Below are 142,964 nucleotides of genomic sequence, written 5' to 3' on the forward strand. Positions count from 1 at the left end.
CCTCCAAGCCGCTGCAGGGTAACAGGGAGCATACTTCTAGAACACTTTGAAACTAACACACACACACACCCCACACATTTCAGACGAAATTGTAAAGAGAATAAGCTCCTGTCCTCGCTGCTGCCTTTATTGCTGGGTGAGGAGGCTGCTGAAAGTTAGATTTCTCCAAAGTTTGGCAACTATTAACTTTTGTCTCGGAGGAAACAAAAAAAAAAAAGCCAACGAACCACGCAGCACCAAGAAGGAACGGAAAATCCTGTATTATAACTCCCGCTCCCACAATCCCTGTGAGCTTCCACTAGCTACTCTAGACCCCTCTCTTTATTTTATTGTTTGCGGCGGCGGCGCGCGCGGAACGCGGTCGGAAGTTTCGAATTGTCACGTCACTTCCGCGGAGTGACGCAACTGCGGGTCAGAGGCAGCAGCAAAATGGCGGCTCCGGAGGAGCGGGAGCTGTCGGCGGAACAGACCGAGAAGCTACTCCAGTTCCAGGTGCTGGACGCGGGCGCGGCCGGTGGAGGGGGGCGCGGCGGGCTGAGCCAGGCCGGCCGCCTGGGCGGGAGGCTGGGCCCCCTCTCCGCCCTCGCGTGGGTCCCCGGCGCGCCGGGCGGCCAAGAGGAGCGGGCGGCGCTGGCGGTTGGGGGGCGGAGGAGAGCAGGCTGGCCGGCCTGAGGTTTCTGCTGGGCGGGGGGCAGCGGCGGCGGGACCAGAGAGCGGGGCGCGGAGGGTGCGCTCGGCAGAAGCGGCCACAGCCTCGGCCTGACCATCGATGGCCTGATGGCTGCCAGCCTAGGGAGGCCGCCGCCTGGACCTGCCTCCCACCCCCCTGCAACGCGGGTATGGCCGTGGGGTGGGAACCAGCAACGTATAGTCCGTGGGGTCGGCCTGTGAGCAGTTAAGCTTGCTTCGCTGTTTTGTGCTCTTCCGCAGCGTACCATTTAAATAAATAATCACCCGCAGATATTATGCGTTGTGATGGTTAAGAGCAACAAACAGGAAATGAGTCAGTACACCTGTTATGGGGGAGGGACATCCCGGTTGCTAAGCTGATTATTAAAAAGGAGCTTCCCTCCCCCCCTGCTTTTTTATTTTTAAAGGTTGCTCTACTGAGAGGAGAGGAGAATCCCAATTACAAGCTCCTATAGCGCCCAGTCGAGCATATTTTCTTGGAAGTAAATTCCACCGAGTCCAGTGGTCTCCACTGCCAAGTATGAGTGCCCTCTTCCTGCTCTTTAGTATTCCATAGAGAGCCTTAAACTGTCTTGCACCACTTGGCATAAACAATTGAGAGAGTATATTTTGGACTTTCCTAAAAAGTAGAAAGCTCTGTATTGGGGATTCATTCCCATGATGGCTTATAACTTAAACTGTGGTATTTCTTCACACAAGTGGCCTTCTGTTTAGCCAGGGTTGAATGCTTTGATTGCCATTTTGCTCTTTTTAAGTCATGGGCAAGACTGCCTCCCGCACCTTTCAGTTTCTATTAACATTATAACCTTCCATACATGACTGTAGTGGAGAATGTTAATACTGCTCTGACGCTTTTAGCATGGTTGCAACTTTTAATTCTCTCACTGCTGACAGAAGTGGGAGGTTCCAGTAAGAATTATTGACGGTGAGTTGAGCATTTCATAAAAAATCCAAACACTTTTGTAGGGGAGCTGGATGGAGATGGGGCTGAGGAAGAACAGCAACTACTCTGTCTCCCCTCCCCCAAAGATCCAATTTTCTCCTGTTATACCTATATTTGACATTTCTTTGTCAGGGGTCTTAGTCAATTCTTGTCTTCTGGAGGAGGGTTTGTTTTTTTGTTTTTGCCTTTTGGGAGAGCACATTGGGGTGAAAGCACTCCCTTTATTGTTTTGAATAATCACAATATATTAACAATTAAAACAAAATGTAATGTTCACTATTTCTTAAATGTACTAACTGCAAGTCTAAAGAACCTATCCCACACACAGCAGTACTCTTCAAACACCCCTCATTCTTCTAAGTTCCCAATCCTTCTTTTCTCTTTGCTTCTAAAGCTGCTAAATTACCTTAGTTGTACTACTTTGAAGAGATTATTCAGTTTAAGCCATATTCGGGCATTTGATAAATGCCACATACTTTACTGTGTGTGTTTGTTGCATTTTGAAATGCCAGTTGGTAGGTGGCGGCACTTAGAGCCATAGTTGCCTTTGACTGGACTTAATGGTCCAGGTGTCCTTTACCTTACCTTATCTTTACCTCACCATTGATGTGAGGCAGACACCACTGTACTTCACTTTTTTGAGCAAAAAAAGTGAGGCAGTTTGGGGTGGAGGGATATAGTACTGGGCCAGTTGCTCTTGTGGCTCTGTTTGTGCTTGTCTGAAATAAAGAGATGGAGGGAGAACTAAAAATACTGCTATTATATTACCACTCACTTGGCCCAGAAAAAAAATGATACTATGACATTATAATAGGAAATGTATAATAGGCAAGTAGGTGCAATTTGTTGTTCAGCTGCTCACCTAGAACAAATGCTGAGCAGGTAACTGTACTGTTGATCTGGTGTATATTGAAACTATCTACATACATTTGAAATGATGGGAATTTCGAAAATATATGGTTTTGTTAAGACTTAAGACATAAATTGGCTATAATGGGGAGAAGAAAGTGACCATATATGCATTTAGTTTAAAGTAATGCATTTCCAGACCTTCCTTCAAAAATATTTTACAACAGGCGTGGTAAACCTTGAGTCCAGGAGATAAATGTGGGCTCTCTATCTGACTTCTAGGCCTGCCTAGGCCATACTCCACACTGGCTCTGCTCCCTCCTCAAGTGCTTTTGTCTGGCTAGAATGTGTCCTAAGAATGTCTCTTGGTCACCCAGATGGAGGTGTGTAGAAACTTCAGGTTTTTTACTTGGCTGGAATGTAGCCTGTTGTACAAAGATAAGATTCACATCTGCTGGCCTGCAGACGTTTGTTCTGGGCCCTGCCTGTCACTGGCATTCAATCTCTGGAAAGCTGCCCCTGAGGGAGTGTGGTCCTTGGGCTGAGAAGATTCTCCACCCCGTATTACAGAGTCCGCATTTCACTGTTATAAGGCTCAGTTTCATGCATACGTAGTGTTCCAGATAAATGGAATTTTATTTTCTTTGTACATGTAGATGCTATTCTTGTCTCTGTGTATTTCCCTCATTGTTTAGAATGGAAGTGGTCAGCTCTGAACCAAACAAGTGTCGGATGGTGACTTGAAAAATATGTAAAACAATACTTAATTAGCTACTATTAAAGTACACTGAACACTGAAAGGTTTATTTTTTTCTTGAATTATATTTGAATTAAAGGGCTGGCTACCTTTTCTGTCAAGTCCGGTGTCCCACGATGTGGGTGGAAGGAATGAGGCCCACATCTGTGCCTTTCAAAGTGAAAGTACAGACTGGGTCAGCTGTTGGCTAGTCTTATCTGTACCTTCAAAGGTATCCTTCAGTCAGGAGACTGTCCAGCACTGGATTGCCTCCTACCTATGGAGGTGTTGATTGGACTGGCTTACATGCATGTATGGTCTGTAGGTTCACCACAAAATTAAAGGATTTGGTGCCCCATGGTAATAAATGCTCTTACTAATAAATGAGAATTAAAACTTGGAACTTTATTGATAATACCATTGCATATCCCATCTTAAAGTGAACCTGCAGCTGGTATCCAGAAAAACAACTTCCTTAAATTAACTGAGAAACTTTACCAAATTGTATCTGTCATCTATATCATGTTCAGTCTTTGATTGCTGCACTTGTACAAGAACAAATTCTCAGCCTGGCAAAGGCTTTTGTTCTGTTAGAGTCAGGTGCTCCTCACCTTGGAAACATAATTCTCTGGAATTTGGCAATGGTTTGGAAGTTAACAGCAGAGCTAGTTACAGGCTTCTTGGAAATGTTTCACTTGTATAACATAGAGCAAAACCAAACGTGATGTTAAATGTATGAATGCATTTAGCATGTGTAAATTTTTACTAAACACCAATTGCAAGCCTGGTCAGGTTTGGGTCCATGGCATATGGGGAAGGTAGAGGAAGATGGACTTGTGGGATTTCTGTCTCTAATGCTAAAATAACTTGACTGATCTTCGCTTTGCACTGAACCACGTTGGATCAGGTAGTTCAGTGCCACTAGCTGCTTTGTGTCTACTGTGGGTCCACTCTCCTTTCTGCTTGGCTCAGTGGGTCTATCTAAGCACCTTCTGAATTGCACCTCAAAGCAGTAAATACTCTAGTGTTAGAAATATACATACAGTGGTATTTATTCATCTTCTTTATTAGTAAAATCATTTATTGGACATTTAACCTGAAAAACCCTTCAGAATAAATGGTACAGTTGACCACAAGGGGCATATTCTACTGCGATGTTAGAACATTTTCATTTACTGCAAAACTAAAATGAACAAAAAGCATTCTTTCAAGCAATTAAAATGCCTTTTTTCTGTCCTTTGAAAATACGGTAGCTGGTGATATGCCAGTTTTTTCCCCTGGCTGCTGTAAAGGGGGTTCTGCTGTATGTATGCAAGAGGCCCTTCAAGTCACCGGTGGATAGGCGAAATTGATGACTGGAATCTCAGATGAGAATGCACCCATCAGATTTAGTGATCTGATCTTATAGCCATCTTTAAGCCATGGAATATATTTGCAGGAGTTAGCTGATACAGAATTGTTTTGGATTGCATCTTTACAAACAGTAGTGTGGGAAAAGTTCCAATGCTTCATAAATGTTGTGCAGTTCCATGGTTATAAGACTGAAGAGGGCTTCTGGTTCCACTCTGCCTTAATAGAGGCAGCCCCCATGACAGTGGGAGATCATAGGCAAAGGAAAAACAAGGATGATTGAAGGTAAATCATCCTTGCAAATTCCCCTCCGAATTTGTCTCAGTACCTGGCTCTCACTCTAGCATGGAATGTGGGAGGTGCAAAAGCGCTTTGTCTGCTGAAAACCCTCCAATGCCGCCATTAAGAAGCAGAGGTTCTCCTGTTAATTAGAGCTTAATTGGACTAAAGTACAGGCGCGTGCTAGAAGAGATGAAATCACAAACTGCAGAACAAACCAACTGCAAGGACTTTAAGGTTTGAATTTGAGATAAGACTTCATCTGATGCAAAAGATGGTGGGTGGGAAGCCTACGGTTTCTTTATTTAAAGTTTTCTTCTCTACAGTTATGATTCAGCAACCTTCCCCTGAATGTTGGATCAAATTATATTTGTACAAGTGATGATGGAAGAAATTGGATTATAAATACGGTATATAACATCAAATGGAACTGTGTGTAAAAAAGGAAAAAGGGAGGGAAGCTCTATTTTGCAACAAGTTTATGATGGAAACTTAGACCTGACTCTTCCCCATCCTTTATTATCTACGAAGTGAACTAAATAACGCTAAGAGGACTTGGAATTTAATTTAATTGGAAGGATAACTGGCCATATATCTTCAGCTGGAAGGAAGGATGAAAGGAGTTTGGGAGCTGCCAAGGAACTGATAAGATTCTTTATTGAGTCATCTGCAGTTTGACAGACCGCTCTTCTTCCCAGGCTGAGAGGAAAAATGGTGAAAATAGTTTATTTACTGGGACAGAGCCACTTTTGCAGCTGTTGTTAAAGTTCTCAGTGCAAAACAACGAAGCATGGGAAAGAGCGATGGAGAAATTTCTGGAACAACAGCTCCGCCCTAGGCATGATGTATTATAGCAACAAATGGGGTGGGGTGGGGGAGACATAACATCTTACAAGGACAGGAAGAAATGCTACAGATAGAATAATTGCCACACACAGGAAGAACAAGGATATAGTTTGAGTTCCTCACTTGAAGCTTTATAAATCATTTAATGTGTCAACACGAATAGAAGTTATTAATATTGCAGTTGTTGTATAAGGGATTATTGTTATTATGATGACCGGAATGTACTTGAAACTAGTTAGACTTTAGAACGCAGAATTAAAGAAAATCATCAAATCTAGCATGCAGGGGGGCCACTTTAAATAAATTATATAATTCTGTATTTGCATGATTGGTATTAATAATTGTATTATAAATTGGTATTGTTATAGTGAGGCTATTATTGGACTGTAATTTAAAACTAATAAAAATATTATTTTAAAAAAACACTGAAGAGAACAGCATTAGCAGTTAGTTTTGTGCCTGTTTTTCATTCTGACCTTGAGTAAAGTAGTTACAGATAACTGTGAAAAATGTTATACACACAGACACATTAGTACAAAAGCTGAGATTCTCAGAATGCCAAATTTGGCAGAAGATATACCAGGTTTGACACTTGCATGGCAATCCAGTAGACATGGAAACATGTAGGCTGTTGTCCCCATCTGTTGTAATGGTGGTTCTGAGGAAGAAAGCTTACAAGACACGACAACTGCATTATGTTACACCTATAGGGAGAAAAGAGGGTTTTAAAGAGGGATTCTTGCTAAATTGTGTATAGTTTGAAATGCCCAACCCCCCCTATTGAGACCTGTATGAAAACACTGTAGTGTAGAGTTTGTTTTGTCACGTAAAGCTGCTACAGCCCTTTACATACTTTTAAACAGAGAAAATTCTGGCATCCAATTTTACTGCATATTGCAGCAGTTCTAGCTGTATGGGAGTGCAAATGAGCTTTTGAACTTTGTAGATTGGTAAGCAGCAGTACCATTTTAAGCACATTGAAAAGGTCAACTGTCAGTCTAGAAATGTGAAGAAGCAGTAGGTGCACATGCCCATTCAGGAATATGTTTCAGAAAGGCATCTAAATTAGTTGAATTTTTAGGGAATGAGCATTGTAAATCCTGTTCCGAGGCTTATTTGTGAGACTTGCTCTGTCAGTGTTGTGAGAGGAAAAATTACGCTCTTCTAAGTATTATGGTGCTAACTAGGAATGTTATAAGAAATTATCTCTGAAGAACTAATTAGGCAATAATTCACTGCTTTGCAGAGCAAAGCTTGTTACCTCACATGTCCAGCACAATTGGAGGTTGAGCAAAGATGAAACAAGACCAGGAATACCAGCCTAACTAGCTGAGTGGAATGCTACAGCCTGAGGGCTTCTGTTGAATTATTTCTGTGTGCCTGCATGCATTCTGTTAGTGCAGTGTGGCATTACATATAGTGGCAATATATCCTTGGTTGAAAGCATACCTACTGTTATTCTGATGATAAATGTATGAACTCACGTCTGCAAAGAGCAGATTGGAGATGAATCACAATTTGGACAGAGAATGCTAATAAATTAAAAGCTCAAAATAAACTGGAAAAAGAAGTGCTAATGAAAAGCAGTAAAGTGTTTAATCACAGTGCTGTAACTCTAGTAGGACTGTTCTTTAGAAATAAGAGAGCTCAGAGAGGTGAAGGCAAAATCAGAATAATTTTATTCTATTGATTGATTGCACTTATATCCCACCTTTATCTCCAATGAGTTTGAGGTGGCGTACATGGCTCTCCCCTCCGTTATTTAATCCCCGCAACAACCCGGTGAGGTAGTTTAGGCTGAGAGTCAGTGACTAGCTCAGGGTCACCCAATGAGCATTGTGGCTGAGTCGGAATTTGAATCCTGGTTTCTCAGGTTCTAGTGTGACCAGCTGTCTTGTGGAAAGAGAATCTCAAGACTCACAAAGTTTGATGTTTGCTCCTTTTGTGAGGCAGTTTGTTTACAAATGCCTTGTTGAATTCTGATTTCTGAATGGAAGTGGCTTAAATGAGAAACAAAATAAAATTTGATTTGAGGACTGTATTATGTATTGTTTTAACTTAAGTTCTTCCACCCCATTTCTTGCCCTCAGGACCTGACTGGCATAGAGTCCATGGACCAGTGCCGTCATACACTGGAACAACACAACTGGAACATAGAGGTACTGTCTCACTTGGAGCTGGCTTGCTTGCTTGCTTGTTGCACTTGTTGCTTACCAACAGTAGAGGGTATCCATTGCTTTTTCTCCTCTTTGATCCAATATGCTTCTGTGGTACTTCCCACTATCCCTCTGGAGCAGGGGTGTGGGTGGTTGGGGAAGGTGGATATACAAAAGTTCCTTCCCCATTCAACTAATGGAAGCCTCTGGTCCAGTACAGGTTTCCAAAGACATTAGAGCCTAATGTCATTGCGGTGGGGTAAATACACCCCACCATTGGATACAGCCCAATGACTATGTGCCTCTGAAGTCAGGTCAAAGTCAGAGCCACCCCTGAACAGACCCCTTCTTTTGTTACCATCCTCTGCACCACCCTTGCAGAGGGCACACAAAGAAGGACCTTGGATGAACAATGGGGATCCAGATTCTGCACACACAAAAAACGAATTCTGCAGCCTCTAGTGATATTGATTATACAAAATTAGCATTTTCCCTAATTTGAATAAATCCGTATTTTTAGTTTTTGCTCTGTGGAATTCTGATGACCAGGGGACGATGCAAAGAGCTCAGCAAAGCTGTCTTTCTGACTACAGTATTAAATATCTTAGTCATCATTTTATTTTTTGCTATATACTTTCTAAAAGAATTTTCTGTGTGATAGGTAAAATATGCTAACCAGTCCTTGTTACGCCCTCCATAGGCAGCTGTTCAGGACCGATTGAATGAGCAAGAGGGTGTCCCAAGTGTCTTCAATCCACCACCTTCTAGACCGCTACAGGTCAACACTGCTGACCACAGGATCTACAGCTATGTTGTTTCAAGGCCGCAACCAAGGGCAAGTTCTATAACTGAGATTAGCTTAACTAGGGAAGCATTTGTTCTCTGTGGTCAGTTCTATGAAACAATAAAGCACCTACAGTGGTACCTCTGGATGCAAACTGGATCCGTTCCGGAGCCTTGTTCACATCCTGAGCAGAACACAACCCGCATCTGCGCGTACGCGGGTTGCGATTTGCCACTTCTGCACATGAGCGTGACGTCATTTTGAGCGTCTGCGCATGCGCGAGCGACGAAACCCAGAAGTAACCCATTCTGTTACTTCTGGGTCACCGCAGGACGCAACCTGAAAACGCTCAACCTGAAGCGTCTTTAACCCGAGGTATGACTGTACAAGGAAAATACTTTTCTGCAGGTTTAGAACACAGATGTTACCTTGAATGGGGTCTTCTTTTCTATAAGAGGCTGTGTGGTTACTTTTGTTGTCCTGTTGTAAAAATGAAAAGCAGAACAGCAAAGGAAAATGATACTTAAAAGCCAAACATTTGGTAATTATTTCAATATGCCTCAAGCTGGGGTGAGGGGTGGGGGAAAGGAATAGAAAAACACTTGTTGCTGATGAGAACCAACATCTAGGAATTGTATCTCTGAGGTTAAATAGCAAGACATCAGTTTCCAAATGTGTGCTAAAATATTTCATTAACATAGCTGCTTCAAGATAAAATAAATTTAAGCTGGTACAGTGGTACCTCGGTTTACAAATTTAATCCGTTCCTGAAGTCCGTTCTTAAACCAAATCCATTCTTAAATCAAGGCGCGCTTTCCCTAATGAGGCCTCCTGCCGCTGGGGCCCTTCCACCGTTCGGCTTTTGTTCGTAGACCAAGGTAAAGTTCGCAAACCGGAACGCTACTTCTGGTTTTGTGGAGTTCATAAACCGAATAGTTCATAAACAGAGCTGTTCGTAAACCAAGGTACCACTGTACTTCAAAGGAATGGCGTGATAAGGACCTAACTTTCTCTTTGTCATTTCAGGGCTTGTTAGGTTGGGGTTACTATTTGATAATGCTTCCATTCCGATTTACATATTACACATTACTTGATATATTTAGGTAAGTGCACACCTGTTTATGTTTGCATATTGAGTTTATTGAGTTTGCATGTTGAGTTTATTGCTTTATTCTGAAGTTTGCCACTACTCCTTAGTTAAGGTAATAGTCTATGGCAGATGTGGGCAGGAGACTAGATACTGGTTCACTTGTAGATTAGTGGCCAATTTCTGAAGGCCCACTTTGTAGTTCTCAGGCATTGATTAGGTCATTTATTTGTTTCTAGTCATTAGATGATTGCAAAACAAAGTTTAGCAATATAAAATAAAGACAAGTTAGCGCTGGAAATCTTGCAAACTTGCTGGGCTCTGCTCTGGAAATCTTGGTATGGTCTAACAATGTTTCTAAACAAAGGTGTTTACCTGGAATATCACAATTTTGGCATGGTTGGTTTTTGTTAAGAAATCTTTAATATGGGTTTTTGTGTTGTAAATACGGGTGACAGAAACATATATAAATAAACAAATGTAAAACTGAAATCATCCCACTCATGTTCTGAAGGTGCTAGAATAACCAGTAGCTGATATTTCAATTTTATACTCTTTCCTAGGTTTGCTTTGCGTTTCATACGCCCTGATCCTCGTAGTCGGGTCACTGACCCTGTTGGTGATATTGTTTCATTTATTCATATGTTTGAAGAAAAATTTGGAAGAATACATCCTGTTTTCTACCAGGGAACATACAGTCAGGTTGGTACAAGAGATGTCAAAGAGTTACGTGGTGTTGTCCTGTCTTGAAGTGGAGATTCTTGGAAGAGTAATCTTGAGTTATCCCTTGAGGCAAAATGTTGTAGACATATATTGTAGGTAATATAAAATAGTAACCTGAGATATTTAATTGGAAGGTACGTTTTGTTAACTGTTGCCTATGTTACAATGTATTGGAAATAGAATCACTCTGCTAATACAGTAACTTCAGTTTTTCAATGCGTGGTTCTAGTAGTGCTAATAATAAAAGAGTCTGCCTTGGGTGAAGACCATATCAAAGACCCACTACTTGGTCTAGCACAGCCACAGTGCTCCTTATCCAATGAGGAAGGTTTGCTGTGCATGATTTGGCAAAAAAATTAGCACAGTTATAGTCTTTGTGTACATGCTATGATCTGATGACCTGACGCTACTTTTTTCACTTGAGCACAGTGTCAAATTGTCCAGATTTCATCTCTCTAAAACATCCTTATGTTTCTTCTCTCAAGGCACTGAATGATGCAAAGAGGGAGCTACGCTTCCTCCTTGTTTACCTTCATGGTGATGACCATCAAGACACTGATGAATTCTGTCGGTAGGTTACTTCAGATTTTTTTTATTATAAATGGTGGTGTGAGTTCTGGGTGCGGTTTCACATGAGTTTATCTTTTATCCTTTCCAAACAGCAACACCCTTTGTGCACCTGAAGTGATCGCCCTCATAAATACAAGGATGCTTTTCTGGGCTTGTTCCACAAATAAACCAGAAGGATATAGAGGTACGTGTTTTGATTACAACTCTGCCTTAATGTAATGTTTTATAAACACTTGCAGCCCAGTCCTAAGCATGTTTACTTAGAGTTATGGCCCACTCTAATCAGTGGTGCTTCCTCTAGAGTAAGTATGCATTGGATTGCAGCCTTGAACTATAATCTTATATGATGAAAATAAATGCTTTTGAACTGGTGGGATATAGTCAAGCAAATGTGTTTAGGATCAGGCTGTCAAAATAAGCTGTTGTGTCTGTTTTGTATTTTATTCTGCCCCCTTTTACTATATGGGAAACATACCATTACATGAAACAGCTAGGAGGGATTTGCGGATGCCAGTCATAGATATGCTGGAGCCACCCACACGTTGAAACAGGAGCAGGGCCAATTGTTGGATCTGGCCCCAAAGTTGCATTCCTAGACTATCAACATCTTCAGTGTCTGTACAGAGAGTGGAGAAGGAGCCCTTGCGTCATAAAAGATGGAAGTGCTGTTGCTTATTAGGAAATGAGTGTTGATTATGGAATAGAAATACGCCCGTCTGAGGCACTCCCATTGAAGAATTGGATTTGTGGCCTGGGTGTGGTTCTGGATGCTCAGGTGGCAGTTGTGGCCAGGAATGCTTTAAGTGGATTAGCCTGGTGTTGCAGCTATGCTTGTTTTGGAGAAAGCTGATCTGGCTACTTCACACACAGGATTTAGTCATAGGGAGTTTGGATTACTCCAGCATACTACACTTGGAGCTGCCTTTGCTGAGTGCTGAGAAACAACAGCAGAATGCTTTAGTGCATAATGTTAACTGAGGCAAGTGACTGAAACCATGGAGCTCCACTGCGTTGGCTGCTAGTTTGTTTTCAAGTCCATTTCAAAGTGCTGGTTGCTACTTTTTAAAGTCATGTGGATCTTTCCTGGTCACTTGAATCTGGGTTAGTCTTGCTCTGTGTACCTATACTGACTGAAGTATTGCTGGTTGAAAGGGACACAGGGCTTTCTTTGTCAGGGCACCCAGACTCTGGGAATCCCTGTCTTGGGTGACTTGTGTGACACTTTGGTGATATTACAACATTGATAATAATCATAATGTTTTGTAGAATGTTTTGAATTATAACTGAATTGTTTCCCTTCTAAAATGCTGATGTTGTGTTTATTTTTGTACTGATTTTAATTATACCATTATATATTCCTGCATTGCAGGGAGCTCTGGTTGGCAGTACCCATGTGAAACCAGTACTAGTGGGGCTTGCGTTTGGCATCAAATTTAAAAGGTGCAGATACAAGCTGCACATGCCAAGCAACCAGAAATGCATTTTAAGCCTCAGGATTCTTCCTTTGCACCCCACATCTGCTTCCCGGTGCCATATATACGTAATCGGGTATGGGGCAGGTGGGCATGCCTTGAAGAAAATGGCCTCATATGCCAAATTAGGACCCCTGCTAGCCCTGATTGGGCCTGTAAGCTGGAGGTTCCCTGCTGCTGTTACATTAACTTTGTGTCTTGGTTTAATGAGAAACTGGACAGGTAACATGCCATGGTGTGTGGAGGTTCATGGGCAGAAAACTGTTGAATAATTATTCAGTCTGATTTCCCCAATTTCTCATTGAGATGACTCCCTCCTCCCTCTTTGTGAATGCGTTTTCATTTATTAAAGTCAGAACTATTGAGACCATTGCCTTAAGGTTCTGAAGGCTGCCCTGAATTATGATCGCGTTCTCTAATATTTTCTCTAGTGCCTCCTTCCTGAATTTTGAAAAGGGGTTTCCTTTTGTCTGATGCTGCTGATCATTAAAAACATAGGTTTTCTGGGAAGGTTATGTATATGCCTTTGATACTAGATCTCCAGTGTGAATTAGCTGTTGGACTAGAACTCCAAATGCCGAGAACTGAAGGCCACTTCCTCTTAAAAGTGTAGAAGAACTGTAGAAGCTGAAAGTTGGAATAGTCTTCATGTTGCATAAGAGAAAGGACTACATCTCAGTGGCAGAGCACATGACTTCCCTCTGGAAGGTCCCAAGTTGAATCCCTGATGCCTGGATACACAACGATCTATGATAGCAGGGCTTCGAAAGACAATTCACAAAACCATAGAATGTCACTTCCAGAGTAGACAATAGTGGGTTAGATAAATAGTATGACGGAGTTTAATGCAGCTTCATCTCTTTGTAAATGCCCTATATGTTAAGACTGCAAATGCTGACTATATTGTATGCATTTGTCCTAGTGTCACAGGCCTTACGTGAGAACACCTACCCATTCCTGGCAATGATCATGCTGAAAGATCGTAGAATGACCGTAGTTGGGAGGTTAGAAGGACTCATCCAACCTGATGACCTCATTAACCAGCTGACATTCATCATGGATGCCAACCAGACATACTTGGTATCTGAGCGCCTGGAAAGGTACTAGGTCAAAAACAAGAGATGCCATCTCCACTCTCCACCTTACTGTACTTAATTAAATCTGTGATTATCTCTTCTGTGGAAAAACTACCGACTGCTCAATCTGCCTTAATTATCTGGGCATAGAGTAAAAGAGAAGAAAAATATATATCCCATAAACTGCAGCTATCTGTTTAATTATATGACTCTTGTTCATATATGTTGCTGGCAGATTGCTAATGTAGGCTATAACAGATTGAGGTAGATTGCAGGCTTTCAACAATAGTGTGTTAGTGTTGGATGGGAAGAGATTGCCTCTAGTTCTTAACTCTAGTTGGCATACTGCTGATTTCTGGCACCAGGTTGCTTTGTCACTAAGAAGAAGTGGACTGCTGATGCTGTTCACAGGGAGAGAAGGCTGTCTTCTTAAGAGATACTAGCCGTGGGGTATTTTTTTCCAGATTCTTGCTTGCGTCTCAAAGCACCTTAAGATTCAAGCATCATAGGTCAGCATGGGCAAGGGCCCAGTAGAGGTCCACAAGTGGAGGCGCTTGCTGCTCTTTGCTGCTGCCCACCTACTTACTCCACTGAGCCAGCAAATGGAACAGGAGGAGCACAAGCTGTTTGAGGGAGAGGGCAAGCAAGAAACTGGTAGAAGCTGCTGCTGCTGCTACTTGGTATCAAGAAGGAAAAGGAGCAGCAGCAGCTGCTGTTCCCACATGCAAATAAGAAAATGCTGCTATGCCTAGTCGTAATGCAGAACCACTGGGACAACCCTCCTAGTTAGAAATACATCTTTCCCCTAGTAAAAATCTGAAATTTCTTCAGGCACTCTAGCAGTTCTTGTCAGGTTGGCACTAATACATTTCCCCTTTTATCTTAGAGAAGAGAGAAACCAAACTCAGGTCCTTAGACAACAACAAGATGAGGCATACCTGGCTTCATTACGGGCTGATCAGGAGAAAGACCGCAAGAAAAAGGAAGAGCGGGAAAAGAAGAAGAGGAAGGAGGAGGAGGTGCAGCAGCAGAAGCTAGCAGAGGAGAGACGGCGGCGGGTGAGAATTGAATGTGTCAATAGCAGTGAATCACAGGTTTCAGGTGCAATTTTCATAATAAGAATAGGTGCCTCAGCTATGAATGCAGGTGGGAATGACTGGCTCTTGTAGACGGCCTTATATTACTGCAAATTTAGTACTGGCACTTTGGAAATGGGAGCAGTTACTAGTTTGTGCAAGACCACTCCTAGTTGGTTAGCCTGCATTTCATAGTACAGTATGAGCCAGGATTCAGATCCTGTAAATTAATCCATTAAAATTCTGATCAGTGAACAGTAGTTTATTTTAGAGAATTCAGATCATGTCACACTTAATGTTTCTCTCTCCCCCCGCCCCATTAATACAGTTTATTTATACAGTGGTACCTCGAGTTACAAATGCTTCAGGTTACAAACTCCGCTAACCTGGAAGAGTTACCTCGAGTTGAGGACTTTGCCCCAGGATGAGAACAGAAATCGTGTGCCAGTGGCACAGCGGCAGCAAGAGGCCCCATTAGCGAAAGCACGCCTCTAGTTAAGAACAGTTTCAGGTTAAGAACGGACCCCCGGAACAAATTAAGTTTGTAACTAGAAGTACCACTGTATTTATTTACAAGTAGCACGGTTACTTGCAGAATAAAGCAACAATGTTTAGTTGCCAGATCCATTTACTAGTTTCCATTCTCTTGATGGTTATAATTCAGATCACTTTTTCGTGTGCCTGCATTAGAGTATGAGATTTCAAGCAAGTCTTCCTCTTCTAGAAGTTTCCCATTAACACATATTCTATTTGAAAGATAAATTATTTTAGAATACGTGCAAAAACAAATGTTTTAATAGGAATAAACTTTGTGTAGAATTATCAGTTGAAGCTCATTACAGGCACCATTGGGTGGGAGGATGCCCTAAATTCGTATTTTCATAATAGGCTTTCCATCATCCCAGGATGCAGTTCTTCACAATTCCCTTCCTTTGGACCAAGGCACCAGAAACAAGTGTACATACTACACATTCTGCTGGAAGACTGATAAAGCTTTGGGTATAGCCTAGTTAGTCCCAACAGAAAGCATCACTTAGCAAGAGTTCCAATGAGTGGTGATTTCTTGAGTGAACGTTTTGACTCCAAATGAATGCAGTAACTGGCTGGGTTATTCCTACTGATGAACACTCCACACCTTCATGCAAACCTTATAAAGGCTCTTGCCAGAATTCTACATATTGGAATATGACTTGGCAATCTAATTTTGAGGCCCATTTGAAATGAGGCGACAGTTAACTATTGATATGCTTAGTTCCATTGACTGTTGCTGTGCTGATCTAGTGGCTACAGCTTTATTTGTATTTTGTCATACTGTTGGAGCTGCTGCCATTTCTTCATATTTCCATTTTATCCCTGAAGACTCTGCAGGAGGAGAAGGAACGGAAATCTGAATGCCTTCCACCAGAGCCGCATCCTGATGACCCAGAAAGTGTCAAGATCGTCTTCAAAATGCCCAATGACTCCAGGGTGGAGAGGCGATTCCATTTTACACAGTCTTTAGCAGTAAGGATGGGGCAAAATTTTGTGGCTGATAATTATTTGAGAAGCAGAAATTGAGCTCTGAATCTGCTTTAGCAGCTGGCGATTCATACAGATAAAGGGGAGACCCAGTATGCAGAAGTGGAGGAATGGTGGAGCTGAGCAATGCAGTAATATCCTTACCATTTTTGCAAAGCCTCTTATCTTAACCTAACCAGTGGTCTACCCTTAAAGAAATACACCCTGGGCTACTCACTTTGCTTTATAACTTATTAGGACTCTAACCTGGATCTCCCACATGGAGACTAGGATGTCTCTCTGTTCCATCATGCAGGCCCTTAGGAAGGAGTGGGTTGAACCCAGTGTCCCTTCCATGAATATAAGGACTTCTTCAATTCACGCAAGACACTGAGATCCAATGGAGGCTGGAGGAAAGAGAGTGGAGATAGTTCGAGTTCCCCATTCCCCCTGTAGGCTCCAGCACCTTCTCCCACACTGTTCATCTCCTCCAAATTTCCTTCAGCATGAATGTTCCACGAAAAGTTCTGCTCTTAGTAACAGTGGATATATGAGGAAACTTACTGCTCAAGTAACATTTTATACAAATTAGGTACATTGTGATTGCATGGAGGCCCCTCTCTAAGATGATCATGAAAAAATGGCCATCTTACTGGGTATTCTTTCCATAAACACAGAAGAGTGTTGCAGTGTGAGGGTCTGCTTTCTGCTCTCAGTTGCAAGGCATTCGGTCATTTGGTGAATAACTGTCTACTACCTCCTTAGGTGATCCATGACTTCCTATTCTCTTTGAAAGAGAGCCCGGAGAAGTTCCAGATTGAGGCCAACTTCCCTCGCCGTGTCCTGCCCTGCCTTCCGACAGAGGAGTGGCCCAACCCACCCACGCTGCAAGAAGCTGGACTCAGCCACACGGAAGTTCTCTTTGTGCAGGACCTCACGGACGATTGACATTTTCCCAAAATACAGAGATGGAAAGAGAAATTCCTACTATAATACAATATTTTTTTTAAAAGACTGCTGCGTACACATGAGGGATCAGAGACTGTGGCCTAGGCCAGCCACGCCGTATGTCTGCACTGGCGGGAGAAACTGCACACTCACGCACACGCAACCCCTTTTACATCCAGAGGGCCGATGGGAGGGGCCACGGTTTGCCCTCCCGAGAGAGGGGGAGAAACGGCAGCTCTTGGTAAATATTGCTTTTATTGGAAATAATATACCCCAACATTCTGACATTAGAACACCCAACGTTTTGCTGCTTGTGACAGCTAAAGGACACCGTACCTGTGGGCCAGGTTGTCTTCTGCCCAGGTAGGGGAGGGATGGGCAGAGGGTCTTTTTTTCCCTTCCAGCTTCTTACTCTGTATAAATCTCTTAAATATTTCTTTTGCTTTGTAATGACCAAAGGAGAACGGGGGTAACAGTGGTTTTTGGTTTATTTTGTTTTATAAGGAGCTGGTTGACATTCTTAACCACAGGGGTTCTTCTCCAGGGTTGTTAGCCTGCGTAGTGTAATAAACTCTGCCTCTAGTGTGCCTGTGCTAACACCTCTGACTGTCAAGTGTCTTACTGGCCCAGATGATGGCCTGACCTAACCTGTGCACACACAGCTTTAGTAGCGAAATTCCCTTGGGTCATGTTGCAGCAGCAATCGGGACTCAATACTGCCTTCTGCACAGCATCTTAGGCTTGCCTTGGCTCACTCTGGAGGAGTGTTTGTGACTGTGCCAGTGAGGGATATGTCTCTTGCAATAGCCACATGAGGCAACTGCAGCAGTGACGGGAAGGCAGACACAAAAGTTGAGCTAACTTAAAGGACTGCAGACATTTTTGTTGAGCCAAGGTTGTCATTTTGTCAGTGTTAATGGGGATGGTATCTGCCTGCCTTGAGGACACTGCAAGTGTTAAACGATGAGCTGTGTGTTGCAGCTAGAGCCCCCAGAGCTCTGAAAGGCAGCCTGCAGATTTTACAGATGCAGGCCTCTCTTAATAACTGCAGCTGTTGCCTGTATTAAGGCAGATTCAGTCTTGTTGCCCTTTAGTGCAATGGGATGTTCATGAGGTCAGGAAAGCTGCCTTCTGAAGTCTTTCCAGCTAACAAGGAGTCTCTCAGTTGTGTAATTTTCTTAGGCATATGGAAGTTAAGAGCAAAGACTTTCTTATGGAACTGGCTGGGCTCTTTTCTGTTTCCTTGTGATGAAGGAACCTCCACTTGCTACTGTATATACTGCAGAAAATATTGCCTCCTGCGAATGAGCATCATTTGGAATCCGAGCTGGACTCATGAAATACAGTATTACTCTTATTTGCCAGACTTAGCTTCCCTTCTCTTTTTTGATTGATTGGATCAGAAGCAGAAGAATACTAATTTTTCTGTCCTCCTTACTATATGAATCAAGAAAACTGAGTTAAGTAAGGATTATAAAAGGGAGATGAAATGAACACAGTCTTTCTGTGGGAATACGGGTTCAAGGTGAACCTTGTGTGTGCTCTGTTCTTACACATATTTTTCCATAGGTATTGATTCATCTGATGGTATTCCCTGCCTAAAGAATTCTCGCTACTCTCAAAAATTCAGATAATTTCTCAGCTATTGGCTTTATGCCTTTTGGTTAGCATGTGAAATTCTTGGATAGAACAGACTGAAGCATGGCCCTGGCCCTCTTCTCTAGAGCATCTGAATGCCTTTTGGGCCTTTATCATAAGTGTAGATTGATGCCATTTTCGTAGAAAGCAAAAACGTGAGAATACTTTCACACCCCATAATGATGTGCTTAACTCACCCCAACCCCTACTTTATTTGTGAATCTTGCAGTTGCTCAATTCATTTTAAACATGCTGCATTGCATAACTTAATACTAATTAGTTATCTAATTAGCAAAGTTAGAGCATGAGCAAATATGATTTGGGGGAAAAGGCAAATTATCTGCCAGATCTTCTAGTGGGCACTAGTGTTAAAAGATGTGGTTTGCACTGAAAATTTACAGATTTTACACTTTTTTTTTACACTAGTATTGCTTTTTGCCAAACTGGAACGAGTTAATACTGCTGGAGTGAATGCAGGATGTAAAGGTTAGGTAGGTTCATTTTGGTTTGACCACTTGCTATTTTCTAATAGAAAGTTTCCAGCCCATACACAGTCTAAGCAAAGGAAGAAAATCAAGTCACAGTTCAATAAAGACTCTTGTGATACAAGAGTTTTTTGAATATGGGTGATCCAACAAGCATCGTATCACGTAAGCAAGTGTGACACAACGTAGGTGGGCAGGAGATGCAAATCCTACTGAGCTGGCAGTGGCCAACCAAGAAAGATCTTGGGAGTTAGAGTGAATGGCTTAATCAAAAATTGACCCAGTGGGCAGCAAATGCAAGAACTGCCACTGGTAGAGCATCTGCTTTACAATGCAGCAGGTAGGGTTGGAAAAGACCCTGGCCCGGAGGGTTGCTTCCAGTCAGTGTAGACAATTATGACTTGGTGTAAGGCTGCTTTTTGTGTTCCCTAAAACAGACCTATGCTATATTCTACCTTCATGGTCAGAGGCAGTATTCCATGGTATACCAATTGCTGGGAATCTCAGGTGAGATACAGTGATGCCTGTGGAGAAACCCATGAGCAGGACAAGAGCACACTCCCATCCTGCAGTTTCCAGCCAAAAGCATTAATGCCTCTGTCCATGGAGGCAGAACATCGCCATTGTTGCAAGTAGCCATTGATAGCTTAATTCATAATTTGTCTAAACCTTTCTTTAAAGCCATCCCAAGTTGCTGGCCATCCGTGCCTCCTGTGGGAGTGAGTTCTACAGTTTTAACTGTGCAGAAACCCTTCCTTTTATCTGTCCTAAATCTTCCAATATTCAGCTTCTTTGGATGTCCACAAGTTCTAGTGTTACGACCAATGGAGAAAAAACATTTTCTCTAGCCACCACCTCCAGTTATTTGGAGTTTGAGTGAAACATGGAGAGTCCTTAATGTAGCATGTTTAGCTTTAAAAACAAAACTGAATAGTAGATCAACTTGTTGCACTCTGTTTCCCACAATGGCTAAGCGGACGTCTCCAGAAAGTCTACAAGGAGACATATGCTGTTGCTCTGAATCTGGAGGTCTCCAATAGTAGTAATCACTACTTAACCACTGGTAGACCTTTCTGTGAATTTGTCCAAACATCAGTCATGCTTTTTAAAACAAAAAAAGTGCTAACCATGATATTTAACAAACCACTGACACACTGAAAGCAAATCTGCAAACTACCATGGGCATTGGAAAACGCTTACTTTGTTTGCTGAGAGCAAGTTGCTCCAGGTATCACTGGTGCCAGAGTAGACAGTATATTTTAAAAATGCTAACATTCCACTTCTTAGCTTGTGCTTGGTTACTTGTGTCACGGAGCTGCAGCAGATAGGGACTACAACCCACACATCATAGAAGCTGTATTAGTTGAAAGCAAGGGGTGACACTACCACATCAATCACCGAGAAGCTGGTGGGAATGCTAAACATGCTGCAACTTAAAAAGGTTGTGTCATTGTTCCATAACCAAAATTAAGATGGATGCTGAAGTTAATGTTTCAGGGGCACAGTAACTTCCCTGAAGCCGGCGAGGGAAAATTCATGTGCCTTCATAGCACATTCACTTTTTTATATTTTACTGTCGCACTGATAAGAGCATAAAGCAAATTAACACATATTTTCTTTAGAGCATTTTAGCCTTGTGACTACTTTTTGATAAGAATGTGAGCCGGGGTCTAGGCCATGGCTCTTTTGGATGTGAGAAACCGCATTTCAAACCACTGCTCCATTTTATGAAGTCTCCAAGTCTAACTCAGTTCAAAAGTTGGGGGTGAGGATGCCATTCGTAGCTCCTTGGAGGAGGGTCAGGATACCTCTAATACTACTTTTAGAAGACAGACAACCACCACCTTCCTGAGAGCACTGCCTCCACCAAGAGAAGAGACTGGCCTGCCCTCGTTGGTATACATCATACATTTATTAGTGAATATCCCTCTCAAAATCAGCCACAACATTAAAAAAAATAATGATTGCACTACTTGGTCAAGCAGAACTAGCAACTTTCATTTTAAAAAAAGTACAAATCTGTTAAAAATTTCAATCAGTATAATACACATATATATAATACAACATACTAGTTATGTTAAATGCTACAAACCAATATGATTCCAATGGAATGGAAAAAAACAAACACTTTTTTAGAGATTTAAGAACCTTTTTTCTTCTCTATATATTAGCCTTTTTTCAAATACATACATGGGAAAAATGAGGTAACTGTAAAATGTGCAAGTAACAGAGCAAAAAAAAATTATATATATATATTTATAATATATATAATATATATATATATATATATATAAACTTTCTAACACAGAACAAATGCCCTGGTGCCCTACAGGGAGGCTCCTCTCCTTGTAGGGTGAAGCTGAGCTATCCCTCTGGAGGGCACGGGACTGGTAAAAAAGAACAGTAAACAGTCCACTATCCCACCACAGGAAATCATTGGTAAACAGTGGCATCTACAGCGCAATCAGCAATCACAAACATCCTAAATAAATGTTTTAGTAATTTTTTTTGTTGTTTTTTGTTTTAAAATGATAATTTTTAGCTGCTCATTGGAATAAATTCTGCAGCACACGAGCTTGTGAGCTTTCGAGTCGCCACCAGAAGAACCGTAAGGCTTTTCTACCCTCCCCAACCCCAAGTCATCTTTCTGGGGGGCGTGGGGGGGAAAAACCCGAGATAGCGGGGGGGGGGGGGAGGAGAAGAGAGCGTTTTTAAAACAGATGGGCACCGGCACTATTCTGATTGGCTATAAATATAGAAACACCTGTGGTTTTTATATACAGTAAAGACCTTTGGTTATTTGTGTCGCGTGAAATAAGTTGTTATTGTTTTTCCTTCTTTAAAAAAGCTGTGAAACGAGGAGAAAGGCTGGGGCCGGGGTGGAGAGCGGAGGAGGTGGGTCTGACACAAGGCACTGGCTTGACATGTGAGAGAGAGGGGAGAACTGAGTGGTCACAGAAGGACAGGTACTCAAAAGGGGCTGCTGGTGTCTGTGCAGTTTATATGGCAAGTGGCCCATTCCTTTGTGTGTGCGCACGCAGGCGCATGGGCCGAGACCTGGCTTAGATGTCCGACTGTGGCTATTCTAACCCTCTGGAAAAGTGGGCTGAGAAGAAAGAGATTTAAATTATTTGACCTGATCCAAATGACTTTGCCGTTTTAACCTGCATTATCAGCCAAAGTGCAAACAAGGGGCTGAGCCAGGTGGGGACTTAAAAAAACATTCAATTCATCACAAATTCAGGTGATTAGAAAGAAAGCTCCGGCCTACCCAGAGCTCAACAGGTTCCTAACTGACTGATCTAGTTGCTCCTGCCAAAACAAGAGATTGCTACCCAGCTGTAGTTAAGCAGAAAATGCACCTTGCTACATCCTGTCTGTGTGGCTCGGCGTCTTTCTGCAGGACTTTGAAGATCATCCCTGGACTGATAACTGAATAAAAGGTCCACGAGACAAAACAAAAGCAGGTTCTCAGGTCCCCAACCTCCTAGCTCCCCAGAGGACTTCCTGAATTCAAGTGGCTCAAGAACTCCAGCATCTGGGGTCGGGGTGGGGGGAGAGATTAGCTGTAAGCACCAATGGCAAAAGGCCTGGTGGCCCCAGCTACACCTAAAAAGACTTTCCCCTGCTTCAGAGGTAAGTATTGCTGAGAGCCAGTCGGCTCAGGAAAACAACAACAACGCAGACAGCTAGACTGCTCCTGCCCACTGTTTTAAGAGAGGCTACTTCCCCTCCCCAGCCACCATCTGAGCTCGGAGCACCCCACAGAAAAGAGCCAAGTTGGAAGAATCTAGCTTTCCTTCACAAACGCTGCTCCAAGGCTGGCCCAGACCAATCTGAGTAATGGGCCCATGGTTTGTTCCACCCGCTCCGCTCATGAGTGCCCCTCCGGCATTTGTGTGGCTGGGAGAATGGGAATTTGGGGGGGGGGGGTAGTTTTGTGGGAAGAGGCTCCAGTAGGCCCAGGGATGCTGGATGAGCAGGAAAAGCATGGCCCGCTCTCATCTGCTGCCATCCATTCCAAAAGGGGGTTGGTACAAGCCGGACCTCAGCTGGCAATTAAAGGCAGCAGGAATCAATGAACCCAGCTGGGGAGAAGATGGAGAATATTGGGGGGGGGGAGAGAGCTCCACCTTGTGGACAGTGGAGGAAGTTGAATTCTGACGGAGCCACACTTGCCAGACACATCCCCACTAGCTGATGCAGGGACAAGGTTCATGTGCTGGGAAAAGATGCAGAGAGGAAAGGGGGCGATGGCAGAGCAAGGAGCATGTCAGCGGATGCAACTTCACCCACCTCTGCAGCACCGTGAAAGAGAAGATGCACCTAACAAAACCCTCTCCTCTCTGAGGCCGCTACTAACCGCTCCCCCCACCGCCTGCCAACACTGACCCTTGCAAGCCTACCTCGAGGTTCAGTCCTGTATGTGCCCCCCCTCCCACAGCTGCCTCCTCCTGGCCCAACCAGGTTTCAAACCCATCTCTAATCCGGAGGGGGTGGGTAGGGGGGAAGGGGAGGGAGAAATGCCCTGAAAAGCGTTGACGGTCCTTGTGAGGCGTTGCGGACATGTGCAGTACAGTGCATGGCAGTAATCAGCTGAGCACAAAGAACTCCCTCTGTAACCCCCCCACCCCATCACCCCCACAGCTGGCTAGAGAGTTAGCCAATACCAAGTTCCAAGCTGGTCATAACATGCATGCATAATTTGTGAACATTTACATTAGGTTTCATCATCCTCTCCGAGTCCTTCTTGCCAGGCTTCCGAACACAACCAACTACATGGCGAGGGCTTCTCTCTCTCTCTCTCTCGGCTCCATGGTATAATCATGCAAAACAACTTTTATTTTTTTAAATATAATATTTTTTTAAACGATCACAGGTTTCTGTAACAGGGTGGCAGGTCGGTTGCTTTCTTGCTTCAAACCAGCAGGTGCTTTTTTTTTAGGTAGGATTAGTGTGTGTGTGTGTGTGCACGCACGCAACACACGCACGCACGTGCACAGAGAGACAGGAAGGCACACAACTCGCATGTATGCTCGTCATGGCAAAACAGCCCAGCCCACCCCACCCCACGGTGCCTGACCCACAGCACAAGCATCAGGCCATGCAGGGGGGAAAACAACACTCCCTTGGGGGTGGCAGTAGGAAGGCCAAACTTCACTTGGGGCCCCCGGAAGGGGGGGAAGGGGGGAGGAGGAGGAGGAGAAATGGTCGAGCAAGTGGAAAAGGGAATGGAAACGTCTGCCTGGTCCTACGCAGAAAGGAAAGAAAGCTGATGCAGCAGTGCATCTTGGAGGGAGGAGCAGTTTTCGCCAGATGGGCTTTTCTCCATGATAGCTAGTGCAAGGGTAGACAACAACAAGATTAATAAATAATTCCCCATCTGCTCGCTGCCCAGGATCCTACTGCAGAGAGCTTCGCAGCGGCCCCGGCAGCTTTCAGGGGCTTAGCCTGGGGTCAGCACAGAAAAGCGGGCAGGATTTACAGTGGGACTAAAGGCTTCTGCTTCAGTCGGCTGAGCATCTCCCTCTTCCCTGCAGAAGGAAAACAGGGAGAGAGGGAGGCAGAGAAACACACGTGCCCTCCCCTGAGATATGGGGGAAACAGTGGCACGAACCTGATTTTTATTTTTATTTTTTGGAAGGGGGGGTGGATTTCATGGAGATGGGTGCTGAGAAAGAAAGGGGACCCCAAGGAAAACAACTGAGGTGCAGAAGGGAAGAGAAGTAATTGTCAGCTCTAGCTAGAGAACATGATTCTGAAGACAGGCCTCGCGAAGAGAGCCTCCACCTTACAAATGTATGAAGCAGAGCCAGCTGCTTCACCACGAGGATTCTCACTCACTCAACTCACGCTTTCCTCCACATCTTTTGAGGGGGAAATGGGTCTCCACACGCCCCTCTGCAATGAGAAGGGGAGCTGAGTGGGATGGGATATTGCTGGGCCTTGCGCAGGCCTGTTTCGCTCCACCACCACCACCCTGCTACGGAGCCCTGAATGCCGCCCAGCACCCCTGGCATGTAGGAAGGGCAAGATGGGGTGTGTGTGTGTGTGTGTGTAAGGAAAAGCCAGAAGAGGCAGCCTTGGGCCATGATTTGTGTGTGGGCAACCCCAAATGGTTCTGGGAAGGCTTTGGGCCGCCCCTCATCAGTGCTGCAACCAACCACTTCCACTGCCTGCCACGCGACAACACTGTGCTTTGGGGGGCAAGTGGTTGGGGGGTGGGATTGAAGCAGGCACTTCCTCCCCCATCTTTGAGCTGCTCTGCTTCTGAAGGCCCCGATCTGGTGGCGCCAGAAGTGGGGGTGGGAGGGGGACTAAAAATACCTGGGTCAGACAGCCACAACAAAACCCAAACAAGGAAAGGAGAACCAAAACGAAAGGAATGCAAGAACACCTGGAGAGTAAAATGGCGCAAGGATGGAGTCTCTTTGGAGTGCGGAGCACATGGGGAGGCCTCCCCCTAGCGAAGCGTGACACCGCGGAGCTGGCTCTGCCACCAGGCCCAGTCCATGCCACGGAGGGGTAAGGGTAGGGGGGTGTCATACATTGCTTATATTCTCACCACATCCCAGGAGAGTCCCCAGAGGCTTAAGCGTACAGGCTGGGCCAAGCCCCTGGGCCAAGGTCCGTATCCTGGAGTGAATTTGTGCAGCAGTGCGTTGACGAGCCTCACTCAGCCTCCCGGTGCACTTCTGAGGCATCTGCCCGGCAGATTGGGCATGTGCGATTTGCCTGCAATGACCAAGGGCAGAATCAGGAAAGAGGGACGTGGCTTTAAGGTCAACCACACCCACTAGGAAACCTTTCCGCTTAAGAATCAGCAGCAGCAGCCTGTATCCATTTATCTGAGACCTGTTGCTCGTTGTAGGTTTGGCACTCTCTCCTAAACTACAGGATGAACATCTGATGAATGAAGGAATGGACGTCTCAAGGTATCAACCAGCACTGGACAAGGACAAGAAACTGGGCTCTATCTCGGACACAGGTGGGGAACCTTTTTGGGCCCCAAGGACCACATGCCTTCATGAGCATCCTTCCAAGGGCCACATGCCAGCCGTGGGCCGAGCCAAAGGCAAAAGTGGCCAGAGCAACAGATGCAATTCTCACCTTTGTACAGCAGGCTACATTCTGGCCTTCCAAAACTCAGGTGTTCCTACACAGATCTCTCCATCCAGGGTGACAAGAGGCATTATCCTAATGCAAGGATGCATTCCAACCAGGCAAAAAGCACCTGGTTGGGAAAAAAGCTGGCAAGAGGCATGGCTTGGGGAGTGGGCGTGGTCAAAGGGGGAATCATGAGGGCTGGTTGGCTGAATTTGGTCCCACAAATCTGAGGTTCTCCACCCCTGCTCTAGGGGAACAAGGTAGTTAAGAGCGAACCTCCTCTTCCAGAAGCCCTCCAGTCCAATCCTTTCTTTCTGACATAATTTCCTTTGGATCAGAAGCTAGGTAAAAAGCAGGAGGCTGACAGCAGGAATAAACAGGAAGGTTGCAAAACAGAGACAAAGATATGGAGTGCTCCTAGGATTTGCACTGAGACCAATGTTACTTAATTTGTTCATGAATAATCTGGACTCAGCTGAGAAATAAAATGGCCAAGTTTGTAGTTGACAACAGATTATTTAAGATGGTGGAAACCCACAAACTCCCAATAAAATTATGAATAAGATTCAATATAAGTCAAGTAATGGCAGTGGTATGGCCACATTTGGAATACTAGGCACCATTTTGGTCACTTTCTCAAAAAGGGTCTCATAAGGCTGCAAAAGGTGAGAAGTTAACAAGTGAAATTTGCAGAATTGCGCAGCCACAAGATGTGGCTGTGGCCCAGGTGACTTCAAAAGGGCACGGGACAAAATTAATGGAAAATAAGTATATCAATGGCTAATTGCGTGTGAAGGTTCAACAGAATCTCTAGGCATGCCTCTGAATACTAAGGGAAAGGGGGGAAAAGTCACTTTCTTTTGCACCCCATTTGAGGGCTTTCTAGGGGTATCTGGCAGACCACTGCTGGAAACAGAATGCTAAATTCAAAGGACCCACTGTCTGAGCCACTAGACCTTTTCTTAAGTTTAAGGCACTGCATACCTGAAGGAGCGTCTTCACCCCCATCATTCAGCCTGGACACCAAGGTCCAGCTCTGAGGGCCTTCTGGCAGTTCCCTCACTATGAGAAGTGAAGTTACAGAGAACCAGGCAGAGGGACTTCTCGGACGTGGCACCCACCCTCTGGAACATCCTCCCGTCAGAAGTCAAGGAGATAACTATACAACTTTCAGAAGACTTCTGAAGGCAGCCCTGTATCAGGAGGTTTTAAGTGTTTGATGCTTTATTATGTTTTTATATGAGTCTGGAAGCCGCTCAGAGTGGCTGGGGTAACCCAGCCAGATGCGTGGGGTGATGATGATGATGATGATGATTAAGGATTTTCCCCACTCCTGTATTTAAATTAGGATTCTGAGTCGCCTTACAGGTGCACAAAAATCATTGAACAGTCATTGCATTTGCACATAATAAAAGCCAGAGTCTCTACTTAAAGGATTTGCCTGCAATTTACCCACAATGTTGAATGGAGATTAGAAGCAGTGGTTGAATCCCAGATTTCACTCCTGCTGACAGAAGGGGGCGGAGGTGACTTTTTCCAAGTCACTCTTCCCTCTGCATGCCCTCCGGAAAAACTGCTCCAGAGGGGTGCGAAACTTCCCCAGAACTGCAGGGGAGACTTCCATGGCCAGGAAGAGCCCTGCCGCTCCTGCAAAGTCCCTAGATCCATCCCGCACGAGTCCCCTTCCCCTTCCCCTTCAGGGTGCAGTTGCAATCAACAGCCAGTAGAGAGTGCTGTCAAAGCTGATTCCAAAGCTCTGGATCTCTCAGATGGCTTGCACAGAGGCCCGTTCCCCCCTGTATGCCCGCCCCCCACTTGATGATTATGCACTTCCGAATATGCTCCTTGCCGATTAAGCCGCAGCATCCCGTACAGAATAATCTCTTAATGCAATGGTTCCCCAGTGATAAAGCAAGAGCAGCAGATGTTACCTTTAACCATTTGTCGATGCACTTAGCGTGGAACTCGTGGTTGCAGGGCAGAACTCGCAGCAGCTGCCTGACTTCGAAGTCGCTGAAGCACACAACACACCTGGGGAAGGGAGGGAGAAGGACCCAGTCAGTGAAGTGTCAAAGAACGACAAAGGAGCAGCACACCAATAGCTATCCACTGTCTTCAAGCACCACATGGTCCAGTTTCCCCACACAGGGGCAAGATTCTCTGCAGGCCCATAGGAAGTTGCCTCATGCTGAGTCAGATCTACAGTGATGGGCAGATGCTGGCCAGGGTTTCAGGCAGGATTCTCTCTCGGACTCACCTGGAGATGCTGAGGACCCACGACCATCTGTCTAGGAAGTAGAGGCTCTGCCACTGAGCTTCAGACCTCCCACTCTTTGGGAGTAGTGTCTCCCACTGTTTCCAGCAGAATCTTATTTAGGTGCCCAATACATACTTCCAGGTGACACTGCATGATCATGCTAGGAAAAGGATTTCACCGCTCAACTCGATTGTACATATCAGTAAGGGTTGTTGTCTTCCACTGACAATTCACAGATCTGCTCGGGTACAATCTGAACTCACTCCTCAAGAAGCCCTTCTAATCCTAAAGGTGGACAGATGTACTGCCCCTTCAAAAGCAGACTTAAAAAACAACAACAAAAAACACCAATGACTGGGTGAGAGTTCAGTTCCTCCTCACCTTCAGCTGCATATTATTAGTAGTAGTAGTATACCGCCCTTCAAGTTCCAGAAAGACATCTACTTCTGCTTCATTGACTATGCAAAAGCCTTTGACTGTGTTGACCACAGCAAACTATGGCAAGTTCTTAAAGAAATGGGAGTGCCTGATCACCTCATCCTGAGAAATCTCTATGTGGGACAAGAAGCTACAGTTAGAACTGGATATGGAACAACCGATTGGTTCAAAATTGGGAAAGGAGTACGACAAGGCTGTATTTTGTCTCCCTGCTTATTTAACTTATATGCAGAATTCATCGTGTGAAAGGCTGGACTTGATGAATCCCAAACCAGAATTAAGATCGCCGGAAGAAATATCAACAACCTCAGATATGCTGATGACACAACCTTGATGGCAGAAACTGAGGAGGAATTAAAGAACCTTTTAATGAGGGTGAAAGAGGAGAGCGCAAAATATGGTCTGAAGCTCAACATCAAAAAAACGAAGGTCATGGCTACTGGTCCCATCACCTCCTGGCAAATAGAAGGGGAAGAAATGGAGGCAGTGAGAGATTTTACTTTTTTGGGCTCCATGATCACTGCAGATGGTGACAGCGGTCACGAAATTAAAATACGCCTTCTTCTTGGGAGAAAAGCAATGACAAACCTAGACAGCATCTTAAAAAGCAGAGTCATCACCCTGCCAACAAAGGTCCGTATAGTTAAAGCTATGGTTTTCCCAGTAGTGATGTATGGAAGTGAGAGCTGGACCATAAAGAAGGCTGATCGCCAAAGAATTGATGCTTTTGAATTATGGTGCTGGAGGAGACGCTTGAGAGTCCCATGGACTGCAAGATCAAACCTATCCATTCTTAAGGAAATCAGCCCTGAGTGCTCACTGGAAGGACAGCTGAGGCTCCAATACTTTGGCCACCTCATGAGAAGAGAAGACTCCCTGGAAAAGACCCTGATGTTGGGAAAGGTGGAGGGCACAAGGAGAAGGGGACGACAGAGGACGAGATGGTTGGACAGTGTTCTCGAAGCTACCAGCATGAGTTTGACAAAACTGTGGGAGGCAGTGGAAGACAAGAGTGCCTGGCGTGCTCTGGTCCATGGGGTCACAAAGAGTTGGACACGACTAAACGACTAAACAACAACATACCGCCCTTCATCCAAATATCCCAACACAAAAAACCCAAAATGCATAATAAAATAAAAACAAACCAATAACCTTCCTTCTACAAACACATGTAAGGGGACACGGGTGGCGCTGTGGGTAAAAGCCTCACCGCCTAGGGCTTGCCGATCGAAAGGTCGGCGGTTCGAATCCCTGCGGCGGGGTGCGCTCCCGCTGCTCGGTCCCAGCGCCTGCCAACCTAGCAGTTCGAAAGCACCCCCGGGTGTAAGTAGATAAATAGGGACCGCTTACTAGCGGGAAGGTAAACGGCGTTTCTGTGTGCGGCTCTGGCTCGCCAGAGCAGCGATGTCACGCTGGCCACGTGACCTGGAAGTGTCTCCGGACAGCGCTGGCCCCCGGCCTCTTGAGTGAGATGGGCGCACAACCCTAGAGTCTGTCAAGACTGGCCCATATGGGCAGGGGTACCTTTACCTTTACCTTTATACAAACACATGTAAAAAGCCATAGAACAGCCAAACGCTTGGCTGAAGAGAAACATGTTCACCCAGCACCTAAAGATGTGTAATGAAGGCACCAAGAGAGCCTCCCTAGGGAGAGATTTTCACAAACAGGGAGCCACTGCAGAAAAGGCCTGTTCTTGTGTTGCTACCCTCTGGGCCTCTTGTGGGGGAAGCACATGAGAAAGAGCCTCAGATTATGATTGCAGAGTCTGGAGCAGTTCATATGGGTAGAGTTGGTCCTTGAAATACTGCAGTCCTGAGCCATTTAAGGCTATATAGGTCAGAACCAGCACTCTGAATTGGGAAACTAATTGGCAGCCAGTGCTGTTGGGCCAGGATCAGTGTAATATGCTCAAACTGTCTTGCCCCAATGAGCAACCACAATCAGTGCAGATTTTGGCCAAGACCTCCCCACCCCCATGCTTTGAGCAGGGGTTGGGGTTTTTGAATAGTCTTTCCCACTCTCAGACATTTCTCATGGTTATTCATTTAAATATTTAATTGGTCCCTTTTTTATTACCCCCCACCAATCTATTATTTTTTCATACTTCAAAGACCACTCTGAATGAAAGGGGCCTTTGATTAGCAGAAGGTCAAAACAATACTTGCAAATCAGGATTGTATATATTCTTTACCTCTTGTGTTTTTAAATTGTTTTAAGTTGTTTCGATTTGGTGTTTTTGATATGGTAACTTTCTAAATATGATTTATAACTGACTGAGGTGTTTTATTAGCTGTAATTCTTTTTTTAATGCATATTGTGAGCTGCCCTGGGTCCTGCACTATGAGAAAGGTGGGATATAATGAAATAAAAAGAATAGATAGGAAGGTCACAAGGACCAGTCAATCAGCCCTCTGCACAGCTCGCTTGCCCTGGAAACAGGAAGAACCAGTTGCTCATGAGTTGGATTTGGTTGGAAGTCTGTACGTATATCAAGAAAGAAAAGAAAGAAAAATGGGTGAGTGCAACCCCCTCCCCGCAACACATTTTAAGGTTAAATAATAATAAAAATGGGGAAGTGCAGATCAACAACAGGCTTACAACTCAAGTTATTTATTTCTCGCCTCACTGTATGTTCCATAGGAGAGTCAACATGAATTATTTTATTAATGTGACATCCCACTACCCAATGGAAATCAATGGGCTGAAGTCCACTTCTTCCAGTGGATCCACTCATACTATGACTTAGTTGGGTATTACCCTAGAGTTGCTTATGTTCCACCCTTTCACTGCAGTTGCATTGCTCAGAGAGACTTACAACAATTTGCAAAATGATGCCGAAGGAAACTCCCTAACTGGTAGGAAATGGACAACTAAAGATTGGGTCCCTGCAATAAGAGCAGGAGACAGCCAGAACTCCCTGCTGCCACTCACATAAAGTGGCAAGGACCACCTGTGTTCTAAATCCTGTGTATCTAGTGCTAGTTACACCATCACCCTGATCCCCCCCTCTCTCTTACACACACACACACACACACACACACACACACACACACACGAGAACTGAAACACTCATGCCTGCTATCCCCATTCCTTCCAAATTCAGCTGTGCTGCCTTCTATTCCCCATCTAGGACTTCACTGGAGGACCTCTCTCCCAACACTTACAAGGTTTGCTCCGACTGATGGCTTTCTGGGTTGAAGCGGTAGGACGGAAGGTGTTCGATGTCTGCTTTGGTGAGTCCCCGGGGTTTGGCCTCTCCTAGCCTCTCGGCCAGGTTCAGTAATGCCTAGTGGAAGATTTAAAAAAAGAACATACATACACAGCTGATCAGCTTCCTTCTGGGCTCCAATCAGGCTTCCTCCTACACCCTGAAACCCACTCTTACAGCAGTACATTCACCACAGGACGGTCCCTTCTCCTGGCACTGCTGCCACTTGACCCCATCACATGGCAAACCCTACGCTCTTAAGCCAAGTTCCACCATGCACTGGGGGCACCACTAACCAGCTGCTCTAGAGCCTTCCCGCCATTCCGGTGCCCCCAGGGAGAGGGAGGCCAACCCACCTCATAGTTTTCCATCTCCACATCATCTACATCCAAGTCCAAACTTATTGTAGGCCCCACAGCTGTCGGTGACACAGGAAGCATTGATCTAAAGTTCAAAGGTAGAGGGGAGTAGTCAGCAGGAGCAGAAAATCGCGCAGGCACACAAACCAAGGCAGAAACCAACCTTGCGTTTTGCATGAGTACATGGGTAGGAAAAGGAGGCAAGTCCATATTCCCACCGAGGGGCCATGCTGAAATCAAGGCAAGGCCCTCAAGCCCTAGACCTCAGCAGCGAAGGGGAGGTTTCTTCCTCATGCAGCACTTCTTCCCTCTGTTTGATCAATGGATACTCACAGGAAGTATGGCAGGAAGCTTGGGTAGTATGGAGGCGGCGGTGGAGGCGGAGGTGGCAGTGGCTGCTGCAATCTGTACCGCTGGGTGTTCAGTCGCCGGGGCATCATGTGTGGATATGGCTGTTGGAAACACCGGAAGATGAGTCAGTTTGATGCGTACTGAGATGTAATCCCTAGGCAGTATATCCCCCACACCAAACAGCACACAAATAAAAATCTGCAGCTAGGAAAACAGAAACATTCTGCACCAAGAAAGGATGAATTCTGCAGCATGAAACATTATCAATCGCTGCAGATCTTCAAAGCCACCTTATACAGGTTGTCTGTATCCCCATGGAACAACGGCACACACATGCACAAGTATTTCCTACACAAGTCGGGGAGTTAAGAGCTTCAAAAGCAAAAGGAAAGCTCCCAAACTATGAAGAGTCATCCTTTCGTGAAAGGGCATCTACCCACCCATAGAGGCTACTGAAAAGGGCTAGCCAACTCCGGAGAAAGACCCTGACCCCTGGTCACTCATTTTGCACCTCACGGTGTACAAAGGGTTGTCAGATGGTCAACCCTGCTAAAGCACAGAGTCCTATTATTCCTGAGCAAACGAAGGACCCTCTTTAAGAGGCCCTTTCCCCCTCGGGGGTCCAGTGCTTGAGGCCTCATTGCTATGATCCCAGAACACTCACCACGCCAAAGGGCAGTTCCTGGTGCAGTGGGTCATGGGTGTGTGGAAGGTAATGTAGTGGCACGGAGGGAGACAGTGCAGGAGTATGGTGGGAAGGAGAATAGGAGAAGCCTCCGATAGAGTGCTGTTCACCCCGGAGCTCCACCTCATTGTCTATCCTTTGCAGTGGCTGTGGAGAAAGCAGACAATATACAGGGCTAACTAGAAATGCTGCCATTCTTACTCAGGATAGTACAGAACAGGGTGGTCCAATGTGCAGCCCTCAAGGCCTTTTTGGCAGCCCTCAGCAACACAAGAACCCCCTCCCCTGCCCTTGCGCTGTCTTCCCAAAGCTGGGTAAGCGAGGCGCTAAGCTTTGGAAAGGAGGTGGGAGGGCTCTAGGACCTTGCCAGAGCCCCACACTTCCTTCCCAATGGCAGAGCAAGGGTGGGGGTGGGGAGAAGCATCCTATTTTTGCCTTGTTCCCCCCATGCAACAAGATTTTGTCCAGCATTCTGTATCTTGAATTCAAGTCCTAGAAGACCTGCTCCCTGTCCTGCAGGCCTTTTCCCACCGGGCCTAGGCAGGTGGAGCCCTGATGGACTCCAGCTACAAAAAGCTGAGGCTGCAGAACATTCTTGGGCTGTGGTGTTGTTTGAGAGGGTTTGTTGCACATTAATTGATGTTAATGTTCTGTAACTTCATTTTGGATCTTATGATTTATGTGACCATTGTTCCAATTTGGTTGTATATTTTTGATGTTGTGTTTATAGTTTATTACTATTTATCTATGTCTGTATGTAATTTTTTGCATGTTGTAAGCCACCTTAAGCATGGATTTAACTTTGGAAAGGTAGCATACAAATAAAATGATTGATTGATTGAATGGACACTGGGAGAAAGTCCACAGTTTGGTGACAGAACACAGGCTATGCTTGTAAAAGCCCAGTGCGGCCCCCTAGCATCTCCAGGGAGTGTGGGGAAAAAAGGCCCTTCTGGAACCTGAGAAAGCTGCTGGCAGTGAGCGTGTAGACAACGCTGGGCTACAAGGACTGAGGGCAGCATCCTATTGTAATTTTAAGATGACTACTGCCCCATCCAAAATCCTACATCAAATCCCTACTTTTGTACTGTACACCAGACACACTCAAACCACTAAGCCCAACTATTACTGCCATAGACCCTCTTTTATAACGATGCCTGCTCTTTTAGACCAATACTAAATCCTTGGCACTCCTCCCTCTGGCAGCAAGTTCCTAATGCTGACTACAGTACATGAAAAAGCATAGTGCATAGTGCAGAGAGTCCCATATTCCTCCTAACTAGTAGCATCGCTGGGAACTGTTGCTCCAAATCTGTCATCTCCATTTCATTTCGTCACCCTCCTTTCCTTGCTTCCTCTTCAAAGAGAAGACGCTGAAGGATGGAACCCAAATTATACAGGCAGAAAATATAGGAAGGGTACAGAAGTCACCCAGGGCGGGAGTGTGTGCGTAACAGTGTAGCCTGTAAAAATCTATCCCAACACATGTAGGGCTCATATAAGTGTGTATGGATTCATCTGATCTGCATTAAATCTGCCAAACATATCAGAAAGCCAGACAGGTAACAGACCTCAAGCTTCCAATGCCCTGAAGAAGTTCTGGCCAGCCCTGCTCAGCTCAAGGTTCACTGGCTAGTTCTGGGGGTTGCTGCCTCAACTTCAGTTGCCCACTTAAAAAATAGGAAGATTAACAGCCAGCCTCACAGGATTCATTGTGTTGCATGTTGGGGGGATGGAATTGCGATGTAAGGCATTCTAGACACTGAACAGTTTATAGCAATGTATTATTTCAATCATATATCACCTTGAGCATTCTTATTAAAAGTGGAAATGCAAATCATAAATACTGCAAGACAAATGTGCATGTTATTATTTTTATTTTTATTCGTTGAATTCATATACTGCCCTATAACTGGAGGTCTCACAGAATCAAATCAAAATATAAAACCACAAAATACATAATCAAAATAAAACAACCCAATAACCTCCTCCTCAAAAAACAAAACAAAAAAACCCTCACATTTAAAAAGCGCATAGAATGTCAATCAAATCAACCAAAGGCCTGGTTAAAAAGGAACGATTTTGCTTGGTGCCTAAAGGTGTATAATGAAGGCGCCAGGGGAACTTCCCTGGGGAGAGCATTCCACAGATGGGGAGCCACTGCAGAGAAGGACCTCTCGAGGAGGAGGCACACAAAAAAGGGCCCAGAAGATGATCTCAGGGTCCAGGTAGAAAGAGGCGGTCCTTGAGATACTGCGCTTCTGAGCCGCTTAAGGCTTTATAGGTCAAAAGCACTTTGAATTGGGCCCAGAAACTAATTGGTAGCCAGTGCAGTCGGACCAAGATCTGTTTAATATGCTCAAACCATCTTGCTCCAGTGAGCAACCTGGCCCCTGAATTCTGCACTAGCTGAAATTTCCAAACCATCTTCAGAGGCAGCTTTATGTATAACACATTGCAGTAATCTAACCCTGAGGATACCAGAGCATAGACAACAGTAGTTAGGCTATCCCTGTCCAGATAGGGGCATAGCTGAGGCACCAGCCGAAGCTGATGGAAGGCACTCTGGGCCACTGAGGCCACCTGAGCCTCGAGCAACAGCAAAGGATCCAGGAGTACGCCCAAGCTATGAACTTGCTCCTTCAGGGGCAGCATAACCCCATCAAGAGCAGGCGACCACCCAGCCATCTGGTTGCAGTGCCATGATCCAATCTGCCCCAGGTGATCAGTGGCAGCAAGGGACCGCTCCTTACCCCAATCTCTCTCTCTCTCGTGCATTGCCAGTTTTATGCAGAACCCCCTCCTTGTTCCACCTAGTCACAACAGATGTGGCTTATGGATGGAACTGCTGCCACAGAGGCACTAAGTACCGTCACTCCACACTGTCCTACATGGTACATACTGAGCAAGATCACTTCATGCCTGCTGATGTGTGCAGCCCAGGCTTGGCTTTGCAGCTAGCCTGAGCCAGACAGGATTCTAGGCAACTGACTGTGGTACATTGGATACAGTGAAAAGGAGACCCGTCCATCATACGGACAACCGACCTTCAGTGTTCGAAATGAGCCAGGCACATTTTGCATGTGGCTTCCAGCCACTTACAACCAAGTACAATCAACAAGAGTTTCAGGAACCAAAATGCTTTTTCTGTGTAGCCTGAGCAAGAGCAGACACCATTAAGAAAAGGAGGTCTGCATAGGCCAATATGTATATGGACTGTCCCTGGATCAAGCAACTTTTCTTCTTTAAGTTCTCAAAGCTCTTAACCTAACTCAAGGTTGTCATCTGAACTAGTCAGATGTTTAACTGCTATTCAATTACAGTCAGCCCATTGTTTGTGGGGGGAAAGAAGACTTTGGAGCTGTCTTGCCCCAAAATGGCAACTAGATGTTCGGTTTTGGCAAATGGAACCTTGGTTTACGGAGCCATTTGGCACGTAGCTTATATATGTGAGTTCCTAGCATTGCCTACCTACCTCTGATGACCACTGGAAACCAGGTACAGTTCACTCTTGTTACAACGGCAAGAGACCTCCTTTGAAGACTGGAACCCAAGTCTTCAACTGTACGCTATGCTGGAGAACTGAGATTGCACCAGCTTTGATATCCCTCAGAAGAACAGAGCTGAGAGCATGGAGTGGGGATAGGACCCAGACATCCCTCCCTTCCCTCCGCCAAGCCCACCCGCTTGCCACCCCAAACAACTTACCATGCGAGGGTGCTGGGGTTGGAGTGGGACAAACTGGCTGAGGGGAGCCATGTGTGGAGGCTGGTGTGGCGGCACAGGCGGTGGAGGGTGCAGGATGTAATGGTCGCTGGAAATGAGCGGCGGGAACGTTTGGTAGGAGACAGGGAGCTGCTGCATGGCACAGGCCTGGATCAGCTATAAGAAGGGAGGGAGGGAGGGAAGGGAAGAGAGTCACCATTAAGAGTCACCATGAGAAGGCTAGGTAAAGGTAAAGGTACCCCTGCCCGTACAGGCCAGTCGTGTCCGACTCTAGGGTTGCGCACTCATCTCGCTCAAGAGGCCGGGAGCCAGCGCTGTCCGGAGACACTTCCGGGTCACGTGGCTAGTGTGACGAAGCTGCAGCTGGCAAGCCAGCACCAGCACAGCACACGGAAACACCGTTTACCTTCCCGCTATAAAGCGGTACCTATTTATCTACTTGCACTTAGGGGTGCTTTCGAACTGCCAGGTGGGCAGGAGCTGGGACCAACGACGGGAGCTCACCCCGCCGCGGGGATTCGAACCGCCGACCTTGCGATCAGCAAGTCCTAGGCACTGAGGTTTTACCCACAGCGCCACCCGCGTCCCTACAACCAACTTCAAAGGCAGCTGACGTCGGTCTGGCTATAGAACAGGGTGCGGAGAATCCCATGAGCAGCAGGCTATATCCTCTCCTCTAAGATTGGCAGGAAACCTACAGGCCTTAAGCAGAATGTCAATATATCCTAGCCTCTTTTTATAGGTAACAAAACCAGCCCGGCTGATCAGGTATCAAACCCAAACAGAGAAGTGGTGCAATACCCCACTCATGGCAAATCAGAGAACAAGACATTTAACCTTCGCTGCTCTCCCCCCATACCGAGAGACTCACGGGGGGTGGGAGGCAGCAGAGTGGGTAGTGCTGTCCGCTGAACATCACTGAGCATGCTGGGAGCTGCTGCGCACTGCAACCTGGGATGTGCTGGCCGGTGTGAATGGGGAAGCCTTGTGTGGTTACTGTGGTCACCGTGTAGGAGAGAGGGATGGCTCCCTGATGCACCTGGAGGAAAGAGAGCAGCAGCAGCAGAATCAAAAGCCACACCTCCTCACATGGGGATGTTCAATCTGCCTCAGATAACCCCTTGCCTGCCACTGCCACCACCACCACCCAAGAGCCCACAGCTAAAGTATGCCAAAGAATGATACAAGATTCAGGTAACCACAAAGTAGAAATTGATGAAATACAATTCATAAGATTAGCATTCCAAATCTACAGCAAACCCACAACTTATGTGCATTTAACTTGTGCACATTCTACACACGTGGCAAAAAAATAAAATAAAAATTGAAATGGAGGCAGAGTTGTGAGAAAAATGGCTTTGGCAATCCCACCCGCCATTGAACCCAATGTATTTTGACCATATGCAATTTTGATTTTAGGCGTGATCGCTGTAACGTAACCCCCACAGAAGTTGTGGGCTTAATGTACAAGGAAGTCCAAGAATTTAAGAGTTGGGATAACACGCTCTCTGAAAGAACACTTTCCAGGCTGCTATGTGTAAGTTCTGGAGATCAAAGATGAGTTATATAGTACTTAGCTTCCTCTAGGAACCAGCACTGCAGCTGACAGACATTTGCAGCTTCTCCCTTGAAGAAGCTTTCCCATTATGGCTCTCGGGGCGTGAGGGCAAAACTTTCTGTAGGTCACAGAATTAATATTTGAACCTATGACTAGCTCATTCCATCTCCTACTGGGAAGCTGCAGGACTCTGTACAATATATGAATTTCTAAAGCTCTGCATTCAAACTGACTCTCGGTGAAAATTTCCTGAGGTGAATCTAGTGACCCAACTACCCATCAAGCGTCTGGAATCCTCCTGGGCTTCTTTTAAGAAATAGTTAGATCTTGAATGCTCGTCCACATACTTTCAATTGTATTTCATCAATTACTATTTTGTGCCTTGAAATATATACATTCTGTTTACGACTTATCCTAAGTGGTTTACTTCTCCTGTTTCCAAGTCCCACATTTTGGGATATGCGACATGCACAGAAAACTGGCATTTTTGACCCTCTGGTCTCCCAAAAGGTTGTGCAAGCTCCCAAACTGAGACATAACCCTCACACCAGGGGACAGATCTACAGTTAGTTTATTGCCCTTGATGAAAACGATATCCTGAGTTTTATTTTCATTTTATTTTGCAGATGGTTAGCAATGTAATTTTATTTTATTTTTATATTGCACAGTGCGATGTGGAGAAGGATTTGTTATTTGAAAAAGCATTGGGTTCAGTCTGTGCACCTGAAGGCCTCCTTCCTTCTTTCACTAGAAGATGTGTCATCACGTTGTTCCCCCAGCTGAAAAGGGTCCCAATTGGGGTGTTCGATCCTTAGCCCACCTATTTTGCTTGTGATGGGTGGTTTTCAGATATATGTTAGATATAGATAGAATGGAAGGGAGAACAGTGCTATTGTGTCCCCCGCCCCCAGCAAATGGCCTGTGGAAGTCCGCAGGAATCCCATTGCAGGGACTTGAACTCTGTATTTGCTAGACACAGCAGTCCAACCTATTTTGGTTCTTACAGCCAAAAGCAGCACATGCTACAAAATCAAACTTCAATATGGCAGAACGTTCATGTCCTTGGGTTTGGTTGCTTTGTCAGTCAGGAAATGGAAGTTCTGGTGGAGAGCAACATGGAGAGCAGGAGTAGCTAAGCTGTAGCCCTCCAAACTCTCATCAGTCCCAGCCAGCATTGGCCAAGGTTGATGGAAGCTGTAGGTCACCAACACATGGGAGACCACAGGTGAGGTACCTTGATGCAGAAAGATGCTGTTTCTCTGTGCTCAGGCTAGCAAGGAAGGTGCCAGTTTTTTGCTGAATCCTGTTGGGAGTGGGCACCTGCTGCCAGGCACTCTACTGGGCTGGATACAGCTGTGCCCATCTCCACTGACAAAAACGGAGTATATATCCAACACAGAATAGCCTTCCACTTCAGTGGCAGAAAAGTGAAGGGGGCAGATGTGCTTGCCCTGACCAGGTCTGCTGGTCTTGGTCAGCTTGGGATCTAGGCAAATCCCAGCCACAGTTTCTCCATTGGTGGGACAAGATTCCAGCCCTTGGAATCCGCAGAGTTCTGAGCCATCTACACCCCCCTCCCCAGGCACCATCCTTACCTGCTCATGGAGATCCACCATGAATGGATGCTGGTGGGGTGGGTGTGCAGCCGGGTGAAGCATTCGTGGTGGCGTATTGGCCAGAACGTACGCCGGGTGCTCATCTACAGGGGTGTGTGGCTGCTGGAAAAAAGCCGGGTGCAAGTAGTTCTCATCCTGGGCTAGGAGAGTTTGCAGAGGTCGCTCGCGTCGGCCCCAGTGGTGCCGGGAAGAAGGGCTGTGGAGCCAGTTGTGGGGAGAGAAATATAGAGGGGTGACCCCAGGGGCCAGCCAATTATCTGCGCTGAGCTCTCAGCTACAAATTCACCCATTTTATTGTTGTTGTTGTTTTGTTTTTTTTACAGCAGGGTTAGGCCAGAACAGCAACACAAGGGAGCAACTGTTGGTGCAGCAAAAAACTAGGACACAAGTTCAGTCATAACACTGAATACAGAGACATAACACGGAACAAAGCCTTTGAGTGGGTTCCTTTGAGCGGAAAGCTAAGAGATAAGATAGAATCTAAATATATTTTATTTTATTATCATTGCTGCATTCTTTCCAGGACTCTGGTTTAACCAAACCCTTCAGCATACAAAGTGAATCTGTTCTTCCCAGTGTCTCAGGCAGGGCTGGGGAACCTGTGGTCCTCCGGATAATGTCCAGAGTGGCTGAGCCTGATGGGAGTTGGAGATCAGAAATATTGGGGGAGATGAGAATAGGTTAAAGTGTCACATTTCAAAGAGCCTCCCAAACATGGCAGGTTCCCAGCATCTGGAGCAAAGCTAGCTTAGTATAAGGCAAGTAAACTAATCCTAAAATCATTAAAACACAGGTTTGCTATGGAGGCCTTTCAACTGATGCTTCAACACCTTTCCGCTGGTAATCCTGGTCACCCCAAGTCTTTCCTTCTGCACCTGCATCCTGGATGTGCATTGCAACACAATGGCTACCAGGACTCTGGATGAGAGCAAAGCTTTAAGTTTGCTCAGGCAGTATCTGGATTAATTTTGTTCAGATACCTACACAAACACCTTGCATGTAAACAAGCTGTGCGTGTCAACGGGATAACACCAGATGGACAGTGCAAGGTTTTCTTCTCATTTAACTTCATATGAGAGGAAGATGGGAGCTGGCGGGTAAAGCAAATATACTCCAGAAAATGTTGGCTTACATTAATATGGGTTGCACTTTTGCTTTCAGAATTGCATAAGGAACCTTTTGGAAATTACAGGGGACCACTTTCGCTATCCGCTTACATACAGGGAGACTCTGGCTTTTCCAGCGCTTGCCCTAAGAAACCTCCAGGTGATCTGCACAGTGAAAGAGAGGAAGAGTCGTACCTTCTCCTGAGGTGTGCTGGGCTGTCACAGCTTCCCCCTGAGAATCGTCGCTGGTCAAAGGGGACAGAAGGAGGCCGCCTATTCACTGCCAGTTCCCATGGTCGCATTGGGGACGTTGGCAAGGCAGGAGGGGGTGCTGGATCTCAGACTCCAAACACGACAGCACCCCGGTTCTTTGGGATCTGTAGAAAGTGGAGAAACAGCCAGTGAGACGGAGCTTGGAGGCAAGGAGAGGCGTCAAGCAATTTCAGTTCATGACAACAGTCTCCGGATCAGTCGTGCCAACGCTAGGAGGCTACAGCACATCGGCAAGTGGTGGGGAAAATGCTCCATGCATCCACCCACAGACCAGGCCTCTTCCCTAATTACATCTCCTCCTACAATGCACATGAGGTGCTCTCTCCGAATGTCTACTTCCTCTGCTCAGACCACTTCCACCAGCCTCTACCAGTATCTCTCCATGTATCGTATTCTACCCCTGCCTCCAGGGCAGCAGAGGGTCTCCCTTAATCCCCACCACAGCTCTGTGAAGCAGGCTAGGCTGAGACACACTGACCAGTGAGCTTTGTGGCTGAGTGGGCATGTGGCGGATTTGCCTTTTGGCTTTGAAGCACCAAGTTCAAACGCTCTCACCACTACACCACACGCGGACACGCCTCTTCCAGGAGAGAATGTTTTGTGAATCGGACGCTGACCGAGAGGCATGCAAATGTATGGCATATTTTGAGGGGGGAGGGTTAATATGGAGAAGTGTTGCTCCCCCCCCCAATGAGCACAGGCCACTATTGCCAACCAAGTGCCAATCTATGCCTGTCTAATGGCGGAAGCAATCTCAGAAAACCACACCGCTCGCAGCCAAGCCTGTTCCCAAAGGTGGGAAGAGGGGGCAAGACAGAGCAGAGCTCAAAGGCTCTGATGACAGAGCAGTGTGCGCATAAAGTAGCTGTGATAAAAGACCAAACCCCCCCCCCATGGGAACTGCTCCTCGGCACAAGCTTTATACTTTCCTGCCCCCATCTCATCAACGGCATCAATTTCATCACCATTAGCGGAAAGGCTGCACGTCCTATTAAGCACACAGCTGGCAAATGACCCAAACAGAGCAAGGAGATGCCCCCAACTGCAATGCTTCTGCGAACAGATGACTTTGTAACGAATCCCCGGAATTAAAACACAGCTGTGGTGCTTTTCTACAGGGTCCAGGCCTTGGCATGGGTGGACAGGGTAATACCAAGGTGTCTTGAGCACTGAGCACCACGGGCTGTGTGAGCAGCTCCAAGTCTCTTCAGAGAAAGAACATGTCGCTGGGCAGAGTTCTGTTCCTTTACAGTATCCTTGTTATTTTATTCATCCCCATGGAACACACCATGAGCAGCCAGAACCAAACCTGTTTTGCAGAAGCCACTGGCAGGCTGGATGTGGGCAAACAAGGTGAAATACAGCCGGGACAAGGAAGCCTAGTGATCCTGGGGCTTGATCTGGACAGGGCTGAACTCCCCTTTAAAAATCAGCTTCACTGTTTTGAGAGTGCTCCAGGCCTCAGTTTTGATCCTGGATGGTCCATGTAGTGGCCCTGGCCATAAGCGATTCTGCTCCGCTTCAGCAGATGCCAGACCTGTCCAAAGTCAAGCATACACTAGTAGTACCCATTGATACTGGATTGCTGTCACACACTTTTACGTGGGGCTGCCTTTGAAGACCACTAAAAATAATAAAATAAAATTCTACTAGAATGCTGCCGAAGGAATTTTGAGCAGTATCAGGTTTTAGGGTCACATTACTACCAGCTGTACAGGCCAACAGCCTGGTGCAGTTTAGTTCTGTGCCATCAGGTAGGGACAAACACACTCCAAAAGCATGAGGCGTGTGGAAGTCAGCTAGTCTCCCACAACTCCTTATTCCAGGTATTCCTTAAATGTGGGTGTTGCAGGACACTCACTCCTTAATTTAGGGAGCAATCTATGCTTTAATTTTTATGGCTTTGGGGGTCAATTCTACCCCTAACTGGAATGACTGAGAAGGCAAAAAAAACAAAAACAAAAAACCCCAAACACTCACTCTCGGGATAAAAGTAAATTCAAAACCTGAGGTTCAATGTTTTAGATATTTAACTCAGAACCTATTCTGTCCATTTTGTGGTGGAAATAACAGATGAAAAGACTGTGGGCAACATCCAAGTAAGCAGATCTGCTAGCCCATGTATTTCCACTTGTGCCACGGAACTTCTCCCTCTCTTCTCTACACATTCCCCTAAATATGTTATGGGGCTTCCACTAACCCTGCGATAGATTTGGAGAGGGCACAGGGGTGGGAGAAGTTCTGTTGCACATGTGGAAATCCTTGCACGAGTGCAGGCATAGGCAAACTCGGCCCTCCAGATGTTTTGGGACTACAACTCCCAACATCCCTAGCTAACAGGACCAGTGGTCAGGGATGATGGGAGTTGTAGTCCCAAAGCATCTGGAGGGCCGGGTTTGCCTATGCCTGCACTAGCAGATCTAATTTAGTTGGATATTGCTCAATATGTTGTTTATTTTCATGTAATAGACAAATCACTCCCTTCCCTTAACAGTACCACAAATGGTAGCAGGGGTCAACAGTACCCCAAAGGCATGGGGAGGATGAAATTTGCCAGAAAACCCCCACAGATGACACTAACTGAACCCACACAACTGCAAACAGGCCTGAGAAGTGAGCCAAAGTGGCACAGTGGTCACAGAGTTTTGGACAAGGACTGGGGAGATCCAGGTCCGCCTCCCCTTCCTCTCACTGGGTGTCCTTAAGCCAGCCACAATCTCTCAACCTACCTACCTCACAAGGTTGTTTGCAAAGATAAAAGGGAAGAGCCATACATGCTGCCTTAAGCTCCTTGGAGAGATATGCAATTAAAATAAGCATCAACAAAACACCAGGATTAGGAAGTCACACAGGGCAGCAATTTGAAAAACAGCAACAGGGTTACCCTAGTCTAAGCTTCAGGAGAAATTCCCTTTGCCAAATACACACACATATATAGACACAAACCCAGCTACAAGGTGGGCAAGGTAAAGAAAACTGTATGGCAAAGTGATTGATGTCAGACACTGGCTCCCAGCATTGTGGATGCAGTGGTCTGGACTGTTTCCCTAACACTGAATGTAGCCACCATATTAACCAGGAACGCAGGTTATATTAGTCTTATCAGAAAAAAATCTAGTTTAATTTGACTCTATAGCCTGGTTGCAGTCGTTCTGATCCCTTACTTCCACAGGGAACGAAAGGTAAAAAGCCTTGTCCCCCTCGACCCCCACAAGCCTGCCACATCCTCACAGACCTTCTCCCAGCTGAGCAACCTAGTGCCACCGCATCCCTCAGAGTCATTTCTGATCAGCATATGGAGCAAGTCGTGCCCTCAATCTTTCAGTGCTGCTGTCAGTGCCCTCAATCTTCCAGTGTCCCCTAATCTTCGGCAATTTGAGCTCGGCAACCTCATCATCTCCTTAATGAGTACAGGCATGGCCCCAGCCAGGTCCCAAAATTCAGAGCTCCGTGCCCATACCGGGGGTCACCACACTCATTTGCTGAATATATACATACATATATATGCACACACTGAACTGTACTTTCCTTCCAGCCCTGATCGCCATAGAAACCTCCACGCCCAAGGTTTACCAAGCATATGGATGTTATAAAAAGCAAGCTCTTCCAATGGGTCTGCAGCCCAAAACCCCCTGCTGATCATCTCCCTATGATGCTTGCTAATCAACTTTATTTGCATGAGGGACAGTGGAGGGAAGTCACAAGGGTGTTTTAATGTTTGTAACCTAGGGTGCTAGTGTAATATGAATTTTGTTTTGTGTCTATGTGTTTGTTTGTAAATAAAATTTTCTAATTAAAAGGGGGGCGGAATCTTCATCATTTTCTTAACATTTCTTCACTATTAACCCCCTTTCTTAGCCAGAAAAACTCCTATTGCCTACTGCATGGATGGAGGGTGGGGGGAGACAGAAGAGAGGACCAGCCCTGTTCAGTGATAAATACGGACAACTTGTTAAGCACCTGGTTTTATTGTTTAATAAACTAATGCTAAGTGAGTGTTGGCTGGGCTGCAGCACACTGCAGGCTCCCAAAGTGCATTTGAATTTGTGAGAATTGTGTATCTGTATTTCCCCCTGGCTCTTTTTGTTCAAAAATGTCTCCCAAACACTGTAATCCTTTATTTACCTTGGCAGTGACTAAGTTTATGGTCCAACTTCTTCAACCCTGGTCTTGCAGCTTTCAGAATATGCCCACTGGTGGAAAATCTTTCCCTGTTGAGGTCATTATTCTCTCAGGGGGTCACCTGCCGTTAGTGGGTAAGGTTCAAGTGAGTGGGGCACCCTTTCCCCCTCCTTGCCAGTCACACTGAATTAGGCCAAGGGGAAAGGCACATGAGGCCACAAAAGAGCCTAGTGCGCTAGTTCCTGTTTTCAAGATACCATATGGACTACCACTAGATACAAATGCTCTGGTTTTGTTTAGATGGCAAAGGGAAGCAGAAATATATTAATGTTCATTAACTTGTACCACTTGTTTTAAATTTCTGTATTTGAGTTTGTTTGTTAGTGCTATATATTAATAAAAACCCTGGTGAAAAAAACTGTGGCCCTTAGGTCATAGATTCCCCACCTCACCCATCTAAGTTAGCTGCAAATTGCTTTTCGGACCACAACACATGCCGTGGTAAAGCTATTTTCTTTCTTTTCTTCTTATGGAACTCTTACCAGTGTTGATACTAGAATCTTCCTGCTTCTTTAATGAACTGATTAATTGATTTTATAATGAATTGACTGCGGTGTCCCTCTCTGAGACGTGTTTTGTGGAATTATTGTTTTGGGGTTATGCATGGTTTATTATTATTATTATTATTATTTATTTCTGATTGAAGTGTATTGTATTTTTATGTGCTGTAACCTGTGCTGGGACCTTCTTGCGAAGGACATCTTAAGAAATTTAACAAACTAATAGCAGCAGCAGCAGCAGCAGCAGCAGCAACAACAACATCATCATCATAATATTGCCACTCTTCAGTCCATGATTCTGAAGGGAGCATCACAGGAAGTGTTTATAAAAGATAAATGAGGTCGTATAGGCAAGATTTACAGTGCAATGCTGTAGACTGAATAACAAACCTGTCACATACTTGAGGTTGTGTGTGGACCTCCAGTTTGGCCGCTATTATATGTTGGCAGCAAAGTGCCTTGACCACATTCTCCAACAGGCATTCCATGACTGAAGGCAATGATGCCAATCCCCAGTTTCTTTCTACATGCAAAATCTGAACTGTCTTACAAAAAGTCCAGGCTGTTTGTCCATTGACTCCAATATGGTCTACTCTAACTGGCCATGGTTTTCTAAGGTCTCCAAGCAGAGGGAGGTGTCTCGTATCACTAGTTACCTGATCGTTTTAACTAGAGGTGCCAGGGACCGAACACCCAAGGGATATTCCATGCAAAGCATGAGCTCTACCACCAAACTATGGCCCCATACTCCTGGGCTCTGCTTTCTGCCTAGCTGATCAGGTGGCAAAGAGGTACCTATAGCCAGCTGAGGTTGGTGTGCCAGCCATGCCCACTGCTGAGTCACAGCTTTCTGGCCACAGAAAGAGATTATTTATTAAAATAATTTATATATACTAGTCAATGCAGTAGCTTCTAAGCAGTGTGCAACAGGAGACATCATATATCACACACTTAACTAAGTTCAGAGAAAACTCACTTAAAATGTCTGCATATTTTAATGTAAGTCTTCACATGCCTTCATTAGATCCAGGTTCGATTACTGCAACACATCCTACATGGGGCTACTTTTGAAAAGTCTCTGGAAACTCCAGCTGGTCCAGAATGCACCTGCAAGAATGTCAGTCGGTGCTCAGTTAGCTCACTTGGTTTGGTTGTGGTGCTGACAACGCCAAGGTTGCAGGTTTGATCCCCATAAGGGACAGCTGCATATTCCTGCATTGCCAGAGGTTGGACCAGATGATCTTCGAGGTCCCTTCCAATGCTATGATTCTATGAGCTATCCTGTTCTATGTCCATGGCATCATTTACACGGCTGCACTGCGTAGCAATACGCTTCTAGGCATAATTCAAAGTGTTGGTGATTACCTTTAAAGCTCTAAATGCTTAGGTCTTAGGAACTCCTCTTTCCATATCATTCTGCCCATTCCCTTCTCTGTGTCCCACCTAGGCTGGAAGCATGTTAGAGAGGGATGAGAGGAGAGGCCCTCTTTGTGGCTGCACTTAAGATTATGGAACAAACACCTTGCCCTGTGAAGCATGGGTGGCCCACACACTTGCTCCCCCCCTCTTAAAATAACTTAATGTTGCTATTTATTAATATAAAAAGGAAATGATGAATTTTAAAAAGCCATAATGAAGAGCAGATAACATGTAATGCAACAGAAGTACTGAAAGTAGCCTGAGCATGGCATGCAAATGGTGTGGGGGTAATCCCAAGCAGTCATTTCAGAAGGACAGATGAATGTGTATTGGTGTATTTGAGAGACACAAATGTTCTGCACAGGGATGGATCTAAGCTAAGCCAATCAAACTTGGTTCCCATTAGTTCCCTTGCTGTTTTTCCTCAGTTACGTAAGACACTTTTACTCTGCCAGGTCTTTGTTTTGTGTGGCAGATAATACAACGGCTGTTCCCATCTCCTTGATTTATTCTTTTTTAATATTGCTTTTATTAAACAGCAATTTCAAATGCTGTAAACCGCCGAGCGGAATGTTTGCACCAGAAGAAGAGGACATTAAATATCTAAGTTGATCTCCCCCCCAATCACAGGGATTTGAGAGTGCACAAGAGGAAGTATGTCCTAGTGCAGGGGTCTGCAACCCGCGGCTCCGGAGCCGCATGTGGCTCTTTTACACCTTTGCCGCGGCTCCGGGGCGGATACTAGCGAGGGGAGGAGGCGCATTGTGCGCCCCGACACTCCCCACTGTGGCGGGCGCTGTACTGGCTGTGACGTTGCATGGGGGCGGTGCGTGCGTTAGTCACGCACCGTCCCTACGTCACCTTCCCGGTTTTGCGGCTCCCAGGTTTTTTTTCTTTGGAAACGGGTCCACATGGCTCTTTTTGTCTTAAAGGTTGCAGACCCCTGTCCTAGTGCATAAGTACTGGCATAAAGCAAAGGGCAGCCAAAGTTGTGCCACCCAGATGTTGCTGGACTAAAACTCCCAGCATCCCCAGCCAACATAGCCAATGGTCATGGATGATGGATGCACATCATTGGAGGGCACCATGTTAGCAATATATGGATTAAGACAAGGACACTGCCCCAAAATAATAATCACAAGAATAATTCTGTTTCCTTTATTTTACATCTGTAAAAAGTGGGATGGCATAAACCTCCTATGTGTTACAGAGCACTTGGTTTAACAACGATCCTCTCAAACAACGAGGATCATCTGCATCTTGTTGAAAAATCTCATGCCAACAGCCTTTAGCATAGCATCCCTATATATTAATCATACATACATCTCACTAATTATGCAAGGCTATGTGAGCGTCACCATCTGCCCCACCAACAACAATGCCCACATGAGAAGCATGATTCACCCCAGAGGCTCACACCATAGGGGACAGAGCCACTCACAGATCTCACTCAAGAATGATTTTCAAAGCCTTCAAGAGATAGCAACAGAAATCACCATCATCCTCTCTGGAAAAAGAGGTAGTCAACAATTGCCTACCAGTTGCTGTTGGACTGCAGCTCCCACCAGTCCCAACCAACATGGCTGTGTCAAGGATGATGGGAGCTGAAATCCAACAACATATGGAGGGTAGCATATTGGCCAACCCAGCAGTCAGGAGGATGGCAAGTCTCTAGAAGAACACATAGAATAAGCTGAAGGTGCTACTGCCCATCTAGCTTCAGAGAGAAGGACCTCTCCTTGACATTTGTTGAAGGAAAAAACAGGAATGCAGGAGACAGTTGGCTCAGCAGAGACACCCACTTCAACCCATCCCACAAGCAAATAGCTCCTTAAACCCTCCTTCTGGATATCTCTTGTACACAATAATATAGCTTCCTGGATCATGCATGATTAGTTTTGAAGGTTTCTGGCACCACAGGTCCTCTACCCACTGTAGTTAGACTGCTGCTGAAATCAGTCACAACATGCCAAGCAACACCCTTCCACAAGCAAATGGGGTTATTACTGTGTAGGAAGCATGGTGTATAAATTCAGAAAAATAAATATATGACATTGCACCAGAGAACAGGGGCTGGGAACCTTTTTCAGACATAAGGTTGCATTCCTTTGTTTGTGACCTTCTGGGGGGCCAGAATGTTTGTGGCGTGGGAAGGAAAGGCAAAAGCAAGCAGAGCAATGGAGACAGCTATTAACTTTTGTGCACATCCAGCCACGCAAAAGTCTATACCACACCTCTTCATCTTCCGTCCAGGCAAGCAAGTGGCCTCATCACAGCTGCTCAGGAACACATTCCAGCCAGGCAAAAGCCCTCAAGGAGAGTGCAGAATGGGGCAGAGGAGAGGGTGAGGCCTTGGGAGAGTCTCAAGGGCCAAAGAGAAAGGCTTGGAGGCTGCACCTGCCCCCCCCCGGCCTGAGGCTCCCCACCTCTACCATAAACACATCCATGAATTTCCACCTCTCTCTCCCATTTCTCCCACATATGAACATCCATGTTCATTGCTCACTACCTTCTGCAGGATATGAAGATTTCCCTAAAGGAGCTCCCCTCATAACACTACTGGTCTCTCAAAGCCAAGTTATATTGCAGCCCCCAACACAACACACACACAGAGAAATGGCAACCAGGGCAGGCATTCTTTTACACACACTTCTGAAGAAGTGTGCATGCACACGAAAGCTTATACCAATAACTAACTTAGTTGGTCTCTAAGGTGCTACTGGAAGGATTTTTTTTTTAAAAAAATACTTTTTTGTTTTAATTTTGTTTTGTTTCGACTACGGCAGACCAACACGGCAACCTACCCGTAACTAGAACTATGGAAGGCACCACATTGAACTGCATGAAATGGAAGTCCATCAACCTCACCAAGAAACTTGGATAGGTACAGACTGACATCTTCTTTCTGACTAAATGCAAGAACCTGGACATTATGCCTAAGGGTCTTAGAATTAAGAACCCTCTACAATCCACTTATGCTACGTATCTGAAGAAGTGTGCATGCACACGAAAGCTCATATCAATAACTAACTTAGTTGGTCTCTAAGGTGCTACTGGAAGGATTATTTTATTTTATTTATTTTATTTTGTTTCCACACACACACACAACTCTGACTCAGGTGCCCCACCTTTGTAAAACTATGGATCTGTTATTTTATTACTAATCAATTAGACCCCACTCTTACCTCTGTTGGTTAAGAACAAAGATGATCCCTTTTGGATGAGGTCAAACATCCATCTAGTCCAACATTCTGTTCTCCCAGTGGCCAACCAGATGTCTATGGAAGTCCTCAAGCAGAGACTGTGCAACAGTGCTCTCCCCACCTGCAACTAGTATTCAGAGGAAGGTGCTCTTCTATAATTATTCTGCTGCTGGCAACTGGGGACAGGGTCTCTAACAGGCAGCAGAAAGCTTGGAATGCCCCCCTTAACGCCAACCTCTTGTGGATCATTTTTTTCATCCCCCTAATGCTTAGGACAGCTATCTCGTACCAACTGCTATGTCTGCACAGCATTACAAAAACAGGACAATACTCTAGAGTTGCAGCAAGCTCAGGCCAACATCTCATACAGGCCAGTGGAAAAACAAAGGTACCAACCTTTTCAGTACCTGCCTGGAGCAGATTACAGTATTATAGCTGAGAGTTTGTGATGTTAAAGGTCCCACATGAATACTCGATAACAACGCACTAAACTCAAGGAGGCCAATGCAGTTATAATAGATTTGGGGAAAGTGATTTGAAATGACCACTTGTCTGAAAGACAGAGGCTATAAAAGCTTGCCCAGTTATCCAACCTAGACCTTCTGGTTCAGCTGGAACACACAAGCAAGACAAGCAGCATATGGAGATGATGGCCTGTCTTGCTGATCAGCGTTGTCCTAGCCATCTGTCTGCAGCCACCTGTTGTCTTCTTGACTTATTGAATAAGAACATGCTTTGGGGGGGGGCATCCTACACAGATCTGTGCTGCCTCTAGGACAGCAGTCAACAACCACAGGGCTGAACAATCAGAGAAAGAAATATTTATTTGCTAAAAACAAACAAACCCTGAGATCACAATCCTGCTCTTAACAAGGGAGCTGCAAAGTGAAGAGCACTACACATAAATGCCCTTGCAACACCACAATACAGTTAGTCGTCACACTGCACTGTCAAAGGCGCACAGCTCCAATGTTGGGGCAGAGCTAGGAAGTGCAGCAACTGAAACATGCATGGCCATGTGCAGCTCACAAACGGTTATATAAAGAGCATGGGAGCAGCAACAGCAGCAGTTATGTGTCCTTTTCATCCTTCCAGGGCAAATTCCACATTACCGTGAAAACTTGAACATCAACTTAAAGTTTTCACACAACCCTGCGAATTTTCCGGCTTTGGATCTAATCAACTACGGTACCTTTCCAGACCAGCTTTTTGGAATGGAAACTGAGGCACATGTTGGCCATGTTCAGATAATAAGCCAAGATACAATTGCGCCTTTTGCCACATGAGCAAACCAAGTGGAAGTCTTCAATCAACCATGCTTTCTTCTTTCCTCCCAATTGGGAAATGATGGTTGTTCACTAATAAATAAGCCAAGATATTAAAACATGGCTTGAAGGTGCCTTAATATCTTGGCTTCTTCTGAAGCTGGCAACCAGTTTACCAGTCTGGGTGAAACAAAAAAACTATGAGTGGAATTCAACATAGTGCTAAGTGGGGTATATACAAGGGGAATGAAGTCCACTCACACAGTGGGATTCTTCCCCCTTCTCTTCCCTCCTGTGACCCCTAAACCTGTTATGGTGATTTCCCCGGTCTTTGAGATCTGATTTTTTTGGGGTGGAGGGAAGAGTCCCACTGCTTAGTAGAATGTCACTCTCTGTTTAAATAGAGGTTTCCTGGTTTACCTGTAGAGTGTTTATGTTTGAGCAAAAGACCTTTTCATACCTCAGTCTAATAATGCCAGTGACCAATTATTGTCTAAAAGTAGTCAGAATTACACTTCTTTTGAAGCAACCGCACTACTACCTTGTTTCTAGATGCAATTCAAGGCACTGGTTTTGCCTCCAAAGCCTCAAATGGTTTGGGTCCTGGTTACCACAGGGAGTGCCTCTTCTTACTTTTTGCCTTCCCAAAATTTGTGATCACCCAATGGGTCATATACACGCATACTAGTTTGTATGGAAACAAGGTCTTTTTCTGTACTCTCCATCACAATGTCCATGCCTCCCCCTCCGACAATGTCCATGCAGTTCTACTTTGTTATACCTTTCATACTTCTTTGTCTTCCTCTTAATAAAAATTAATTTCAAGGTGACTTACAAATTAGAAATGCATTCAACACCCAACCAAAAACAATTCCCTCAGAGAATTAACCTTGTTCTTGCTGCACTGCGTTTCTTTTAGTTTTTGTATCATTTCTGGTTTCTTTTCAATCGGCATTTTAATAGTTTTATCAGTTGGTTTTATTCATTTAGGTAAAATTCACAGACTGCTTCATCAAAGAAAAATATCCAAGCGGTTTACATAAAATAACATTAAATGTTTATTTAAAAATGCAGGTAAAAGTCACAGAATTGTTTTGTTTTTTTAAGCATGCATAATAAAGTTACATGTCTGGGCAGGCTTACTGAAACAATGAAATTTTTTGGCAGTCTACTAAAATGCAACAGTGAGGGCATATCTATATTCGATATATCTTTGTACATTATATTTGTATACAATATATGTAATGTATTTGCAGAGAAAATACTGAAATGTATATTGTACACCACTTTGGAAACACGAGTTGAAAAGATCTCTTCAAAATTATTTAAATAAATTGAACAAAAATGCCTCATTTCCACTCCTGGCTTGTGCTGGACAATCCTGTACATATGAGGCTGTCCTGTACCAAGTCAGACCTTTGGTCCATCAATTTCAGTATGGTCCACACCACAGATGAGGAACCTCAGGCCTGGGGGGCAGGCAAATGCAGTTCCGTAGGCCTCTCTACCTGGTCTGGGCCACATGCCTCACAGGACCTACTTCGCACCCTGCGTGTTTCTGCTTGGTTGAAGTCCTGGAATTTTGATGACGACACTTGCTTGACTAGATGGGAGAAAGGGAGGGAGTGTGAATGTGTTCAGAAGCTAGCCTTCTGTACAAAGGTGCATTTGGCACCTTCATCATACAGCTTCCTGTGAATGTTGAAGATGCACCCTTTTTACTCTGACTTTTCACACTTCAGGTGGGTATTCCTAGGGCCCACCTTATTTATGGTTTAAAAATATTTTTTAATATTGTGTTTTAATGCTGTGAACTGCCCTGGGACCTTAGGCTGAAGGGCAGGTAATTAATAAATATTATTATTATTATTATTATTATTATTATTATTATTATTATTATTAATACCCTGCCCATCTGGCTGGGTTTCCCTAGCCACTCTGGGTGGCTTCCAACAGAATATTAAAATACAATAGTCTATTAAACATTAAAAGCTTCCCTATTAATTATTATTATTATTATTTACATCCAATACTCTGCCCACTTTTGTCTCTAGCTCCATCCAACACTGGAATGTGGCCCTTAGAAGACTGTGCATTCCTTGGACTAAAAGGTTTAACAGTCTTCCAATGTTTCATGCAGAGTTATCTACCTTCTGCATGGGAAGCAGGTGTTGTACCACTGAGCTCCAACCCTTCTCCCGTCTATTCAGCACCAAGTCCACCTGAGTTACATTGGACTTACTCCCAAATAAGTGCTATAGGACAGGGGTCAGCAACCTTTTTCAGCCGTGGGCCAGTCCACCGTCCCTCAGACCATGTGGTGGGCCGGACTATATTTTGAAAAAATAAAATAAAAATGAACGAATTCCTATGCCCCACAAACAACCCAGAGATGCATTTTAAATAAAAGGACATATTCTACTCATGTTAAAACATGCTGATTCCCGGACAATTTGCGTCTCCCTACTATGGTCAATGAGGCTCGTGGCAACAGGGAAATGAATTATTTCCCCTCTGTGCAGGGTTCAAAATTAGCAGGGAGCCAGGTACATTTTGCGCCTGACCGATTACTGAAATGTATGTGCTTTGAAGCCTCAAAGTATATGTTAAGGATAGACAATATGTTAAGGAGTTTAACAATAAAGAGTAAAGTGTTTTTAAAACAGAAGTATGGTACCAATATTTTTATTGTAAATACCAAATTAAACATGTGTTAACAATTTCTGCTAAGAATGTGATATTAACAATGTGCCACTTATGTGTATTGCGTATTTACTCAAGCTTATCAAAACAATAAATAAAAAGTGTTGCTGACACACACCCCTAGTGGTGACTAGACATTCTGTTTTGGCACCCACAACCCAGGTCCCAGGAGTCATTCTAGCTTTTCTATCCCAGTTTCTAACACCGCCTCTGTGACTTCAGCCCCAACAATGCCAATCTGTGGCATGAAGTGCTGTACTGTAAAGTGAAATATCCCACTAGGGTCTGCGACATTCAATTCTAATAGCTGGTTAACTCCGCTTGATAGTTATTTTCCTATTCTGAGCTCAGATACACCCACCACTGAGTCATTTCACAGAATTCAGAGATGGTCTTAGACATTTTTGCATTTTGTGGGGTGGATGGTGGGGGAGAAAATGGCCTGAAAATGCTCTTTTGCTGATTGAAACAACTGTTCCCACAATCCTTTAAGTGCAAAAGCCATAGTAGAAAGCAAATACCAACTTGCTTGGCCCAGTACATCTGAGGTAGGATTGATCACCACATTATTTCAGGACTAACATGAACACCAAAAGTGGTGCAGAATGGATCTCTTTGTTAACTGCCCTGTCTATTATTTGCCTTTGCTTGTAACTGTTTGCACCTTTTATTCCTCATTCCAGTTTTTCCAGATTCAATCACTATTTCTCACTCTGTCTTAAATTACAGGCTTGGACATCTAGAATGGAAAACAATTTTTACAGAAGAGAAACTTCTGCTGTTGCTTGGGAGAAGCCAGTTGAAACCATTCAAAATGTAAAAGGAGGCCCTTTGAAAATGCATCTGATGTGCTTCATGCATCTCTCTTGAAAGTGAAACATATCACACACGCCCTGCATTTTCTGCCTTACACTTCTGAGGATTCCTGTTCCACTTGCTTCAGTGGTGCAATACAATAACCTGGGGTCAGCTCTACGGTGCTGTGTGTGCTTTCCAGAAAACTTTGAATTGGGAAATTAGGATAATTTACTCAGGGTAGTTTTCAGTTTGTGTTCTAAGGTAACATGCTTATTATACCCGCATTTAGCAAATTGGAATTGCCATGCTTGTCTAACATCTATTTGCAACCCACATCCATTTATGCTTATGAATGAACTTATGAAATGGAAAATTTTCTGCAAAAATACAGTGGTACCTCGGGTTACATACGCTTCAGGTTACAGACTCTGCTAACCCAGAAATAGTACCTTGGGTTAAGAACTTTGCTTCAGGATGAGAACAGAAATTGTGCTCAGGCGGCACGGTGGCAGCAGGAGGCCCCATTAGCTAAAGTGGTACTTCAGGTTAAGAACGGACCACTGGAACGAATTAAGTACTTAACCCGAGGTACCACTGTATTAAGCACTGGGAAATGTTCTAGAACGTTTTTACACCATATCACTGGCTCTACAAATTGCATTTACAGCCTCAACATATCGGTTTGCGCACATCCAAACACACGTTTGTCTTCCATGTTATCAAAATATTCATTTCTTCCATGTTCATATTTGATTCCATGTGCAAAGGCGGGGTTGCATGTACAGCAATCTTATAAATAAGTCAACAATGGTTATTTGTCCACAACTATTTTTATAGTCTGAGTGTCCAGACAGCATTTGCAATCTATCAACATCCTGAAATAAAAAACAACCAATTATCTTTGATTTTGCTAAAACCTTCCTATCTAAGAGGCTCTTACTTGCCATAGGCAAGCAAGCAAGTGGCTATTTGCAAGCTTAGTTTATATCGGTCGCTATCCAAACGGGCTATCGTGGCTCAGAAAAAAAGTTTAAACACCCATTTTAACAAAAATACTATTATCAACCCATGATGAAACTGCTGCCTGCATTTTTGCTTGAATGACATGAAGACTTCGTTTAATGGAAATCAAGAACTAAAATTCTAGAGCCTGGAAAGCCAAATTTCCCTGACTTCAAAACAAATACAATCAATTGTCCAAATAATACATTCCACACAAATGTTATTGGATTATCCAGTTTAATACATCAAACGGCAACTCCATTTAGTATCAGAGGAAAGGGTAACAGGATGAGACATTGTCATACTCAACCCTAACTGCAAATAGCACAACAGAGAAATAACAGAAACTTCTTTCCAGTTCTAATGTACTGGTGAGGAGACAGCAGGAGAAAAGGCTATTTATGACAGGGATTCTTAGAGAACTCTGTAGAGTGGAAAAGTTGCCCACCATGACATGCCACTTTTATTTCCACCAAAAAGCTGTCCATCAAGTGCATCTCCCAGACACACTCAAAGTCTTTTAACAAATATCAGTCTTCAGCTTTATAAACATCTCTCAGTACTCACAAGGAATAGGTAAAGGACCCCTGGACAGTTAAGTCCACTCGAATTTGACTATGGGGCGCAGCACTCACCTCTGCTTTTCAGGCCGAGGGAGCCGGTGTTTATCCACAGACAGCTCTGACTAAACCACTTCTGGGTGATGAGTGCCAGAGTGCACAGAAACGCCATTTACCTTCCTGCTGCAGCAATACCTATTTATCTACTTGCACTGGTATGTTTTCGAACTGCTAGGCTGGCAGGAGCTGGGACAAAGCAACGGGAGCTCACCCTGTCATGCAGATTTAAACTGCTAACCGTACGATCAGCAAGCCCAGAAGGCTCAGTGCTTTAGACCACAGCGCCACATGCGTCCGTAAACGCAAGGAATAAAACTGTTTCAATGCTGGGGAAAATCTGCCACACCTCTAGCAAAAAAAAAAAAAAAAAAAACCAACCCAAGAAAAAGACGTAGTGAGGCCCTGCAGTCTCATGGCAGCAGATAACCAGTGTTTTTCTATTTGCTGCAAATGAGAGTTGACAACGGGAATTCTATAGACATTGCTGCCTGTAGCTGCTTTGGGGATTGGAATCCACTACCAGCATAAGGAGGCTTCTTTCAGTGACACACTGAGCAGCAAGGGCGTGAAGAGTGGCAATGAGACACACTAACAGAGGTTGCTGTTCAGCTTTTTGTCCCTTTGCTGTGAGGAGGGGCAGAAAAGGGGGCAAAAATGGCAATTCTGGTATTGCCCCCCCCAAAGGCACATCTGGAGTTTAAGGTCACTCTTGTCTACCATATCCAGTGGTCCCTCTGTGCCTTACTCATGGAGAATCCCATTGGCTTGAGACTGATCAACAGAACCAGAAGCAAGGAGGCAGCACTTTTATCACCACAACCACCCACTCTTCTGCTTCTCCCAATAGGAAATCAGAAGCCATCTTTAATGATTCTCTGCAGCCTAACAATCTGCCAATTCATCTAAACATTCCTTGGCTGGCCATTGCCATAAAAGCTTCCCAGTATTTCAAATGGAGTTAACTGACATAATAAGAACAAGATTTGCACTGATCAGCATTGTCCACAAAAGCATGGTCAACACTAAGTCAACTAGTGAGATTCTTCACAATAATGTCATGGGGCAACTATATACAATATTGAGTGAAGCACAGAAACTTCAGGAGGCTTCCTGAGTTAGAAGCGAGATGACTAAGGATTCTGCCTCGCTTTGTCTACACTTCCAAAGGGACCAAGTTAACTTAAATACTTCTCTTCTAACACATTAATTGTGCATTTTCTCCACCATGTTACTACTCATCTAGCAATGATGTTCTCTGGTCCATACAACCAGTTCCCTTCACTGTAACCTCTCTGAATGTAGAACATTCCTCACATGCTTTTATATCACCAATAGTGAACACTTATAATATCCCTATGCCTAAGGGTATGGCTATTCATGCCCAGAACAGAAAATCTGCTTTGTATGATATGTCGTTTAAAAAATTTTTGCTGGACCTCATGATTGCAGATACACTTCTAGATATGCCAATAAATTTTCAACAGATGTTAATAACAACTTATCAAAGGAATTCAGCCGCTCTATTCCTTGCACAATTCAATGCCTCCCTGGCACATGTCACTTGTGCTTCACCAGCCTACATCTTACTCCTAAACAAAACAAAAATCCAAAGTAGCAAAAAAAAAAAAAAAAAGCATTTAAAATAGTTATTATGTAAGTTGATGCATGCAAAATCCTGTAAATTTATATCATATCTTCTAACAAACAGGTTTGAGATGGGCAGAATTTGGGCCTCCTTAGTTTGGCTCCCCCTCCAAAAAAAATCCAAGTCCTAACTTTGGCTTCTCAGCTCTCTCTCTCGCTCTCTCTCTCTCTCTCTCTCTCTCTCTCCTTCCGTCTCACATCACAATGCAAACAGATTATTCCATGATGAAACAAGGCTCTTCGCTTCTGCCACCTGCAGAAACCTCCCACTTTAATCTGATCTACTTCCAAAAGTTAGCCAAAAATGTCTTTGCTTCCTGAGTATGTTTTCTATGCCCACTTCTGCTTTCAACACACTCCTTTTCTTTGTAGAACAGATGGAGGTGGAAAGAGCTACGGTGGTTATAGTGTATTGACCAGGGTCTAGGAGAGCTGGTCTCGAATTCCCACTTATCAGTGAAGCTCATGGGCGACCTTGGGCCAGACATTTTCTCTCCGCATAACCTACTTCACAGGGTGGTTGAGAGGATATCATGAGGAGGCAGAGACCCACCAGGAGCTCCTTGCAAGCAAAGCAAAGAACTGTGATAACAACAAATACAATTCTCTCTTGGGGAACAGCATGAAATGTCATTCATGGGCAACAGCAGACACAACAAGCTTTGGGGGCACTATTCTGAGTGGGAGTTAAGAGAGCTTCCTAAGCTCCCTTTCTTATCTAAGAAGCAAAATTGTGAAAGGTAAAAATACACTCTGAAAGAAGGCCTAACAAAACTGCCCTATCATTGCACAAACCACCAGTGGGGACTGTAGCAGCAACACTCCTTTAAACACTCACAAGTAAGGAAGCCATGGGACAGGACTCCTTAAAAAGAAAAATACAAGAAAAGGAGAAAACCCAACCCTTTACTATGCACATGAGATATACGGAAACAACATCAGAAAGCCAGTTCGAGTTTTAACTACTGCCCTCAAAGTACTAGGAAGCGTATTCAGGCAAGCCTAGAATTAATAGTTCCTGCTTCTTTTGCACCACTGCTCACTTTCACTCTCCACTTCACCTTCAGGAACTTGTTCTTAGAACACAGACACCGGATCATCATTATCAGACACAATGGGGATCCAGAACAAACGGGCCACTTTTCCGTTTGGAATATTGTCATTTCCCCAGACAGCTGCCAACTCCTGTTCAGAACACATTCAGCACTTTAATTACCGCACTGCTATTACTGGGCTTACTCCAGACCGCTGGACAGAACACAGGCGAGGCAATGCAGTTTATTTTAATCCGCGGGTATTGTACATTTTCCTCTCTCCTCTGTACCCTCCACCTCTTGCTTTGCTCTGCCTTTTGCAAAAACACACCCACTTGCCCACCCAAAATCATTTTAATGTGCTTTGGCCTTTGTAATTCTTGGTATCGAGACCCAAAGGGAACAATTCCCCTCCCGCTTGGAGGACCTAACAATTGGGAATCGATCCGTTTGCGCCAAGGTTGGGGATCTGTAACTTTAAGAGCAGCGAGATCACAGGCCATGTGCTCCGTGCGAAACAAAAGCAATAACAAAGAGAGCGGAGGAAGCCTCGTCCTCCGGCCTGCCCCAGCCAAAACGGAAAAACAACGGGAAGGACAAGCAAGATGAGCACACACAAAGCCCCAATCCTACCTCCTGGTAGCAGATCCCAAGGAGGACCCCCCCACACACACGAAAGTCCCGCAGAAAGAAATCAACCTCCTCGCCGCTATCAGACAAAGGCATCAACAACATCGGGAAGGAGCAGCACGTGTCACTGAAGCAGGAGAGGCTGCCCTCCTCCTCCTCCCAGCCTCAGCTGAACTCCCAGCAAGCCAAGCACCCCTTACCTCGGAGTCACAATCGCCTCTTCCTTAGCCAGGAGGAAAAAAGACAGAGGAAACCGGGCCTTTGAGGGGGTGAGCGGGCTTAGGGGCTATTTCGCTATGAGGAACAAGGAAGGTGCCGCTCACCTTCTGCAAGGAAGGGGAGAGGACGGCCTTAGTTGCACACACACACACACACACACACACACCCGTCGCTGCAGGTGCAACACACCATCAAAGGCGAGGAAATGCCCCGGGCTGTGTTGGTGTTGGAGGGAAGCCGCAGTTTGCAATAGGGGCCCGCCCGTGCCTCCCCACCCCCCGGAATTGCCGAGCAGCACCCGGACTGGCTTTTTACTTATTTAGTGTGGCTTAAGAGGACTTGATCCCCCGAAGCTTTGCAGCTCAACTGTCCAAGCTGCACGACCACCACCCCCTTCTCTTTCTCTCCTCCCACCCCATGCATCGCCAGCTTGCGGCTGAACGCATGCAATCACACCCCTCCGTCCCCGGGACCTACCTGCTCTGTTGGCTGCTCGGGGTGCAAATGCACCTAAATCACACACACCCCTCTTCTTCTTTTTTGTCTGCTCGTGGGCGCCTGCTCTGGGCTCTGGGCCCGCGCCCCCTCCCCCGCCGCCGCGGCTGTTTCCGGTCGCTTCTTTTGTTTTCTTCTACGCTCGGGGCGAGCTGCGACCCTCCCTGAGCTCCCAGCTGAGCCGGGCGAGGTAGAAAGAGGGTGCCCCTGGCCCCAGGGTCTCTGGCCCTTTAAGAACCGCCCGCGCCGCCAGGGTGTAACAAACGGCGCATTTTATTCACAACATTCGGAGCTGGGAAAGAAGAGAGAGGGAAGAAGAGCGCGCACGCGCGCCGGCCTCCAGCAAGCCGAGGGCGGGAGCGCGGGCCCGGGTTATGGACACGTGACCAGGCGCGCCGCCGCGCCTCCCTCCCCAGCTACAGGCCGTCTTTGCGCAGCCGCGCTGCTGTCGCCGGAATCAGCTGCACGCGGCAGCAGCGGGACTTGCAGCTTGAAGAGGAGGTGTTAGGATGGAGCCATGGCAACTGGGGACGGAGCCTGGAACACGTTTGGGATACGGTGTGCCCAAGGTGGGGGCGGGGGGCAGGGAGAGCAGAGCAAGGAAATTCACGGTGCAACTTTATAAATGAAGAAAGGAAAGGCGGTGGGACAGGGGTGGACTTTGGTAATATGGCGAGGAACTGTGGCCCACAAAAGTTTACACCACGATAAATTTCCTAGTCTTCTAAGATGCCACAAGACTGTTATACTTCCATAAGAGGCACAGTGCTCACTATCAACCACGCACTAGAGCAGCAAGCTCTAAAGATCGCAGCTCCTAGGGAATCATTGCATTGGCAATCTGCTACCTCGATTTCTTTGAAGCAAAAAAAAGAACAGCAGCAACAAGGTAAGGTGTTACAACTTGGGTAGTCTCAGAAAGAGGAGGAGAACCAGGAGGGATCAGTTGCATAAACAGTGCATGCAGCCGTCAGATTGTTTTCTGATATAATGTTCCTCTGAGCAAGTGTAGTAAGCCTCCCTCACAATACAGATGCTAGTTATCCTGGCAGGCCAGAAAGCATTGTTTCCCAGTGGCCCAAGTACTTTTTTTTTTTAGCAGCAAGAACCCATTCTTACCTAGGCTTGGTTGGTACCCTTTGGGCTTTGTCCCCCCCCCCCAGCCAATTGCTTATACCTAATGGGCTGAGGGACGCGGGTGGCGCTGTGGGTAAAAGCCTCAGCGCCTAGGGCTTGCCGATCGAAAGGTCGGCGGTTCGAATCCCCGCTGCGGGGTGCGCTCCCGCTGCTCGGTCCCAGCGCCTGCCAACCTAGCAGTTCGAAAGCACCCCCGGGTGGAAGTAGATAAATAGGGACCGCTTACTGGCGGGAAGGTAAACGGCGTTTCCGTGTGCTGCGCTGGCTCGCCAGATGCAGCTTGTCACGCTGGCCACGTGACCCGGAAGTGTCTCCGGACAGCGCTGGCCCCCGGCCTCTTGAGTGAGATGGGCGCACAACCCCAGAGTCTGTCAAGACTGGCCCTTTACCTTTACCTTTAATGGGCTGAGCCAGCACCAATCTACACAACAACACAATATATGTCTGGGGACAAGAGGGTGCACTCCAGCATTAGAGCTGAAACAATTCTCAGGGGGGTAGTCATGTTAGTTTGCTGCAGCAAAAGCAGCAAATATTTTTATGGCTCCATAAAGACTTCTAAGAAAATGTCATGGCATAACGATTTGTGAGCTGAAATTGACATATTATGCATAAAGTGTAATCCTCAGTTGCAGGTATATGCCCACATGCTTGTAAGGATGAAGAATTAAGCAGGGGGGTCAGGAGGAGATGAAATGCAAGAAATATTGATAGTGGTACTTCAATCAGAAGGAGGATTGATGCAAAATAAGCACAGTGCTGTTAAAAGAGATGTGATATGTGGTGGGAAAAAAATCACCTTGACAGTGCTGATACACTACATGGGTACACTACACAGTGGGTGACATCCAGCAGTTGTTACACATAAGGGTAGGTCTGCTGATTGATGAGTACTACTTAGATATCACTCAGTGATTGTTGCCTACAAGCACCCCAGCAGGATGCTCCTCTTTTGCATGAGAAATAGTAGAAAGGAGCACCCCAGATTTTATTTGCTGCTGAAAGGAAAGCAACCACTTTGCAAGTATACTTGGTAGGCAGCACACATATTTGCATACTTGAGAGTAAGCTCACTAACTTTGCTTATTTTTCAGTAAACACATGGGATTTGGCTTAATAAAATTTGAGCAGAGGGTGTGTTTTTTTTAAGCCCTCTTATTTGAGAAATCAGATTAACAAGGGTGACTTGACAGTCCTTTTCATTTGCTCTTAGTATTACACCCACTTCTCTAGGGCAGTAAAACTAGCATATATGAGGCAGGAGAAAAGTTGAAAAGGTTGGTGAAGGGTGGCAAAACAGCATTAGGTTACTTTAAAGGGGGGGGCAACCAATGGAACTTCTAGAAATGTAATGCAAATACGAGACAACATACATACAGTGGTGCCTCTGGTTACGTACTTAATACATTACGGAGGTCCGTTCTTAACCTGAAACTGTTCTTAACCTGAGGTACCACTTTAGCTAATGGGGCATCCCACTGTTGCCGCTGCACGATTTCTGTTCTCATCCTGGGGCAAAGTTCTTATCCCGAGGTACTACTTCTGGGTTAGCGGAGTCTGTAATCCAAAGTGTGTATCCCGAGGTGTTTGTAACCCGAGGTACCACTGTATCTGCATGGCATGCACGTACAGGGTAGCAAATACACATTTGCTGCCACATGGTACAAAGCAGCTCCAAGATAGGATGCTTGCATTCTTGACACTAGCATTATTCATCACAATCTGGGACAACTTGAATATTTACTAAGGTGTTCAAGGAGACTGAACACTAAGAAACTATGCACAGCATTGCAAGCCTAGTCCCTACTGGTTACTTTTAAGAACAAGCCGAATAGCTTATGAAACATCAATCAATATGGTATGATCTCACTTTGCAAGCCAATCTAATGGTGCAAGTTTTCTGCAGTGAGAAATCCTACATAATTATATATTGAAAAACTTTGTACAGCAGAAAGCTTGTTGCTGTTGTAAGGGTCCCCCAAATCAAGAACAAAAATAAGTGGTTTTATGTATTATATGCTTTCCTATGGTCAGAAGATGGAAAACCATGTTTTGCATTGAGCAAAGATGTTAATTTGAGAACATAAGAAATTATAAAGTGCCCAGGGTAAAAAAGCTTTTTAAAAGCTGTATGTTGGTATAAAATGGTTAGTGTCAGGATAAAACATAACTGTGATACATTGGGTGCTATTCCACTATGTTTTACTTGGAGTAGAGCTATTGAAATTAATGAACTTAACTTATTCATGTTCATTCATTTTAATGGGTGTACTCTGAACAAAAACCCATTATATTATACTAGACACACAATAGACCTGCATTTCCCCCTCCCTCCCTCTCTCTCTATCTCTCTCACACACACACACACACACACACACACACAAAATCCCTGCATGTATTTTGGAAGTCACACTGGTCAGCATTGAGTACTTCTGCCAAGTTACCTCTATGGCTTGTTTATAATGGTGCATCTCACGGACAAACCAGTCACAATGTTAAATGTGTGTAGATCTGCTTTTAATTATTTGTAGAGCGGTCACAGGGTGGGGATGTCCATCAGGACTGGGACTGCAATGCAAGGATGGGAAAGTCTTTAACTCTCCCCCCATCAGGTGCCACTGAAACTCATCTCATTATACAGTGAGGAAGCTACCCATGAAAAAGCTCACACCCTGGGGCCAAGAGTAGCTTCAGGGTCTCAGCCCTGGGAGATGAAGTGTTTAGCTCTCCTCCTTGTACCTCACATTCTTCCAGCTCTGATCAGAGCCACTTACCTAATATTAAAAGGACAAAAACCAGGCACATTAAATGCAGCCACATATCTAGTGTAATGCCTAGCTTGTCCCTCAAAATTTTCCACCCAGCAATAGAGCATTCTGACTTACTTAACAAGTGGCAGTTTGAACTCGTTTTTGAAAAGTTCCTAACCCTACCACATCTTTTTATGTAACTGTGCGAAGGGGCCCAAGAAGGAAGAAGCCAGACGACAAGAGGTCATGGATGTGTTTCAGAGTTTGTGGTAATTTCCCCCTCATTAATTTCCTCTTAATTAAATGTGAATGCTGGTATGCAGCAAGATTTATAAGCGTAGAGGAGTTTACAGTGTTCTTTAGCATTTTCAAATAAACAAGTATGATCTGGTAAAATATGCCTTGGGCAATTCATGTGTACATCGTTTCTTGCCTGTCTGGGAATCCTCCCCACTTTTATCCCCAAATTTACTGGGGGAATGTGGGGGAGAGGGGTGAAAAGAAAACCTGTGGTAAGGACCATAGCCACCATTAGCCAGGGTGAGACAGCCCAACTCAGGCAGAATATTTGGGAGTTGTAAGAAAAGGGGGGGCAGCAAATTGTCAATTCCTCTGGTTCGCAGCCAACAAAACTGTCCCATTCACACAAGGACATCCTGCAAATGGAACTTGGTTGGCTACAGCTCTTAATTTACTGCATTTTTATCACCATGAGGCATGCCGTTTGGGATTTTCTGCCTCAGGTATCAAAATGTCTTGGGCTGACTCCAGCTGTGTCAGGCAGCCACCAGCACTGCTGCTTCTAGTACAGACGGTCTAGCAACCTCCCACTATTCAAACAGCAGGCTGTAAACAATTTAAGCTTGCCCTCACTAATCCCCTTCTGCTGCCCAGGAGCCAGAGTCTATGCCACTGCCTCCTCATTTTTTTCAAAGCAAGGCTAAGTCTATGTCACAATTACCAAAGGGCAGCGACAGTGTTGGTTGTTAAAGGCTGCCACTCTGAACAGGGCTGGGGGACCATATTCAGCTCAAGGGGTGTATTCTCTTGCATGGATAAGACCAGGGACAACAGCAGACAGAGCAGTGGATGCAGTGCCTTTGTACAGTAGGCAACACTGCAGCCACACAAGAACCAGAAGTCTCTATACATACTTCAGTCTTTCATCCAGGCAAGCAAGAGGGATCAAGAGTTCAAGGACACATTCCAACCAGGCAAAAGCATTCAAGAAGGATGTAGAGCAGGGCTGGAGAAGGGTATGGGGTGGGGTGGAGGGCAGAGAGAGATCCCTGGAGGGCCACATTCAATCCCTGCGCCTGAGCTTCTCCATGCCTGCCTTTAGAATAAGCTAAACACACATCCATATGAATTCTCTCTTTGTTGCAGGAGCAATGCTGCTCATCAGAATCTGTAAAAATAGGAGGAAAGGGGTTTTTTTTTTGCCTTTGAGAAAACAAATGTGGCGTTGAGGTGTCTTAGCAACTAAGACGTTCATTTTGTTCAACCAAAAAGGATTCTTCTTAGCAAAACAAGAAGGGAAGTCAAATCTAAGAAACCTACACCTAGTTGTTACAGAGGTGGTCAACTTCAGACAGCAGGTTGGAGCTTACATGGGCAAATTGGCTATAGGGGGCTGGGAAGCTGCCTGCATATAGAAAATTTGGTATCGGGAAGATGTCTCTCTCATCTAGGCAGCTCACAACTAGAAGTCTGAAATGGTACATACCAGACAGGTCTAGCACCTCTGTGAGAAATACAACAGTGTTGAAAGCAGGGTTGAAGCAGAATCTTAGGCATACAGTGGTACCTCAGGTTAAGTACTTAATTCGTTCTGGAGGTCCGTTCTTAACCTGAAACTGTTCTTAACCTGAAGCAGCACTTTAGCTAATGGGGCCTCCCGCTGCCGCCGTGCCGCCGGAGCACAATTTCTGTTCTCATCCTGAAGCAAAGTTTTTAACCCGAGGTACTATTTCTGGGTTAGCGGAGTCTGTAACCTGAAGCGTATGTAACCTGAAGCATATGTAACCCGAGGTACCACTGTATATCCTGCATACTCTACTTCTATTGTGTGCACTGAAGACAACCAGGAATCTCCAAAAGGGGTGTTTCCCCCCCTTAAAACTGCCATACAATATGAGCAAATTTCCCCCCATGACCATTCAGAAATATGGAGAGAAAGAGAGAGCTCCCACAATCACTATTTTTTGGATCTGGATTTGATATCCCGCTTTATCACTACCCGAAGGAGTCTCAAAGTGGCTAACATTCTCCTTTCCCTTCCTCCCCCACAACAAACACTCTGTGAGGTGAGTGGGGCTGAGAGACTTCAGAGAAGTGTAACTAGCCCAAGGTCAGCCAGCAGCTGCATGTGGAGGAGCGGGGAATTGAACCCGGTTCACCAGATTACGAGTCCACCACTCTTAACCACTACACCACGCTAGCTCACACTACCTTTTTATCCTTGCTGCATTCCCCGTAGGATGAATAGGCAAGATCTGTTAGGGGAGGGAGTTATTTAAATGTTATGCAATTGAGTGACTTCAAAAATTCATAAAAACATAGAAGCCGCGGTTGTCTCCCAACAGGAAAGTTAACTGAAAATGCAAGATATACTTTTAAAAAGGGCGATTAATGTATTACTTTGCATGATTTGGAGAAGAGGAAGTGAAATAAGACTTAGGAACATATTAGATGTCAGCTTCTGTCAGCCTCTTAAGAAAAACCTAATTTCACTAGAACATGTAGACAGCATGTACCCTTCTACTTTGTGAGCTTTGGAAGAAGACAACCACTACTACTTAAAATGTATATAGCACTTTTCATAAGAATTTAAACTGTTTTACATCATTGTATTAATACTTGGAGCAGCTGGGTGAAAAAGGCCAGCGTTACTGCCCATATCTTACTAATGCAAGCCTTGGCTAAGGAAAGTGGCTTGCATCCTACACACAAGAAGATGCACGGAGATACTTAAACAAAAAAAATTAATGCAGTAAATTCCTGGTTATAATAGCTAATTAACATCATGAGCATTTCATCTCCAACACCACTCATGTGGTTTGTTGGTTTTGTAGAAAGTATTTCCATTTGTTTGATATGTTTTGATAACCACAACAGTGAATGGCTTGTGAGGAGAGTTCCCACAGATTTGCTTTGTTTTATTTTTAGAAATGTTCTCCTAGAACACACACTGATAACAAGGAAACAGGTGGCCACATTCCACATAAAATGGGCTCAACTATGAATATAGCCCAGTTCAGGCTTGGCACTAAAGCATGATGTAACATTAAAACTCTCTCTTCCTTCAGTAGGGTCACAAAGGGTTCAGAAGTCTGTTTCAAACCAGAGTTTGGATTTAGGTCCAAATCTTGAACTATGGTCAATCTTAACTGCTGCCAGTTGGAAAAAGCCTGCTTCTTAAACTATGGATTGACGTTGGCTTACTTCATAGCTAAGATCATGGATAGGCAAACCAAGACCCGGGGGCCGGATCCAGCCCAATCGCTTTCTAAATACGGTCCGTGGACAGTCCAGGAATCAGCGTGTTTTTACATGAGTAGAATGTGTCATTTTATTTCAGATGCATCTCTGGGTTATTTGTGGGGCATAGGAATTTGTTCATTCCCCCCCCCCAATATAGTCTGGCCCACCACATGGTCTGAGGGACAGTGGACCGGCCCCCTGCTGAAAAAGTTTGCTGACCCCTGGGTAAGATTAACCAACTTTTCCATGTTCAGATGACACAGCAAGCTCTGGAGAATCTAAATGGGAAGTACAAGTTTCTGAACTTATCCTCATGGCAAAAGGAAGAGTGTGCAAGTCCAAAGCTTGCCTAGACTCAGTGTCACCGCATGCTGAGGATTCTCCTGAAGACCTTTTTATGCCAACAGGCTCATGCAGCTGTTTACATTTTTTTCAGTAGCCAGTCATTTTAACGCCCATTTTACAGCGTTTTCCACTGTGTTTTATCATACACCACCCTGATATTTTGTATGTGTTGGCTGTATATAAATACTTTTGAAATATATAAATATTAGGGACAGCAATGTTAACAGCACACCACGCAGCAAAAGTGCATATCATGGATTTTTACCAAAATAACAATAATTACAGAGATATGGCCCGTTCCCTCTGCTCTGAGCAACTTGGAAAAAATTATCCCTAAAAGCTCACGCTAAACTACAGAAAGGATGTGACCCACCTGACACTCATTACAGTGGTACCTCAGGTTAAGTACTTAATTCGTTCCGGAGGTCTGTTCTTAACCTGAAACTGTTCTTAACCTGAAGCACCACTTTAGCTAATGGGGCCTCCTGCTGCTGCCGCGCCGCCGGAGCCCAATTTTTGTTCTTATCCTGAAGCAAAGTTCTTAACCTGAAGCACTATTTCTGGGTTAGCGGAGTCTATAACCTGAAGCGTATGTAACCTGAAGCGTATGTAACCCGAGGTACCACTGTACTGTCCGACCTAAGCAAGGTTGTCACCTGGCCAGTTTGAGACCACAAGTCAGAGTATGGAAAGAATTGCAATGCTAGGGGCAGTACCTGCCACAGATGGAGGTGATACCAAGGTGTATGAACTACAGAAGTAACAATATTGAGACTATTTCTAAATATGTAAATGCCAGTACATAAGGACATAAGAAAACGCTTCAGTACCAACAGCCAGCTCACAAAGCTATTCATAGGAAAAACTTTCAGTCATTATCATCTGTGCAGGAGCTGTAACACCTTCGTTTTTGCAGACACCTTTTCACCTATCACAAAAAAGAACCAAACTCACTTTTGAACCCCAATATGCTTAAACATGACTGTTAAACAGACTTATTATTTAAATCCTGCTATTGTACAAAAGTGTATTCTAAGTAGCTTACAAAACAAAGACTATGATATATCTAGATTAAATACAAAAGCCTGAAAAACACCAAAGTACAAAATCAGCTATTAACAACTAAGGCATTAAATAACAAAAGACAGACAGCAAACTTCAGACAGTCTGGATCCTGGTGATGTGATAACTGGGCACATTTTGGATGGGAGTCTTGCTCTTTCCTGAAAGAGCAGGTTTCTGGGTGCTCCCAAATCCACCTTTTCCTCTATAGGTCAAGCTGACCTCAGTAACTAGGAGTGCCTTTTATCACCTTTGATTGATAAAACAGCTATGGACATTTCTGGACCATAGCAGCCTACCACTGTCATCCATGCACTGATAACCTCCTGGCTGGATTACTGCAATGCACTGTGGGGGGGGGGGCAGCCCTTGAGGTTGGTCCAGAGGCTGCAGCTAGTGCAAAATGCAGCAGCTTGACTGTTCACTTGGGCAAGAGGTTGTCACCATATTACCCAACTCTTGAAAGATTTGCACAGGCTGCCAATTAGCTTCTGGGTCAAGTTCAAGGTGTTGGTTTTGATGTACAAAGCCCTACATAGCCTAGGACCAGGATACCTGAAATATCATCTCACCACTTATGTGCCCAATAGATCACTGTGCTCTGCAAGCAGGAGCCTCCTGCAGATACCATCTTATCAAGAGGTCCATTCTGCATAATATAGGATTATTATGCCTTCCGTTTTGTGGCAACTTCCCTTTGGACTTCCCTCCCCTTGAGGAATATGATACAATTACAATCTCTGTTGTCTTTTTCTAGTGCCTACTGAAGACTTTCCTCTTGCAACAAATCTTTTAAGCCAAGATCTTCCCCAGTCTTCATCTGTACTGGAATAGTTTGGATTCCTTTGGGAGAATGGTTGGGATATAACAACATAAATAAATAAAATAACCCCAGAAAACTGCATACAGCAATCGGTTTACAAAGCTGGAGTACATACTCAGCCTCTCTTAACAAAAAACACAACTAGTCTACACACAGCAATGGGAACTCTCCTTATGTCCTTTTATGCCGCATTCATGATTTTTTGGGGCTCATCACAGTATTGGCGTGGTTTAAACTTGGTCCCAAATTCAGTACTATTTGTGCCCGCAGAAGTTTTGGGGTGATCATACTGCTTAGTTTCCAATTGGAAAGCTTCCTGCTGAATTCCTATAATTTTTCATACTACAGATGTTTCAGGGTTGGGTGGTTTTTTGGGGGGTGGGGGGAGGTTATCCACATTTGTTGCACTATAGCTCAATAAGTGTTCCCCTTCCAGGTGCCAATAATGTGTAACATTAGGGAAACATCACAGAATAAAGTTGAACAATGTATGGACAGTCTAGTATAAACCTACAGTTAAAGCACTATTGTTGCACAATACGCCCTCAAAAAACCCACCAAACCCACAGTGCCAGACAAGCAGATTTTTCTTAAGAGTATAAGAAGTGCCTTGCTAGATCAAATCAAGGTCTACCTAGACTAGCATTCTTTGCAAGCATCCTGGCAATCAGGCACTAGCTGATCCACCAAAGGAAACCAGATCCATCTTCCATGCCAATCATAGAATTGTAGAGTTGGAAGGGACCCTAAGGATCATCGAGTCCAGGAATGGCCAAACTTGGCCTTCCAGATATTTTGAGACTACAACTCCCATCATCCCTACCTAACAGGACCAGTGGTCAGGGATGATGGGAACTGTAGTCCCAGAACATCTAGAGGGTGAAGTTTGGCCATGCCTAATCTAGTCCAACCCCCTGCAATGCAGGAATATGCATCTGTCCCATACAGGGATTGAACCTGCAACCTTGGAGTTATTAGCACCATGCTCTGACCAATTGAACTATCCAGCATCCTAATATATATATCAGTTTTCAGGAATCCACTGTTAACGAACTGAGCAGACCCCCCTCTTCCCATAGCAATTATACAAACACTCTGTAAAGCAAGAATATGCATCTCAGTTTCCTCAGCAGCTAGAAATAGAAGTCACTCGGTTCTAACTTTCCCTGAACACAGCCTCCTTAGGAGACCATCTGCTGCTGCAGACATGTGCCACTTCCCATGACCCAGGTATAAGGCCAGTTCACCAAAAGGATTAGACTGTTTGGATTCCATCAGCATTTCTTAAGAATTCTCTGATCTAACATGGTTTCTATTTAAGCTCTGAGTTCACAGAGGAAATGTTCAGCCCAATCTCTCCCTTACTTCAGCAAAAATCAATTTATACCAGAACCTCTCCATGGTCAAAAATATGTTATTGCTCCTAATTAAATGCGGGTGGTGGGAAATTATTTTTGTTTTTGCCCTCAAACATGGAGGTCTCCTCCTCCTGTTCCTATGTGTCATGCAAGTCAACATTTATCCAATGCATTTTATTGCTTGATAAGAAATTATTATTATTATTATTATTATTATTATTATTATTATTATTATTATTATTTATACCGCACCCATCTGGCTGGGCTTCCCCAGCCACTCTGGGCGGCTTCCAACAAAATATTAAAATACAGTAATCCATCAAACATTAAAAGCTTCCCTAAACAGGAATGCCTTCAGATGTCTTCTAAAAGTCTGGTAGTTGTTGTTCTCTTTGATATCTGGTGGGAGGGCGTTCCACAGGGCGGGTGCCACTACCAAGAAGGCCCTCTGCCTGGTTCCCTGTAACTTGGCTTCTGGCAGTAAGGGAACCGCCAGAAGGCCCTCGGCGCTGGACCTCAGTGTCCGGGTAGAACAATGGGGGTGGAGACGCTCCTTCAGGTATACTGGACCAAGGCCGTTTAGGGCTTTAAAGGTCTTTGAATTGTGCTCGGAAACGCTTGAAGACTTAGCAAGTCACTACATAGTGTGGGGACTATAAAAGGACAGCCAATTCTCGGGTTTTACATCAGAAGGACCTTCCAATAGATAACCTAGATGCTTTGTGGCAAGCAGAGTCCTTAAAGGAATACAGAAGAGGTACCCCAAGTTGGGCTGCATAAATTCTGTGCAGGCACAGGGAAACCTATGTGATACAGAGCACAAAATTCCAGCTTTTTAAAAAATCGGTAAGTCAAAAGACAAACGTTGGGGATGGCAAGGATAGATTTGAAAAAGAGGTGGGGAAACCTAGCGTAAGAACAATTGAGAAGTTGATTGCTAGTTCCCTGTTCAAAACACATCTTAATCAGTAAATGTAACAAGCAAGGAAAGTTTATATGCCCCTATTAACATGTATCCCCATGACTGGGAGACTAAGCTCTTCAAGACTGACAGTGATTTGCTCCAATCAAAAATGTTCTTGCACAACTTGCATTAATTGTGTGATGACTACAGATGACAATTACAAATAAGGAAGCTGCATTGGGCAGCTTCAAAGCATTCTCCTGGAGGTTTGGGTAAGTTCTAACTTGACATTTTTGCATGCCTCTTCAGTCACCCAGAACAGGAGAAATGGGACAAATTAAACAAAATATAATGTAAATGCGCTCAATATTATTTTCCTTATGCAGATTGCAAGGTTTGGGCTTTTTCTACATGAAAGCTGGGAAACCTTGCCACATAATTATTATTTTTTTAAGTGCACACAGCCTTCACATTTAAAAAGGAGAAAAGTGTAAACATTTATCCTGGAACTCTTGCAGTTCACTAGTTTAATAGAGGATCCTGCCTATGCCAAGTAGTTCTTATTCCAGCAAAGCAGTGGGATGTGTCAGAATAACTAAGGAAATCAGAAAACTGCCTTTCATTAGTCAAGGCCCAGTGCAAACAGGGTGGCATCTGCTGGTGTTATTTGCCAAGCACATGGGCTCACGGTAGCCAGCATATCTCAACAGCAACCATCCACGTTTCTAGGCTTCTTTAACCATCCCACACGCATCGCTCTTCCAACGGGTTCATAAAATGGGGCTAATCGAATCTCTCTTAAAAACTCCCTTCCACTTAATGCCAAGAAATCCACCGTCTCATCCTGCACTGCACCCCCCTCTCTCGTTAGCAAGGCTTTGGGCTTTACTGCCCAATCAATTCCCTGCACTGGGGCAGCATCTGTCACAGGCAAAGGGAACAAGGCAGCCTCAAGGAGCAAGCATTGCCCCTGCACAAGCCTCAGATCCTCTCCTCCTCCCCTCCCCTGCTCTTGTTTGTTATTACACGTTGCCTGAAAATGGGAGCCATAAACCATGTCGTTCAGCAGCAGCTGCTGAAGGGAGCGTCACTTCTACCGCCGTTTTTTACAAGCCAGATTTAGTGCCCAATGAAAGGGGAGACTGTGCCATTTATCTTTTTATCAGACTTCAGCATTAAAGGGGTGGGGAATACCAAAGCAACAAGCTCCTCCACCACCACCTCCTCTGCTAAAGCAAGTTGTGCTCTAACAAGTAGGGAACACGTAACCCCCTCCCCAGATCAGCCACTGACAACCTAATGCCCGCCAGGTGTTATGGACTACAGCCGTGCTGGCTAGGGCTGAAGCAAGTTGGGATTCCAAAACATTTGGAGAGCACCAGGTTGGCAAATGCTGTAATTGATGAATGACGAATGGGATCATAAGCTATACATGGAATGGTGCGTGGGGGTGAACCATGAATCCAGACACTTCCTCCAATTGCATCTGGAATATTTAAATGTGAACTCTAAATATGCCACACCCCATTACTTTTCTGTAGGCGGCTGGAGGGATCATATGAGTATGGTCTGCTCACATGAACTCAAGTTCATATGGCAAGGTTTGTGCACAGTGGGGTGGGTATATGAGCCAAAGGCTCACTCCCCTCCAAGCCCCATCCCATGTATAAGTTACCGTATTTTTCGCTCTATAAGACGCACCAGACTATAAGACGCACCTAGTTTTTGGAGGAGGAAAACAAGAAAAAAAATATTCTGAATCTCAGAAGCCAGAACAACAAGAGGGATCGCTGCGCAGCGAAAGCAGCAATCCCTCTTGTTGTTCTGGCTTCTGGGATAGCTGCGCAGCCTGCATTCACCCCATAAGACGCACACACATTTCCCCTTACTTTTTAGGAGGGAAAAAGTGAGTCTTATAGAGCAAAAAATACAGCATAGCCAGGCCATCTGCTACCCAACGCCAACATGGACTATCAATACAGTTGCTCAGAGGCTACAATACTACTCTGCTCTTCTCATAGGAACAGTGGGATACAAATGTAGCAAATAAGTTTAACCAGCCTTCCCAGACCTGGTGCCCTCCAGATATTTTGTACTACAACTCCCATAATCCTGGACCACTGGCCACAGGTGACTGAGGCTGATGAGACTTGTAGTCCAAAACTAAAGAGCACCAGGTGGGAAAAGACTGATCTGCCTAATAGTGTAATATATTAAGGCTCTTCCTCCCACATCCTTTGTAGTCAGACACCTAGCAGCAAGGGGCTTCTCCAAACACTTGTATTATTAGCCCTCACTCCTGTTGAGAAAGCACTTTCCTTTGACAAGTGCATATACCACACCTTGCCCAGGTAATTTAAATAAGGCCAGAGCACAAAGGCTATTGTTGGCTACCTTCACATGCTCCCAAACTGCTGGAAAGCCAAACCTGGAGGGGCACAGCCAATGCAGCTAAGGAACAAACTGTGCCTGACTATTGGGAAAGAAGGGACAATGAAGTTGACATCATGGTACACAGCAACTAGCACTAGATGGGAGGATGGGAGGGGAAGAAGGGAGTGCAGCGTAGGGGACAGTTTTCCTGGCACTTAAACTCACTGACACAGCATTGCTGTGGGCATGCAATTAAGACTTAGGAGAGCTAGGCCCATAGGGACTGGGTGCACATCCTGTACAGGATGTGATGTGTACATGCTGTACTGGCACATGCCAAATGAAGGGGAGAAACTCAAGATGAATGCACACTCACCTGCCAGTTCAAACCAGCCTTCTAGACAGGCAGGCCCTGAGAAAATACAGAGTGCATTTGCACAGACTATCTGAAATACTGAACGCCTTGCACAGCGCTGACATGACAAGTGTGCTAGCTTCTTTCCATATTGTGCCACATTTGTTGTGCATGACAAAGTTCAGAAGGGACGTGGTCTCTCTCGGGACAGAAGAGGATGAAGAAGCTATGGTCCCTCCAGAGATTGTTGGACTCCCATCAGCCTCAGCCTGAATGGTCAATGGTCAAGGATTATGGAACTCGAGTCCAACAACCTCAGGAGAATCAAAGGTTGACCATCCCTGTGCCATAACCACTAAGCACTCTCCACAGCCCGCATTGTGGGTAAAGCTGAGGGTGGCATACAAGGGGCCCATATGGCTGCCAACACTGAAAGGATGCAGTCTATCATGAAAACAACAAAAACAACAAAAGCCACAGCTGTGCTGTTAAGAAGGAGCATTTCTGAAATATCCCTATCAAGCCGGTGCAACAGGAGGCTCAGCTCTGTTTGGCATTTCCTCCAAGAGGTCTCCTGTTAGGCTGTGCAGTAAAGTTCTCACAGCTCTTTCCATTCACTGCCTCTCCCATCAGGACTGGCAACAGAGATGAGAATTGCAGGCAATTCTATCAGGTGTCTCCTGGGAACTACGGTAAGTAACCTACTATCTTGAACCAGGCTGAAGCAAATCATTCCCCATTCAGTTACCGTGCCAGCAGTCGCCCCACAGTTGTTATAAATCATGCCTGGATTTCCCCTGTCCATTCCACAACCTCTCTGTTTCTTCCAACAAAGGCTTCCTTAAGGCTTTCCACAACTTCGGAAGACCGGTAGACACATATACACACAAGAAACCAAGAGAGGCCTGTTACACTTTTAAAGACCAACAACTTTATTGTGGTATAAACTTCTGTGGGCTGCTGTCTACTTCATTCAATGCATAAAGTTTTCTTTTTAAGGAGACAGAAAAATAAGAATTACCTTTTAAGCTAAAAACCAGGAGCAAACAATAACAAAAGGTCCAGATTCCGACTTTGATGGGTGGCATCCTGAAATCAAGCGGCCAAAGATGACATATAATAAAGCTCAGGGACAGGCAGTGGGCGCTATTTGTATTTTAGCTTCTGATATGAACCCAGTCTTATTATTTTAATTATGATGTGCCTAATTACCCACATAGCACTACAAAGCCACCAGAACCCAGAACACTCACCCTCTGAGTAGAGCTGACAAAGTGCAGAACTGCAGCTGCTTTCCCTATTTTGCTTGACTGGCAGTGGGGTCAAATCACAAAACATTTCTTCCTAAGTGCTCTGTTACAGTAGTGTAAAGCACATTTGCACTAAGGTACTTGAGAGCAAAGCATAAATCTATTCCTCATCTCCACCTAGAGAGCCATAAAGGTATTGCTTGCCAACGGTCAGTACTTTCTGGGATGGATCTAGGGCCATGGCCAATCATTTGCTCCACGACATGGGGGTAACCGGCTGGTTTATCACCCCATGGCAATGAACAGTGGCAGCACATTGCTCTCATGTCATTTGATTGCTAGTCAGGAAAAAACAGCATCTCTGTTGAGCAAAGGCAATTGCCAAGTTGCCGTGGGGAAACAGATTCCCACTGTGTTATGCAATAGAGCAATAGGGCTAGCCTTAGCAGGGGATTAATTCCTCAGGTAACATCCCCATACTTTGTGGGCGTTACCTTAGCCTGGTATGTTGTGAGTGGGAAAGAATTCAGAACATGGTGGGTGTTGTGGGAGGGAGGTAGAATGCCATACAGACAGGTACAAAATATGAGCTGGTCTATGGTAGAGATGGAAAGGCCATCAATCAACAGATGCCAACAGATACACCAAGCAACTCCTGGTCCACGTTCCAGGCCATAACTTAACTGCTCATGTATTTTCACTGAAATAAATGCAGAATTAGTACTTCAAACAACAGATTCTACATCATGTATATCCCTGAAGAGTTATGATATAGGACTTGCTAAAATAAACCAGGTATTGTTAGACTACCACTCGCCTCAGCCTCAGGCAGCATGACCTATATAATCAGGGATGGTGGAGTTACAAGGCCCCTTCTTGATCTAAACAAACAACAACAGGTTCAAGATAGGAAACCTTTTAGCACTTTCTTATGATCTGTATCTTTAGTATCACAGGGTGGATAAGAGGGGGAGGAAAGGACTGAGTGTAGGCATTTGACATTTTCTTGATGCTGACAAAACTTCTTGCAATGCACTTAGCTAAATCTAGAACAGTTTGTGTGGTACTGTTTGTGTGGAAAGTTTGTTTGCTGGCCTGCCTTCTGCACTGTGTGTGGTCATTTAGGAAATTTATAAGATCAAGCAAGCCCCAAAATATAGACTTGGCCTTTTGTATGTGCAAGTAAGACCAAAGTCATTATTATGTCAAGACCTCTCTATCACACAGCTAGTTTTCAAGGCAGGATTTTTTAATACACGTGATTCAGAGCTGCCCTCTATGCAGTCATTTCATCTAAGAGTTGCTTATTTTTAAAAGATTTTCCCCCAAAATAATATTTTTTCAAGTATCAAAAGAATCTTATTTACAGATCACTTCCTAGCCAAAATTCTTGGAACTGTTGATAACATGCTACCATGTCAAACCAAAACAAAAGAGATATGATTATTATTTTTTCCCTTTAGAAGTGCAACAACTGATACTAACTCAGGATGAGACCCGGCCAGGCAAACGTTCTCTGGAAATAATATTGTTGTTGTTGTTGTTGTTGTTGTTGTTGTGGCATGTTTTGCATAGTACTATGCCAGCTTTATAGCAGTATTTTGCTGTTTAGCTTGTTTTATTTATTTAAAAGGTTATATACCCTGCCTCTTTTTCTAAACAAAGCGAACACGCAACAACAACCAGGATGCCTAGCAAACATGAAACAATGAAACCACTCAACAACCAACACAATGGCCCACAAACCCAATTTGCCAAACCCCCCAAAAGTCTTGATAGAAAAGATGGTTTTCACTAATGTCAAAAGCACAGCAGTTAATAAGCCAGACATTCCACATCCCTACAGAAGACATTGCCCAACAAAGGTGCCACAACGGGTTAAGACACTACCAAACTAAAGGGGGGGTGTTTATTTGGGGGGTGAAAGCCGCACATTTATCTAAGCATGTGAGGAGATGCACACAGGAAAAGCCAATCATTAACATTTTGGGGGGAAAACACAGATCAAAACCAATTTGCTTCTCTCTTGTAGGTTTACCTATGTGCTCACTTAGTCATATTCCACTTCATATATCTCAGTGACAAAGTGAGCTCTGACCCACAAAAAGACTTGTGTCACAATAAGTTTGTTAGTCTTTATGATGTCTCGGGAGTCTCTGTTCATTTTGCTGCAATGGATTAACCCAGCTACTCCTCTGCAAATTCTCGTAAAATATGGCAAGGCCTCACTGCTGCCAAATGATGCACAACCGAACAACAGAGAAATATTGAACAAACCACTTTACTGTCACGAGGGGAATTTCAACCAGTATGCCTTTGGCTTTTCCACAGCATGCTCAACTTTCTATCTAGTACAGGGATGGGGAACCTGCAGCCCTCCAGATGTTGCTGGACTACAGTTTCCTGACCATTGGTCCCTGATGGCTGGATTGGTGGGAGCTGTAGTCCAACAACATCTGGCGGGGCACAGATTAGCCACCCAATTCTAGGATGCCCAGTATCTTGCCACTAGTCTTCTTGTGTCATATCAAAACTTACACAGTTCTACTATTCCCATTTTTATCTCTTCCATATTTTCTCAAAGCCTGACACAGGTCACCATACGAGGTGGGGGACGACGACGACAAAGTACAGAATTGGAAGTGGGTAAGCACAAGGGGGATCCTCTTTCCTAAAACACAGCAATGATACCGTCTTTGTAATTGCAATGTATGATTCTGTGCTAACCAACTCCTTGGTGATTTATTCATGGGGGGGAACTGTAATTACTAGTCACATTCTGCTCCTTTTTTTTTTTTTGCATGCATGCATGCAGTTTATTTTTTTAAAAAAAATATGTATAGCAGTGCTATACATATTCGAAAAATAATAACAAGAAGAACATCAAATGAGAGATTTTGGTACAGCCTTCTGATTATGCACCTGAGCTGCTCTGTACCATTTTCCTGTTACCTTGGCTTCAGTATAGGAGTGAAGAGCTGAGATACTTATTTAGGGACAGGACTTTGCCAAAGCCATTACTGCTGCTTTCACTGGGAGAAATAGAGGGTTAAAGAGCCCAGCACCTGGTATGCTAGTGAATCAGTGAACAAGGCCAATGTTGCTGACCCTTCAGCCCTTGCTCAGTTGAAAATATGGCCCCCATTAAAAAACAACAACAGTTGCCAACCAGGAATCTATAAAATACAACAGCAACCACCTCGAACTACAAATCCCATCATGCAACAGCTCTCGCTCTTTGCCAGAAGAGTAGAATATGAGGTTCTGTTAACTTGTGCCTTCACCTTAAGAAGAAAAGCTACGTCTATATGATGCAGTACAGAAGGAAGGCAAAAGCATTTGCACGTTTGCCGGTATCCAAGAGGAAAAGGGGGTGGTGAGGCAGAGCTAAACGTTTCTCAAAGTCCAGAAGAGACTTCATTGCATCAGTTCATTAGTGTTAACATAGACAAAGGTACCAAATGCGCACAGCCCTGACCTCATAAGTCACTCTAACAGCGTATAAATAAATGAAAGACGTGTCTGTAAGGGAGTCCTTTCCTGCGGTGTTTTACAATCTACTACACACACATACAGGGTGGTGGTGTACAAAAACTTTACTGGCACCGATCCCCACCCCCTGCCCAACTCCAGTAGTCACGCCAAGAGTTCACACTTACTGAAAAGCCTTCTAAGTGATCCCAATGAGATCTGCAGCCAAGAGCCAAGCTATGCATTGCGTTAAATCGATAAAGTGGGCGGTGGTGGGAATTTCACAGTGGCGGTCCATGCCACGCCCAACACAACAGGCCCCTTGAGTGCGCTTGACATTACTGGGTCGCCCGACACCATATCCAGACGCGACTAATCGCCCCTCCTCCGTCGCCCAAATGACCAAGGCAGGTCCCCGCCGCCACTCCAGGCCCCAGCGCAACTCCAGGCGGTCCCTACGCCCTCCCTAAACACAACAGCCCTTCCGCTAGGCAGCCACGACTTTCCCGCTGCTCCCCCGGCCTAGACGCTGCAACAAGCAACAGCCTCTCCTGCAGCCAGGGAATCTGCAAAGGACATCTCCAGGGATCTTAAGTAATCGGCCAATGCATGCGTTCGGAGGGGGGTGGAGGTGGAGAGGGAAGACAACGACACAGCCCCATAATTCTCTCGCCGTATGTCCCAATCCGTCCCCCCAGAACAAAGGAGCCTGCTGCCGCTCCGGCTCCCTAGCAGCCTACGCTGCACAATACTCAAGCGCCAGAGGCAAGCCGCCCCGGGAATGGGGGAACGCCCTCCTCTCTTCGCCCCCCAACAAGCTCCCGCGGAAAGGAACTGCTCCCTACATCACCCCTGCAAACGGGACCCGCCCTTCGGGCCCCGATCGCCGGGGTAAGCGCGCCCGCGGCTCCCGATCCGGTTCTGCCTATGGCTCGGCTCTCCCGCTTCCACACCCCCGGTTACAAGGAGAGAGAGAGAGACAGAGAGCGTTCACACGCACACACCGGCTCCGTCCATTCCGCCGCTCCCCAGTGCAAGCGGCTCCTGCAGTTACCTCCGCTTCCTCCCGCAGCCTCCGCCTCCCAGCTGCCTCATCCCCGGCCAGCCGCCTGCCTCTCCCGGCGAGGATTGCGAAAGAAGCCCGCGAATCACCGCCGGCCTTGCAGGTGCAGAGCGCCCGCCCCGCTCGACCGCCCGCTTACCTACGGCACCCGAGCCTCCTCTCCGCCGCCGCCGACTCAGCCACCTCGCATAGCCGGGCGCTGGGAGCCCCGCGGGCTCAGTCCTCCTCCTCGGAGGTCCCGGCTCGGGCCCGTCCTCTCGGATCCGCCTCCTGCTCGCCACCGCGCGCTTCGGCTTCCCAGCCCCTTCCCCCCAGACAGCTCCCCCGATGGAACCGGCCGCTGTGCTCAGCTCGAGGAGGAGGAGGAGAAGCGGCAGCGAGGGCAGCAGCAGCAGCCTCCCCCTCCCGAGGAAGTGGGCTCGTCCGCAGCGGTCTCCATCTGCACCTACGGGCAAGGGAGAGAGAGAGAAGCTCGGGTAGAAGACCGTATTGCTCCTAAAAGCCTCGGTCCCTCGGCGCCTCCGGAGGGCTTCCGACGGCTGCCCCCGTAATGCACCAAAAGCACGCGCCTCTCGATCTGCGGGAGTGGAGGGATTGCTCGCTGGGCACCAGCGGGAATGCTATGGAACGCGCCGGAAAAGGAGACGGCCGTGGAGAGCAGGAGAAGTCTCGAAAGCGCCGGCGGGCGGGAGAGAGCGCATTTCAAGGCCGCTTAGCTCTGCTCTCTCGCGGGCAGCCTAGTGCAATTGCTCTCGGTGAAATGGGCCTGAGAAAGGCGCCACAGCCCTCGCCTCTCCGTTTAGGGTTCTTCTAGGATGGACTGTCCCGCCTAGGCGTTTAAGGGGAGCGTTCCCAGCAGCCATTTACCGGGCTCAAATGCAGCCATTAAAAACACACCACCGCCTGCTTGCTGGTGCGCCAGGTATTAAAGGCACAAAAAAAGCAGGGGGCGGGGGTGGAGAGAAGTACATTGAAAAGTTGGCTGCCCTTCCCTCAGCGGGGCAGAATTCAAGGGGTTCCTCCTGGCTAATGGTGAAAAACCTCTGAGGAGAACCTCCTCTGCAGCTGCCCACCCGCCCAATTCCAGGCCTTTGGGACATGGTGACTTCAGCTGTGGGGTTGACTTCTGCCCCCCCTCGTTTCCTCATTGGAACCTCCAAATAAGCGAATGGAATAAGATTCCTTTTTCTTCAGTACATAAAGGGCTATGTGATATGTGAATGTGCATGCACAACATTCCCTTTTGTCTGTTTTCGAAAGGAGTTGCCCAATGAGGATTTCACCTCATTAGTCTTTGGTTTTAGGCCCTTAAAGTTGTAAGCGTCTGTGAGTCTGAGCATGGCGGCCTTCTGAAGAGGGAATTTCTCTGTTTATATACAATGTGATTAAGTGGCCTGCTACTAGCATGAGGTAGATGTTTGTCCCCCTCAGCTAGGGCAATGGTGGGGAGGGGGAGAACTATGTTTGCAAGTATCTCATGGTGAAACCCTGATTGCTTGCCCTAGTGGCTGTCTCTAGCCTATTTAAACATTTCAGCTGCGTGTTTGGGCCACCTTTGTTGAGGGAGATTGTCATAGAATCATAGAATTGTAGAGTTGGAAGAGATCACAAGTGGGGCTTGAACCCACAACCTTGAGATTAAGAGTCCCATGCTCTACTAGCACAACTATCCTAGAGTGTTAAAAAGTCATATGAATAAATTCATACAACAATATAGAGAGCTTGTTTACTGTGGGGTTATTAGTATTAATATATATTCCCCTTTTGAGTTAGAAGCCATGTGCTTTCTGACAAGGATAAAGATACAGCTGATGCCTCAAAGAAGCCACTCTGAGCGGTTTGCCCAATACAATGAGCTGCCCAGCGCACATGCTATCCACTGCCACCATGTGCCCATGAGGGGACATTGCAGCACAGTTTTCCATCCCTAAGCAGAGGTTGCTTTGATCAGGGGTGAGCCTACTAGGAAGATCAGAACAAGATGAGATCAGACACTCTCATTGGTCAAGGTGTGAATAACGGGGCCAGTGTGATCTGTCATATCAGATATCTTGTGTCACAACAGAGTTGTTGTTGTTTAGTCGTTTAGTCGTGTCCGACTCTTTGTGACCCCATGGACCAGAGCACGCCAGGCACTTCTGTCTTCCACTGCCTCCCGCAGTTTGGTCAAACACATGCTGGTAGCTTCGAGAACACTGTCCAACCATCTCGTCCTCTGTCGTCCCCTTCACCAGGTAAAAATAATACAGGCTAGTTCCGGAAAGTTACATTGAGTTAAACAGTTACAAATACCTAAAGAGTTACATTCCTAAACAGTTCTACAGTATTTTAATTTACTAACAAGTACGACTTTAATTAATGTGGAAGCAAGCCCCACTTAAATAAATGGGATTTACTTTTGAGAATACATTTATTTAATAACTACTTTCTTTCCCATTTCTTACCTGCCCTTCAGCATATGATCACAGGGTATGCTACTACCATATCACCTTAAAATACAATGAAACAGTTCAAAGCAAACCAAATAATGTACATCAGACAACAGCAGTGGTCCCACAAAAATCACAAACATATTAACTATCCAAGACACACCTGCTGTTTGTGTCTGTCATTCCTTTATTGCTGAGAGACAATTTGATGCAACTGCAGAGAGGGATGCCAAATCAAACATTAGGCATGAATTGATTGATCCTGAGTGATTTTATTGTTATTTTACTCTTTTTGTAAATTGCTCTGGGAATTGCTTGACTGAAGGCTTGTATCTAAATGTAACAATATATGTAATATATGTATATATGTAAGTATGTATGGACAGGTATTTCAAATCAGACACCAGGGAAGGGCTACATGGGTGAGTGGCAGAGCTTTGCATACAGGTGGTCTTGGGTTCGTTTCCTGCCATCTCCAATTAAAGGGACTTTATTAAGGTGACAGACTGAGAAAGACCTCTGCTGGAGATCATGATTACTGCTGCTTAGTAAATCACAGAGTCCAAAAGTGCAGAGCAGCTTCAACATGTACAGAGGATACTTGTCCTTTTAGATGGGAGTGAAAATACTCTGCAACTAAAGGTCAGAAATCCCGCAAGTATGAAAACGACCACATGACAGGAGTTCAGCAGGAAGCTATTGAGGTTCCAGTGGAGAATTTCTTGTGACCATGTCAGATTTCCCTTTACAATTGAGGACATAAAGCATAGCTGTATCACAGTCGAGATATAACAATGCCGATGTACATAACAGCATAAAACGTATCTCTGCCACAATCATGCACATGCATAAACGTTGGTGGCAAAACGGGTGATACAGACATGCTGCCACTAACCACTTATGCTCAGCTTACCACTTACCACCTTACCACTAACCACTTATTCTCAGCTCTGCTCGTCCTAAAGTTGTTGCTGCCTCAGGCTGTGCACAAGAGATAGGAGGAGGAGGAGAAAGGGGATGTGCATAGGATGTACATGCCCTGTCTAGTTTTGAAAAGGAAAGGAATGTAGGGGAAGCTGCTCACAAAAACTGGTGTCCACAGATACACGATGGCTTTAAGGAGGGTGGAGAATAGTTACTGAAACAAGCAAAGTGGTATCTTTTGCTTAAAAAGTAATCCAAAGGCGCTGCAGGACAAAGCCTCCAAATGTTTTCCGTATCTATCTGACTGCAGTTTTGCCTCTGGCATATTTGAGCATCCTCTGGAAGCTCCAGCTTTCACTTGCCCCTTCTCCTATATCAGACCACTGAATCAGTCACTGACCCTTCTGTCCAGCCAGCAGATCCTGTGCTGAATCTCTAGGTGACAGTGCAACACCTAAGTGACAGTACATCACCCCTTATTGAGTTGAGGATTATTCCTAGGTAAGCATGCCTTGGACTGCAACCTTAGAATAGGTGCATTTGGCTTTGCTGAAAAAAACTGAAAACTGTCAATAAGGTCCTTCATGCACATAAATGACTTTGTCACCTTAGTTCAGGGATGGGGAGCCCCTGGTCCTTCATATGTTGTTAGGCTGCACTCCATCATCCCACACCACTGGTTATGCTCACAGGGCTGCTACCACTCAAAGACGGATGTCACAAAATTCCACCATGTGGCTTCTACAACTTCTCCACCCAAAAAAGAGACCTCCATGATACAAGTCATGCCCAGGGTCAGCCAGAAATAGAAGATTGAAGGTCACCAGTCTAATGTCAGTACCTTTTCACTTTTCAGGTGTACATTGTTCGAGAGAACTAGAGATAGCAGTAAGGTGAGTGTGGGGATTCAGAACAAAATCACACTGCGAATTCAGTCAATGTAATGCTTTGTATTCTAAATGTGTAAGTTTTGGCACATGAAAGGTCTCTGGGTCAGTACTCAGGAATTACTATTATGAGCTGACTTTCTAAGTCAGGCACCCCCAAACTCAGCTCTCCAGATGTTTTGGGAATACAGTTCCCATCATCCCTGACCACTGGTCCTGTTAGCTAGGGATGATGGGATTTGTAGTCCCAAAACATCTGGAGAGCCGAGTTTGGGGGTGCCTCTTCTAAGTTAAAAAAACACCGCATTCTCCAGAACCAGAAATTATATTTCTAAAGACATACAAAAATTCTAAAGTGAGGTAGAAGTAATTGAAACATACATTTGCTGCTTTCTGAAGCATTTGTTTTCAAGGTAATGAAACAACAACAGCTTATTATTTATTGTTTAGTTAAGATCAATCAGGTTTTGTTTTTGTAAGAAATCATTCTATCTTGCATTCCTATTTTTGTTAGTATATTTCATGCCTGGAATTTTAGTACAATTTTAAAATCTAGTAACATTGTTAAAATCTAAATTTGACTTGATTGGTCTGGTTTGTTGTTTCATTTTTTAAAAGTAAGTAATATGCTGGGATCCTGCAGACTGAGAACTGGGAATGCTCTCTGCACCTAGAAAGCAGGAAGCTGTGAGAGGCCAAAGGCCCGCTTGCACCAGCAGTGAGCCTCATCGCCTGTCTCTTTGCCCTCCCCCACCACTGCTAAGGATGCCCCTGCTGTGTCCTTGCTGGTCACAGCAACAGGAGTGACAGTACATTCACTAGCCCAAATAACACTTCACTTCCTCCACCCTAACCCATCTTCTGCTTCAATGAAGATCGCACAATCCTCATTTGTTCCTGTAAGTAGGTCATGGGGGAGGCTGCAGCCACTCTCTCCCGCCTATGAACACACAGATGCCGGGACCCTGTCTGGTGAATCCTCTTGCTTGTCAGTTTCTTTCAGGCTGAAGTCAAAGGCATAGACCAGCAGCACCAGGAAAGGGGGTTCATTTGCCCTACCAGAGCGCAGGCATCCCTGGCCCTATGCAGGGCTCCCAAATGCAAAACCTGAGTGTGGAAGGGACCATGAGGCAGGATCAAGCTCAGGAGCCTGGGGTAAGATGGTAGCTTTCTCCCCTGCCTGTCCCATGGGTAGAGCTGTTGTCCTGATCTGCCTTGAACAGCTCCACAGCAGGTAGAAATCCAGCTGTTTCACTACATTCAAAAGCAATCATCAGGGAAGCTGGGGCTGTTGAATTTCTGCCTGCTAGGCAGCTATGGAAAGGGAGAGGAGCCCAACCAGGAAATCAAACCCAACCAAGATGGTAGTCCTAGCAATGGTGACAGCAGCACTCGCATCCTTCAGAAGTACCACAGATGCGCATTTAAAAGAGCATACTGAGTCTGCAACTTTTTCTTACATCCTCTGCATGGGAAGGTCTTATGTGGTGAAGGGAGGAGAGGGGTTCAAAGGTGGGCTGGTGACTCGGGGAAAGGGGGTCTCTCCAGGAAGTCCCACCTCACAGGTTGGTGCTTTCATAGGTCACCTATAAATGCAAGGTTGCTGGGATGCCGTATGGTAAAAAGTGGTGTTCAGAAAAGCAGCTCACCTCCTCTCTGTGGTCCACCCCACACTTGGGCCTTCATTTCAGCAGCACGGTAGATTAATACATCTCCCTCAAGTGACCCCCCCCCGGCCCAGTAGATCTCTCTACGTCCGCTCTGCAGTGTGGCCTGGATGTCACACAGCAGCCAACGAAACAGATACTCCAACTGCTAATGAGTCATCATCATGCATAGGCAGTGGCTGGGCCATATAAAGTAGTCTGGACCATAACCTCATACAGAAGTGGCAAGAAAGGAAAAGCGGGCTAATGGGACCAGAATTACAAGAACTGTAGTCCCAACAGCACCCCGAGGGCCACAGACTTCCTCACCCTAATTTTATGTATTGATAAACAGTATTCCAGGCAGATCTCACAACGTAAGTTTATAAAAGGTTATTACAAGCACTGAGAGACAATTTGTTTGTTCAGAATAATCTGTAGGCACTTCTTCTCCACTCCCCTTAGCAGTGGTGTCCAAACTTTTTTCAAAGAGGGCCAGATTTGATGAAGTGAAGGGCCGTGGGGACCAAACAAAGGGCCAACCAAAGTTGTTAACCTTTTTTAAAGATTGAAGTTGTTGAGCTTCTTTTAGGATTGAAGTTACTGAGTTTTTTGGGGGGATTTTACCCTAGGAAATAAACTGCCACAGGACCGGATTAAATCGACCAGTGGGCCAGATTAGGCCCCTGAAACGGACTTTGGACATGTCTGCCTTAGAGCAAGGTGTTGGGAATGAGACCCCGCAGGGTGACAAGCTGTCAGTCATGTTGGATGTGGCCTGTGGCTGGGATATTTCCTTTCCAGAACACCCAGGAAGAATGACATCATGGACACCTTCGGGGGGGGGGGGACTGACATCCAAGCCTCAAGCAAGATAGATGACGTGACGTTGAGATACCAGAAAGTTGGGCTGAACGCCTGATCCACTAATTTCAGTTAATGATTGATCAGCTAATTTGCAGCAGGAGCCAAAGTCTGAGCGAAGTACTCAGATCTCTGTCGCCTGCAGCAGAATTGAGCCGCTTTCTCATGGTCCTCCAGGAAACAAGGTAAGGGGAGGGGGCTGTTAGGTGTATCGTTGGTTGCCCATCAGTGCTGTGACCAGGGGAATTACAATGACATTAGGGAATTCTGCAGCACCATGTGAAAACATCCCTGGTCCACTGGAGAATGAGTGCTCTGCATAGATCAGCAGGTGCCAGGCCCTGCGAGCAGCTGTGGGGCCTGGGAAAGCGTTAACAGGATGGGGTAACAATGAAAGGTCTGAATCATGGATTCCTGCAGGCACCAGTGTAGACTGAAGGGCTGTTCATTTAGGCCACCCTAGAATGATGGCAAACAGTATATGGCTGCCTAAACCTATATTTTGTAATGGCATCTTCTGTTTAAAGCAGATTCATAAGCTGTCAGTTTCCATCAGTTGTGCTGAATTAGGGCTTTCTATGGCCTTTCAAGGGACACGGGTGGCGCTGTGGGTTAAACCACTAAACCTAGGGCTTGCTGATCAGAAGGTCGACAGTTTGAATCCCCGTGACGGGGTGAGCTCCCGTTGCTCGGTCCCTGCTCCTGCCAACCTAGCAGTTCGAAAGCACATCAAAGTGCAAGTAGATAAATAGGTACCACTCTGGCGGGAAGGTAAACAGCGTTTCCGGGCACTGCTCTGCTTCACCAGAAGCAGCTTAGTCATGCTGGCCACATGACCCGGAAGCTGTACGCCGGCTCCCTCGGCCAATAAAGCGAGATGAGCGCCGCAACCCCAGAGTCAGCCACGACTGGACCTAATGGTCAGGGGTCCCTTTACCTTTACCTTTACAACCTTTCAAACTGTGTGTGTCGGTATTGTTGTTTGTTACTAGGTTATGCACTTTTGTGTTTTTATATTGTAAACTGTCCTGTAGTCCTTGGATGATGGGCAGTATAGAAATTTAATAAATAATAACAAGAAGAACTTGCTGCTGAGCAGGCAGGGAAGATTTTGTAAATTGGAAGAGACTGAGGAGTTTTCTTCTTCTTTTGGTGTCATGATGGAGCCATGTAGCACCTTGGAAAGCTCTATCTGAGCTCCTTTGGTGACATCTATGCCATACATTTATGCAACTTTAACATAGTCTGCCCGGTCACAACCTGTGATGGTTATTGTGTGAGTATTCCTTCAAAAATCCAAATGTACCACCAGGCCCCAAAAGTTTGGCATCGCTTACACTACCATGTGTGTACATTGAGGTTTGCTTAGTCCACTTGCATACTTTTTTTAATACTTGGGATCCTTGGGGTCTTTAAACTTAAAGAACATAATTTCTTAAGCACATTTAAATGTCAGCACAGCAGCTTGTGGATGAATGCTGGAATAATAATAATAATAATTATTATTATTATTATTATTATATTTTGTGAGGATTATTTGGATGAACTTGAGCTAAACATTGAACTGAAGTGAACCAGGTGGGTTCATTTTTGTAAAGGGATGAACTGGAACAAGTTCCTTTTTTTGACAAGGCGAACTTGAAGTGGAACTAGTTACTTTTTAAAACGGACATTCCAAGCTCTGCCTCAAAGTTTATGGGAGATGGTGAGACCAGTGTGTGTCTCCATAAATTATTGTGCGCAAAGCATTTTGGTGACATGTGGTGCATATTTGGGAGGTTTTGGAAAGATGAGGTAGATTTACAGGGGTGCGTAGAAATTCCACTCTAGCAAGTTCAGCTTATCTCCCACTGCACAGTCAGTAAAGGAACTAGATTCCCGCAAGGCTCACAGGTTGGCAGCCCCATCCCTGTGGAGGAAGGATGTAATGCTTGACAGTCAAAGGGCCATCCATACAAAGTTATGAATACAGTTCCTGTAACAGGTTCGTGGTAGGTCAGAGTCCAAGCCTAGCTGGGAAAGGAAAATAGTGCCTTTATCTGGCCCCTAATCCAAAGAGCTTGTAGGTGGGGCATTGTTGTGGCTCAAAGTATGGTCTAAGATGGGGAACCTGTGGCCATCTATATATTGTCGGATTACAATTCCCATCATCCCTGACCATGGGCCATGCTTGCTGGGGCTGGTTTAAGGGAAGAGATGATAGATAGACTGACAGACAGATTTAATTCTATCAGAGTTAATGGGTCTCTATAGACCCATTATTCTTAATGGAGATATAGTCCCATCTGCACTATACATGTAAAGCAGCATCATAACACTTTAAATAGATATGGCTTCCCCCAATTCCCAGAATGTTTAACAATCAATCCCTCTTCACAGGGAACTCTGGGAATTAAAGCTCTGTGAGGGGAATAGGGGTCTCCTAACAACACTCCATACCCTTAAGGAACTACACTTCCCAGGGTTCTTTGCGGGAAGCCATGACTGTTTAAAAGTGGCATGGTACTGCTTTAAATGTCTAGTGCAGATGGGGTCATAAGGAGATGTGCAGCTCACAGTGTTCCCAGTCACTGAGTAAGAAATACCTTAACTTCCAGCTTCCACTGTTTGGTCCAGTGAGTACAAAGCCATCTGGCACATTTAAGCATTCTATTAACATTTCATTGTATCAAATACAGTTACTGAATATTGCACCGGCACACTATGCTTCACCACACCCTGGGGTCTCTGTACTTAGTCCAGCAAGACATGGGCCCTCTCCTCAGCTTGCATGACACACAGCGTCCGTCATCAGTTTGGCTTGGTTATGCCATGCGATTTGATAAGAGGAGAAACTGAGTTCCTGGGATAGGCATAGACCTCCTCACTTGTTTATGAGTTACTAAGATAACAAGAGATAGCAGGTTTCTGTTGCCACTTCCTGGATATGTTGCATGTACTCGATCAATGCCTCCTGCAGAACCAAGTCATTTATGGCACCCAATAAGCCTAAATAAGCCTATAAAATGTGGTCAGTGAGGAAGTCCAGAGTATGAACAGTATTCTGTTGGTATCCTCCCAGGCATGTTTTCCTGATGAGTGTTTGCAGTATGCACAGCACCATGTTTTCCAAGGGAAACCAAGCTCAACAGGCTTGTGGGATCATGCAGTCCACTAGGAACTGCTTGTGCATAGTTCAATTAAGAAACTCACTGCCACAAGAGGTAGTGATGACCACCAACTTGGATGGCTTTAAATGAGAGTCAGACAAATTCATGCAGTGTAAGGACATCAGTGGTTACTAGCCATCATGGCTATGTTCTACCTCAACTCACAGAGGGTGTCTGTTTCTGAAGACCAGTTGCTGGGAATCACAGGTGAGGAGAGCACCATTGCTTTCTGACTTCCCACAGGCATCTGGTGAACCACTGTTGGGCTAGATGGACCTTTGGCCTGATCCAAGAAGGCTCTTCTTATGTTCAGTGATGGGGAGAAAGAAAGCATATCGTTACCAACAATTGATCCTTCTCTACGCTGTGTTTACAGGTCTGCTTGCCCTAGCAGGATGCTTTGGCTATCATGGGCGATACTCTCCATGTTTCTGGCAGTAGGTAAGATTTTCCATGTTGAGGGTTATCCATTTGCTACAAAGGCTTCCCTGCTCTCTGTGTGGAAATGGTGTGGTCTTGTGCCTAGTCATCAGGCCTCCCAACTTGGTGGTGGGTGGGATGACTGCCTCAGAAGGCTAGGGCTGCAATCCTCAGTGCTTCAGCTTAAAACCAGTTTTGTTTACTGCTCATTAGTATTTGGGGGTGGAGATTCAGCTAGGTGGTACATTTTCCTAAGCCTTACTAGTTAGGATTGGAGCATCGCTACATGGGCTTCCTCTATTAAAGGAAATCTTTTCTGACACTGAATTCATTGGAAACCCAAACTGTTAGATTTTATGTAGTGTGGGGAAAGTCAACAACAACAACAATGGCAGAAGATACTCCACAGAGATTGGGATGGGAACAAGGAAAGAGAAGACTGCGGAGGCTGTCTTTGGCTCCATGAAAAATGTTAATGTCCAGCCAACTGTTTTCCTTACAGCATCAGGGAACACAGCACCACGCTTCGAGATGAACAGAACCTTCTCCTTGCCGGAGGACACACCTATAGGTGAGTAAAGGGAAGAATCCTCATCTGGAATGCAGGAAGTAAAGGGAAATGATAACACTCGTGAGAATGGTGGAAAGAGAAGTCCTTGGGTTTCCCTTTGCCTTACCTGCTCCTTGGCTCGGATGGAAAGATGAGAGATGGATCCTTGGATCCTTTTTACTGGGGAAGCTATCAGGTTTGGCGCTTGGAAGTAGTCCTGGATCTACTACTGTCACTAGAGGCACATGGGGCCTCCATAGCACAGAGTGTGTTTTACCAGCTTAGGTTGGTAACCTAGCTGCACCCCTTGGTGGATATAGATAACCTGGCATCACCAATCTATGCTCTGCTGATCTCCCTCTTGGACCGAAGCAATGGGCTATATATAGCCTTAGAAATGGTCTGGAAAGCCCAGCTAGTACAGAACATGGTAGTGAGGTTGCTAATGTAGCCTGACTCAGGGGTGCTGATTTCAACTAATAAAAGCATTGCATGGTTTGGGACCTAAGTACCTGAAGGAACACTTCTTCCCATATGAATCTACCTGGGCTTGAAGATCCTCTATGGAGTGTCTAGATGTTTGCTGCCTTTTCTTTGCTGGTAGTTTAACATGGTTCATTGGGGTTATTATCCTCTGAATGGGGATCCTGTGATTATTTGGTCTGTCTAAGGTGGGACTTCATTCTTGGTGTCTGCTTCATGATGCTGATCACACGAAGCCAGATGGGCAGGGTATAAATAAATAAATAAATTATTATTATTACCCGTGGCATTGTCTGTTTTTGTTTCAATTGCAAATTTTCTAGAGGTGTCCTGTGTTAGGTGACACAAAATTTTATTAATAGCAAATAATTCAAATATCCAGGCTAACGGATAGGAAGGGAAGAGGAGTGAAGGAAGCTAGAAAATATTCTGTTACTGGTTCTCCTTTGAAAGGTGTGTCCCTACAGGGATGACGGGTCAGAGAAAAGAGGTGGTTGTTGTAATGATGTCATTCCGACCTGCGTAGTCTAGCAAATCTTCCTGCCTATCTCTCTCTACTTCTGGTACTCCTTTCTCATTGCAGGTGCCTTTGTTTTAAGGCTGGTGGCTGTGGATGATGAAGGGGATGTTTTGACCTATAGCATAAGCGGCCGCGACGCCCACTACTTCAATCTTGACAGTAGATCAGGCAATGTGACGTTGAAGCAAAGAGTGAATTATGAGGTAAGAATGGGGCCAAGCAAATGAAGAAATTCAACAGGGAGAGACAGAGCAAGCAGGGAAAGCCAGTGAATTTCCCCCCATCTGAACATTTTGCAAATGAGCTCTTGTAAAGGTTGCATAGGTGTCAGTTGATGGTTGTTTACTGGAAGAAGGGCATGAACATATATCACTGGTTCTGGCCTGACCAAACTGGATGCTGATTTTGTTTCCACGCACAATTTGGAGTGCTGGCTTTGACCCTTAAAGCTTTATATGGCTGAGGAGGACCACTATACCTAAAAGACCACCTTTCCCCATATGACTCTGTCTTGACAGTGTTTCAACACCAGCCAATGGGCATTTGGGCAGCACCAATGCTCTGATACTGTATTGTTAAATTTGTTTTTTTGATATGAATTTATTTTGTTTGTTTGTTTGTTTGTTGGAAATTGGGAACTCTTTTAGTGGGAAGTGATTCACCAGTTTAATAAAACTTAACCTTAACCTTCCTGTGGACCAGAGAAACTGTTTGTTGTACAACAACTGCTGCTTGTTTTTCTACTACTTTTATCAGGCATAGGCAAACCTGGCCCTCCAGATGTTTTGGGACTACAACTCCAATCACCCCTAGCTAACAGGACCAGTGGTCAGGGATGATGGGAATTGTAGTCTCAAAACATCTGGAGGGCCAAATTTGCCTATGCCTGACTTATATGTCCCAGCAGTTTCCCCTCCCCTCCTGTACGAATGCTATGACACTTTCTGTAACCTCCCAGCAGGTCTGATTGGGCAGAAAAAGAGATAATAGGGAAGGTATCCCATCAAGCATGGATTTGTGGATTATACAGACAGATACTGACATGCATGCATGAGTCTTTAATATGATCATACCCAGAGTATAAGGAAAGGCCTCTTCAGCTGTTTCACCATTAGGTCAAGGAAAGTACCTGTATCGTCCATGGAACTAAATTGCCTTAAACATTGTCTGCTGAAGATGTTCACCAAGCTAATATTCAAAAAAAGAGATGGGAAAGAAGGTGAGGGTAGCAGGAAGACTGGTGCTAGCAGAATCCTGTTGAGGAATGCTGATATTGTGTCAAGTGAATGTGGAATAAATGGACGTATGCAGTACATTTACACTGATATTTCCAAGACCAAAGGGCAGCCATATTTCCTGAATGCAAATCTTTTTTTTTTGTAAGAGCCGACCTACAAGAACAAAAGCTTGTGTTGTACTTTGAGTCCAGGCAGTTGTTGCTCTGGTATAAGCAATGCATATATAACTAATTATTATAATAATAATTATTTAAATATTCTGATTTTGGTACTTCCTTGCAGACTAGACTCTGCAGGAATTTTGTGGATGTCACCCATTTTGCTTTTACTCACTACCACCTGGGCTCAAATCTACATGTTAAATTAAATCTTTGCTGTAATCTGAAATGTAACCAAGGTGAGATATTCTCAAGAACACCTGGCCCATGAGTTACCAGCTATATCTCAAAATAGAAGCTACCTTCCTTCCTACAAATTTCATTATGGTTTTATCTTGGTTTTAGAATTCAGCAAGCAGAGATATTTGGTTTGTTCTCCAGCTACCCATAAACAAAATGCCTTAATAATTTCTTTGACCCCTGAGAACCAACTGAAGCTTGTCAAAATACAACAGTGATTTTAATATCTGCTTAAGTAATCTTCACCTACAACTTTCAAAATCTTCTCTTCTTTTTCCCCTGACTATATTTCCCCCATGGTTTAACATTATCCATTTTGTAATGGAATATTCAGGCACACTAGCCAAAACCCATATAGTATATTTGTGTTTATGTGAGTATTTGTGCATTAGGGGTACGTGTCAGATTTGGATGAGTTATGAATCAACCATGGGGTAAAATGAGGCACCTCAGAAGGGATTTTGGTCTTGCATGGGCAAAGTGGAGTCTGTACGAGGTTGCACAAGTCAAAGCAGGGACCCCTGAAGTGCTCTGTGATGCCTTGGTGATTCAGCTGATCAATATTTGCTAAAAGTGAAACTGTGTCTCTAAGCTTACCATTAGCCAACTTGGTTCCCCTCCAGATGTTTCAGGTCAGAACTCCCATCAGCTCCAGCAAGCATGGCCAGTATCCAGGAATGATAGGAGTTGTTGTCCAAAACATCTGAAGGGCACCATGTTGGGACCTTCTCTAAATGGGGTGAACAAATTTCAGCATGGAGAGAGAGCAGAGGGAGCACTCCACTGTGATGGGCAGGTCAAGCTTGCAATTAATGGCAGTGATTTTATTCACCAGGTGGACCCCTTGCTTCAAGAATTCCCTGCCTCTTTCAGGCATGTAAGAAAGGAGGCATTCTGACTCTGGGGAAAAGTATATTAATAGGAAAGGTGGTGTTGTCATCATGCCTCTTTTCCAATCTGCTTCTGCTTTGCATTTTCCCTTCCAGGATACACAAATTATGTTTCTGGATGCCCAAGTGACGGATGGGAAAAGTGTGCCGGTAAGTGAAGAAACATGCCGGGGAAAGATAACACTGGTTCTAAACAAGGAGCAGAGATTCATCAGGGGAGACTGCCTGTGGAATAGGATATGGAAGGTGGCTGCTGTCCCAGTTCTCAGGTGGTGGTGGTGGTGGTGAGGAGGAACAACCGCTGGACTAAACTGGGACTCACCAAGCAGCTTTCACTAAACCAATGTCTGCTGAGGTCTCATGTGCCTACTTACAAATGTAGGGAAAGCTCAGCACAACCCTGTGTCAGGTGACCAGAAGCAAAGGGGAACAGGCCTCTTGTACCTTCAATAGTTGTGTAGAAGAGATGAGCTTGTCTCCATGATGAGCGGTCCCTGATGAAGCTGCCTCTTCTACCCTACTATAGAAGGCTCAGGAGTCCCTGTCCTTCTTTGCATCTGGTAACCTTTTCCCTAAAGCTCAGGTTTCCTCCATCCTTGTATGGAGTTCTTGGGGGCTGAAGCCCCCCCACCTTGTCTCTTCACATTACTGTCTTTTTTCTTCCTTCAACAGGTCGAAATGGGAATCACAATCATTGTAGAAGACCGGAACAACAATAAGCCAATATTCCAGAATGAACCCTATTTTACTGATGTCCCAGAGGTACCTTTGGCCACCTGAGCTCATGCCCAGACTTCTTTTCTTTGTGGTCCATGGCATTCCACAGCTGGTGGAAGACAGTGGAAGCAATGCAAATATCCCATCCATTTTACAATTTAAGAAACCTGTCCTATCTGGGTGGATTTGCAGGGCAGCCCTCTCTATGGTCATAAGGACAATTCACAAAGTGGCTCACTGCAACTGCATGCACCTAGTGGCACTTGGGAAACTACTTGGGAGGAGCAACTTCCCACCCAGTGTGGTTAATTTCAGCTGACCACAATCATACTATTACCGCTTCCTAGGCCAGCATGCATGTACCAAACTAAGGGATCTGTATTTGTTTGGGTTATCCCTGTTTTAAGCAAGTGGGGTTCCAGGAACTTCCAGGAACTAAAGTGCCCATAACTCATCTGATGGAAACGTCCACAGCAAAGGAGTTAAACTAAGGGATAAGGCAGAGGCGTTTGCTTTCCCCAATATTTAGGCTTGATAAGATTCGTCTGTGAATCAAAGCCAGAGTGTTCTAGCTCCTGCATAATGTTTGGTACTTTCACTAGTTCCTTCATCAAGTAGACTACAAGCAAACAAACTACTGAAGGTACCCAGTCTTGCCAGTAGTGTCAATAGTATTGTGTGACCAACTGAGACACCTCTCTGGTCAGGACAACCTAAGAATCAGGGAACTACTGCAATTTGTGTCTATGTGGAAACAGGAGCCACAATCCTAGTACACAAGCACCAATTTATCTAAACAGATTGGTCTGATGCTCTCTCTTTCAGAATACAGCAATTGGCTCCTCAATCTACACAGTCTTAGCTGTGGACATGGACAGTGGAAACGCTGGACGGGTATCCTATTCAATTGAGGAAGTGAGTATCACATTGTAAATACAGATGTAAGGTAAAAGGATCTGCTTTACAAAGAATGAGCTGCCCCAGTGCTTTCTAGTCAGCCTAACAACATCTCCCCAGAGGCTCAGACAGAAATATTTTTTGCAGCCAGCTGCCTGAGAGCAGTTGAAACCTGTGATTTTATACATGCAGATACACTTACCTCATTTCTCTGTCCTGCTTGTAGTCCTCTAGTAAGCATCTGGTTGGCAACTGTGGGGAACAGGATGCTGGATTTGTACAGGCCTATAATCTGACGCAGCAGGACTCTCCTTATGTAATGGCTAAATGACAACTAAACATGTCGATTCCAGGGAAGGAGTCCTCCTTTCTAAGCAGGGTGAGGTATCCCACCTCAGGCAGCAGATTTAGGCTGCCATTAGAAGGCATCAAGTTTAAAATTTATTGAGGTTCCTCCTACATTTTTACCATCCCTGGAGAGAACCATTTGGATGGTCTTCCTTGTGCATTCTGTTGACTGTTCTTCCAACCACTCTGAGGATTTTTGTGTGTGTTGAAGTTGTGGGGTGTAAATGTACCAAATAAATAAATAAAACCATCAGCACCTAATCTTTAACACTTGCAAGGAATTGCCACGAGGGGGAGGGTCTGCTGTTTTGCTCTGGGAAAAGCTCCCCCCTTTTTTGTTCTCTCACACCTCACATTTTTATACCGCATGTGCCGTACACAGGTCAACCCAAACGATGCAGAGAATCACGACCTCTTCTACATCCACTACAATGGCACGGTGTTCCTGAATGGTTCATTGAGCTACAATAACAAGAGCACTTTCTACCGAATCAAGATCTTTGCCAGGGTGAGGCTCAGACTGTGACATGTTGGGAAGAAAAAGGGAGGAGAGGGGAGGGCAAACACCACCTTCTCTCTGTGGAGCATTTATCAGAAAAAGAGAAAGGCAGCTAGCTACCATGGCCAGAGCAGCTATGGGCAGAGCAGCCAGGCCCTACCATTAGGCAGAATGAGGTGGCTGCCTCAGGTGGCAGATGCTAGTAGGTGACGAGTGGCAGCAAAGTGTTGGAGGTTTGTGGAGGACACAGAGCCATCACCAGCACTGAAGTAAGGAAGGTTCAGCTGGCAGTCCAGTGGGCAGGTTGTGCGATGCTGGTGGTGGCAGGAATCTTGTCCTTCACCTCAGGCAGAAAAAGTGACAGGCCAGTCTCTTAGCTGCTGGTTTTCAAGGCTTTGGGGATATGATTCCCCCTTTGAAAGCATACTTGGAGCCAATTCTTTTGTCATTCCAGTGCCAAGTAAAGGCTTACCTGTGGGTCAAGGCATTTTTTGTATGTTAGTGCAGTTCCGGCTTTTCAGATGCATGTGAAAAACATATCTTTTTGGTCTGGTACTCCCCATTTGTTAATGCTTGGTAATATTGTGCAGTATTTTGATATTTTTTAGATGGTGATATTTGCATAAACATTGTCTATCTTTGTCATAACTCCAGCAGTCCTACTCTGAGTAAAACTTAATTGAAACCCACCCAATGATTTGGCTAAAATTGGGGGGTGCTTTTCTGTTATTTCTTTCATAATCTAAGTACCAGTTGATCCAAAACCAGATTTTAAAGCAATGAAGAAAGATTACTAATGCTGTGAACAAACACTTCTGCATCAGCATGTGCTTTCCTCAGTATTTTCCATCCTCTTGCTTTGGTTGCTCTCATTTTAAGATGCATTAGAAGACTTGGATATTTGTAGTACTGGTAGCAGTAGCAACAATTACATTGAAAGAAGTTGGAAGCAAATAAGAGTGTCTACCAGACAAGGGTGTTGTTTCTTTACTGTGCAATGAGCAGGAAGGGTTTACTAGGGACAAAACAGTATGTATTGCTGCAGAAAAAGGATATGTTTTGGGTAGGTAGAGAGAACAGAGTTTAAGTGATCATTCTATCTGTGTGTCTCTCCCTCTCCTTCTCTAGGATAATGGGGGATTATTGCATGGCCAGTTCATCTATCAGAACAACACAGCCTATCTGTCTGTGACAGTTCTTGATGTGGCTGACCTGGACCCTGTATTCCTGGGAGCACCATACTCAGGCTCCGTACCAGAGAACTGCCCTCTGGTAAGGGATGTCTTCAGCTTTCTAGTGTCCTCCTGACCCTCAAGTGATAAAATCCAGCAGCTTCTGACATGGCTTCTTTTGACATGAAAAAATTGGAGCCTTTTGGAGTTTCCCATCAAATTGTACCTTGTTGCATCTGTCTGTCTGTCTGTGTTGGTCTAGGACAAGCATATGAGTGTGGTAAATATGTGGGCTTAACCTTAGCACTTCAAGGGGAAACCGTGTCCTTCATGGCAGCAGTTCTCAACAAAGCAGCTTTGAAAATTGGCCAGAGCAAGAATGAAAGGAACATGGCATCAAGTGTGGAGTGAACACAGGTCACTTTTGCAACTCACTCAGGCCATTGCCCAATGGCCGATCCTTCTGTGCCTCTCCCAGCCTTTGGAGGGCAGAGCAGTGTGTGTGTGTGTGTGTGTGTGTGTGTGTCCCAGAGGCTGCCCTGCACCCTTATAAGCCAGCCTGCTACATTCAGGTGCAATGGAGGATGCTGCTGCATGACCAGTGTTGAAGCTGAGTTGAAATGCCAGTCTAGTTGGCTTCGGTCCATAGAACTGGGTGGAAGTTGTGGTGGTGGCATCTTGTCCTTTGCTTTAGCCAGGCATAGGCAAACTCGGCGCTCCAGATGTTTTGGGACTACAACTCCCATCATCCCTGACCACTGGTCCTGTTAGCTAGGGATGATGTGAGTTGTAGTCCCAAAACATCTGGAGGGCCGAGTTTGCCTATGCCTGCTTTAGGCAAATGCCTTAAGGGGACCTTGAGTTCTTTTGGGGTCGTGAGTTGCCAAGCACTTGAAGTTGGCAAGCAGGAACTTCATACCCATCTAACATGTCTCCGATGAAAATAGGGACGTTCCATTCCATAATGATCATTTTACTATTTATACCCCACACATCTTACTGGGTTGCCCCAGCCACTCTGAGCAGCTTCCAACACATCTAAAAACATAATAAATCATTCAACATTTAAAAAAACCTTCGCTATCTGGGATTGCCTTCAGACAACTCGGTGGTTGGATAACTCCATACCCTCCAACATTTCTCCAATGAAAATAAGGACATCCTAAGGAAATACAGTACGGGAAATTCCGAGATCAAATCAGAAACCAGAACGGCTTCTCTAAATCAGAGATGTCCCTGGAAAATAGGGACACTTGGGGAGTCTGGAACTTAGGAACACAGAAAGCTGCCTTATACTGAGTCAGACCCACTGGTGTATCTAGCTCAGTATTGTCTGCACTGACTGGCAGCAACTCTCCAGGCTTTCAGACAGATGAGTCTCTCTCAGCCTTACTTGGAGATAGAGATAGATAGATAGATAGATAGATAGATAGATAGATAGATAGATAGATAGATAGACAGACAGACAGACAGACAGACAGATAGATAGATAGATAGATAGATAGATAGATATAGATAGATGATAGATAGATGATAGATAGATAGATAGACAGATGATAGATAGATAGATAGATATAGATAGATATAGATAGATAGACAGATAATAGATAGATAGATTTTTAAAACTCTATTTATATGCTGCTGTAATATAAAGATATAGCACAGCAGTTTACAGCAATATAAAAACATAAAATCAAGCAATAAAGTAATAAAAAGTTAAAAGCAAATATAAATTTGAAACAAACATCAATAGACCATTATGGGAAACGTACTCATAATTGCCTGCATAGGCCTGGTGGAGCAGAATTTTTTTAGCAAGTGTTTAAAAGTTGGCACAGAAGGTGCCTGCTGAATCTCTTTTGCCAGGGTGTTCACCAGGCTGATGAAATGAAAGGCTCAGTTTGTTGTCAAAGGAGCCTCCCAAACCCATCAAATGACCAAAGATGCTCCTGCAGATAATCTCAGCGATCGCTCTGGAATAGAAGGGTGCAGGCTATCCCTGAGGTACCCTGTTCCCAAGTAGTTCCATACAAGATGTCGAGGACTGAATGTGGGGCCTTCTGCTTGCAAGGCAGATGCTCTGCCACTGAGCTACGGACCTCAAGCCCCCACTCCCTTAGGTGGAGGCCTGTCCTTTTCCTACTCACTGGGGGCTGGTACAAAGCAGGCCCAGCACTCACTGGCCATTTCCTCATCCTAGGGCACATCAGTGGTGAAGGTGCAGGCCATTGACCAGGACAAGAATGTGAATGACATCATCGATTACAGCATCATCAGTGAGTGATGGAAGGGTGGATCAGGGCACAACGGGCCATGAAGTGTGCAGACGGTACTTAGAGTTCCTGAGATCCTGTATCTCTTTTTGTGTAGGTGGTTTATGTAATGGCGGGTGGTGCTAAGGAGGTGATTGATAGGGTACCAACAACGAGGGAGGGAAAGGCCAAAGAACAAACAGGCTGACAGCTCATAGCAAATGGTGAAAGGTCTGCACATCAGTTTAGATGCTCTTTCTGTTCCAGTGGATCACTCAAGCTCTTCCCACTGAGACTGACAGCATAAGCAGGCATAATGAGCTACCATGGGCTGGTAGCTACATCCATGGTACCACAACCCATCAGGTTGTGCTAGTGGTTTAAAGTTGTGTCTATGTAGAAAACAGCATGACTGGGTGTCCCTACTCCCACCCCACCATTCTTTCCCCTCTGCCCTAGCTGCCACTAGCTTGTTCACGATCAACAATGCCACAGGAGTCATTACTGTGACCGGCCACCTGGACCGAGAGGGCATTCCAGGTGAAGAGGTGCAGCTGCAGGTTGTGGTGAGTAGCAGACAGTTGTGGGAAGTGGTAGATCTTTCTGCCCCCCCCCCCGTCCAAGGCCTCAGTTTCTCTCTCTTTCTCTCTCTTGCTTCATTTCTCAGGCTCAGGAACGAAACCTCAACATTTACCAGCAGGTGGCGCAAGTGAACACCACTGTGACCATCCAGGTCACTGACATAAATGACAACAAGCCTCAGTTCTATCTGTGCGAGGACTACGCAACCTGTGACTTCACAGGCCCTCCAGAGGGTGACTTTTTCGGTGAGATTGAGGAACACGCTTCTGCCAGAACACCTGTGGCTGGCCTCAATATTGTGGCCTATGATCCTGACAAGGTGAGCAGGAGAGGAGAGTCTGTGAGGCTTCGTGTGGGTGGGATGCAAAGGACAAGGGATACCAGGGATGATTGATGCCAATGCTATCCTGGGATGCTGCTCCCCTTTTTGCCTATAACTATCATTTTAGTGTTGGGCCATTCAAACCATGCAGTGGGAAGGTGGCTCCTTATGATTTTTGGCAAGCATCTGCATCGCTATAGAAGGAAAACAGGTGAAGATGGAGTATAACTCAAAACATAAGCCAAAGGTCAATCTAAAATGTCTCATCCCATATTGTAAGATGTTAAATGTATATTCAGTAGTGTGCCACAGTCGGTCCAAGACCATTTGTAATGTTTTTCAATATGAAATTTATATTTAGAATATACTATGTCAACAACTGTAGTATTCTAGCTGCTGGAAAATTCAAGGGTAGGTGGTCCTAACACAGTTCTGTAACTGCTATCTCCTGTTTCTAGTCTAGGGCAAAAGACTGTAATATATCATTGTATGTGCCTCCGTGTGTGTATGTGTGTAGCATACGTGTAGCCAGTATGTACATTAATAATAATTATTATTATTTGTGTGTGGTCTGTGTGGGTGCATGAGAGTGTGAGTGGGGGTAGGGGGATGACAGATGGTTACTTTTGCTTTGGCCATGCTGAGCACTGGGAGGCTGGCCTGTTTGATTATCCAAGCTCCCTGACTTCTTCCCTGAACAGGGCTCCAATGGCACCTTCCAGCTCTCCCTGCGGGGTCCAGATGCGTTTGCATTTTCAGTCTCACCCCGGAAAATCGTGAATGAAGGCACCGTTCAGGTCCTTGTAAGCAATTCAAGTCTTGTGGACTACGAAAAGGCACCTACTATGACTGTGGAGGTGAGTGAAACAAGGGTCAGGGAGAGAGTCCCATTCCCTTCCTGCCAAGAACTGGGATCTTAACTCAGCCGTTGGTTCGCTAAAAGTAACTGAATCTCCTTCTAGGCCATTTCAGTGTAGAAGTGAGGATTATGATCAGACACCCCAGAAGATAGCTTTAAAAGGACTTCATTCTGCTGTCTGCTCAGAGCCTGAAGCCATCAGGCTGTGTGGGAACTGTGTGGTTAGCACTGTGTGACTGACCATCTTCTTGTAGAATCAAAGCATCCCCACCAGCTCTGGATTCTCATCAAGTATGAGCATCCTATTATACCTGGCTGGCTGCCAAGGAAATAGACCCACAATGTAGACAGTCTTTGAAGCCCAGAAGACCCTGTTTAGTTCCTTCCCACAAAAGGCGGCAGCATGTTTAGTAAGAGTCACTCTGAAGCCACTTCTGCCCCCATGACCATGACCATGCTTGGGCTGAGGTTTACTTGGCTCCTTCTAATCCTGGCAGATTGTAGCAAATGACACTGGAAGGGACACCGATTGCTGCTCCTTTGCTATGGTCACCATCAATCTCACGGATATCAATGACCACAGACCTGAGTTCAACCAGAGCGAGTACAAACTTTACGTACTGGAGGAGAGTCCACCTGGCACCGTTGTCTCCTCTAACATCACGGTAAGCAAGTTCCGCAGCTGCCTTGGGACCAGGAGGTGGGGGCAGAGAACTCTCTGTCTGTGTCATCAGAAGGACCTATTCTCTGTGATGTGGCCAGGTGCTTCATGGCTATGTTGAGAAGCAGGCATCTTGGGCTTCCTCCACATCCACAATGGGGAAGTCAATTAAAAATAACAGTCAATTTGATCCTTCTGCTTTCTGCAGGCTACTGATCCAGACAGTGGAAAGTATGGAGAGATCACCTACTATCTGCTTCCTCAGAGCATGTATGTACATGGGATTGCTAGAGAAACGGGGGGAGGAACAAGGAGAGCATTGTGGTGTAGGCCTACTTTTGCTGGGAGAGAACTAGAATATCTCAAAACTAAGGATGTGTCTTTTCTCTGTTATGCAGCCATTCCACGTTCACAGTGAATGCAACAAGCGGGGCAGTGCTAGTGGAGAATGGCTCTAATCTGGATTGGGGAAAGCGTGCTGTCTATTATGCCACCTTGCAGGCAGTGGATGGGGGAGGTCTGTCTGGATCCACACAGTTGGAGATCACAGTAGTTGACATCAACAACAACCCTCCAGTTGTGGTGGGCTCCTACAATGTCTTTGTCACGGAGGGCCAAGAAACCCATGTCCAGATCCAGGTAATTTCAAGGCAACATTTCCTCCTTTATTGGACCTGAGCATTGGGCCTCTTTCCAAATTAGGCTGCTGTGCACTTTAAAGAAGTAGCCCTGGCATGATTTACTCATGGGACAACAAGTAATTACTTACTCCTAGTACATGCACCTGAAAGTTTATGTGGCAGGAGACACCTTCACACTTAGGGCTCACCCACACTTCCCATTTGGCCGAAGCAAGCAGGATCTTACTTCTTCTCATTGTTGGCTGAAAATTCCCTCAACTCACTTCCCAGGCCACCGACCAGGACGATCCAGAGACCAAGAATAGCCGCTTGCAGTTTGAGATTGTGCCTGGCGAATTCAGCAGCAACTTCACTATCGACCCGAACACAGGAGTGCTGAGCAGTGAAGGGCCCTTGGACCGAGAAGCCATCCCTGCAGAGCTGGAGGGCAAGATAGTGGTGACAGTCCTTGTGCATGACTTGGGCATCCCTCAGTTGAACGACACAGTGAACGTCACCTTCATCGTGGAGGTAATGGTGCACCCTGTCAGGGCTCTGGAAAAAGGAGACTAATGCATAAAGAGGCACCTTAGGCCCTGCTCAGGTAAGCTGAGCCAGGTTCCAGAGTGTCTGTAGGTGATGGAAACAGGCACCCTAAGAGTGTGTGTTTTGTGGCAGATGGCTAACCCATGGTATTGGGGTCTCAGAAACTGTGTCATCCCTGCTCTGTCATTGCTGCGAGGATGCCCTCTATTATCTCGAGTACAGATGAAGCTGCCTTAGACTGAATCAAATTATTGGTCCATTGAGCACTGTGTGGTCTACACTGACTGGCAGCAGCTCTCCAGGGATTCAAGCAGGGTTCTCTCTCTCAACACTCCTTGGAGATGCCGGGGAATTGAACCTGAGACCTTCTGCATGCATGGCAGATAATCTACCACTGAGCTATAGCCCTTCCCCTAAGTGGATGCTTGGATGTGGAATTGCCCCATTACCAGTTTCCCCCTTTTCTCTTTAGGACATAAATGACAACGCACCCAGATTCAACAGCTCCTTTTATGAATTTTCCGTTCCAGAGGGCTTGAAAGGTACGGTGAGCCAGTGATCTTTAGTCCAGAGTGGAAAGGAACTAGGATTAACCTGGGACAACAATATGATGCAACAAGAGAGTCTGGCAACAGTGGCGGACCTTGGGGTCTCAAATTTCAGTAGCCCCCAATGCAATGCCAAAATTTGGTGCCCTCCCTTCCATTCTACAACATAGTTGTGGTGCCCCCTGAGGCACTCCGAGGCTCTGCACTCTGCACTCAGTGCGCCCAAACCTGTCGCTCTCCCCTGAATCTGCCTCTGTTGACAAAAATAGTATGCACAACAAATAGGGGGACCCAACTTATATCTAAATAATACCTGCATTGTACTAATAGGTTTTCGACCATATACGAAAACATTATCTGTTTTGACAAGCAGTCTTTTTCAAGTTCTTACAGATAAATGCTAACTTCTGGTTCCTTTGGCAGAGTGGGATTTCCTTAGGAAATTATAAATTATCATTTATCTGTAGAAATTTGAAAAACCAACCAACCCCTACTTGCTAAAACAGATGTTTTACCAGTGATCTGTAGTATTTATTGCATTGATTAGCAGTGGGGAAGAGGAAGATGTGGCAAGGCATTAAACAGGAAGCATATAATGACTTTTCCTAGTTAGGAGGTGTTGCTTTTCATGAGCATTAGAAGTGTAGAGGTTGCATTGCTTTTTAAGATCTGTGGGGCTGTGGCAATGTGGTGAAAATGTTGTTATTCTTTCTAACTAACCTTCCATCTCCAGGTGTCTTTGTGGGGAGCGTGGAGGCTACCGATGCTGATCAAACAGTGATAAACAACCGTATCTCATTCTACATTGTAAGCAGCGCGGGTTCAAATAACTTTATGGTGCGTTCAAATCGCCTTGGCTCTGGCTGGTACCAGGGGATCTTGAATCTGGACTCCGATGTTGCTCTTGACTATGATCAGCTGCAGCAGAAGTTCTTCAATCTGACTGTGCAGGCGGAAAATTCAGACTTTGGGGGGGCCGTGGAAGCTGTCACCGCTGTGGTGAGGGTGAACGTGCTGGATGTCAATGACGAGTCCCCAACCATTGAGCCATCTCCACCACGAGACATTGAAGTTTTGGAGAACATCACCCTGCATGAGTTAGTTGTCACGCTAAATGCCACCGACATGGACACCAACCACTCGCTGGTATTCCAGGAGTTAGCTGTAGCCTGCTTCAATCGTTCAGTCAATGTGGGCAACGTGTGCCGGGAGTGGTTCCTTCTGGAGCCCAATGGCTCAATTTTTGTGAATAGTTCGGAAATAGACTATGAGGTCTGTGACCTGGTGGAGCTCACGTTGCGTGTTAAGGATGAGTTCACTGAGAAGGGAGACCCCTTCAGTGGAAATGGTAAGACATTAGGATGAAGACTTGGTTCTGCATCCCCTCCGAATCTTGAGCTTTACAGCTTCCTTCCTTTTCTCCATCAGTCCTACTTTCTCTTTGTGGCTAGGATGTAGCATTAGGTCCTAGCTGGAGATGCTTCAGGGAGCCATGCTTGTTGGGTAATGGAAATACCATATGCTCCAGTCCCAGCCTCCCCTCAGAGGCAGCGTGCATTGTATATAGAAAAGCTCCTGAAGGAAATGAGTCAGTGGAATAGAAAGTTGGTACCTGGGCAAACTTTCCAGAGTCTCATCTACCTTGTTGCACAGTTGACTTTAAAAAACATGTTGTCATTGCATGAGGAAACAGCTAAGTGTGATGGTGGCACAACAACTCAACCTGTGTTCTGCTGGGGTTTTTAAAATAAAGCACAGGGTCCTAGACTGGGGAGATTATGGAGGGGGAGGGGCTGAATTTCCACCACCTGCACTTCTCCTCCTCCCAACCCCAAATAATCTTTTATCTGCAGTCATTTTTCTCCCAGCAGGGGTTACTCGTGGTTCAGGAGGCCCACTGGGAGAAATATGGCTACAGAGAACCTGTTTTAGAGGGGAAAGCATGGGTGAAAGGATCCCATTCACATTTTCTGTCCCCGCAAGCTATCTCTTTAAGTATCTGCCCTGATCCCCATTCTTTTAGATGGATTTAGTGACAAAGTGGTTGAACACTAGGTTCTGTCAATGAAACGACTTAATTGCCATAAGCTTATTTTCTTATCTCTGTGGTTCTGCTGCTATTGCATCTACTTTGGATCTACTTTGTGGGAGGAATGTCATCGCTAATCTGGTCCCAGCATCTTCACAGCGGGAGGTTCCTTAGCACTGTAGAATAGTGGCAACAGAACAGTGAACTAATTTAGTAAGCTATGTGAATGGGCTGTTTGTTGAAGGACTTGAGAGACAAACCTTGATAGGTGATGCAGTATTGTGTTCCTCACTGGGAGCAGGGTGGAGTCTGCAGAGCCACTTCAGTCAGTAACTAGTGCCTCCTCTGTTGTGCCTTTTCTTCTTCCTGCAGAGACCCTGAGAATCTTAATCACTGATGTGAATGACAACCCACCGGTGTTTGAAGAAAGCACCACCACCTTTGGTGAGAGCAATATATGCAAAAGAAATGTGCTGCTACTGCCCCCTAATGGATGGATGGGTAGATGGTGGTGTATGAGAGACTGCATCAAAGATTCTCCTCCAGCTTTGTCCTCTTTTGATAGAAATTCCTCTTGCCTGCTCTTTGGGGCTGAAATAATTGGAGTCCCCCCTTTAATGAATTAAAAGCAATCGTAGCTCTCAGAAAGCTCCTCCTTCCATGGGAAGGGTATCCTTTCCTCCTCCAGTAGTGTCAAATAACCCATCTTCCCCTGTCAATTGTTAAGGGAGGAGCAGCTGGTTGCCTTCCTGTCTAACATTAGCCAGGACAAAGGAGGCTGGAGCTAGAAGTGAGAGCAAGCTCTTAGAAAAGACCTCTGTCCGGCATGCCCTGCTCTTTGGCACCCATTCTTTGATCTGTATCTGGTGTTTTGTTGCAGTGATAATCCCAGAAGTCTCTTCTGTGAACCTGCAGGTGGCTGTGGTCAAGGTGAGAGAATGCAATGTTGGGGCACATGTGTGTATGGGTGTGTACTCATTTGGGTACACAGTGCTATGTATACTGTGGTCTGTATTTGCCTGAGCTTGAGTCTGGACTAAGGATTCTGAGCTCCTGTGTTCCGATTCAATACATTATGTCCAATCACAGAACATTTCAGGATTTGGGCCTCTGCCATTGGCCCTTGAACTCTGACTTGTGATTCACAGCTTGAAAGTTTAGACAGCCAGTCATGTTGGGAGTGGGAGTAGCCCAGTTATGTAGTTCAATAAAAGTTCTCGCTGTTATCACTGTGTCTTGCCTCGTGGGAACCTACCTACACTTCACACAGCTCCTTCCTTGTGGTGGGAACTGGCTCCTAGTTCCCACAGGCTATGTGATGTGGGGTAGTTCAAAGAGGCAGCAACAATAGTGTCCTCCTCCTCCTCCTTCCAGGCTAAAGACGCTGATTCGGGTGTGAACAGAGTGATTTCATTTGCCATCTCCAGGGTACTTTTCATCCCAGACAATGGACCTGAGCAGATCCGTGAAAATCTTTTCAAAGTGGAGACAACAGCAGAGAAGGACCTCTACATTGGGAGCATCCAGTAATTGATGGGGTTTTAGTTGTCTGGGAGCTTTGTGGAGACCACAAGGGTTGCCACTGTATTGACAGGGAGAGGAAATCCAGGAAGAATGGAAGCCAAGAGGAAAGTGTAGCATTGCCAGTCATTTGATCTTGGGGAAGTTCTGATAATAGCTTGAGCATGACCAATGCAGCTATACTCCTGGCATCCTATCTAGAAAGAGAGTGTTGCTTCTCAGCACAGACAGTGATAGCAAAATAGGTAGCTTAAATGTTAACACTAGCTTCTCACTTTCTCCTGTTCGGGGTCTAATAAAGGTAAAGGTACCCCTGCCCGTACGGGCCAGTCGTGTCTGACTCTAGGGTTGTGCGCCCATCTCACTTAAGAGGCCGGGGGCCAGCGCTGTCCGGAGACACTTCCGGGTCACGTGGCCAGCATGACAAAGCTGCATCTGGCGAGCCAGCACAGCACATGGAAACGCCATTTACCTTCCCGCCAGTAAGCGGTCCCTATTTATCTACTTGCACCCAGGGGTGCTTTCGAACTGCTAGGTTGGCAGGCGCTGGGACCGAGCAACGGGAGCACACCCCGCCGCGGGGATTCGAGCTGCCGACCTTTTGATCGGCAAGTCCTAGGCACTGAGGCTTTTACCCACAGCGCCACCCGCGTCCCTCGGGGTCTAATACTTCACTATAAATTCCAGTTTAGTACATGTTTTATCTGGTCTCCCTGTGATCTGTCCCCAAGCTTGGAGCAGTGTCCTAAGGGCCACATGCACAGACAGGGCATTGTGGAACTAGGGGCTGGTCTGTCTCTGTACAGACTCTGGGATCAGGAACTCTCAGTCCCTCTGATATTAATTTCTCTGTTTCTGCAGAGTTGCCAGCAGCCTTGACAGCTCATTGAAGGGTCAGTATCGGGTGACAGTGGAAGCCAAGGACCACGGGAACCCTCCACTGTATTCCTCAGTATCACTGGACGTAAGACAGCTTTCTGATCTACCCAGATTCCTTTCGCAATGCAGACATTCACCATGACTTTCTTCTGAGAACATTTGCCTCTCTCTTTCTCCAGATCTACACCGTTGATCAGAGCTACCGTGTCCGGCTGGTGTTTGATTCCTCCTTGCAGGACGTGCAGTCTAATTCGGATGAAATCAATGTGTATGGCATTTTTCCCTTCCCTTCAGTGGGTTGATCCAGGGACATATCTATTGTATTGCAATTTGAATCCCATGGAAAATACAACATAAGAAAGGAAAGAAGCACTGCAAATATAATTAAAAACTGAGGGCTTTGTTTGCACTAACAATTCCTATTCCGCTAATGTTTTCATATCTAAAGCCGGATTCTGAAACTTACTGGCACCATTACTATCTCATGCCCCAGGGCGCAGGGCAAGCCATGCAGCACAGAGGAGCTGACCCCTGAACATGAAGTTAAAGAGACACTTAGAGACACTCATTTTCTGTGCTTTTTCCAGGGCTCTGAGTATAGCTACCCAAGCAACTGTCTATGTAGCAAACATCAGGTCCATCGAGGATTCCGGGAGCTCCAGATCTGACAGGTGACTGGGACAGAACAAGATGAAAGGAAATGAGTGAAGCTAAAGGGAAGACAGTAGTGCCTGAGAAGCATGAACAAAGGGGGAAGTACTTGTGATGCTTGCATCTATGGCTGGCCACAGGCATAGGAAGTATGTTTGAATGTCTGTAGAGTAAATGGAGAGGGGTAAAGAATATTTGCGGATTCATGTCCTCCTTGAGGTTCCAAGCACTGAGGTTGCATGTAACCAGTGTGACAGATGATGTTGTTGACTCTGTAGTGCTGATTCATCAGGGGTTGGCTGTGTTTGCAAAGCCAGTCAGGTTACCCAATAATTCCCTGGGGGTTGGCTCTTTGATCAGTAAAAGGTCTAGGAAGGGGCTTCTGGCAATACCCCTTTCCCATCCCCATACATGTCCATCTTACACATCACCATCTCAACTCCTCTAGGGCTGTGGTGAAGACAGCAATGGAGGCCTATTTCGTCTACAGCAATGGCACAGCTCTGATGCCTGGAGAAGTACGCACGTAAGTGATGCATCACGGTGGAGATGGGCTGGGCTGGGCTAAGAAGCCCAGGCAAAGGTCAGTGTGGCCTTCCCCAACCTAGTGCTCTCCAGATTAAAGCATTGTAGTCTAAAACATATCCCATCATCCCTGACCATTGGCCAGACTAGCTGGGGCTGATGGGAGTTGAAGTCCAAAATATCTGGAGAGTGCCAGGTTAGGGAAGGCTGAGCTTAAGAGCATGGGTAGGAGGAAAGAGGGGAGCATCAGAAAGGAGAAATGTGCATCTGCTCTGGCAGAAGTTTGCATGGCAAGGAAGTGTTTGAATTATGAGGGGAAAGGTAAGGATGGCTGATCCCCTCTGACTTAAACCCAGTTTGAATGAAATCATAGCCCTCCCCAGGTCTTCTAAAACCAGTAGTTAAGAGGCCAGGCTCCCTCTTCCCCCCACTCCCAGTAATTTGAATCGTGGGGAAAGTTTCCCCTTGGGATGTAGTGATGGCCACCAATTTGGATGGCTTTAAAGAAGCACTAGCCAAATTCATGGAGGTTAAGGCTATCAGTGGCTACTAGCCACTCCAATGGCGGTGTTCCACCTCCACTGTCAGATGCAACAGACCTCTTTATACCAGTTGCTAGGAATCCCAAGTGGGCAGGAGAGTCCTGTTGAACTCATTGTCATTCTCCTGCTTGTGACCCCTGTGAGAACAGGATGCTGGACTAAATGGGCCTTTGGCCTGATCCAGCAGGGCTTCTTATATCCCAAGGAACACTTCATGGACACCTTTCTGTCTTCTTTCCAGACTCATCCAGAGAAACCCTGGGGAACTCTCTCGGTTGCTCAAGCTTGGCCTATCCATCATTGTGAGTGCACATTTCCTGCTCATACTCCCGAACACTGAGGAGCAGCTCTAGGGTCTCTTTGAAGTAAGGCGACAGTGGTGGGATTTGTCAAAGCTCAAACAGGAGAGCTCTGTCGGAATGGGTGCATCGGAGGCTTGGTGTGTGCCCCTGGCAAGACAGCAAGCTCTACCTTGCCAGGGCAAGTGAGATGGACATGGGAGAGATTGTGTGGCTGGAGCCAATGCTGGTGGAGAAACGGGCATCCTGGCAGTATGGCATGCTGGAAACCAATCTTGCACCACAGCTGGGACCGGCATAGAGAGAGGCTGTGTGTACTGAGGCTGTAGCCAGGGCATAACTGAAACATTATGTTGTAGACACGGGCGCTTGCTGAGCCAGTGTAGTGATACTCTTGTGTATCCCAGGGCCCTGTGGAGGTGACGGAGTCCAACAAGGAGAATGAGCTGTTCGCTGTCATTGCAGGGCTGGCTGTGGCTGCGCTTGTTATCCTCATCGTCATGATCCTGATAATCATAGGCATGAGGAAAAGGTACAAAAGTGCCCTTCCCCTTATTATGGCAGGTATATGAACATACTTGCTGCAGCTGGTTCAACGCTGCCTCTATTTGTTTCTGCACACTCAACAAAAAAGGGGCTGGTGTATTATTAAGGGCTTTTTTGTGGGGGGGTGTGGACAGGTTTGTTGCTGTTACTGCTTTTTTTTGTCTATTTCATGTTATGATTTGTGTGGAAATGGTTTGCTTTTTGATTGTTTGATGTGTTTGTTATGTAATTATGTATTTTTTCATGTTGTAAGCCACTCAAGCATGGTTTTAAATGTGGAAAGGCAGCATACAAATGAAATTCTCTATGTATGTACACATGCTGCACTGCATCAGCACCTTCCCAAAAGCCAGCATAGCCTGCATCCCTCACGTGGTTCCACCATTCTGCTATTCCACATGCTTGGTTTTGTGGCATTCTCGTGGTAGGGCAGCATGTTCCCTGGCCTGACCAATAGCCATGATGGCTAAGTACTACTTGCAGAGGAAGAGTACCTCTGAATACTAGCTGTTGGAGATCATGTGTGGTGGGAGTGTTGGCCATGCCCTACTTGAGGGCTTCCCATGGGCATCTGGTTGCTTATGGTGGGAACAGGATGCTGGGCTCAATAGGCCTTTGGTCTTCTCCAGCAGGGCTCTTCTCAGGTTGTTCACTCTTCTTTCTCATTTCTTTTTGCAGTTATGTGAGGAAGCTGAGGGCCTTAAAAGCCCTGAAGGTGGCTTCAAAGTTCTCACCTGGTGACGTGGTACAGGGGCCTGCTATCCCTGGGACCAACAGATACAACACAGAAGGGTATGCTTTTGGGGTGGGGCAAGGTTTGCCCTAGTAAAAGGGGTGTATCCTGGATTGACCCGTGGAGGGGCAAAATCAGGAAGAAACGTAAGCGTATGCCTGCCTCCTAGTAGACCCCATGCCCTTTAGTTATTCAAATTTGTGTTATTAAACTCCATGTGCTGAACTGGTCCTGTACTGAATTTGCAATGACAGAAGTATGTCCAAAATCTCCAGACAAATTCAGAAAAGCATTGATCTGTGGCTATACAGTGGAAAGGATTGGATTTGATGCCCAGGGGGATATCCATATTTTTAGCCAGTTACTAGTGAATTTCCTTCTTAGAAATGTCAAACTCTGCTGTACATGGGTAAGCAAAATTAAGGCGGAAGTTGCTAGTAGCCTTGACTATAGGTGATACACATTTTGTGCAACACCACAAGGCTGTTGCTGCACTGTGTGCATCACACTGATAATTGTTATTAATTATGCATTGCATGTGATTTTGTTGCCTGTCTGGCACTCTGTGCTGTCTAGTCAGCTGAATGATAAGATTCTGGTGGGCTGAATTTGTAGCGATTAAGAAACTCACCACTGGACTATTCTTCTTCAGGGCTAACCCCGTGCTTGGTTTCTCCTTGTACCCCTCCCTGGACCTGGAGGAAAACGCCAGTTCTGAAGTGGCCAGGTATGCCTACGAATCCTGTCTTTCAGTCTCAACTCCTGTGTATGAACCAGGTCATGATTGAATGAATGAAACTGACTTGCCCTCCAAAGCCCCTCTTTCATGCATTGCCCCAAAGGTCACATTTGCCATGGGGCTGCTGCCAAAGAACTGAGTTGGCCACACACCCATTGTAATGTTTAGAATGACTAGCCACGTAAGGCAGGGCCACCACTTTGCGAGCCCGTTCCCCTCACTTCACATCCCTGGCTCCCACTGGTGGGGGCATGGAGACTGGCAGCTAGGGGTGACAAAGAGCTCCCTAATCAGCCCATGCTGCTTTCCCTTTACAGCCTGAACTCCCTGGATGAGAACATGGTTGATGCTCCAGAGGTTGCTCCAGCTGTTTACAAAAGGGTGAGGACCCTCAAACCTGTCACTGCCCCACAGGACATTCTCCCAGCCAAAGCATGTTCCTGACATTTGATGAAGACGATGACATACCTTTCAACTTTTTATGATGCAAAACCAGGATGCTCATCTTCCGGGGCATGCTCCCGGGCAAGTCATGTGACACATGCCCCTAAAAAGTGCCTCCCTTGTTTCATTTTTCCTTCTCTTTTGAAGAGCCCTGGACTGTTAATCCAAATGCCAGGCAGTGGCCCTTTATGACCACCATCAGGCCACACACCCTGTAGATGACCCAGTGTGATTTTGTCACAAGGCACATTCCAGTCAGGTAACCTATTACTGGTGAACCAGCCATACGTATGTCTTCAAGTTCAGCAAGGCTCTCATGGGGCGTCTCATCTTGCAGCACCACTGTTAGCAGGCCTTACAGGGGCCTTTCCAATCCACTGGGATGGGCAGTAAGAGGTATTGCGCAGGTATTCCGTGTACAGCCACGGAAAGTGCCTTCTGCACTACACTTCAAAGGTTTGCTGCAATGTGCTTGGCTCTCTTCAAGTGTAATGATAGGCCTGGAAAGACCCACTACTATGCTGTAGTAGCCTAGCTGCAACGGAGCTAAGATCAAAGGTATGTCAGCAGACACACACCCCAGGCTACCTCTTCAAAGTGGATCTGCTTTCTTAGACCTGATATTCAGCTTTCACATGCAGAGGTTCAGGTTCCTGCACCACAGGAAATGACTGCTTATGTGGTCAACGCTGCAGTTCTTGGAGTGACAATCCACCCAATAATCCAAGGACACAATGGCAAATAGTACTTTACAACATAGATGGATCATATTCTAATCTCATACTCTTTCATCCCAGCAGGACAAAGCAGATGCTGTACACCAGGCAAATGGCCAGAATGAGCCACTGAAAGCTGCCTTAGAAAGCCACAAGAAAGACAAACCAGAGCAACTGGGACACACCATGCAGTCTTTTGCCTTCGACAACACTTCTTTGGACACCAGTGATCTCTGATCACACCCTGCTTCCTCCTGGCAGAGGAAGAGACACTTATGAGCAGGACTTGTATAGCAACATTGGCTCAGAGACATTGAGCCAGCAACTGTAAAGAAACTCACTGGGAATCCTTTTTAATCCATGACTTATGATTGTCTGCAAGCCTGCATCCTAGGCAGAAATGAGCCTGGTCCAAACTAGAGAGATCACACTGAAGAAGAAAGTGGAAGAGGTGGTAAGCGCCTACCATGCTAGGCAACACCAGTGTTTTCATGTGTTCAAAAGGTACGATGCAAAATGGCTTGTGGGTTGTTTTTTTTTAAAAAAAACAATAAGCAGTGTATAAATTTCATGAAATAAATAACATAATAAAAATTCCACCTCTCACTGGAAACAGGGCAGGGAGGGAATGGGGATTTAGAGTATTAGGTTGTATCCAACCGAACCTAGCACTCAGAGACGGTTTGTCAGCACAAGGACTTCTGCTTGCACACTGGGGTGTCCCCCCTCCCTGTGCATCCCCTAAATATGTTCTCTCAACACTCTGGATAAGGTTTGGGAAGGGTGCAGGGTATGGGAGAAGGGGGCAAGTTTTGTTGCACAAGTGGAGATGCATGTATTGAATATCACCCAAAGCTACTAATCTCTGGGCATAGAACCTGTGCTGTGCAGTGCTACCACTATCCATGCTAAGGTGATGTATCTTACCTTGTTTTTCAATAAATCATGATAGACTGGTGGCCAGGTAGCACATTCAGCTTCCCATGTATCACCAGTGACAAAATAACAAGCCACTGTCCTGATTCAGCTCCTTGTATCCTGGGTTCACCTTTTCTTTTACTGGGATAATAATCCAAGCTTGAGTATTCCTCTGGAAAACTGTATTGTGGGGTTCTAAGGATAGGGCCTATATAGTCCTAGTTGTAACAGCTAAAGTCCTTCCTGATCACCAACTAACTTGCAGCTGCTTTGCAGGTTACTTGCAGTGCCTTTGGTATGTGGTTGGGTTCATGGAGAAGCAAATGGGGGGAAACATTGGAGCAAGATCCAGGATTTGCCTAAGGTATCACCTCTTCATGACCGTAAGGAAGATGCTAGGTTAGGAGAAAAGTATATTGCCCAGTCAAATGGCAAACATATTAATGATTGCAAAACTAGAAGGGTGCCTCTCCTCTGCTTTTTGCTTGACGGGCATTGTGAGTCTGTTTGGTTAACAGATAAACCCTTTCCCCCACCCTTCAGCCCATAGTCAGTGCTTTCTGAAGTAGGCTTTGAATTGGTTTACCATTTGCATGGCTGTGTGAAGCATGTGTACCTTCCCAATATATATTCAGCAAATGAGGGAGCGTTTCCCTCACAGCCTGAAATTATTATAGTGGGAAACCGTGGTAAGATGCTGAAGCTGCTCAGACAAACAAACAGCATCCAGATGAACAGGTGAATGAATTAATGCGTTCTAAGATATGCAAAGGTGTACAAAGCCATGGTCTCTGAGCTTCTATCACCATCTACTGTAAGCTGCAGGGACACAAGCATTTTCTTCAGCTGTGCCAACAGACTTACACCCACTTAAAGACACCGTTGAAGGCAATGCTTCTGAGGCAGCTATTCAGGGAACTGATTTTAGTTACTATGAAGGAGCAGCAAAATGTTATTTATTAAAACTTTACTTTTACTCCCATAGACAGACGCTTGTGGGGTTTTCTGCCTCAGGTGCCAAAATTACTTGGCTGGCTTTGGTCATTATGCACCTTGATGGGAAGAGGGCTCCACCTCAGGCTGCAAAAAGGCTTGAACTGTCCCTGATAAAAGAGCCAGCAAGCCTGGATATGGGGAGGACCACAGATCTCAGCCCCTTTTACAAGCCCCCAAGATATAGCTTTGTGAAAGCCCATCCATGTAGCACTGCAGTGTAGTTCCCCCACCCCCACCCCACAGCAGAGCGAACCTCTTCTGAGCTGGCAACAGACTGTGAAGAAAACAACCCTTCTCCCCTCCAAAGCCCTTGACAAACACAAATAAAGCCCTCTTGGGCAGGGGGCATATTGAGGTGGTTGCTTTTTTTTTTTTTTTTGGAGAAAAATTTTATTATCCAACAGCCAGTTTTACAAGTTTGTACCCTAAACAAATAAAGAAAGGGAGGAGGAGGAGGAGAGAAACCAAAAGGCAAAGTTACTGTCAACAACTCATCATTGCTTGGTACTATAGATCCATATGGCACGTGAACACCATACTGAGAACAGCACACAAGGCAGGGCATAGGAATGGGAAGGGTCCTCGGCAGTTCTGTGAATGGCCCCAGTAACCTGGGGTGGGGGTGGGGGTGGTACTGTCTACATGCTCAGCATCCTACATCCCAGGGATGCTGCCAGCAGTTGGATGCAGGTTTGGGTGCAGATGCCTGCACCTTGTGGCCTGACATTTCTCAGATGGGATGCCTCTTCCCAACTCCTCACTTGCATGGTTCTAGATGTGCCTCTTGCAGCATAGCGCTGCAGAGTTGGCCAAGTCCCTCTTAAGAAGAATACTGGTGCCAGAAACTCAAGTTTCTCTGTGTGTAGACCTACTAGCATGCCAGATCCACAAGGCACCTAAACTCTTACAGGGCTTGGCTCCCATGTCTTGCAACTGGAAGGCTACTTGTGAGCACTGGGCACTGTAGAAACCCCTCTATGGTCAGTTCCTGTACATGTCTACTTATTCCCAAAGGGGAATTGCAATAGACTGATTCAGAGCTAGGTTTGGGCAGGCAGAGCTCTTGCTAATACAATGACAGTATTGGACCAGTTCTTCCCCCTGTTCCATTTGTGGAAGTGCCTTGAACTGAATTTGGCACGAATGCTTGTGTCGGCCAAGTGAACCAGCACATCGATACCACTCATTGGAACCTGGTTGAGGTGGAGATTGTACAGTACACTCTCGAGAGAGAACAGCCGGAAGTTGTACCTCTTCTTGCAGACAGCAGACAAGTACACTCTGTCTCTTCTCCATCTGTATTGGTACACACAGGTCCTTTTAAAGAGCCAACAGTGTGGTTCTTTGTTTGTGGAGAAAAGTTCTCTCTCCCAAGATCTGCACATGATACCGCTGGCTTGTGCTGCCTAGGGGCAATCCAGATTTAAGGCAAGCCCTTCCCAGCTGAATGGGATGGCATTAGAAGGAAAAGCCCCACAGCCACCAGCTCCATCAGAACTTTCTAGCATGTTGGTCAGCTTCACCATGTTGGCCAATCTGCATTGCAAGAGCAGAATGCTAAACCTGTGTGCATCCAGCTGGCTTTGGACCTCATCTCCCATCAGGCCCATCCATCAAAGCCAGTGGTCTAGGATGATGGGACATAGTCAAACAACACCTGGAGGGCCCTCATCCCAGATCTAAGAGAGCACTGAGGAACAGTGAGATTCTTCGGGCCTAGATCCTCTCTTCACAGTGTTGCAGTTAGGATGCTGAATGTTGTCACCACTAAAAGGACATAAATTCTGCCCCTCTGTGGGGAAAAAGCCCCAAACTTCCTAGCACCTGCATTTATAGTAGGACTGCTTTTTTTGTTGTTTTTTTGTTTTTAAGTGGGGTTGTTCCTTGAGGAGGAAATTTGGCTGAAAACTCCCATCCTGCTTGCCTTAGATGCACACTGGGAAAAGCTGAACCCAAATGTCCTCCTTCTGGGCAATGGTTAAAGACACAGAAGCCCAGCCAGATAAAAAAAACTTTGGGAACTATAATTCACAGAGAGGTGAGGAGACTTGTAAACAGAAATCAACACGAAGCCTTCTGGCAAAATCAGGGTAGTACTACAAACAGCAGAGGTGCTCTCCAACTCTATCAAAAGTGAGTGTGGGTGTCAGTTTTTGGCACTACATTTCACAACTGAAAACATCCTTGAAGGAGGTGTACCTAGTGCAGCTACTCCGGAGGAAGGAGCTCCCCTCCAAAAAACAAGTCTTGGTTTCCACCATGTAAGTGTCCCCTGCTCTCTTTTTACACAGTGTCAAATAATCTCTCATCTATGCCTTCACAGATTTCATTTCTTAGGGGTGAAAGCCACAAAACCCCCAAATCCCAATGCATAAAATATTGTTGGGAGGGGGCGGGGAATGGGGGAGGCAGGAAAAGGAAATCAGCATCTTCAAGACACCTTCAGAGAAACAAGAACCTGATTTAGAGTAAACACAACAGAGTAAAGAGTGTTTTGTAAAAGCCCCCATATTCCAACACATATGAATAAAATACCCCACCCCACCCCAGATCTCTTGAAAAAGTCAGGAACATAAAAATTAGCCACGCTTCTGATGGCAACAGGCCTCTTTGCTCCCGGGGGGCAGGGGAATAGCATTGACAGGAAAAGAGGCTATGACACGCACGCTCACATGCACACAAGCCAGAGCACGCATCGAGCCACACTCTCGCACACAAGACGCGGGACCTTCCAAATTATTAGTTTCTCAGGCAAGTTGGTCAGGTGGCGGCATCAGCCTGTAATGCAAGATGCCTCCACTGGGACTCAGCAGGGCCCTCTAGCAAAGGGAATGGAGGGCTCTGAGGGACCTGCCTTGAACAGACTTGCAGGGCTGTCGGCAAACGTCGAGAGTGTAATTAAGAAGAGATTAAATATTTCATCCAAATTCTCTCCTGCACTAGGATGAGCCTGGATACTCTTATTGCACTTTTCTCCCAGCCCCTGCTTTCTCTTGAAATGGTCCTTTAGAATAGGGAAGGCAGTCTGGTGCTGGACTCAAAAGGCAGTGGACTCTCTCCTCTCAGGGATTATTTAGCTTTGATTCCTGCAACTGGGGGGAGGTTGGACTAGATGCCCCTCAGGGGTCCCTTCCAACTCTACAATTCTATGATTCTTTAATGCCCCAAACTCATTATATTCTGTGCAATGTAAACTATCAATCTCCACAGCAAGAACACTCAAGTTCTGTGGGCACCATAAAATTATGCAACTGAACAATATTAGGCAAACTTGCTTATTTTGTTTAAAGTTGTTCAATTGGATGGCTTTCTCAAGACCTGACACATGATCATTCAGCCAAAATCTCCTTCAGAATGCTATCATGCTGCTGCCCCTAAGTTAAAACACATACTGTACTTCTGGAAATAACTGAAGATTTCAGACTGTTTCTTAACCTATTGGCACTGGGAGGAGGGAATCCCAAACTATGCATAGGTTCTCTAAAAGCTGTGATCTGGCAGCCCCTACAACTAATCTATTCTAGACCCAAGATAGGATACTGCTAGTACAGTGATCTCCACAAACGCTACACCAAACTTTCCTAAACATGGGTCTCCAAAATATCCGAGAGCCGTTTCCAGTCTGTATCAAACAGACAAGTTGCTGAGAGCCCTGCATATAATCATCTGAGCTTGGCACTGTGAAAACTACATGTCCCAGGATGCAAAGCGGCACTGCCAAGCGTGTGTGGCAGTGTAAGCGCTGCTGGCTGAGACATGTCAAGTGCTTCAGAACTGGGCAAGGTGCCATTTGCTTGTAATATATAGGGTTTGGCCTGCATTTCCAGGAGACATCAGGGGTGTTGAGCGCCGTAATCCTGGGGACTCGAGAGATTCAAAAGGGACTGTCCCACACGTTGCCTGAGAAACTACGTAACATTTGCACGTTCCAACTGCTATAAGAAAACCCTAGAGTTGGCCCGGGGCCCCCTTCACTCCACAGTAGGTCCTCCTCGGGAGCAGCAGCGGGGCCGCCGCACATTCTGCAGGAGTGCCCTGAAGACGCTGGGCTGCCTCTTGACCTCCCCCTTGGGGGGAGCCCCCTTGATGGAGCTGGCACGGGTGCTCTGAGGTGTCATCACCATTTGCCGGCCATGCTCTTCAATCTGCTTCTCCAGGTGTTTCTGGATGGCCATGCCCAGCACCTCCACCTCCATGGAGGCGCCGTACACTTCCCACGTCATGCCCTTCTCGTCCCAGCTGACCTCCCGCACCGGCTCGGGCGCCTCCTCCTGGGCCCCTTTCACGTGCACCTCAGGGTAGGACGCTTGGGGAGATTTGGTCACGGGAGTCATGGGCCCCGTGGCCACGGACCTGGTCTCCACCGGGATGGACACCTGCATCTCTGCATCTCTCTTGGCTGGCTTCTGCTCCGGACCAGGGCTCTTCAGAGAGGAGGCCCCCAAGCCCCTTGTGTGGAAAGTGAAAGCCGAGGAGCCGTCAGGCGGGTTGATGGGGCTGACGGCCACCGACACCAAAGACACACGATTGTCAACTTGAGTCCCAGCATCGTGCTGGGGGGGAGTGACCTCAAGTGAGCAGGTTTGGGTGAGAAGTTCCACAGATCTCTTCTCGACGTCTGTTGTGCGCTCCTCACTCACAGCCACACTGGTCATTTCTGGTGTTTGTTGTTCCTGAGCTTGGTTTTGACACTTGGACTCAGAGGGTGTCACTTCTCTGAGCCCTTCCGCCTCCTTGGTGGCTTCACCTGGGGTTGTTTGTGACTCACCTGATGTGCCCTTGGCTTCATGAGGAACGGCAGCCACAGGGTTTCCTGGCACTCTACTGGAGTTCCCAGCTGTGTTAGCCTCCGGAGCAGGGAACCTCACTTCCCTGCTATGGTCCCCCAACTGGTCTGTTTCTGTCGCTGGTCTGCTTGACTTCCCTGATGTGGCTTCAGCTGCCAAGGGGTCTTGAGTAAACTCCTTGGGAGCTTCTGGTGCGAGGGGACCTCCGTGTCCTTCACTCAAGTGGTCCGCTGCTTCACAGACATCACTGCTGAAGTGTGATATATCTCCCTTGGAGGCACCTGGCTGTCCTTGGCTTGTGTTTTTCAGGCACGTGGGAAGTGCAGGACCCCCCTCGGAATGTGCTGTTCCTGCTTGGATGCTCTCAGCCTCAGCGGCTTTTTTGGTTGGTTCAAGAAATGCCACATGTTTCAGGGAGGCTGGTGCACTGGAAGGGTCCTTGTTGGTTGCCTTTAGGCAGGGCTCTGCCGGGAGATGCGTACCGACATCTCCAGGAACAGCTTTACTTTCCAGAGGGTTGCAGGTATTGGATAAGCTACTGGGAAGATCCCTGCAGCTTGAGCCCTGCTTGCTGTTGTGCTGCAAGTGATGATGGGCTGCTCGTTCCCCGTCCTCTTCCAAGGTGGTTCCTCCAGCCATTGCATCTTTCAGAACCACGGTACCTGTATCAGTGACTAGTTCCATGGAAGGCTTTGTGGCTACAGCTGGCGCCTTCTCCTTCTGGTCTGGGTTGTCCACCATGGTGTCTTCTTGGCTGCCGTCTTTGGTGCCAAGGTCATTCACACAGCAGTTCCTCATGGTGAGATCTCCTCCGTCACATCGGGTGTGTTGGAGACAGCTGTCTTTCTCCTGACTGCAAGGTAAGCGGCTGCTGGGCTGGGGAGCATCTTCTGGAACTGCATCTTGCTTCAACAACTGCAATGCTTCTGGCTGCTTAGCACTGCCCATCTCGAGATGAAACTTCTGCCATGCTATTCCATGCACCTCTCTTGGAGGACTCTAAAAGGGGAGATAAAAAGGGGTGGGGGACACACAGTAAAGTTATGCCTATGCTGGAAACTCACTCAAACACACCATCAACTCCAAGCTATTCATGTTTGGAGCCTTCTGTGTCTGAGGTGCCCTGGTATACTCTAGGTGTATCTGGCACATGCGTGGGCTTAAGACACAAGCACAGGATCTGGTAGCTGAAAAAGAATTTGGCATCCTGAAGATTCTCAGAAGGGTGTTAGGGGGTGTTTTTTAAAAAGCAAGTTTCTAGTCTTCATATCTGCAGAGAAAGAGCTTGGAAAACAGGCAGGCATTTCCTTGGGAGGGTTTGGGAACCAGGAAGATCCCCCCCCCCCTCAGATTAGGATATGGAGCAACAGGGAACTTTCAGAAAACACATTTATTGAGTGTCTATTCTGATTTGTTTGCAGGAAGGTGATCTGCTGATTCTAGAGCATTCTCTCCATTTTGGGTGGGGATGTTACCAAGCACCATCCTACACATTCCAGTACATTCCCATCACTTTTCTTACTGCCAAAACTTTTGAGGGAAGCAAATTTGTTGTGCCAGACTTCCCAATCAACTGGAAATGGGCAACCTGACTTTTTTGGTGAGTGATTTAATCCCACCTGATAGCACAATAGTCTTGGAAGCGCCCTTAGAATTGTGGATCTGGGCCCATCTCCCACGGCTACTGCTCCTTGTCCACAGACTTCCAATTCTCCACAACCATTTACCCCTCTATCCCTTCTTATTTCTCTTCCTCCCTTCCATGCCACCTTTATGCTAAATCCAGGTAGTGCGCAGTTTACTTGGTCAATTCATTATATACTCCTTTGAATAATAGCTGAACTACTTCTACAACTTCTGAGATTTTTAGGGTGGAGGTGCATCAAATAACAAAGAGAAGGCTCATTTTTGCCCTGTGTTCTCTAATGTGTCGCCTCTTGAATGTAAGGCCTCATCAGCACTGAACGTTTAAAGCAGTGTCATTTCACTTTAAACAGTTGTGGCTTCCCCCAAAGAATCATGGGAACTATAGTTTGTTAAGTATGGTGAGAGTTGTTAGAGGAAACTCCCATTCCCCGCACAGAACTACAGTTCTCAGAATGGTTTAACAATCAGTCTCTCTTCCTGGGCAACTCAGGGTTTTGTAGTCACATGTTCATTTATTTCAGTGAGTTTGCTCTGAGTAAAATGTAGTTCAATACCACCCTAAGAACTTCATAGTTGGAAGCCCCCGCCCCCCGATTATTTAGTCCAACCCCCTGCAATGCAGGAATATGCAGGTGACCCATATGGGGATCGAACCTGCGTCCTTGGTGTTATCAGCACCATGCCCTAACCAACTGAGCTAACATACACTATTTCATCCACTAAGGTAGATCAGTACTGTTATCCTCATTTTACAGGTCGGAAGCTGAAGCTAAGAGAACATTAGTTCCCCTAAGGTCATATACTAAATACATGGCAGAGGCAGGATTTTGACTAGTGGTTTCTTCATTCACAATTCAGCCTTGTAGCCACATTACAACATTAGTCCCTAGACTGTAGCCACCTTTGCTTGAATGGTACAGGAAGTATCCATCACATATGGACAATCATATATTCAAAGGGTAGCAGCTGATTCATTCAGCTAATTGGGTGGGAGATTTGGTGGAGGAAGTTAAGAGATTTGAAAGCTGCTCAGCCATGTCACAATTCAATAAACTTGATTCCACATCCCCGCCAAAAAAATAGCCTTATAAGTGAATGAACAAGATCAGGTCTATAGTTATTCAAGTGACACAAGCAAATTGCGTGCCTCTAACTAAACTGCCAGCTGCTGTGATAATCTCCTGCAACATTTGCACACACAGGCTGGCCACATGATTTGTGCACATATATTCTGGCACCGAAGCCTGCAGAGATTCCATGGCGACAATGGAGAAGAGACATTTGGTTTGGAGGTGGTGTGTTAACAGCAAGCAAATAGTAGAAATCCCATTGTAACCACATATAATCAACTGCCGGCACCCACCCATTAGAAGATGCTGCAAACTCTATGGGAATACTTTTGAGATTGCTTAGAGCCTTGGCCATGGCAACTGCAGGAGTAAAACAGCCTGAAAATATAATATAAACAAAGACATATTATAACTTCAATTACACACCTCCCCAAAAAGAACGGAAAGGAAGAAAACAGAAATTATAAAAATTGTAGCAGAAGGTTCAACCTCAGTTCTCCAGCAGTAGGAATAGCAAGGCAACTCAAGACCACGTGCCACCTGAGATGACTTTCTTTTGCACCTTCTCTCCCTCTCAGGTGCACTCTCATCTCTATGGTTGTTCCTGATGCCAAAGCAGTAGCAGTGCCACGGCAGGTTGAAAGAAGATCTGCCAGCTGGGCTCATTATGTACCATCTGCATGGCTGGTGTGTGAAAATGTCAGCATGTGAAGGCGAAGTGAGGGGCAGGGTGGGTATGAATATAGGTGGCCATACAGAATCCTGACATATATGGGTGGGTCCCAACTACCTACTGCTGGAATTAGAGTATGGGGAGTGGAATCGAATCTGGAGATGGAGCCTTCCTAATTTCATTTGAGCCAGGAATGGGGAACTTGCAGCCCCCAATATGTTGCTGGACTTGACTCCTATCATGTTAAGGAAAATGAAAAAATTCTCCATGCGTCAGCAGAAATTGTACCCCACCCCATGCAGCTAAGGTATCTTGTGACTATCTTGTATGTGTTGCTGGGCAAACTAGCATGTAGCACCAGGTAGATAAGGGCTCAGGTTAAAGCATCCATTGTTGGGGAGTACAGGAAAATCTGCTGGAGAAGTGGAGACTGTTGGAAGAATCCTGTGAAAATGTGAAAGACTTTGCGAAGAGCCCATCTGAGGAAAGTTGGGCAACCTGCAAGACTTCTGGACTCAGAGAATTCGGGCAGTTGCAGGACTTTGTTAGCAACTGGACTTTGCACTTGCTGTGTGGACTTTGGTCTCATGAAGGACTTCATAAGCTGGAACTCTCTCTGGGCTCAGAGAGTGAAGACTTATTGTAGCAACTGTGTGTTTACATAGCTCCTGTGGTGAGCCAAACTGCTCAACTGAACTTCCATGGTGCATATACAACACCCAACACACCATCCCTGACCACTGGCCATGCTGGCTAGTGATGATGGGAGTTGAGAGCCCAGCAACCTCTGGAGAGCCACAGGTCCTCCATTCCTGGTTTAAGCAGAAGATATTGTTTGGTTGGCCAGCTGCCTTTTATTTTTGCCAGCCTAGAAGCTCATACTATCCACTAGTCACAGGTCTACCACTGGCCTTTCTACGGCCAGCAAAAAAGAAAACAGTGCATGCCAAAAATGCAGTTAAGACTTCAAACAACACTGAGTCTGAAGCAACTACTGAGCCATTGTTGTGAAGTCTAGCCCTACTCATTCTCTCCCTTCATCATGCTACATTCATATAATAAAGGAAAGCACATGATCATTAGCTATAATCAAGAAGGTATAGAGTAAGAATAAACATCAAAATTCCACACCAAGGCAGCCTAAATTCTCCAGAAACATTTTTGCACAATTCTCCACAAAGAGATGCTCAGTTCTGCAACTGCATAAATTATATAAATTCCAACACATCCTCAAGCTTCTCTCTGCAGCCTCAAGGACTAGAAACTTGCTTTAAAAAATGAAGCATGAGATTCTTAGGTCATTGGTTTCTGTGCCCAACTTCAAATTCCATAATTGCATAATCACAGAACACACACAGTCTTGTCTATGCAGGTGGAATATGTATTGCGTTGGTAGTAGCTAAATCTTTATAACAGAATCCAAACTGATTATTGTTTTGCCTTATAACATGCTGAGACTAAGAGGCCATGCACTCTCATTCTGACTCCATTTTAAATGGTTCCATATGGAGCTTGTCGCCATGTGGGGAGATATTTGTATGCTGCCATTCAGAATACTTTTCACAAAAAATGGCAAAACCTAAGAGATCTGCCTGACTCTTGGTAGAAAGTTCCCTGTTTCATAACTATCTACACATTACTTGCAAAGCAGGAAAGACTTAGGGGAGGGATGTAGCAGAGAAACAGTTGATGGAGAAAGGATTAAAAACCTCCCCTTTTCTGCAGCTTCTCTGCTCTCATTTTTTCTTCCCCACCCCCCAAGGCGGATTTCAGTCTTCAAAATAGTGCTGCGTCTGGCTCAGTTAACATATAGTTTAGTCCCATCAGAGAACATTGGCAAAACCAGGGCCTTTTTTTTCAGCCAGAACTTGACTAAACTCCGTTCCAGCGCCTCTCAGGTGGGGGTCGCTGCTATTATAAGAGAACAAAGGAGGTGTTCATGGTGTGTTCCAGCACCTTTTTTTCTAGAAAAATAGCACTGGGCAAAACAATTTCCTAGCTGCTTGGTTTTAAGATGGAATGGGTTCTTGGAAGAGGAAAGGGTTTTCAAGAAATCCAATTGGCAGGCACATTACCTACAGCCAAGTGTCTTCTACACACATAGGATAGACCATGGGTAGGCAAACTAAGGCCCGGGGGCCAGATATGGCCCAATTGCCTTCTAAATCTGGCACGCGGATGGTCCGGGAATCAGTGTGTTTTTACATGAGTAGAATATGTGCTTTTATTTAAAATGCATCTCTGGGTTATTTGTGGGGCATAGGAATTTGTTAATTTTTTCTTCTTCTTCAAAATATAGTCCGGCCCACCACAAGGTCTGAGGGACAGTGGACCGGCCACCTGCTGAAAAAGTTTGCTGACCCCTGGGATAGACAATCAAAGCAGACAGACTCTCATACCCACAGCCCTGTGCTGATGAGACACAACACAGCTCTCCACCCCAAACACATATTCCACTTAAAGCAGTGTTTGCCTAGGAGTTCCACTGGGCAACCTTTCTTGCTTTCCTGCTGATCCGGCAGTTATCCACAGCTGAAAGGCTCGTCTTCAGCTCAGTGAGTAAGCCTGCCTCTCTTATCACTTTATTAACTGTGGCACTCCTTCCCTGTACACTCCAGCAAGCGCTTATTCCCCAGGGTAGGGAGTCTGTAAGTCGGGAGAGGCACCTCATTCATCACTGCTTTGTCACACATGAGCTCCTTCTCTACAGCCCCACTCCAAGGGAGCCACGTACTTGAATTTGAATCCAAGAAGATCTAGGAGAGATTCTTGGGCTACTTACATTTTTCCATGGGAGGATATCATCCACAGGGACCACTACATCCAGTTGCAGAACCATGTGAGTTAAGCACTTTGGCACAAGTTCTCCTATGTTTTATCTGCACGCATTCCTCCAAGCAATAAAAGCACTGCGTCAAGATCTGCCTCCGCTGTCGTCAACCTGGTGCCCTCCAGCTGTTTTGGACAACAATTCCATCAGCTGTGCAGACTATGCCTGATGGGAGTTGTAGTCCAAAACTGCTGGAAGACACCAGGTTAGGAAAGGATGATCCACCTTATATTCCAGTTAATGGTGGCGAATGCTCAAAGTTATGCTTCCATGTATCCAGAAACTTGTATTCGGAGTACTAGAGAGTATTCAAGTCTTATATATCCCCACACCTGTGAATATAATACAAACATATTTCTCCTCCTACTTTTTTATTTTATTTATTTAATAAAACTTATATACTGCTTGACTGTAAAAAACCTCAAAGCGGTTTACAAGCCCCCCACTAAAATCAAGAAAAAATTATACCCCTACTTACAACATACAAAAGCTGAAATACTAAAACAGATTAAAGTTACCTCAGCTTTCTAAACACCTGGGTAGGTTTGTCTAAACAAGAATGTTTTTAGCAGGCACCAAAAAGAGTACAGCGAAAGCGCCTGCTTGATCTCAACAGGCAGGGAGTCCCAAAGTGTAGATGCTTCCACACTAAATGATCAAGCTCTTAAAAATACGGAGCGGGTATCATGTGGCACCTATAGTAGTGCTAATTCCTCTGATCAAAGCGGTTGACCTTTTCTGCCAAAGCTTTTAGGATAAGCAAGTCTATCAATATTTATACCAGGTTTGGGGAACCCTTGGCCCTCCAGATGTTGCTGAGCTACAACTTCCAGCAGTCCCGGCAATCGTGGCCAATGGCCAGGGATGATGGGAGTTGTAGTTCAGCCACATCTGGAAGACCAAAGGTTCCCCAAACTTAATCTAAAACTTCTCCTGCTAGTGGACATGTTATGGACCCTCCCTTCATCTCTCTGTGCATTAGTTATTTCCCTTCCATCCACATTTATTATGGGCAAAGGATAGGACTGGCATGCACTCTGCAAAAAAATATTATTATTTGGTGCCACTTTCTAGAAATAAGCACTAAGCCTTTGGACATCTCCTTTTCTGGCAGACCTATCTTCTTGGCTCCAGTAGTCTCTCTAGAGTTGGATATAAGCCAAATACATGCAAACACAACTCAAGTACATGCAATTGCAACCCAAGTGGACATCCTTGCCTAAGAAAAATAGAGGCAGAGGCTCCAGTCCATCTACAGAGACTGCCAGAGTAAGAGCAAAGGTCTGCCAATAAATGAAGCTCTCCAAAGGCATATTGCTACACTGGAACAGAATTACATTTTCAATTGCACGTAGAAAATACGGTTGGGAGGGGAGTTGCCAAAATATAAATGTGTGCTTCATCTGCATATTCATTTGCAAATTGTAGATGCTTGCATATATTTGCTTAGTCAAGTAATGTCTTCTGCTGATCATAAGGACAAGGAGCTATGTGGGATAATGAAAGCCCACTGGGAATACCAATGATTGGCTGGGAATACCCACTGGGAATACCAATGATCCACTTTCTGGCTTTTCCAATTTTACCAGGTGTTGCCCATGCACTTTCAAGTCTATCTTTGCAGCAGTGAGGACTATAAACTTACTTTAGGAAGGAAGAAAGGAAGATTGATTTTCAGGAATTTTGTAACCAGTACCATATTCCAATCACATGGAATAAGGTAAGGGTAAAGGTAAAGGACCCCTGGATGGTTAAGTCCAGTCAAAGGTGACTATGGGGTTGCAGTACTCATCTCACTTTCAGACCGAGGGAGCCGGTGTTTGTCCACAGACAGCTTTCTGGGTCATGTGGCCAGCATGACTAAACCACTTCTGGTGCAACAGAACACCGTGACAGAAACCAGAGTCCACGGAAACACCTTTTACCTTCCTGCCACAGCAGTAACTATTTATCTACTTGCACTGGTATGTTTTCAAACTGCTAGGTTGGCAGAAGCTAGGATAGAACAATGGGAGATCACTCCATTGTGTAGATTCGAACCACCAACCTTCTGATCGGCAGCCCTGAATATAGTAGTACTGGAAGGGAAATTGTGAGTCTGAGGCCACATTTACACCACACACTTAAAGCATTATGGTACACACACACACACACAACCACGGTATATACATACATTTCTTTGTGTGCTGCTTCTCCACAGATACCATTTGAAGCAGCCACGGCTCCCCTTCAATAATTCTAGGAACTGTAGTTTTTTAAGGGTGCTGAGAGTTATTAGGAGACCCCTATTCTCCGCTGAGTAACAATTCTCAGAATGGTTTAATGGACAATCCCTCTTCACAGGGAACTCTGCGAACTGTAGCTCTGGGAGAGGAATAGGGTTCTCCTAACACTGCTCAGCCCCTTTAACAAGCCACACTTCCCAGGATATTTTAGAGACAAGTGGGATCATAGTGTTTTAAATGTACTGTATGGTGTAAATGTGGCCTGAGTGAAAACATTCTAGCACACACTTAGATTTTCCTTCAGACATGGCAAGAGTGAGACACAGTAGTTTGGCTTCTCCTTGCAAAAAGGAGAACCTGCTTGTTACCTTCTGGTTGTCTTTTACTTTCTCTAACAACACACCTCTCCACAAGCAGTGACGGCACAGGTATGTGCAGATGTGCTTAATTTGCATAAGTGGATTTCTCTGCCATGTAAACAAAGCAAAATGTAGGCACCAATCCTAGACTTGGAAACAAAGGCTGTGTACAAACATGCATAATTTGAGGTACAACCTTGCTGTGTTTTGTTTAATTAAACCATCCTCCCTGCTGAACTGAGCTCTGAGGAAAGAGGTTCCAGGAGTTTGCCGCAGGAGACAGCTGTGCAGAGGGCTAAAAGGCTGACACTTGTCACGGAACAAACCCAGCTCTTCTATCCCCTTCCTGGACTAGTTTTCCAGCTTTTTAATTAAAACAGATAACACCTTTAAAATTAATTAATTAATAGGAAGAATTATGCCTTTTTAATTGAAGAAATGAAGATTTTTGGGGGGGGGCGGGAGCTGGACTGCCACCCTGGAAGATGGGAAATGATAATAGATTCATAGAGTTGTAGAGTTGGAAGGAACCCTAAGGGCAATCTAGTCCAACCCCCTAAAATGCAGGAATCGCAAGATGACGACAAAAATAGCATTTGAACTGCTGTTACATTTACACTTTTCATTTATTAAATTTCTATACCGCCCTTCATCTGAGGATTCCAGGACAGTTTACAATATAAAAGCACAAACATAACATAGTAGCAAACAACACAATATTTACGAGGCTGTCCTAGAGATCCACCAGGAAAAAATAATTAAAACTTTGGATTTTACGCTGGCAGGGCTGTGAGGTACAAGGAATGAGGAACATACTAGCATATGTGTGGGAAGTAATTATGTACACAAGTTCTGGAATCAGATTGTAATGGAGACTGGTATTATTATTATTATTATTAGCAAACAGGTCACCTTGGAGGCTAAACTACATCTCTTATTCAGTTTTGATGGTCACAATGCTCATCTTATTTCTCAGCAATTAATTCTATATCTGTTGGCTGCCGCTTGTCTCTCAAGTGTGGAAGGACGCATCTTGTGATTTTATGGATTTGAATTTTGTGTGTCAGCAATCTGGAAGTCATTGACACGGGAGAGTGGGAAAAATCATTCCCTGTTAATAAGGAGATTCCCTATTGGCAATGAACCTTCAAAAATCTGGGGATATGGAGTTTCAAAGGACACTGGCACCATATAAGAGTGCTCCAAGGAAGATTCCATACACGGTTTGCAAAGGCTCTCATAAAGATCATCTGCAGTGCCTCAGGCTTGACGTTTGGAAATAAGTCACTTTTGGAAAAGGTTTCAGCCTCACTTCCAGTTAGCAAGCCATTGTAGAAGTTTACAATGAAGTCATTCTCATTGGATCTTGGAAAGGTAGCTATCCATGTAAACTAGCCACTGTGGGATGGGTGTGTTTATTTGGGGGAGGGGGTTTGCCAGCTGCGCTTGCTGGCTGCCTCCACTCGACCAAAAGGGGCCTGTCATACAAAGAGAAGCCTCTTCTTCAGCAGTTGTCATGCGCTGCAGGGGTTGGACTAAATCACCCTTGAGGTCCCTTCCAACTCTAAAAAACCACAGTTCTATGAATAATAACAACAAATCCTGTTTCTAAGCTACACCCAAACAGTTAAGTGACTTCTCAAAAGAACAACTACTTCACTGTAATGTGATCTTCCATGCGCAGGGTGAGTAAGTGTGGGTCAACGGCTTTGCCTTCAGGGCTCCAATCTGGGAGTCAGAACAGATAAGAGGCCTTCATGAAGGAGAGTAAAAAAGTTGGTGCCTATGTGTGTGTGCATGCGTGCGCACACACACAAGTTTAACTACATTTGGGGGAGGGGAACAATTAATCAGTTAACTTAAAGGTAGCAGAAATACACAGAAAACACCATGGCAGGTGGGGGTGAGGATGGGGAAAGCTGAAGATATTACACCCCACTCTCTTTTGGCCAATGGCTTTGTAGGAATGCTGTTCTCCAGTGGTACCACTAAGCAAGTAGGCTGCCCCAAAAAGGTGGGCTTGCCAATGGATTGTGGAGTAAAAAGAATTCAGACAGTCCTGGATCTAAAAAAACAAAACCCAGTGCATGTAAACATTCACCTTCTTAAAAGAACTATTTCCCCTCCTCCCTCTAGTCACATGGTAAGTGGAAGCTGAATCCATGCAGTGCGTATGCCTTCACCCTCGGGGGTTGTAGCTAAGGAACTCAGCTGGAGCTTTTCACCGCATTTCATTATATTTCCCAGGTCTGCAATCTTGCAGCAACTAGATGCTGCCACAAATCCCCCGTGAAGAGCCATCAGGCAATCTATGCTCAGGCAGGCGAGGGAGGGTCATTGGCTTTGCAAGCACCGTTTGGTAAGCTTTTGATTGAGGATTCAGAATCTGGCCCACGGGTGCCCTTGCCTAAGACAATGTGGCTGTTTTTACAAAAGCAGGCCGAGGCTCCAACTCATCTGCAGCAGGGATGGGCAGACTTCAGATTACACTGTCGTTTTTACTAGAATCCCAAGATCTACCAACCAGAGCCAAAAGGACACAGATAAAAGGAAAGAGCTGGGTGCCTCTGAGCACATTCTGAGCATAGGAATTTGTTTTGAAAACCAGAACTGAACAGAACTCATAGTCAAAGAATCATAGAATTGGAAGGCACTCTGAGGATCATCCAACCCCCTGCAATGCAGGAATACGCAGCTGTCCCATACGGGGATGAAACCTGCAACCTTGGCACTATCAGCATCGTGCTCCAACTTACTGAGCTATCCAAGGCATTTTACATCAAAGTCCTGGACTTTGAAGAAGCACAAACTCAGGGCGAAAAGGAGAAATGGGCTAACGGGAAGGCACATTCGGCAAACCCTCACCATGATCAGCTCCCACCCGGAAACCTATGTCCCCATTGTTGAAGGACATGTGGATCCAGAACTGGCCTCCACAGTCACTTACAGGCTCACTGTTAAGACTGTGGTCATGGAAGACAATCTTACTCAGCTACGAGTGATAGCTGAAGAAGACATCAAAGTCCACTCCTAATTAGCTTTCTTCACTTCAGCAGCCTAATTTAGGCTTTTAATTGATAAACAAATGAGAGTCACAAATCCTTGGTTCTACTGAAAATCACCCAGTAAATCCCAATCTGCCTTCTGCCCACCTCAGATCTAGAGAGATTGCTAGGGCAAAGACACAGATGACAGATCTATCAGCAAGGGAGCTGTCCAAAGGAATAGTGCTGATTGCTAGACCAAAAAAAGGTTTGCTGTTAGATGAGAAAGATGCTGTAGCTCAGGAAGGCGTACAAGAGGATGGGAAAATCAGCAGCAGTGCCACAGTCATCGTGGCAATGCATTCTGGGACCCACATGGAATAACAGTAAAGTCCATTCTGTGGGCTTTTCTTGGCAGTGGTTGTGGCTGAGAAAGATCAGTGCATTTAGGCAACAGCGTCAACAAATGTAACAAAATACACCGGAACTGAAATTCATGAATGTAAATTAATATAGTACATAAAAAGAGGTGGAGGGAAATCACAGGTGGTGCGCTTTCAGTTTTTCTGAAGTACTAATAACCCATTCCACAATTAATTTAGATGTTTGGATTGGGTAGCAAAGGGGTGAGTGAGGAATGGGAATTAGGATTTGTAGGCACCTATGGCATCTGGTTTGCAAAACAAGCTTAGTTCCAAGTATACATATATAAAATGCCAGGTGTGTGTCACGTGACCCGGAAGTGTCTGCGGACAGCGCTGGCTCCCGGCCTATAGAGTGAGATGAGCGCACAACTCTAGAGTCTGTCAAGACTGGCCCGTACGGGCAGGGGTACCTTTACCTTTACCTTTATTGCATCTGGTTTGCAAAACAAGCTTAGTTCCAAGTATACATATATAAAATGCCAGGTGTGTGCAGAATGTTCCTAGTTTGCATTATATAGTCAGATGGCAGAATCTATTTTGGGAGGGGGGAGGGGGGAGAAGATGATGTACAGCAGGTATCTTCAACCTTTTCAGATCCAGGATCCACTTTTAACGCAAACATGCATTTGAGGACCCATATCTTAATCTTTTACCAAATATTTGAATGGTGGTAGTGCTTCTGTTGCCACTCACATTGGATCAGGTCGCAACCCTCTAGTGGGTCTCACCCTACCAGTTGAAAACTAGTGCAGTATGGGATTTTTAGTGCAGAATTGCAGAAGCTCTAACATCTCTCACACAAATGAGTGCAACTCATTGTGGCAGGGCAGGATCTCCCATCAAATCAGGCCAGCTTCTATTACATCTGAGCAGTGACATGTTCTGCCATGTGTTCCCCCTCAGTGTCCATCCATGTTTAAATAATCTGTCTCTTCCAAGAACCAGGCAGCTGCCTGTCCATCTCAATCACCTTCTCTCATTCCACACAATGGCACCAAATTCTGCTTGAACTTCTACACTGTTTTGGCTCCAACACCACAGGGGTTACAGGTTTCCCATTGTCAATGAAATTCAAATCCTACCATTGCTAAGCACAGAAGAGAACTGCAATAGGGCAGCCTTGTAAGTAAGCCCACAAAAGGTGCTAGTCTGTGGGATTGGGGTTGTTCCCTACTAGTATGGAAATGCAGTGTACTGGCCTCTTAGTAAGCTGGTAAAAGTTTGTCTTCCACCAAGTGGAATGGAAGAGAAAGGATGGACCTGAGAGACTGCATGGAAACCAAGTAGATTGGCAAAGAGAAGGCAGAGAGATCCATTCATGCTAGACCAGCCTGTTTACTCTCCTGCATGGATTTCCTTGTTGCTTAGGGCAGGGGGTTGAACTAGATGACCCTCAGGATCCCTTCCAATCCTACAATTCTGTGCTTCTATTATTACTACTTTATTATTATTTATTCAACTTATCAGTCGCTTGCCACATAAGGAATCTCCAAGCAATTTACAAAATTTTAAAAGCATAAATGTTGATGGTGGTGCCAGGCAGACCTAACTGGAGAGAGCATGAGTGTGGAGCCACCACTGAAAAGTCCCTCTCCCAGGCTACCAGGCAAGTAGTTGAATACAAAGCTGGAATAGGCAGCTGTGAAAACTTCAGATCATGGCCAGATAGCAATATAGGCAAGTGGGCAGTAAACTGGAGTCCAGAATAATTATACCACTTTTCAATTATTTTTAATTATGCCTCCCTCAGCTACATAAGTTATGTATCAACGGCTGGCACCTTAGCAGTCATAACTCTGCCTTGATCTTAGAAGCCAGCTTTCAGTTGAATAGTAATAAGCTGGCATCTTCAAGGAGCCTGCAATTCTGTCCTCAAAACACCCCCCAGCAACAAATCCTTCCAATTCTGGGATAGGAATAAAGCACGCCTCACGAGTGCTTGCTCACAAAGCTGCTTAATTTGATGCAAAATTTGATGGGAAGGTTTTTGTGTGCATGCCCTGAGGAATTGTGTGAATGCTGTGCTTTAAAGAAATGGGGTGGGGTGGCTGAAACTCATTGGTGCTCATAAGCAAATGTGGTTGATGGGAAGGAAACCTGTCTCAAAAAATAGACATGAAGAAAGAGGAAAGAAAACTTGCTAAGTCAGGCAGAGGAGCGGAAGTAGAATCCCACATGCCAGGGCTGGCCCTATCATTAGCCAGAAGAAGACAGTTGCTTCAGGCAGCAGATTCTGGGGAGCAGCATTCCCCACCCCTTCCGAGCCCACCAATACCCCTCTGTTGGGAGGACAGGGCTATCTATGCCCCACAGCCTGTCTCGCTTCCCTCTAAACTAGTCTATTTCCCTTTGTTGTGGTTGGGCTTGCTATCCCCTTGCCAGTGTTGGCTTCTGTAGATGGAATCAGTGGGCACTGTTTTCTCCTTTGCCTCAAGCAGCTAAATGTTTTGAGCTGGCCTGCCAAAGGCTCACTGAAAGTGTTATCCAAGCCCTTTTGTTTTGGCCTCTCAGCCTTTAACATAGCCTTGTAAATTAGCCTATAAAGGACACTTGCTCACAGATTTTTTTCTACCAACCCCCAAAGAGACTAATAGCCTGCTGCAGAGAATTCCTGGTGACCTATGTCTACCAGACAACTTGTTAAATGTGTTGCTCTTCTAACTCTAGCTGCCAATTGTTCCATCAAAATTCTACCTAGCACTTCTTGGCAAGACACAGGTACATTCCCTTAGAGTGGGATGGTAAAGCTGTACCACCTCTGGATGTTGCTGGACTCCAACTCCCATCAGCCCCAGCCTACAGGGCCAATTATCATGGATGATGGGATTTGTAGTCCAACAAAATCTCCAAATAGCCATGGATTTCCCACCCCTGCTTTAGAGCCAAACAAAATGTGCAAGCAATCACATATGTATTTTAAGTAAACAGCAAGTGCAGAAGTGTTTATCTGGATCAAGACGTCATCAGCAGGGCAAAGCATTAAAGCACTTAACACATCTCCACACACCTGAGTTCTAATATTTGTATTTTTATGTTGTGAACCACTCAGTGATCTTTGGATGAAGGGCAGGATACAAATAATAAAATAAAATAAGGATTGCCCGCAACCTTCTACTTACTCTAAAACAACAGCAACATCCAAAACCATTAACACCTTTGTGTCCAGTTTTGGGTATAGTCCTTTTCTCTTGCTGTCTCTGGGCACTTTATACACTATTCCAATGTAGCCAAAATGTGACTCAAAGATATTTACTTGAGGAATCCATGGAAATGCCATTGGAAGACTTCAGATCATACGGTGTGTGTGAATGTGTGAGGGGGAGGTCTTCAGGCATATCCATTATCTCTAAAATGCTATCTTCCAGGGTCTAGATCCATGAGCTGTGCCAACCAGGTGGTGATGGAGAAAAATGTTTGATGCCCATATAGGTGACGATAACAGCCATGGTTATTTTCTTTAAAAAGACTGTGTATAAATGTCAAAAAGGATAAGCAATTGTGCACGCTGTACATTATTTTTGCACACCTGGATGTATGTGTGTCTTTGGGTATAACACATTAATCACTTGGCAGTGTTTACAAAACAATGACAAAGATCCCTCAGCTCTTCCAGAATGCCTAATCAGTGATTCTCAGCCTTTACTGCAAGAGAGGCTGATGACTGCAGATTATTAGTATGGGGTGTTAGAGGAGGGGCAGCATCTCTGGTAGGGGACAAGTTGTGCTCCTTCTGGGGTAGTTTGTCCACCTTTGGTCCCTACCCTGCACTCAGCTCTCACCTGTGGCTCCTAGAAGCTGTCAGAATGTGACAGCGGCCACACCCTGGGAATGGCTTTGACTGGCTGGCTAAACCAGGTGAGGATAGTTGACGGGTCTCAATCTCCCAGTTTGGTTAGAGACTTCCCTTGCCTGCAAAGACAGGCTCTGGCAGATTGTGCAGAAGAGACCAATAGTGGGTTCAATGGTCAAGAAGGTAGTTCTGCATGGGCTGTAAAGGGAAGTGAGGGGTAGATGGGACTCATTGATCTAGGAGAAGGAAAACTCTCGACACTAAACCTCCATTGCCTTGAGGGATATCTTTGGGAGAAGAAAAGGCTAAGGAGGAAACCCTACACAAATGCGGAGTGGAGTCCCTAAGATGGTTGGATGGTGCCTTGTACATCTCCTTCTGGCAATTCCTGCAGCCAAGCTGGAGCCAAACGTATTGCTCTGCTTTCCTGTGGAGCACATCAGCGAGGCCAAGAAGGGGGTCTTGTCATCTGGGCAGCCCAGGCCCTCCATACACACTGACCAGGCTTGTACCCTGGAGAGGTTGCCCCGGTACTGTTAATGAAGTGCACTCCATTATCTCTTGAGACAGATAGATGCCAACAACAACAACTTATACATCCCAGAGACCAAACAGCATTAGAAGGCCAGGGTACCACATAGGAGTTTCTTAAGGTTTCTCTGCCTGAGCTGACGAAAGACAAAAGTGAGGAGGCACACTGCTATCTCTGAACAGAAGGGATCAGCAGTGCTTCTAAATGTGGCCCACGCACATGCACACACACACACACCACTTTGCATAATATCACTGTAACACATCAACCTTGCTTCTGACAGTGCTGCACAGTTGCTGGCTCCCCTTTGCTTTGAACATGAATTCAACTACCTAAAAGCACCCTTCTTTTCCATGCCCCAGACCTCTAGTTCTCAACCACATGTTTCCCTGTTCCTTATATCATAAGCATTTCTAGGATATGGGCTGGCAATGAATTATCATCATCATCATCATCATCATCATCATCATCATCATTGCTAGTGACCTGTTAACCAAAGGTCTCCAAGCAACTTACACATTAAAAACATAATACTATATAAACAGAATGAACAACCCCCATAATAGCTACAAGAAACTTGGCAGTACACTAGTAACAAAACAAGATCATCTCGGTCTACCAAATGCCTGGGGGGTGGGAAATGTAAGTCTTTACCTGATGCTGGAAAGATGTCAACAAAGGTGCAAGGTGAACCTCACTAGGAAGTGATGGGGAGCCACAACAGAAAAGGCCCTCTCCTTTGTCACCAGCCTCCAAGCCTGAAGAAAGGCCTCAGAAGAAGAGGATTTGTGTAGGTTCATATCAGGAGAGGCATTCCAGAAGATTCTCCCCTTTCTAGAACTATGGTATAATTAAGTGCACCATGGTGGGGGGAAAGGTTTTGCTCCTGCCCTATCCTCTAGGACTTATACCTACACCATACCTGCCTGCTCCTCTCTCAGATCGGAGAGTGTGTGGAGAGAGACAGTTATTGTTGTAACTGTGCAGGGTTTTCAAGTCTGTTGCTGATGGAGGGGGATGCAAGGAAAGGCCATACCAAATAGGAGACAAGACGTACCTGCTTTGCCTGCTTAACTTGGCATGTTTGCTACACATACACATTGCATGCAATTGCCACATCAGGAATGGGGAACCTACAGTCCTCTAGTTGTTCCTGAACAACAACTTCCATCATCCCTGATCATAGGCCATGCTGGCTGGGCCAGATGGGATCTGGAGTCCCACATCGTCTGGAGAGCTACAGGACTGCCTGGGTCTCAATCAGTATTTATTCCAGTTAATCTTTGGAGCCAAAGAATCATCACTTGCCCCAAGTTCCACTGCCAGGTTCCTACTGATGTATTTGGGCAAAAACAAGTTGCTCACATTTGTGCTCAGACAAACCTGGGAGCAAGAGTACCATTTCACACAAGAGTGTTGGGCAAGCAAAGCTACAACTGGGCAAGCAAAGCTACTGCTTACATTTTAGCACAAACAGAAAAGCATTCAATGCGGCATTTAAAAGGAAGCTGCATTTTTAATAGGCCCTAAATGCTACCCAGCTGTGTGCCAGTACTTATTTTTACTCTGTGCATCCCTGAGCTGCAATTGTGGTCCCTGCTTCCTTAAGCAGAATGCCATTCTGGTCGGGTCCTGTGGAAAGCAATTGCTGAAGCCTCACATTGTCTTTGTATAGTTGGCTTTGTCAGGATAAAATGTCTGAGGCAGCTTATAGAGAAAAGCCTTTGATATGGTTGGCTGTAAATTAGTTTCTTCCATCTTGCAAAACATTTGAGCAATGACATCAGTGATAAAAGTCTTTCGCTTAACAATGGAGACAAGGGAATCATCACATGGCTTCCAGAAAATATAGTAAAAAATGTCACTTTTAAAATCCTTCAAGAAAATTCACAAACATGCTCAAAAATGCCTTCTAGGCCCCATAACCTTTTAGATACAGTACTTAAGTTTTGAACATGTCTTTCTTGTTTCAGAGATGCGTTGTACAGTAGTGATCTACAGCAGGCTTGTGAACAACTTGGTCACCTATGATGAATGCAGAATTGCTCCCAGATGACCAGAAAGTTTTACAAAAGCGATTTCTGTTTCTCTTTCCTTTTAGGTGGCAACTAACTAGCCCGGATATGCATGGGCAAGTGGGTTTGTAGCTTTTGTGAATCTATTTTCAAAGCTGAACTACAATTAAATTGCTCATTGAGTACTATAACTCAGTCCAATAATAAAAATAATAAGCCAATCCAAAGAGTTTGCAGCATTTCCCCATCCTCAGATATATTCGCCCACTACTCTCAGCATCAGTCAAATAGAAAGCTGCAAAGAATTCCCATTCGGAGGTATGCAAGAGGAAGCAGTAACATTCTTGTCATTTAACCAATGCACAAAGTAAATACACACTTCATGCACAGAACCTGTGTGAGCAGATATCATCCACCCAGATATCAGTTTCAATAAGGAAAATGTGTTCTCTATGAACACAGAAGCTACGTGCAGGGCATAGATCCTGTAGGTTGATTGTCTTGAACAGGCATAGTCCATGCTGCAACCTTTTGTTGCAAATCCTGCTTGTGTAAATAAATAATAAAAAAGTAAGGATCTCTGAGCACATGCACATTTTCCTTACATACATGTGAGTAGCTAGAACCAACACATATGGACTCCTAGTATAAGATCTGGCATTATGGCCGGTTTGAGCTGCACCGTCTCTTATATGAGAAATCAAGCTCTGCTATGGCCAAGTTCCCCTCTAAACAGATGCTGCTTTTGAATGTACAAAAGTTAGCAAGGCAGCTGAGCTTAGCTGCCTAAGCACCTATTTAGTTCCAGAGTTCAGAGTCTGTAAAACTGTTTTCAGGCATTAACTGCAGTCACTCCCCAATCCATATCCCAGCTGTTAAATGGCACATCTGCAATATCTTCCCTACAGCGATCTGAGCTGCATAGCATCGCCATGGTAAGGCTGGGATCGCACCAGGAGCAGAAGTGAATTCAAAAACTCATTTTTAACTAGCTCTTTTTTTCTGCCTTGGCTTTATTTCCTATGATTAAGGCTCATTTCATTTCTTTCTCCACCAAGCTAGAGGCAGCAATGCAAGGGCTCCACAAAATCTCCAGGTTAGTTCCCTCTCGTCTGTGGGTAGGAAAAAGCAGCTCATTCAACAGGGCTGGCAGAAAGGCCTTTCTTACTGCACTAAGCTGGGCAGTGCAAGAGCAACCTGAAAGCTGGCCCTGGAAATCCATGGCATGTCAACGTGCCTGAGGACCCAGGCCAGGACTGACATCAGCAGCAGAACTTGAATGCTGCTTCCAAAGTGCTGCTGCCCCTGGGAGCTGCCTGTACTGTGGTCAAGCTAGCAATCTTTATGATAGGTGTGGGGAACCTTTGGCCTCCAGACGTTGAGGTATATGAAGGGGCCAAAGTTTCTTCACACCTCTGTTATGGAGCAGCATCTGTCTGAGGAAAATCACATCAGCCAGAAGCAGGCACATTTAAGCCCCTGGTTCAAATCTTGTTCCTTCCATGAACTTACTAGGCAGTCTTTGGCAAGCCATGAAGAAGCCATTCTATACTTTGTTGCCCCTTTGGTCCACTTAGCTCAGTATTGCCTATACTAGGGTGGGGACCCTTTTAGACCCTGAGGAGCACACTTCCTTGGGGCCAACAATCTGAGGGTCACATGCCAGTGGTGGGCGGGACTACAGGCAA

General features: G+C 45.5%; 5 protein-coding genes across 12 annotated transcripts in view; 3 read left to right on the forward strand and 2 right to left on the reverse strand.

The window, feature by feature from the left end:
• The first annotated feature begins 371 nt into the window (after positions 1-371).
• Positions 372-17,681, forward strand: FAF2 (Fas associated factor family member 2). The gene is made up of 11 exons (XM_053377176.1): positions 372-492; positions 7,784-7,852; positions 8,550-8,684; positions 9,660-9,736; positions 10,284-10,422; positions 10,929-11,014; positions 11,106-11,197; positions 13,408-13,585; positions 14,448-14,619; positions 15,997-16,140; positions 16,900-17,681. The coding sequence occupies exons 1-11, from the start codon at positions 430-432 to the stop codon at positions 17,080-17,082; spliced, it is 1,338 nt and encodes a 445-aa protein (XP_053233151.1). The 5' UTR covers positions 372-429; the 3' UTR covers positions 17,083-17,681.
• Positions 17,682-21,098: 3,417 nt separating this feature from the next.
• Positions 21,099-61,970, reverse strand: RNF44 (ring finger protein 44). 3 transcript variants are annotated; one of them, XM_053377177.1, is made up of 11 exons: positions 61,601-61,970; positions 41,815-41,996; positions 40,493-40,709; positions 38,211-38,378; positions 37,322-37,495; positions 33,593-33,760; positions 32,911-33,029; positions 32,575-32,662; positions 32,175-32,296; positions 28,244-28,343; positions 21,099-25,940 (listed from the first exon to the last, which is right to left on the reverse strand). In XM_053377177.1, the coding sequence occupies exons 2-11, from the start codon at positions 41,919-41,921 to the stop codon at positions 25,878-25,880; spliced, it is 1,326 nt and encodes a 441-aa protein (XP_053233152.1). In that variant the 5' UTR covers positions 41,922-41,996; positions 61,601-61,970; the 3' UTR covers positions 21,099-25,877. The 3 variants fall into 3 exon arrangements, with proteins under 3 accessions (XP_053233152.1, XP_053233153.1, XP_053233154.1); XM_053377178.1 differs by lacking the exon at positions 61,601-61,970 and having other exon boundaries at positions 40,493-40,615; positions 41,815-41,923; XM_053377179.1 differs by lacking the exon at positions 61,601-61,970 and having other exon boundaries at positions 40,493-40,612; positions 41,815-41,920.
• Positions 61,971-77,685: 15,715 nt separating this feature from the next.
• Positions 77,686-83,028, forward strand: LOC128403690 (serine/arginine repetitive matrix protein 1-like). Its single transcript, XM_053368697.1, has 4 exons — positions 77,686-77,741; positions 80,041-80,092; positions 81,409-81,511; positions 81,990-83,028. The coding sequence occupies exons 1-4, from the start codon at positions 77,686-77,688 to the stop codon at positions 82,529-82,531; spliced, it is 753 nt and encodes a 250-aa protein (XP_053224672.1). The 3' UTR covers positions 82,532-83,028.
• A 4,211-nt stretch (positions 83,029-87,239) lies between these two features.
• Positions 87,240-116,613, forward strand: CDHR2 (cadherin related family member 2). 5 transcript variants are annotated; one of them, XM_053377163.1, is made up of 32 exons: positions 87,240-87,375; positions 92,256-92,320; positions 92,802-92,870; positions 93,916-94,055; positions 96,475-96,528; positions 97,051-97,140; positions 97,921-98,010; positions 98,723-98,848; positions 99,968-100,111; positions 102,212-102,287; positions 102,723-102,829; positions 102,931-103,164; positions 103,869-104,024; positions 104,524-104,691; positions 104,896-104,957; positions 105,086-105,326; positions 105,599-105,838; positions 106,326-106,395; positions 107,135-107,749; positions 108,803-108,874; positions 109,311-109,360; positions 109,805-109,956; positions 110,813-110,915; positions 111,010-111,098; positions 111,418-111,501; positions 111,930-112,007; positions 112,790-112,850; positions 113,255-113,379; positions 114,072-114,185; positions 114,779-114,853; positions 115,183-115,246; positions 116,107-116,613. In XM_053377163.1, exons 2-32 carry the CDS (start codon positions 92,275-92,277, stop codon positions 116,260-116,262), a joined length of 3,951 nt encoding a protein of 1,316 aa, XP_053233138.1. In that variant the 5' UTR covers positions 87,240-87,375; positions 92,256-92,274; the 3' UTR covers positions 116,263-116,613. The 5 variants fall into 5 exon arrangements, with proteins under 5 accessions (XP_053233138.1, XP_053233139.1, XP_053233135.1 ...); XM_053377160.1 differs by lacking the exon at positions 87,240-87,375 and adding an exon at positions 88,829-88,915; XM_053377161.1 differs by lacking the exon at positions 87,240-87,375 and adding an exon at positions 88,829-88,915 and having other exon boundaries at positions 116,110-116,613.
• A 1,282-nt stretch (positions 116,614-117,895) lies between these two features.
• Positions 117,896-142,964, reverse strand: part of GPRIN1 (G protein regulated inducer of neurite outgrowth 1) — a 27,331-nt gene continuing 2,262 nt past the window's right edge. For both annotated transcript variants that reach the window (XM_053377174.1, XM_053377175.1), the window contains exon 2: positions 117,896-123,725. In XM_053377174.1, coding sequence (XP_053233149.1) covers positions 121,911-123,674 — 1,764 coding nt within the window. In that variant the 5' untranslated portion in view covers positions 123,675-123,725 and the 3' untranslated portion in view covers positions 117,896-121,910. The remainder of the gene's footprint in view (positions 123,726-142,964) is intronic.

This window comes from Podarcis raffonei, chromosome 2 (assembly GCF_027172205.1).
Source record: "Podarcis raffonei isolate rPodRaf1 chromosome 2, rPodRaf1.pri, whole genome shotgun sequence".
Classification (NCBI taxonomy): domain Eukaryota; kingdom Metazoa; phylum Chordata; class Lepidosauria; order Squamata; family Lacertidae; genus Podarcis; species Podarcis raffonei.

What these genes read in the sequence shown, in the direction of transcription:
- RNF44 (XM_053377177.1), bottom strand. Translation starts at nt 41,921, where the DNA reads ATGCGACCATGGGAACTGGCAGTGAATAGGCGGCCTCCTTCTGTCCCC. An exon ending in AGGAACTGCCCTTTGGCGTG is followed by an intron (nt 33,030 to 33,592) that starts GTGAGTGTTCTG and finishes TGTTTCCAACAG; the next exon opens with CCATATCCACACATGATGCC. An exon ending in GCATCGACAAATGGTTAAAG is followed by an intron (nt 25,941 to 28,243) that starts GTAACATCTGCT and finishes TGGTCATTGCAG; the next exon opens with GCAAATCGCACATGCCCAAT.
- LOC128403690 (XM_053368697.1), top strand. Translation starts at nt 77,686, where the DNA reads ATGGCCAATCATTTGCTCCACGACATGGGGGTAACCGGCTGGTTTATC. An exon ending in GGCTGGTTTATCACCCCATG is followed by an intron (nt 77,742 to 80,040) that starts GCAATGAACAGT and finishes AGCCTGACACAG; the next exon opens with GTCACCATACGAGGTGGGGG. An exon ending in GACATCTCCAGGGATCTTAA is followed by an intron (nt 81,512 to 81,989) that starts GTAATCGGCCAA and finishes TTCCTCCCGCAG; the next exon opens with CCTCCGCCTCCCAGCTGCCT.
- CDHR2 (XM_053377160.1), top strand. Translation starts at nt 88,896, where the DNA reads ATGGTCCTCCAGGAAACAAG. An exon ending in AGCTTGGCCTATCCATCATT is followed by an intron (nt 112,851 to 113,254) that starts GTGAGTGCACAT and finishes TGTGTATCCCAG; the next exon opens with GGCCCTGTGGAGGTGACGGA. An exon ending in CTCCAGCTGTTTACAAAAGG is followed by an intron (nt 115,247 to 116,106) that starts GTGAGGACCCTC and finishes CTTTCATCCCAG; the next exon opens with CAGGACAAAGCAGATGCTGT.
- FAF2 (XM_053377176.1), top strand. Translation starts at nt 430, where the DNA reads ATGGCGGCTCCGGAGGAGCGGGAGCTGTCGGCGGAACAGACCGAGAAG. An exon ending in TTTCAAGGCCGCAACCAAGG is followed by an intron (nt 8,685 to 9,659) that starts GCAAGTTCTATA and finishes TTGTCATTTCAG; the next exon opens with GGCTTGTTAGGTTGGGGTTA. An exon ending in ACCAGGGAACATACAGTCAG is followed by an intron (nt 10,423 to 10,928) that starts GTTGGTACAAGA and finishes TCTTCTCTCAAG; the next exon opens with GCACTGAATGATGCAAAGAG.